Genomic DNA, 121,896 nt, shown 5'->3' with positions numbered 1-121,896 from the left:
AAGGAAGGCGCTCAGTGCCTTTGGTCTAGACAACAACAAAGTTATACATTCATCTAAACAAAATAAATAGATAATCAATTAGAAATCAGTTTCTTCCAGCACTATAGAAACAGCTCAGGACATTTAACCTTCAAAACACATTGACTCAGGACTTTTTCTACTTAAACGATAACTTACACAATAGCCTTAGAGCTACTAACACATTCAGTTCAGCCTTGGCAAGTTACAAAACAAAAATGTCTCATACAATGCTGCCCTATAATAATAATACACAGCATCCACAAGAGTCGGAACAACTCTCAGCACTAATGAAGAACAAAAATGATTTGCTTACATTATAGAACAGAAAAAGACCATATATATATATATACCTAATAATGTATGCATTTCAATCTACTACTTACACAGTTTGAGCAATCAATGTTATTCAACTATTGGATGTTCCTTTTTTAAGATTTTTTTATCATCAGATTTACAGATTATTTTTTCATCTTTGACCTATCACTTACATTTGTTTTCTTGTAATTAGTAGGCTACTTATTTTTCTTTTAGGCCTGTGTCTATTTAGCCCAACAAGTTTCTCTTACAAACATAACAAAGCCACAGCTTAACAATCTGTCCATGCTGTTGGTGTAAAGTTTATCTTTGGTAATAATACAACTTTTTTTTTTCTCCGAATATTAGGAGAAACAACAACTATGTTTCCATGACAACAGACTTATAATGACTAACATGTACACCAGATGAAGATTGCCAACTAATTATTAGTTGTTGTATAACTAAATCTCACAAGAGATTACGAATAACAAACGCTGTTAAAATAAAGATGGTCATATAAAAAGGATATAAAAGATATTAAAGTTGAGGATAAGTCGAAATGTAGGATAAATCGAAATAGTGTTAGTTATCTTGCTTAGCTTTGGTTCAAAACGGATATTGATTTGGACATTGCTGATAATTGAAATTCTATTATTCGTAATTTTTCAGTCATAATACATAGAACACTACAAAAGTTATTTCAGTTACTAAGTACTTTGATCAAATTAATGCACATGGAACTAAACTGAGTCTTCATCTATATCTCTAAGTTTTAGGTCAGAACTTTGTTGCGGTTCACAGTTCAAACAACACCCAGAGATGTCCCAATGTTAAGTAATCCTAGTTTTAAAATTGCCATAGAAACATTGTTTCAATTGACGTCAATTCGTTCCAGTCTCATGCAACTCAACTGACTTCTCTTGACATAAAGCAATGGTAAGATTACACTAATCCAGCTGTTCTCAACCTTTATATTTCTACAACCCTTTTAATACTATTCCCCACTATTCCGCGACCCCCAACCTTTAATTATTTTTGTTGCCAGGACTAAGTAATTGTAATTTTGCAAATGTTATAAAATCGAAATGAGAATGGAAATAAGTATTTACTATGCATGATGCATTTTAATTGTTAAGCTATAACCTATCATAAATAAAGCTTTGTGTTCAATCACGAAACAATATGCATTTATATTTTGTGTAAAATATATTTCTAAGAATGAATTAAATTACAAATAAATACGATTTTTACTTTTAACTAAAGATACAACGAGTTTATTCAAGAACTCAAAGAGATTCATCAGTTAGTTCCCTTTCATCTCTATGACGTGTTAGGACATTTTACTTTCTGGTTCAAAACCGTTGTAGTTCATCACAGAGATCAAAAACAAGTTTTACAACTTTGCCTCTGAAAACGATCTCACTTTTGAAATAGCAAAACAATGTTGGGCGCCAACAAAACAGTGTTGGGCGCAACTCATTCCATAGATGTTAAAACAGTTTGAAATCATTCTGATGAAGTGTCTGCAGCATCTATCCTCAATGGACAATTATAGTAAAAGAAAATATTAATTACCATTGGAAACAAATTGTACAATGTCAATTTTTAAACGTTAGAAGACGAAGAAAATCTATATTTCCGATGGTTTTAGGCGACCGCTGGCAAAAAGTCATTCAACGCCCAAAAGGGACGGGACCCACAGGCTGAGAACCGCTGAACCAGTGTGACAAAATGTGAAAAATGTGAAAAAGAATTTTCCCGTTTATTTTACACCGAATCCATTTACTTTTTTTTCTAATACTTTTATCCTAAGGTAGTAGTTCAACTAACTTTAAAAAACACCTCACCATTGGTAAGTTTTTTATTTAATACGCATTAACATCTTGAAGTAATTTTAAAGAAACTAAATTATATACTAAAGGTAAGGATAACCTAAGCCTACATTGTGACTACATTAGACTCTTTTTCACATTACCAGTTAATGTTAATGTTAACTGTTGATGACTTCTAAACAAATCCAAGGAACATTGACACATTATATTAACTAGAAATAAAAAAGTTTATGTGTTCTATTACAATTTACGAATGTACTTATGGCTGAATTAACCAGAAAATAAACCTATGCAGATTCCTTCAATTATCTCAGCCATATGGCGGAAACCTAGACTCAACCCAGTCTCTAATAAATAACATCTAACATTCAACATTTCATAGAATCAATCATTAAAGATGGTGACAACAATTTTCTGGGTAAATCTTACAGATGTAAATTATTAGAAATGATCAAATTGAACATTGAAATCAAGTTTTCGTTCTTAATCTAGACTTGGTGTCCTTGACATGCATTTCTTTTTGTTAAAACTGGAATAAATGCATTACATAAATGTGGATCCTGAAGACACCAGAGTTGTAGACCTAACAAAATTGTAGAATACTGAATCCCACTCCACAGCCTTTGTAGTGGAGTAATGAAGAGACAGAAGACAGGATATGTGAGGAACTTACCATTCAGCGGGGCTGCTTGTGAGTAGAATAAAGAAAAAAAATTAGACAAAATCAAGCGAAAAAAGTACTATCATCTAATTAGTAAACGTAATCACTTTAATCACGATATTTTTAATCACTATTATGTAAATGGTAATTCTAAATATTACAGATTACGTAACACATTTTGTTGCTGTCAAAAGATATTCAAATTAGTATCCACATAGATCTATAAACCCTTTTTTTTTTTTTGGTCACTGGCACTCAACTAGTCAAACTGAGAATCCTATTTTGTCAACACAAAGTCAAAACTCAATTACGCTAAAAGAATATTGCACAAGGTCTGGGGTAATAAGATATCCAGTTAGTCTTTTTCAAAGGTATTTCTATCAACTTTAAAAATATTCCTATTACCTTTATAATGACACGTTTAAGATCAGATGATTCAAAACTTCAGAAATGCCTACATGGCAAAATGGAAATGTGTATTTTTAGGTGCAAATGTGTATTTTCGTAAATATAAATAAATATATTCAGGAAAGACTAAAATCATTCAAGTACGTAACATACACGAAATGCAGCAATCCAAAAATTAACACAACATATAATATAATATTTAAGACATTTTGTACATTTTGAAAAATATTTACACATTTAGTCTTTGTCATAGAGTTTTCTAGACTATATGAGAATGTTGCCGTTCTTGTCACTTGACAATGATTGTATGATCATGATGTCTCTAGTGTTTCATTCCTGATGCCATAATAGCACAACAGAAAATTCATTTAAAAGAATGGGACTTGATGCTAGAAGTGAATTTAGACTAAAACCATATGTAATGGTAAATGCGCGATTTCTTTACAAGGTATGCAGACACTGGAAATACTTTATCACATTTTGAAAGAATTTAGATTTCCTTCTTTAAGACCATTCTTTGCAGAGTCAACAATGAAAGCTTTGGCATCCTCTGCAATCACTGATAAAAAAAAATTAAAGATGTGTTTTCAGACAGATAATCCTTATTATTGATTGAAACTTCTTTCTACCATAGAGGGCTGAGCTATTGAGTCTGCTGAATATATAAACTCCCTAGCTGTTGTAAGATAAAGCTTTTTATTCTGGGTTCTGATGCTTGAAGTTTTTTTTTTTTTTTTTTAGAAAACAGATAAGTTGAAGGAGGGCGCAAGGAATCAAGAATTTAACGCTTTTTTTTCGGCATAAGCAAGGCTTTTCTTTTGTAAACAAACTCAGTTTTCGATATCCCTTATTTTCATTCTTTGAATTAAGACTTCCATAAGTAATGGTAGCTTTAGATCTGCCTACTTTCTGTAATTTTAGAGTCTGGGAAAATCAGTTTGATGCCCTTTGTCATGTTCAGAGACAGATTAACCACAATTTCTTCTCGCTTTAATCTTATGACTATAATAAAAGGCCTGTCTTCGAGTCCGAAGATTAGTGAGGAGTGCAGAATTTCCCGTGACCTACATATTGCACATAAGCAAGCATAACCATTGTCCGCATGTGGTCGATTTAGATTTTGTTTTCGCCGTCTGCGTTTGTCCTAGGCAGCGGATTTTCTTTTGGTCTCAAATGTGTATCCTACGGCCTTCGTGAGTGACCTCCAGCTGAGGCCGCATGCAACCAGGTGCTCTCTTCTATGTCAGTCAAGGAAAGTTGACGCCTTAGCTGGTCTTTGAAGCGTTTCCGTGGGGCACCTCTGTTACGTCGATCACCTTTTAGCTCACCAAAAAAGACTGCCTTTGGCATACGTTCGTCTCCCATACGGGATACGTGCCCTACCCAGCGTAACTGCCGGACCATAAGAAGTCCCTCTATATTGTCCATACCGGCGTTCGCAAGGACATCGCTGTTTGTAGTGCGGTCTTGCTACCGTATGTCCATAATGCAGCGCAAGCATCTTTGGTGGAAGCACTCAAGAAGTCTTAGTTATTTTACTGTATAGTGTCCATGTCTCAGAGCCATATAGAAGGGTTGAGACTGGTAGACACTGATTTTTGTAGGCAAACTCTCGCCTGAAGGCGTCCAAAACCGCTACTGGCCCTGGCCAGACAGTTATCAACCTCCATTGAAAGTGAAGCGTCATTTGACACTATACTACCTAGATATGTGAAGTGGTCTACCACGTTAAGGGGCTGTCCGTTTACTGTGATCCTTGGGGCTGAGTATGTTTTATTGGGTGACTTCTGAAACATGACTTCTGTTTTCCCGAAGTTTATAGATAAACCGAAAGAGGCGGCAGCGTATGCAAATTCGTTTACCGCGTTCTGGAGATCATGTTCATTGTGAGCTAGCAGGGCGCAATCATCGGCATAGAGAAGCTCCGTTAGACCATCTCCTTTGTTTTTGTATTGGATAGTAGACGTTGAAGATTGAACACACTGCCGTCTGAACGAAGCCAGATGTAGATGCCTTCGTGCAATCGCTGCCTCATTTGACCCAGCATTACGCCAAAGAAGATAGAGTAGGAGCACGTACACAGCCCTGCTTCACGCCATTTTTAATTGGGAAGTGATCAGTAAGGGCATCATTGTGTCTGATGTGGCCTTTTTGTCCCACAAGAAACTGCTTGAGAATGGATAGGAACGTAGGTGGGCATCCCAGCCTAGCCAAAATCCTCCACTAACCATCGCGACTGACCGTGCCGAAGGCCTTGATGAGGTCCACAAAGGCAGCGTATAGGTTTAGGTTCTGCTTTTTACATTTTTCTTGTAATTGTCGCAGAACAAAAATCATGTCAGATGTACCACTACCGGCTATGAAACCTCATTGGCTTTCAGATAAGACCTCGTCCACTAAAGAGTGGGTTAGTTGGTCGAGCAGCACTTGAGCAAAGATCTTTCCTGCGACTGACAGAAGTGTAATGCCTCGATAGTTGGAGCAGTTAGACTTGTCACCCTTTTGTATAGGGATATGGTAACAGAATCTCGAAGTTCAGGTGGAACCACGCACTTCTCCCAGCATAGAGCGAACAAGTCTGTTAGCCTCTCGGTTAGTATGTCCGCCTTGCTAGTTAATAGGGTAGAACCAGCGGATGATCATAGCGGTAAGTTGGGCCATAGGTACATCGAAGCGACTCATAGAAAGAGCGTGTGTCACCAGTGTCAGCATGTCTCTGCATGTTTACGGACAGCTCAAGCCACCAATTATTTTTTAGTTCCCTGACCTTTGACTGCAGAGTGTGACAAAAAGCTTTATAGAGAGTTCTGGCTGCGTTGTCATTAGGGTTCGCAAGAACAGAGCGATAGTATTTTTGCGTATTCTTTAACAGTTCTTGAATTGCGGTATTGTTCTCATCAAACCAGTCTCTGTTGGGTTTACTGCAGTATCCCACGACTTTGGCCGTCACGTCCTGAAGTATCGTTTTTAGCTGGCTCCAGTTACTCACTGGGTCATCGTCCTGGGGCTTTCGAAGATCAGCCTCGAGTAGTACACATTTAGCTTCTTTGCCCTAGGCAGGCCATCTTTTTTTTTACCATCTTGATGGTGATGTTCAGCTTCGTCCGGACAAGACGATAATCGGCACTGGGCATTACTCTAGTGTGCACCACATCCCTGACATCACACTGCCTCACTATTATGTAATCCAACAGGTGCCAGTGCTTTGAGCGTGGATGCATCCATGTGGTCTTCCGACTATGGTGGTTTACAAATCGAATCTAGATCTAGTCTAGAGGCAGCTTCGTTAACAGTTCATTGGTTTTAATTTGAAAAGGCTATTTAAAGCTATTTCAATAATCCTACGGAATTGTAAGCTGATGTCCTGAATGTGAGATACTAGATCTAGACCTAGATCAATTAGATCAGCTAATTTTTAAATTTTAGATTCCATAAATGATAAGATGGCAGAAGTGGCTGTGCACTTTTGAGTATATCTAGCACTAGTTACAGATATCCTAAATCTAGATCCTAGAGCTACTAGACTTAGTAGTCTAAATCTAGATCGATAATTAGATATACTTTGATCTAGATTAGGCCTAATTGATTCTCTCAAGATTTAGATCTACATATAGTACACACCTGGTCACATTTAGATAATAAGACTATATCTAGATTTATTTGGATCTTAATTATAAATCTAGATTTACGTAAATTCGAGCTGCCTGACATAATAAAACGTTTTAAAGAAATACTAGATCTATAAAAAGTCCAATGAATTAGAACTAAACCATAGACTTATACATTACATCTAGACTGGAAACCGGAAATAAATTCTTATATCCGTTATTGATCGATCGTGAACATTGTGTAGAAAGTTGGATCAAGGCGTTGTTTTGTCAAGTAGTTCAAAGAAGTCAAGTTGTTGTTTTTTTCAACCCTAACCTATGTAACATATCATTTAATTTTTAGATCTAGATCTAGTAATTGCTGCGCAGCCACGAGAAATACTGCATTCCTAACTAATCCTCGGACTCGACGACACGCTTTATTATTTTAATAAGTAGTGCTTTATATTATGTCGCAAACTGCAGCGCGGTGCTATAGCCATGGAACAATGAACAGAAGGGGAGATTTATTTTTTTTAAGAGAATTTTTTTTTCTTGAGAATTTTTTTTTTTGAGGCTATGAATAACAGATTGACCATTTACAGAACAATTAGATAATCATTATATGACAACAGTTTGGCGAGGTTCACATTGAACTTCTTCAATTTCACCTATCCCTTAGTCTGCCTGACCGTTGGTGCACCACACACAATATCTGTCAACCTTCTTTTTCAATTCTTCTGTCATTTGCCTTTGATAAAATTTCATTCTGATATTTTCTGAAAATATTGAAACCTGCCTGGGTGAACCACTTCGGAGGCCGATTTTGAGTTTCCACACAAACTGTCTTTGTAAACTTGTTTATTTAATTTCTTTTTTGTTGCTTTTGCGGGGGAAAAGCGTATTTTAGTTCATAAACCGTACTCGCGTATTTTCGTTTCCATTTGCTTACAAAACAGGCAAGATGCATGTATGTAGGCATCTCTGAAAGTTGTGCCAATATATTTAGGAGGTAACAATTGATTCCAAAATGTTTATGCTTAGATTTGATGTGTTAATACTGGCATGCTTTAGTACTTAGGCCATGACAGTAATGCTGACATGTTAGAGCTAGTTAGGTCAAAGTTCATACATGAAATAAACAGCGGCAGTTGCACTGTTGTACAAAAACACATTCTGAAAGAAGGACACAGTAAAGATAGTCTAGAGAGAAGAGTTCCAATGTAAACCATATTACTATTATTTTTATTGCTACCAGAAATCAGATTTATGCCTTCTAAATAACAATGTGGCCATTATCCCAATTTTGTTCTGTCAATGGCTACTCTTCTTAGTATATGACAAAACGAATAAGGAGCTGCTTCTATAATACATATAAACCTCTCAATTTAGTTGCTTTGGGACCATACTTTGTGATTAAAAAAACAAAAAACAAGCATGGGTTTGACGTGTCTAAATACATTTAAGATCTATATTTTCAAAGCAAATCCCAGAGACCATGGACCAGAGTTGTCTGTCAATTATCTTTTTCTACAGGCAAACTAAGCAGAATTTAATGCTGGTGTTACACCTTTACAACCACTGAGAAAATGGGTTTGCTCATCTTAAATTTGTGTCTGAAAACTATTGTCTCCATCTGATGTCATCTTTAGGTGTTAGCTTTGTGGCAGCTTTATCATTTGGGAATCAAGGTTCCTTCTAAAATAACTTGACCCCCTCCTTTGAAAATGTTACGTTATTTAAGTTATTAATATTTGTTGTGAATAAAGATATTAAATTAAAATTAAATAATGTTTGTAGTGTGCAACAATCTAATAGTGCTACATTGGAGGCAATGCAAGTTATGCACTTTATCTGCTCAAGAAGGACACAAATATTGTATTAAAGGAACAAATGCAATCTTTATTTTAGAAATGACTTAAACAACAAAACAGTTTATTCAAACATCTCCACTTTACATTACACAAACGGAGAAGGGCTAACAAGCATACATTCAAGTGATATGGAATGATTGACAACAAACATTTTATAGGAAGCAATATATCTCTGGTTCTAATGGTGAATTCCACAAAAACCTGGCCTATAAATAAAGAAAATGAAATACTGTCTTTTCTTTTCAAAAGGTTTGACTGGAGACAAAATGGTGGAAACAAAAACTGAGATCATCTCATCTCTCAAAACAAAATAAATAAATTGTTGAAACGTTAAAAACAACAACTATGTACATTAGTTTAATTAAGGCAACAATAAAAAGTCTATAAAACATTTCACAATTCAAATATCCCAATAACAATCTCAGAGGGGCATTAGAGTAAGGCACCTACAATACTCATAGACTATTTCAGCAGATCATAAGGCCTCATTGAAATATGCAGCAAAATACATAAAAATATAGTAATGAAAATATTTTGGTTACTAAAGAAAATAGCAGTGACATTCATCTTCTGCCCACCAAGACATTAATAAGGAAACAGAAATCTGAACATGAGACTTACTAGAAAGAAAAAGAAATAGAGGGCTCAATCTAAGATTCTCACTAAGATCTCTCAAAGTCAGCAAACTCCTCTTGTGATTCTATTGCTTCGTTGCAATGTATTTCACAAGGATAAAGTAAATAAGAAACCCAGACTAAATGTCAAATCTACAAGAGATTTCCCAACATGCTGTAATAAATGAAACTTCATGCAAATTCAAACATCACAACAATCAAATAGAAGAGAACAAATAGTGATAACTAAAAGAATAAAACATATACTAACAAAATAATACATATATATTTCAAGAAATGACAAACATAAATTAGTCTAAATTACCAGGGGAAAAAATAACAAAGGTGACAATAGTGGCAATCACTGGGGGGGAGGGAGGGGGGGGGAGAGGAGACCATACTGGATAACACTCAAATAGAAAACAATTTAACTTTGTTAAAACTAACTTTTAATATATTTTATTGACTTTTTTTTTTATTGTTTTTTTTTTTTTTTTTTTGTAAAATGTCCAAAACGTTACATGCTTTAAGGAAAAAAATCAATAGTATTTGCATGGTAGAGGAGGTTATTCTAAATCTGAATATTAATCAAGTAAAAAGGACATTGTTACAAAAGTTAAATAAATTAAATTATGAAATTAAATAACATTGTTTCATCTTCTAAGTAGAACTTTTATTTTTCACGAATGATGTTAGCAACAAGCTCAATTCAAAAGGTTCTATGAAAGATGAAATTTCAACAGGATTCTAGAGACTTCTGCTTTCTTACATAAGAAATGAAAATATCTACTGAGCCTACTACAAGATGTCTTGGAGGGTTAACTAGTAAAAGTTTGAGAAGCCTAATAAAAACAATATGTTCAGTTGATGTAAAGCCTGTTTCTAACTTTAAGAATGTTCATATTTATATAAGTTATAATTATTGATAAAATGTCATAAACCAAATTTTACAAAAGAATTAACACTCATTTAGCAGTTTCCTAACAATCAAATAATGTAACTAATTAGATCATGTTTCAATTTTTCGTCAAAAATTTGGATGGAAACTTGGTGGGCTGTGACACGCTGAGCTATCCGCACAGGGTGACACCTACTTTAGTGATGCCACTGACAGGGTGCACAACACCAAAATACAGAAAAGGAAAATTTCTAAGATGTGTGCAATTAAGAGGAGAAAAAAAAACTTTAACCAATAACCAAAACACCAACAAATTTTGGTAGAATGCAAAAAAATAAAAAATATATGTATAGATAACTAAAAAGCCCAAAATTTTCTAAAACAAAATTACAAATAGTGGATAATGAAGGCATGTTCAATTTGGATCCTTATAGAACAGGAAAACAATAGAAATTGAGCATTAATATATTTAAAGAATCTTTTAATGATAATTTTAGATAAAAAAAAAAGTATTACAAAAGGGAAGGCTGAATAGTTCTAAATCAAACTTTAAAATTAATTTGACATAAGGAACACCATCACCTAAAAATGTTATTTGTAGTGAAATCAGAATTTTACAGAACTCTTAGCAATTTTATCAGCCACCATCTTAATTTAATTTTTTTTTTATTTAATTTTATTGAATTACTTTAACTTATTTGTAATTGTGAAAATGTAAAATCAAAAAGGATTATATATAAATTTAAAATGACTAAAAAATCTATGAAGAAGTGAGTAACTTTAGGGAGTTGCTAGATGCAAGGGTTGGTTTGTGTTTCTTGTACATATGCAAACTAAAAAGACACTACAAATAAACCAAGGAGTAAACAAAAAAATCCATGATTAAGATACCTGAATGATCTCTAGACTGGATCCATGACTGCCATTTGAAGACAGGCTTGAACTGGAATGATATGGCTCACTGGTGCTGTGCATACCACAGTAAAAGGGCTCTAAGTGTGACTCTCTATAATGTTTCCACCTTTGGTTACCACCTTTAAAGGTCAAGGTCTCCTCTCTTTCTGAAGTATTACTTTCTAAAAAGTCTTCCAAGCTGCGAGCTTTTCTAGATGTAGCTCGAGTTGTATCTCCCCTGCTGTTTGGTGATGAATGCATGGAAAATACTTGAGTTCGCATCATAGCATTTTCCATAGCAGCTGTGATTTCTTTATATTTGTTGTAAACTTCTCTCTCTGAGTAGCCACTCCATGAAGTGCGACCTTGGGATGCTTGACAGTCACTGGCCTTGCTTAGACGTGATTTTTTGCTACTGACTGACATATAGGCTTCACTAGCATCATCCTGACTAGTCTGACCAACAGAGCTGCCATCTTTGGTGCTGTTGGGGACCAACTCACAAGCAGGGTAAGATGAGAAAGCAATGCTATATGGTCTGTCTATAACTCGTTTACTTTTATCACGTCGAATCACTTTGGTCATGCTGGTCCAAGAAGTAGATGAAGAACAGCTGGCAAGATGAAATGAACTGGAAGTTGGGGAGGTTACCATTGGAGAAATAGATGGTGAGGACACAAGAGGTGATGGCAATGACAGGATTGGGGAGCTAGCAGAAGACTGGGCTAGAGAACAAAGGCTGCTTCTCTTTGATAGTAATTTTGGAGAGTCTGAGGTGCTGTCTGTTATAGACATTGGGGACAGTAGCTCTAGAGAAGAAGTGCTGCTGTAAAAGTTGGGGGATGTCATGCTTGGTAGTATTGGTGACATTGTTGCCTGGGGCATAGAGGATGGAGACAAATTGAAATCTGCACTTGGGGACACAACAGGCTGCTTTAGACTAGTTGAGACTGCATGCCCTAAAGTATGGGGTTCTGAATGAATTAATGGGGTAGTTTCATCATATAATTTCTGTTCACTGTCAGAAAATGGATTTACCATATTGGATTCAATTGGTGAAATTGTGGAACTTGCTAGACTTGGTGCAGAGCTGCCACTACTGATTGACATTGGTGAGTCTAGCACTGAAGATCTTGGCTCATTGTGATCCTCCCTGGCGGCCAGATTAGCATTCCGTGCCTTAAATTCATTAACAATGTCTTTGGTAAAACATGGTGTGAAGCTTAATTTATCCAGAGATGTAGTGGGGAGCTCCTGAAAACTGTCTAAAGCTGCAGATGCTGCAATTGCTAAATCATTTACTGGTGCAGTTGTACTTTCCTGTACAATGGATGGTAAATCTACTGTTGAATGAGATGTAGTTGACAATGATGATTGTGATGAAGATGGAAAAACAGCAAAGTTAGGTTCAATGGATTGGGTTGATTTTTTACCAGTATCAGACTTAGTGAAAGTAGATTGTGAAGCTGAACATCTGCCTAGTTCACCATCTGTAAAATAAATGTTTGATGTAAATAAAGATGCACTAATTGATTTATCTATTTCCATTGGTACCAAGGAATCAGTTTGAAGCAATGAACTTTCATCTCTTGCTGCCCATAATGATTCTTCTGTTTTCTCTGAAGGAGAACTGAAGTTAAGCCTTGACATAGCTGTGGTTGGAGATGATAGCTGTAATACAAAGGACCTCCTAGCTGAAGTTCTCTGTCGTAACTTGTCAGAAGAACCCTGGGATATGTTCAAAGTTTTTGGAGGTGATAGAGTATGTTGGTGAAAGTCTTCTGTCTTGGCCAGTTTGTCAGGACTGTCAAAGTCAGATTTGGTCAATCCACTTTTCCTCTTGTTATCACCTGGGGAGAGAGGCTTGTGACTTGAGGATGAGAAACAAACAGGAAATTCTGAAGTGGGAGAGCTAAGAGCTAGAGTAAACTGTTTAGCACTTAGTTTAAGGGATGTTGATTTGTTGATAGATGAAATAGTGGTCTCGGATGAACCCGGAGTTAAACATGAATTGATTACTTTAGATGCCATTATAGAAGTAGTTGCATGACTGCTGCCTGATTTATTGTATGTTTGTACATAAATGTCATTATCCATCTTTTTATTCTCCTTATGGTCAATGGACACATTACTGGTCATTTCATCTGTTAAAATGATGTCACAGTTCTCAATTGCCTCAGACACTGGGGTCAACTGCACTCTGGAATCACCTCCACCACTTAAATCTCCTCCCTGCTTTTTAACAGAATGCCCAGTGTCTTTAACTGCACCCACAGGGGAGCCTAACGGAAGTGTGGGCGGTCTTGATTTCCAGCGAAAGTTTGAGAAAATGGACGAAAAACTTAATCCCTGTTTTATTTTAGGTTGCTGCTCCATTTTCTGAGTCTTTTGAGTTGTGGGATTAGTGACAATGGTGTCACTGGTTTTTAAAGTTGTAGTGCTGCTGCTTACATTAGAGTGATATGCAGGGTTGTCTAAAAACAATGTCTTTGTATCAAAGTCTGTTACATCAAGTTGATTGCTGCCATACTGTTCAGGTCCTGGAAAACCTGTTATGGTACAAGTTGGTTTGGGTAAGTCATGATTGACCCCCTCACCAGGGCTAGGAAAGCCAGTGATGGGACAGACTGAAGATTGGGCAAACAGCAAATCTTCTGACCCAATTTTTCTATCACAGATGTTAGTCATTATATCCACTGATGTTTGTTGGTGACTGGTCACATTAAAACATGCAGCATCTGTGTCAGATTTACAACCAACTAAAGAAAATCTGCTCACTTCCTTTACAGGTGACTGCACTATGTTTCTGGTAGCCAGGCCTTGAGGTCTGCGGTGCCATGCAAGTATCTGGGATGTAGTGTCTGAGAACAGTTCAGTTTCCTGAGTTAAATTTAGTTTGAATAGCATAGAGGAGCTAACTGTCTGGCGTAGAGTACGCGGTCCTGGAGAAGAAGGACTGGTAGTATGAAGGTCCATGGACCCTGGACTGGCTCGTTCTGTTTCACAGGATATACTGTCATCAAAAGTAGTGGCTTTGATAGCCTCTCTGCGAGCTTCTTCCAGCTGTTCTTCTTTCCTGATGATCTTTTCATATTCTAATAGTTGCCCAAGAAAGTTGAAATTTGGTGAGATGGTTGGCCGTTTATCCTTTACATATCTGGAATGTAATGAGCATTATATTAAATTAGGATTTCTATAATCAATACACTCAATGCAGTGTTCCAAGCTACTCTTATATTTGTAGAGTATTTTAGTTAAAATACAAAATCAATCTGTTGCAATAGCTTATCAATAATAATGTGTGCACAATGAAGAGAAATGGTAAAATGTAATGCTAACAAACCTGTAGGCTTCGTCAGATGACATTTTCATATATTTCATAATATAAGCGATTGCAAGGGTTGCTGAGCGGGAAACTCCTCCTAAACAATGAACAAGAACACAGCCATTGGCCTCTCTAACTTTGTCTAGAAACAGAAACAAATTAAAGAATATGCATATGTATAAATTAAAAAGTCAAAGCCAGGTTTTGAATATTGAAATGTTATATTTTACTTTAATTTAATGTTTTGTTTTTCATTTTTCTAGGGCATATATATTGCATATTTCATGAAATTCTGATTGGTTGGCATTGAGGATACTCTTTGTTGATAATATTAACATTAACAAACATGGTGGTTTAGAATTCAAAGAATACATAAAGTTATAGATTCTCTCTGTGTTTATTATTGTTTGAACATTTAGATTTCAAGATTTAGCCTAAAAACTAAATAGACTAGACTAGACTTAGATCAAAGTCTAGATCTTGACTAGTCATTCTAGATCCAGCCTAGACCTATGCATAAAGCTTAGAGTAAGACATGCAGCATCTGTGTCAGATTTACAACCAACTCAAGAAAATCTGCTCACTTCCTTTACAGGTGACTGCACTATGTTTCTGATGGTCAGGCCTTGAGGTCTGCGGTGCCATGTAGGTATCTGGGATGTAGTTTCTGAGAACAGTTTAGACTAGATCTATGCCTAGAGCTTAGAGTAAGACTAACACTATCAACATGATTCATACACCAACATACAAGGCCATGCTGACCATACTATAATAACAATGCCTCTCACTCAACACTTGGAAATAAATTTAGAATATGAAAGCTAATCAAACTTTTTGCAAAAACAAATATGAAATGTGATTTCAACTACAAGATCTAGACTATATATAGATCTAGTAGCCCTAGATCTATCTAGCTGCCTGGTTAGCAGTATGCACACTGAACTGTTGTTTGGTTGTCTCAATAGTCCAGGTTCATACCCTTCTCCATTCCCTGAGGTTCTGTGGTAGTTTGGACTAGGAAGTAGATTATCTTCTTCTCTGCAGGAACATTTGTACAGTGAAACATGTAAAACATTTGACAAACAGGTTTGGAAACAAGACTCAGCTACACAGGTACAACATTTTTCATTACTACTAAAATAGAACCAAGATATAGTTATGAAACAAACATTTCACTATAAGTAAAACTGTAATTTTGAATATTACAAAAAAATAATTCATTTGTATTTACTAGCTAATTATTTAATTTAAGATTCTTCGTTGATGGAATACGCTGAACAGAAGTTTTATGGAAAATATCAGGCAAAAAGTTTCAATCGAAACATAAAACCTTATCTGATAGAAACCTCAGGTTCTTTGTAAAAGTTGTAGAAATAGATCCTAGCCAGGTATTGTCATAAAAAATAATTTGCCATCCATACAGGTAAGAGGTTTGCAAAAGCTCTCCATAACATTTCATACTGGATTAAGCATAAGGATAACAGGTGTGAAAATCCAACACAAAATGCAATGAAAAACATCCTTCTATCCGCTAAGCAATAACTGATAACCTGTGACCGCAGCTGTGTATCAAGGATTGGCCTCTTTAGCCACACAAGAGGCTGCAAAGGGAAAAGATCACATCTCGAGACGTAAAATGCCACAATAAATAAACTGATAATAATAATAACTAATCACTTCAAAATTTGTATAACATATCCAATACTCTTATAATGGTGCTTTCTGGGAGCCACCCGAAATGCAAATAAGTCAATTCACTCAAAATTAACTTTAGCAAGACAAAAGGTACCTCATTTAATAATAACAGAATAACCTTTTCAGTTTTAGCTCTGTTGGAGAATTCAATTTTGACTGGATTATGTATGATTAAAAAATTTTTTTACATTTCTCCATCACTATGCATAGTCCTCAACTTGGAAAAAATGACAACTAAACAAAGTTATAAAGAAAGTTTGTGTGGAAACACAAACTCAAAATCGGCACTCGAAGTGGTCCGCTCAGGCAGGTAAAAATAGGCAGGTTTCAATATTTTCAGAAAGAATATAAGAAACTATGAACTACAAACTTAGACTATCAACAATTACAACCCTATCTCTGTCGAAAGAACAGACAAGCTTGAGTTGAAAGTGTTGCCGATAATATTGTATTGCTAGTTCGACTAACGCATTGATACAACAGGATACAGAGATTTATTAATGTTATTATTATTACATTGTTAATATTCATATTATTCAATGAACTGATAGTTATGAAGATATAGTTAAATCCTAGGTGTCACAATGAATGAAGAGATTAAAAACAGGATTAATACAGCAATTGGATCCCACAATGACCTGCTAACCACTGTCAAAAAAATGTAAACTCAAACTCTATTGTCACATTACAATGTCCTCAGGGCTCCCAAAGACCTTCCATCAGGGAACAGTTCCAAGAAGAAGTTAGAGAAAGGGATGGAAAGACATCAAAGAATAGACAGGCTTGTCAGTGAATACAATTCTATCAAAGGCAAAGGACAGAGAGGAATGGAGAAAGACGGTTGACAAATTTTGTGTCATGCCCCATCGATCCAACAGACTAAGGAATAGGTGAAATTCTGTGTGAATCTGGCCAAACTGATGTATAATATGAAACACTACTTAATAATTGTTTGATTAATTATATTCCACTTATATGCATACTAAATAGATTATTTTCTTTTCAAAATAAAATGTAATCATTTTTTTGTAAATGTATGTAGTCAGTATGATAGAAATTTAAAACTCAGTCTACAAGAGAAATAAACCTGTACAAAACAGATTTCACTTAAGGAGTAAAGCTTAACCTTGCAGGGAAAGCAGAGATGCCTACATGTCAAAAGGGAAATGTGTATTTTGAGGGGCAAATGTGTTTTTCCTAAATGTAAAGAAATATACTCATTCAAGCACGTAACATACACGAAATGTAGCAATCCTAACACAGCATAAGGTTATATAAAACATTTTGTACATTTGTCAATATATTTACACTTTAAATCCATGAAAGGCTCGGAGAAGGGCATACAAAAAGGTCCAAAAGAACCCAAACAATCCAACACTCAGGCAGAAATACAACAGACTCAGCCTACTAGTAAAAACGTCTGTTAACAGGGAAAAATGAGAACGTTGGACCAACACCTGTGCAAGGTTAAACCTAAGGGATAGCTCTAATGCCTGGAGTCTTCTGAGAAATCTCGAAAATGCTGGGCGTACGAAAACAGCAACCCCATTATCTTCACCGAGTGGGGTAACCATTTCATCAAAGAAGAAAATTGCCATCTTGTTAAACAAATATTTTGCTAAGATCAACAAGGCTGCCAAGAAGTCCCCAATGTCCAAAGCCATTGATAAAGCTCGCAAAGCTGATGAAAAAAAAGACCGAAAGGAACCACAGACCGAAAGTGCTGAGGGAACGATGAACTCCCCCTTCTTGATAGGCGAGCTTAATGCTGCCATAAGGAAATGCCAGCTTAAAAAGGCTCCCGGGCCAGATGGTATCACCCCCGAAATGCTTAAGCATGTAGGGGGGAAAGGAAGGGCCGTGTCATCTGCCCAGGGCCTGGAAACATGCCACCATTATTCCTATACCAAAAAAGGGAAAAGATGCTTCCACTGCTGAGGGCTACAGACCCATCTCACTCACATCTTGTGTGGGAAAGATGGCTGAAAAAATGGTAAATGAGCGTCTGGTTTGGTACCTTGAGAGTGCCCATCTTATAGCTCCAGAACAGGCTGGTTTCAGGGCTGGAATGTCCGCTATAGACCAGGTCAAAATCTTTGTGCAGAGAGTAGCAGATGGATTCCAAAGGACAGAAAGCACATACGCAGTCTTCATTGACTTAAAACAGGCATATGATAAAGTATGGCGGCCTGGTTTGCTTCATAAGATAAGAACCGTGGGGGTGCGGGGACAGATATATTACTGGATTAGAGACTTCCTACAAGAGCGTACAATAAGAACAAGGATGTACGGAGAAGTCTCAGGGGAAATGACCCTCAAGCACGGCCTCCCCCCAGGGCTCCGCCCTGTCATGCGCCCTTTTCACGGCCTTCATAAATGACCTACCGGCTCAGCTAAAATGCCAAAAGCTGCTATATGCTGATGATATTGTCCTTTGGAAATCCGGAAGGAGCGCAATAACTAATAAATCAATTAATTCCCAATCAGTTTGAAGACTTCATATAAACTGACACATCGAAAGGAACTCCGCTTTATTTCGCTCAGTAAGATCTAGTAAACATTTAAATCCTCGTGTGTCAGCGTGCGTGAGAAAAAAAAAGTGAAACTATCTCGTGGTAGATTAATGGACCTCATTCACCAATCATATACAAACAACATTTAGCCACATGATAATATTGATAAACAAGATTACAAAGACTGTGTGGAAACACAAACTTAAAATCGGCCCCCGAAGTGGTCCACCCAGGCAGGCTTCAATATTTTCAGAAAGAACATCCAAATGAAATTATATCAAAGACAAATGAGAGATAAGAATGGAGAAAGAAGGTTGACAGATCTTGTGTAGTGCCCCAACGATACAGCAGGTCAAAGGATAGGTGCAAGTGAATGCAAAGTTAGATGTGAACCTGGCCTAACTAGTTCCCCTTTCAGACCTTGTGGTCTATAGGGCAGATGATGTAAAGTTCATCTGTTTTGTGGCCTACGGTTAACGAGGGTATCATGTAGCCAGCACAACGACCAACCGCCTTTACTTTTCCCCAACTAATATCAGGTACCCATTGGAGCTGGGTGGACTCAGAGGCGCCTAAGGATTCTGAAGTTGAAAATCCCAGTCTTCACCAGGATTCGAACCCGGGGCCCCCCGGTTCAGAAGCCAAGTGCTTTACCGCTCAGCTACCGCGCCTCTCCTGGCCTAACTGAAGTCTTATAATTGATGTAATTGTTTTGAAAAGGCCCAACTTCTTATTCGAATACTCAAAAAAAAAAAAAAAAAAAAAAAAAAATCGCAATAAAGAAAAAGTTCATGAAAATGAAGTTTACAAGATTACTATTTGTTTTAATTTAGGTCCAACTTATAATGCATACTAATTAGCTTTTTCTCTTTAAAAAACTGCTTGCATAACTGATTTTAAAAATTAGATTTTTCGCTTTCAGAAAAAAAAAAGTAACTGTTGCATCAGAACTTTGAATGGTCTAAAATATTGTGATGTCGGATTTTCAATATCTTTTCTAGTTTACGAGATCTAAACGGGACGGACAGACAGACAGTCAGCCATTTCGCACAAAACTAATAGCGTCTTTTCCCCTTTCGGGGGCCGCTAAAAATGAAAAAAAAATTATCACGTGACAGCCTTATGGATTACATAATTTGCACAGAAGAGATAGAGCAGTGGTTTTTAACTTTCTTTGGCCTACTGCCCCCTTTTCGTATTTTTTCCTTTAAAAAATCCACCAAGCCCCCCTGTAAGAAAAACACATAAAAAGAAGCGCGAGAAAGCAAATTTGAACAACTTGTAATTTATTTATTAATTTTTATGCTGTCAATAACACTTATACCGCGTGGGAGACAACTACGTGCCAAAGGAGATCTTCTTAGGCGAGCTTAGAGGAGGACGGTGTTACAGAGGTTCCCCCCTGTAAGAGCTATAAAGATAAACTCAGGCCCCATTTCCCCCTCACTGGCTTAGAGGAAAGTACCTGGCAGCAGATGGCTTCTGAGAGAGACAGTTTGAGAGCTCTCACAAAAGCTGTGCGACAAACATTTGAGACTCAAAGATAAGCAAATATTGAAGACAGCCGCCAATAGACGGAAAGAAAACTTAAATAGACCGCCTGCGGACAAAGGCTTTGTCTGCACGAAATTCGGGAAAATATGCAGGTGGCAACTGGGTTTGCATATTTATGTGAAACACTGCACTCAGCCTTAATCTTTGGAATCGAAGACATTGCCATTGTTATCATTATAAAAAATTATGTCAAATAATTTGCAGTGATTACATAAAAAAATTTAACTCATTGTCATGACTTTCTTTCAAATCCTAAGAATAGTTCCTTTTTAAATTACTGAATATTAGGGCCTACTTTTTTAGGTTTAATAGTAAATTTAGTTTTATTTGTAATAAAAACATTATTATTGCTGAATTCAGTACAAAATGAAATTAAGCTAATGTGCCTCCTGCAGTCTGACAATATTAGAAATTTCAAGCTATAAATTAGCCAAAGCAAGGCTAAATCTAGTTTAACCATGTATGTTGATGGAAAAGCTAACAAATAATTCCATTTTTGACCACAGTTTTGAAATTTTACAGAAACATTTAAGTGCAGACATATATCTGTTGTGCCTCCTATGTAAACATTTTTTTTACTGAAGACATAATTTTGTAAATCTATTTTTCCTGCAACTCAATTTGAACATCGGTAACAGATGTTTAATAATTGTCATTTATATATGTTTTAAAATTCATTTTCATCCTAGAAGCGAATCATCATGTCTTCATAGAGCATTGTTAAATAAATTGCATAGATATCGATGTCCTAAAGCAGTAATTCATTTTTCAACAAACAAGTTATGTGAGATTGTAAAACCCTTTAAAATAGATTCAATATCTCAATAAAAGAGAAAATGATATGATCAATGTAAGTCAATTTCTTTCCTTGCAGTCGGAGCCTGGTTTCATTCATTTATGTTAGATGCCTACCATGTAAAACAATTTATTTTAGCCTCCTTTAAGTCATCGCCAACCGATGAATCTTCCTGTTTCTCAAAAAAAAAAAAAAATTCAAAATTGTATTTAAAAGCTTAGCAAAATGAGCAATAACAACTGCCTTTCGAAATCCAGTGAACCTCTGTATACAATAATTTTTAACATGTTGCTTATCAATTGTTTCACAAAACTATTGAAAGATGCACATATTTTGGGAATGGGCTTGTTCTTTATTTACAATTTTTATAATTAGATTCAAATACAAATGAAATTGCAAGCTAAAATTTTAAGGTGAATTGTGGATAGATCTGTTATTTATTCTATAATACTTATGAAGCAATTGTAGCGTCCAACCACTAATGGTTCCCTATTTGTCATCATAAGCTACATAACTAGACAATTTTGAAATAGTATTTCATCACTAACCAAAAAAAAAAGTCTTTTTGTGCTACAGATATGTTTTGGAAAAATTTTAATTTTAGTTTTAATCAATTTTTAAACAATATCATAAGACTTTTAAAAGTTTTTAAAAAAGCTATGTATTTTTCTAGAGGCCACTAAAACATATCCTGCATTGTCGATTTTAGCGGCTCCCGAAAGGGGAAAAAGACGCTATTAGTTTTGTGTGAAATATGTCTGTCCATCCTGTTTAGATATCGTAAACTAGAAAAGATAGTGAAAATCCAACATCATAATATTTTAGTTCTGATGCAACAGCTACTTTTTTCTTTTCTAAAAGCGAAAAATCTAATTTTTTAAATCACTTATGCAAGCATTTTTTTCATAAAAGTACACCACTATTACAACAATTCACTATTAATAGTAACAAACACAAGCTATTTAGTAGGGGAGATTACTATTTTTCATATAGGATGGCTGCATGGTCGTGCGGTTTGCGCGCTCGACTGTCGTTCGGATTTATCGATGGTCCCGGGTTCAAACCCTGCCCGCTCCCATCCCCGTCATCCTGCGGAGGTTTGGACTAGGAAGTAAACTATCTTCAACTCTGAAGGAACATCAGAAACATGTAAAACATTTTACAAACATATTTTAAACACATTTATGCAAATGATTTTAGATTTTTTTTTGTGAAATTTTTTTTTTTTTTTACATTTGTATTGCTAAGTTATGTAAGTTCTGTCCTACTAACAACTACATTTACTCAAAAATAATGTTTACTATTTTTTTAAAGAGAAAATATCTATTTAGTATGCATATAAGTAGGACATAATTTAAAAAAACAATAAATAAGTAGTTTTTCATATTATCCCGTGTAATACAGCACCAGCCTGAGGCTGTGAAACATTAACTAAAGGGATTTTTTTTTTGAGGATTTGAATAAGAGATTGACCCTTTACAAAACAATTAGATCAATTAGATATTCATTATAAGACATCAACGCCAGGTTCACATTTAACTTCACATTCACTTTCACCTATCCTTTGGTCTGCTGGACCGCTGGGGCACCATACAAGATCTGTCAAGCTTCTTTCTCCATTCTTTTCTGTCATTTTGTCATTGAAAGAATCTAATTCTGATGTTCTTTCTGAAAATATTGATACCTGCCTTTTAACCTGCCAGGGTGTACCACTTCGGGGGCCGATTTTAAGTTTGTGTGGAACAAACTGTCTTTGTATTCTTGTTTTGTTTTTAATATTGTTGAAAAAGTAGATTTTAAAATTGTTCATGAATATTCTTAAATTATTTTTGGATATAGCTATATGTTCGTGAAGCCGACTTAGTTTCACTGAATATGCCGTCATTCAAAGTAAAACATTGGAATACTTTTATCTAGTGTAAATTCACTAAAACTCAGGTCAACACTCCTTCACATACCTGCGACTTTTTGTAACAACACTTTGTCAATGTTTTTTGTTTTAAAAAAAGGTAAAATTATTCTATTTGAATGCTAGCTTTAACGTTTTTTTAAAATTAACATTTACAAATTAATATATTAACATATGTAGATAAAAAAACATAATCTAAAAGGCGTATAACATAGTTTGTTTACCAAATCATAAACATTTACTAAGGACAATAGATACACTCCGATTACAGCAACGGAGTAAGAATTTAAAAATAGAAAATGGGATTACGGAACTCAATTTCTAACATTGTTTCTGTTCTTAAATTAGAAGCAAGCTAATCATAATTTGTCTATAGTTTGCTAGCTTTAATTTTGCAGATTTTTTTTTTTTTATTTCAGAGCACCTTTAGTTTCTTATTTTCCCCTGTATGCTCAGCACCCCCACCGCCCCTTTGGCTTCCAATGCCCCCCAATTTCATGAAAACGCCCCCCAGGGGGCTATAGCGCCCACGTTGAAGACCACTGAGATAGAGAATCACTGGGCTAAATGTTGTTTGTTTACGATTCGTGAATGACGTCCATTAAGAATAGTTCATTTCCAGGCATTGATGCACTGATAGGATTAGCAATAACTACTTTTTTTTCGAGGTGGGGGGTTCTGTAGATGGGGAAATGCATATTTTTAGAGGATAAACTGTACTTGCATATTTTTGTTTCCATTTGCGTACAAAATATGCAAGATGCGTACTTGTAGGCAACTCTGAGAAAGAGAAATAACTGAGAAAGTAGGCCCTACTTATAGAAAATAACTGTTTTAATCGTTAAAAAAACCTTCTTTTACTGTGTTTTTCTTGATAATTACATTTTCGCTTTGGTCACATTCTTTTCATAAATTATATTGATGGATTTTTATGAAATTTGGAATATATATGCACTTCATTCTATAGAGTCAGTTTTTCTATCTTTTTTTCTACATTTAAATTTGTATTATCTAGTCTCCAAAATTATTCTTTTTTATGGAATAAATACATGCATACATTAGATAACATTTACGTAAAAAAAAAAGTCTAGATAATCTATCAATAGACTAGACTGAAAGCAACATTAAATTTAAAACATTGCAATATAGATCTAGACATTTGGAATCCACAATGTTAGTTAAAAATTTGAACTTACCCAAGAACTGGAAGGCTTCAACAAAGTAGGGCAGTAGCTTTTCACAGTAGTTATCATTGACTGGAATACGGTGGAAGTGACTCTCCAAGATGTATGGTGGACGGGGACAAGTTTTACTCACATTTAATATATAGGTAATTCCATTCACCTGAAAATGAAGAAAGAAAAAAAGAGCTATTGGAAAAAAAAACCACTAGAACACAAAACCAACAATCCTGGCAAAGTAATTAGTTTAGAAAACAAAACAAACATGATTGGTCAAAGAATTATAAAATAAAAATTTTAAAGGTTGTTAACTAAAATGACTATAATAGAATAATAATAAAATAAAGCATTGTCTCGAGTCCCAATTCCTAAGATCTTATCTTCGTAAAGATTACAGATGCTACTTCAAAAAGAAGATAATTACCTCCTATGCATTTCAAGTGTCAATCTAATCATGCGTGTTGTTGCATCTGCTAAGTTGTTGGTTTTCGTGACGGATTCCAGTTTAAGGAAGAGTGCAATATTTCACATGACTTTGCAAAGCCAGTTGTGACCAGCATATTTTGTCACATGTGCATACAAATTTGGCGTCTGCAAGAGATCTAAATTCTTTTTTCACTGTTTGTGCCTGTCTTCTGTTCTTTTCCCAAATTTTTGCCTCGCAACCTTTGTAAGTTTCCAAGCTGTCTTTTTCAGAAACCAATAGCTGCCAGAAATTTTCCTCTAAGCTAGTGAGTGCAAATTCCTGCCATAATTAGTCTTTTGAGTGCTTAAAGCTCTCTATACCTTTAGTATACAGTAATATTATCATACGCATACAGGTTATGTGTATTACACAGGGCAATATTCAATTAAGTAGTGCCTTTACACTGTCGACATCAGTGTTCAGCAGAGCGCAGAGCATGTTTATTTGTAGCACAGTCTTGCCCATTGTAGAATGCAGTCACCTTTGGTAGAAAAAGTTTAAGGAGCTTTAGATGATTACCCTCATTCAGTTGCTTAAAAATCTTCCACAAACCATTGCAATGCAAAGTCTTAAAGCTTTGGCTAGATCAACACAGGCAGCTTACTAGTCCAATATTATAATCATGTCCAGGGTACCTCTGTCAGCTCAAAAGCACTTCATCTACTATGGAATTGGTTAGTTTGTCAAGAAAGCTACTGGCAAACATTTTTACTGCTACTGATAGCAGAATAATGCCACAGTAGTTGGATCAATCAGGCTAATCATCTTTTTGTAAGGGAATATGAAGACGGTATTGCTTAAGTCATGAAGATTAGAATATTTGTCCCAGCATAAAGTGAAAACATCTGTCAATAGACATTTTGTGACAGAAGCAAAGCATCACTAGCCGGAAGATCATTAAAGCCAGGTGCTTTATCTTTTTTTTTAACTTCACTACTGCAGTCTAAACTTAATTGTAATGGAAAATCATCAACTTCCACTTTCACTATTTTCAGCAGAATTTCTGCAAGAAACTCTTCAGTGATTAGCCTTTGAATACTAAAAAGCAGACTATAATACTCAGTCATTCAGGTGAGTAGATGAGTCTTACGTGAACATGATGAGACAGTCTAAAGTTCTTAGAGTTACTTTAGTCCGATATGTTAGGCCACAGGATTCCAGTTTCCGTAGCCTCAACATGGTGCCTTAGTGGAAACGTTTAGTAGTGGAACCTAGATGGGAGAAGTGAACACAGCCTCTGTTAGGTTACCCTGGTTGAGTTGTTTTTATAAATCTCTTCTGGGGTGAGGTTGGAACAGACACCAACAAGTCTGTAACACTATTCTACAAGTGGACTGTCCATTAATATGCAAGCTGGTATGGCAGTCTTTAAATGGCATCATGGCAGTTACAGTAAAGGAACATGAAAAAATTCCCAGTAGTTGGAGCAGCCTTTTCTACTTATAGCAAGCAGGCCTGATACAGAGGCTGTGCGCTATGTATATGGTACAACCCAAAACCCCAATGGTCCTTACCATTGTGGAATCTTCAGACAGGACTTAAAGGGTGAAGATCTCCCAGTTCATGCCTGGCTGTTGGATGAAATCCTATCCAATGGTCATTGGGATAATGGTGCTTCAGTCAGATTTCCCTGCTAGACCTTTCAACTAGGTATGTTGGGCCACAGGCAGATCGTGGACACACAAAGAAAGAGTTACTGTCTCCTGTGTGGTGATAACTCATTTTTTTTATAGCTCTAGCCACCATTTACTTTGGTCTGCACAGCAATATACAAGAGTTAGCAATGTTTTTGCTCAACCAGTCTCTAATGGGTATTTTGGGATAGCACAAGACCTTGGCTGTCTCATATGATGGTTGTCAGAAATGATAATAATAGAACATGGTGGGCTATGTTACTTACACATAGGTGTTGCCTAGAAGCTCCGGCTTTGGCCGAATATCACTACCGAATAGTTGAAAGGATAGTAAAAACTACACCGTAGTCCCTATATATCTAATAACAACATCGTTAGGCACCTTCGCGCTAAGTCTTTTCTAGATACGTGAAACGGAGGTAACACTTAAATACCGAAACAAATAAGGTGAAAAGTCAACAATATAAGAGTAGTTGACGCTGATAAACGATGTCGAACAAGAAGTTTAATACTTAATGAAGGGAACTGTCGAATATGGTCAAACTATATCTCTGTCAACAAAAACTTGCCAATATTCATAAAGTGGACATTATTCAATAATGTCAGTTCTGAATTACATAAACGTTTATGTTTCAAATAAAAGAATGTGCTTTTAAAACTATGACTATGCACCAAACATCTTTTAGTACAAAGGCAAAGCGTGTTAATCTAAATAGCTATAAAACTTTACATTATAAATTCGCATTACATACATAGCAGCGATGGCCTGCACATTTTGTTTTTAAATTTTTGTCTTGACCTTTGAGTGGGCTAGTTAACATGTAATATTCCTAAACTATGTCATGCTGACCAGACATTTGTCTAGATGTGTGGGTATATCTCCAGAGGTAAAGATGAACTAACCCCACCTTCTTTTGTTTGTTTAATCCATAACATTGAGTTCATAGATAGACAAGTGACCACATTAAGCCGGATGTCAACATGTTGACACTGTCTAGAGGTCAAACAATATGAGGGAACTGAGTTTGTTTACTTGGAGAAGAATCTCTATTAAGGGGGCTGGACTTCAAGCCGCACCACTACACAAGTAACAAGGGTAGAAATGAACAACTCCCACCCCCTTTTATTTGTTTAGTCCATCACATTGAGTTCATTGATCGACAGGTACCACAAGTCAAATACGATGGACATAGGTACTATCTAGAGTTCACGCTAGGGAACTGAGTTTGTTTACTTAGTAGCTAATCTTAATTAGGGGCTGGACTTCAAGCCACACCTCTTCAGGGGTAACTGGACAATGACTTTGCTTATTTGGAGAAAAATTTCAATCACGTGGCTGGACTACAGGCCACACCTCTTCACCAGTAACGTAGCAAGGGAGCTGTGGGCCCGGGTTCAAGAATAACTAGGTGAGCTCCCCTCCCCCTCAATAAGACTAATTTAGTCTGTGACAAAAAACTCGAGTAATCTGAATGTATTTAGAAAACGACATTCCATTGCGAGTATTACTCCTGTTTATAAGTAATAATATCATTAAATTTAATCAGTTAGGACTCCATCAAATAATTCTGAACAGAATTAAACGACTTGAAGCGTTTCAAATGAACAAACAAATGTTTTATGTGTAATTTTTCCTATTATACAGATTTACTTAATGAAAACCTGACAGTTTTTCGCTCAGAGAAAAAAACAACACACACACACACAAAGTCATGAAAGAAATAATTGTGCTAAATTTCAGCTTGATCCGAGATTGGTGTCTGAGAAATAAATAACGTGTACAAACTTTTTACCAGATAGACAGAGTGAGTTGATATAAGCTTTGTAAAAATGATGCGAGCTGGCAAAAAAATTTACACCACCAACGCAAGATTAGGGCTAGCCACCATTACAATAAAGCTGATAAAATGACGCAGATCTTGACATTAAAGCAGTCTGGGCTGCTGGTATACAAATTCTAGATGTCTCTAGTACAGCTTAAAGTTTTGAAGCTAACGTTTGAATTAGGATATTTTGGGAAGGCTTTTAAGGTTATATTTTTGAATCAGCAGATAAGCTATCAAAGGCAGGTTCATCTATGGAACAACCAGATAGACCTGTTAACTACCTCACTCTAAGGTCAATGTTAGTCAACAATCACAAAGAGGAGTGGCTCAACCAATGGGCATCATGAAACACAGGCAGAGCCATGTACAAAGAAATGACTACGCCTAACAAACTGGACAGTATTAACTTCCTCCCCCGCAAAGAACAATCTACAATTTTCCAACTAAGAACAGGACACACACCACTATTAAATTACCACCTGAACAAAATAAACTCCACACAACTCCCCCTTTGCAGACACTGCGCCCACCCCTTTGAAACCGTAAACCATATCCTCTTTGAATGCCCCTCCCTAATCCACCTTAGGCAGACACTACTTCCACTACAGCCCAACATAACCAACACCCTGTACGGCAGTGCTGAACAACTGAAGAAAACAGCACACTTTTTTTCCTTGGCACAGTCTGCAAAAGAGCTGACAGCTCAGCAGCAAAAAGCTGGCTAGAAGAAGAAGAAGAATCGCCTTTACGAAAGTGCAATTATGTATTCCAGTTTGGTGTCATCCTCAAGGTCTCATGTGGGACCCAACTGCTCATGAGTCATGGGCCCAAACGCAATAAATCCCTTTGCGCCATGGTTGGAACGTTGGACTGTGGGCCCCTAAGGGTCGTGGGCCCAGGTTCATTGAACCCCCTTCGCGCCATGGATGCTACGCCACTCCTCTTCACGAATGCCTAGTTTGCTTACTTGGATATAAATCTCAATTAGTAAGCTGGACTAAAGATCTCACAGCTAAACAAGGGACCTTTTGCTATACAGAGAACAAACCGATTTCATAACCCAGTAAGCCAGTAACTAATTATTTTGTAGAATGGAAAAACACAACGTGCTAAGAAAGTATACTACACTGTAATTAAATAAAAAAGGTTGATTACTTTTCCTAACATGTTAAATTGAATATTACTCCTGCGTTAAGTGTCTTGATTAGATAACCATATTCTTAATAATTTGAGATAGTCAAATAACTCCTTGTTAGTAGTTTTTTTTTTAATTACAATGCATACTTAACCAGCATGTATCAAACCAGGATGACTTTTTACACACTTGACACCCATAGACCTACTACGTGACATTTTATTGCAAAGCGCTGCAATTAGATCTAGCAAACAAAGAAAAAATGTGTTGGAGAGTTAAGAAAAACTTAAACTCTGTAAATAGTGTACAGGTATAATTTATCTACATGCTTATAGCAAGCAGGCCTGATACATGTCAATGTGTTATTTTTTAGGTATAATTGATGTTAATAAAATATCATTTACCGCAAATGAATTAATCTAAAACAATAAATATTGACCTAGGACGCTTCAGATTCCAACTATTAATAAACAGCTACTATCAGTATTAAGCCATTGAAGCCAGAAGCAGTCCTTGGACTTTAAATTACAAGCCTAATGACCAGTTGTTGATCTGAAATTCATGAACACATACATTCACCCACTATACAAGTCAGATTGCACTTTACCTTTGAGAGATTTACATTAGTAACTAGTTAAATATATATTTACGTATTTTACATTGACCATGCCACCCCCCCCCCCACCCCCTTTACAGTTGGTGGACTCGTACATAATACATACTCAAACTACACAGATTAGTTTGTGATAGGCTAATCTGTTTATAAATACTGTTAAGCTTTAATTCATCAATCATTAACAGAGTTTAAAGCAATAAGGTAAATAAAAGGAAAACAATTATTATGAATATAGGTATGTTATTAAACAGTTTTTGCGAAATGCTCAGTAACAAGCTATTTACAAGACATCTAGGTATTCGACTCCGGCCGAATATCATATTTTACTATCCGGTCATATTCAGCTCTTGCCAAATATCAAAAAGTACTATCCAGTGCACCCCTAGTTATACACATTTGAGTTTAAAATGTATCAACAATCTAAAGAAGGCAAAATAGTGTCCTGCTAGTGATAAACACAAAGGTAAATAACTTTTGATTTGGTCAGTCCTTATACTCTTATCTCCAAATAATTGACATATATTAATTACAAAGTTAAAACAGAGAGATCACCTGTGACACTTCTTGATTTAGGGAATCCTGCTGGCTACCAAGATATAGGAAAGGCAATATACGAGTTGGGCCAATATTGCTGACTGGCATGCAGGGCTGTGAAAGAGAGGTCAATGTTGAGCAGCGATGAGATCCAGATTTATTCTCTGTCAGTCCAGGATGGGAAGCCTGGAATGCTAAGAAACCACCTGCATAAGAAGGAAATTTAACAAAGTTAGAATTTCACTAAAAGAATTCTTAGTTATAATACTTAGTTTAAGACTATGTTACAGTTTGTGTGTATGTGTGTATGGAGGGATAGTAGTCTACGTGTGTGTGAAGGCAGTATTTAAAAAAAAAAATATCAATAGTTTAAAAAGTGAACAACATTCAAAGACTATTAAAGAATGGATGCAAGCAAGTTTAGTTTGAAGTAATATCAATTGTCTAACCCTTCAGAAAGGCTACACTGTTGAATGTTGTGCTTAACTTGTTCAGCAAGACTTGAACAAAGTTATCAGAGGTCAGTTGAGAGGGATCTTCTGTGCACTGATCATACACAATAACATCCCAAGAAGAGTCAACATCAACATTGCACGCCTGGTTCAATAGGTCCATTACATGAACCTGAAACAAAATGTGTGCAATGAACAAGTTAGTATTATGCTATATAACACAAACATTTCAATACTAATACTCAAAGGCACATTTATTTATGTATATACATATATATTTATTTATATCATCTTGCTCATATCAATAATAAATAATTTGAAGACAAATAATTTTATCCATAGTAATCTTTTATATCAAGATTTTGTCTCTTAATTGTTGCACTTCTTACAATGTTGGATAACAAATCATTCATTCATTATGTTATAGCCAGAATATTTTAGAAAACTAAAATCTCATTATCTTACCTTATATAATACAGACTTCATTTCAAAAAAAGATGATTATGTCCTATGCGTGTCCCTAGGTCAATCTAGTCATGCATGTTAGTCAATGACTTAAACTTTTTAAAATTCTGCCAAGTTGTTTTCCTGGTTGATTGAGGCAACCCATTTCATGCTCTAATAGCACTAGGGAAGAAGGAGCATTTGTACAAATTTGTCCTAGCATATGGAGAAAGAAAAGTAAAGTTCCCCTTTCAGACCTTGCGATCTATAGCTTTTTTCTTTTCTGCCTCGATAGAGAACAACATCAGACAGATAAGTTAACTTAAGCCTATTTTGTGTTAATTAAGTGTCTTTTTTTGTTTGTTTTGTAGCTAATGAAGGCCTTGTAACTTAAATGTCCTGTTTTTACTTGGTCTGACAGGGTTACCTATATGCATGTTTATTGTATTTTCTATTGTCTGCAAATAATCTGACTTTTGTTTCTGAACTAATGCAATTTGGTAAATCATTTATGTAAATTAGAAATAGTAGTGGACCTAATACTGTTCCTTGAGGTACAACTGAGTTTACAGTTATTTGTGTTGATTTAGTGTCATATATATTATTATTACAGAATTATTATTATCAGAAAATCCTGAATCCATTGGTCTGGATCAGTCATCAAATTTATTTATACAAATAAACCTGGTACATAACTTTAAAAAAAATATCAATACAAACTTTATCTTGCTGAAGTCTTCTTTTGACAAGTTTTGAACAACAGACATTGATAGACTGGTGGATGTTGCTAGTGTTGAATTCTAAAAAAGAACGGCTGTCTATCACCATTGTCTGAAAGTTTAAAGAGAAAATAATAGTACTAATCACTTTTAAACTGTTTAGTTCTTTTTTTTTTTTACAATTTTAGAATAAATATTTGTATAGCAGTTATACAGTCTAACTTCTGACACTACCATAACACAATAGCTATGTATATTTTATTGAGCATTCTCTAGTCATGTAATCTATTTCTTCAGGACTTTTTTTCCCCCATTGACTATCGAAATAAAGTTGTTGTTTTTTTAAAAGATCACTGATATAAAAACAAAACTTTGACACATTTTTTTCAATACTTCTCTGGAAGTTGCACATTTGGAATGAGCTGGTAGGCAAAAACCTTCTAGGTGGGTGGACACAATTATTGAAAATTGCCCTAATGTTGATGTATATCATTTGGAAAAAAATTACTAGTTCATTGTCCACGCAGGAAAAACTCTAAATTTGACAGTTATGATTTTTCGAAGTATAAAGTATTTAAACTTGGTTAGAGTACTAGAAAATATCTTTTCTTTGCGTATTTTTGCATTCATTCAAGAACATCAATAAATTAATGTTTAGGAACATTTTGCGCATTGTCTTACAAGTCTAGATGTATAGGACTATCATTGGAACCCTGTTTAAGTTTTATAATATAACATAACTATTATTATTGCCACATTCACAAACAACTAGAAAAACATAAAAAAATTCTTTACATTAATTAGTTTGGATCAGTCATGTAATTATTTAAAAGACAGACCTAGACATAAATCTGTGCAATAAAAAATATTTTTACCAATTTTTGTTTGTTTAGCTTTTAGTGAATGATCGTTTCTTAAATGTATACAAAAAAATGTTCACTCAGGGCTAAACAGTCCTCATAGGGACTAACTCAACTTATACCACCACATCTGTCAAGTGTGATTTCTTTCCATTGTTCAAGATGCTAAACAAATTAATTACCAATTGTTAATTAATTCATTGTTCAATTTTTCTTGCATTGATTTTGGCGTTGTCAGGTAAAAGAAATAATTGTGCAAATTTCAGCTTAATTCGAGCTTGCGTGTGGGAGAAATAACGTGACAAAAACTTTTCGCCAGACAGATACACAGACAGAGTAAGTTGATATAAGCTTTGTTAAAAAACAGATAACAGAAAAAGGAATCTCTGGAGCCAAATTGAAAGGAATATCTACTATTGTTTCTGTTCTTAAATTTGATGAAAAATAATTAAAATGTGTCTAATCTAATTTTGAAGAAATTTAATTAGTTTCAGAGTACCTCCAATTTCTTTTTTCATTTCTGCATGACCCTTTTAAACCCAATCCTCCCTAGGACACACTTTTGTTCCTAATGCTCCCTACTTCCCCTTAGGCTCCCAGTGCTCCCATTTTCATGAAATTGTCCCCCAAGAGGCATTTACCCCCCCCCCCCCAAATGGAGGCCAACGCTTTAGTCTGATCAACAAAAAATGATTTATAGGGGTCTGTCTCTCTATTGAGATTGGGTGTGGGAGAAATAAAAACCTAAACCTTTTACCAGACAAAGTGAGTTGATATAAACTTGGTAAAATGTCGGCTATGAAACTAGGCAATGAGGACAGCAAGCCTTTCTCCAAGCACACTTCTTTTTTTTGTATGGAGGGAGGCAAGAATGAGGTTATTGATCATTTGTACTTCATGTATTGGTGCAGGATTTATTAAGACCTGCATTTCTTACCAAACAGATGACCCATGGGTGAAAACCTAAACTCTGTAATCTTGTGTTGACTGAATTTAAACATATGTATTTTACTACTGAATGACTGAGACCTGGGGTTTAAAAAAAATGAATATGAACAGTTCAATAAAAATGGATTAAAAATTGATTGTGACATTAAGAACATGAGTCAAGTTTACAGTGAAAGCTTGTAAAAAATAATGATTATGTACAGTGCAGGCCACACAAGCCACAACAGATGAAAACAGTTTCCAAGGAGTAAAGGAGAAATGGGTAAATTTGCATCAATTTAAGATGCCAATATGAAATAAAAGAAACGTGAGTCATTTGACATTCCTAGTCACCACCTACCTCAAGGTATTGAAACATTCATCAACAAATCAGATTTGACAATTTACAACCCATTTTCTCCTCCTAACGGAAAATCATCAGCAGTTTGCCAGATGAAGCTAGTGTACTTACACCTAAATAAATATATCTGATTTGGGGGAGGGGGTATAGGGAAATTAATAGAACATTCAAAGAAAGATAGATAGATAAAGAGACAGACAGACAGACAGACAGACAGACAGACAGACAGATAGATAGATAGATAGATAGATAGATAGATAGATAGATAGATAGATAGATAGATAGATAGATAGATAGATAGATAGAGATAGAAAAAGAGGTTAACTAAAAAATGACGTGTACACAGAAGAAATCAATATAGGTCGATGTGTCACCAACTGCGTACGTCATTCAATCAACTACTTCACCCATTCATAAATGTTTTGTAAAAGTGTTAAATCAAAAGTACAAGCAAGAGAGAGAGAGAGCGAGCATGTAATTTAGTAGTCATGTCTGTTGCGTGTTTTAGAGAAACTTAAAAGCAAACATTTCTAGAAACTGTCCGAGTGGAGGCTGACATGAGCTTATGTTGTCATGGCAAGAAATTGTGTTTTTATAAAAGTTTAGGATTTTATGACAAGAGTTTATGGAGTTTATGATGAGAATTTGTGTTTTTATGACGTGAAATTGTGTTTTATGGACAAAAGTTTATGATCTTAAGCATGGGCGTAGCCAGGATTTTTTTTCGGGGGGGGGGGGGATTTTTTTTCTTCCCCCCCCCCCCCCCGACCCTCCCCCGCGGAAAAAAAATGTGTGTGTGTGTGTGTGTGTGTACATAATCTTTATTACATTCTGACCCTTCATTCTTTCGGAAGACGTTTATTGTGCCCTAGAATAGATTCTTCCATGAGTTAGTGGAAAAATTGTAGATTCCCCGCCATTATTAGCAATGGGGTCTGGGGAAGCGCTAGGAGCTCTCCCAGCGCGGGGCGAAGCCCCGCCGCCAAGCACTATTTCTGATATTGAAAGCCAACAAAATGCATATTCTGAGGTATCTATAGTGCATTTTCCTGCTATTAAAAAAAAAACCTAATGTGCTATTCTTACTGACTTAGATCCTCCCGCGCCGTTCGACGCATTTGCCGTCAAGCTGTTTCCATAAAATTGTAGTAGACTCCCCGACATTACTAGCAAGGGGGTCTGGGGGAGCGCAATGAGCTCCCCCAGCGCGGGGCTAAGCCCCGCCGCCAAGCACTATTTCTGGTATTGAAAGCCAACAAAATGCATATTCTGAGGTATCTACAGTGCATTTTCCTGCTATTAAAAAGTTTTATTTCAAAAACCTTATGTGCTATTCTCACTGGCTTAGAACCTCCCGCGCCGTTCAGCGCATTTGCCGTAAAGCTGTTTTTATAAAAACTGTCACTGGTAATGTCTGAAGCCCCTTCCCACCTGCCATGAGGACCTCCATGAATGAGTGGCGTCAAGTTGTACTAGGATATTACTCTTCTTATGCGTAATTCATTTTGTTGGAGAACATGTCCCGCAAACCTCATGCGTCGCTCTCTCACAATCTTACTAAGGGGTCGACTCCCATTTCGGCATAGGATTTCCTTGATTTAGACCCGATCTCTATAACTGACTCCTAAAATCTGTCTTAGCCATCTTTGTTGAGCCACATTTAGTGTTTTTCAATTTCGGCAGATGACTATTCACTGCAGTTTATTAATGGAGCTCTGCCACTGGTAAAAATGTGTATCCTCTCTTGAATACGCTCTTGGAATTAAGTGACTGTAGTTTGCTTTAGATTTTATATCGAAAAGAGAAGTTTTATCGTCAAAATCATCTGTTGGGGGTTTTCCACTTCAAAATGCTCTGTAGGGGGATCTTAAACTCAAAACCATCTGGAGGGGTTTTAAACTTAAAAAAAAAAGCCATCTGTAGAAGAGGGGTTTAAACTCAAAACCCCCGATTGGATTGGCTACGCTCAAATAATTTTAGTGTGTAATTTGCTTTTTTTTATATTGAAGAGGTATTTTTTGCATCAAACCCCTCTGAATGGGGGTTAAAACTCAAAACCCCTTTTGGCAACGCTCATAGCATTTTGAGTGCGTGATTGGCTTTTTTTCTTACACTGAAGATGTATTTTTTAACCCTCTGAATGGGGGTTAAAACTCAAAACCCCTTTTGGCAACGCTCATAGCATTTTGAGTGCGTGATTGGCTTTTTTTCTTACACTGAAGATGTATTTTTTAACCTCAAACCCCCCCCTGGCGGGGGGTTTAAACTCAAAACCCCTTTGGCTACGCTCATAGATTTTAGAGTGAGTAATTTGCTTTTATTTATATTAAAGAGGTACTTGTAGCTTCAAACTCCACTGGAGGAGAGTTTAAACTCAAAACCCCTTTGATTACACTCATAACATTTTGAGTGTATAATTTGCTTTGTTTTTATTATTAAAGAGGTATTTTTTTACCTTCAAACCCCGCTGAGGTGGAATTTAAACTCAAAACTGAGTCAAAACCCATTTAGCTACGCTCATAACATTTTGAGTGCGTAATTAGCTTTTTTTTTTATGTTGAAGAGGGGGTTTATCGTAAATTTTAGAGGGGGTTTTAAAATCAAAATCTTCCTTAACTGTGCTCTTGCAATTAGGGGATTTTCGTTTGCATTTTTTTTTTTTGTTTTGTTTTATAGAAGAGGGGGAGTTAACTGCAAAAACCCCAGGTAGGGGGTTTTAAACTCAAAACCCCTGTTAGGGGGTTTTTAACTCGAATCCCTCTGGTAGGGGTTTTAAACTCAACCCCCCCCCCCCTGGTAGGGGTTTTTAAACTCGAACTCCCCTGGGAGGGTGTTTTAAACTCAAAACCCCTTTGGTTGTCCTGGGGCAAGTGATGGTTTAGTATTAAAATCTCACCTAAAATAAACAAAATCAAAGCAAAAAATCAGTCACTAAATTCCGATAGGTAGATAGGGTTGATAGGACAAGAGCTGAGGCTGTGAAGATAAAGACTGGAGAACGGTTAGGGTTGATAGGACAAGAGCTGAGGCTGTGAAGATAAAGACTGGAGAACGGTTAGGGTTGATAGGACAAGAGTGGAGGTTGTGAAGGCAAGATTGGATGACAACATACAGGTCTAGAATTACAATAAATGTGTGATGTGTACAATATGACAGCATTGTCAAAAGGTCATAAGGTAAAACTGTTGTCAGATACACAACTAGTCGATGGATTAGAAAACAGTAACAGATTGTTCAAACAAGTTCATGTACGACGTGATGTGAGTAAACATCTTCACTCTTAGGAAGAGTTCATGCCAGCAACATAGGGAATTTCTCCATACTTCACAGATGCCGCGGTTAAAAGCCCAACCCCTCTTCAAGGCTGGTCATCAAAAGGAATACAACTCATTATTCATTATCATATTTAACTGAAATTTATGTGACGAATGCAACTAATTTATGTGACGAATACAACTCTAATTTAGGTGACAAATGCAACTCTAAATTTATGTGACGAATGCAACTCTAATTTATGTGACGAATGCAACTCTAATTTAGGTGACGAATGCAACTCTAATTTATGTGACGAATGCAACTCTAATTTAGGTGACGAATGCAACTCTAATTTATGTGACGAATGCAACTCTAATTTAGGTGACGAATGCAACTCTAATTTATGTGACGAATGCATCTCTAATTTAGGTGACGAATGCAACTCTAATTTAGGTGACGAATGCAACTCTAATTTAGGTGACGAATGCAACTCTAATTTAGGTGACGAATGCAACTCTAATTTAGGTGACGAATGCAACTCTAATTTAGGTGACGAATGCAACTCTAATTTAGGTGACGAATGCAACTCTAATTTAGGTGACGAATGCAACTCTAATCTAGGTGACGAATGCAACTCTAAATTTAGGTGACAAATGCAACTCTAATTTAGGTGACGAATGCAACTCAAATTTAATTGACGAATACAACTCTAATTGATGTGACGAATAGAACTCTAGTTAAGTTGAAATTTCTTTATATTCCTTTTTTGTTTGCTTCAGTTCCTACTATCCCACTACTACTCACACTTTGGTTTTAGTCCAAACAGTTTCATTATCATATTTAACTGAAATTTCGTAAATGCGTACCCTCGGGTAACCCACTGTAAATGCGTACACTCAAGTAACCCACTGTAAATGCGTACCCTCAGGTAACCCACTGTAAATGCGTACCCTCAGGTAACCCACTGTAAATGCGTACACTCAGGTAACCCACTGTAAATGCGTACCCTCAGGTAACCCACTGTAAATGCGTACCCTCAGGTAACCCACTGTAAATGCGTACACTCAGCCCACTGTCAATGCAACAATCGACTACAAAGTGGCCACACTCTGGTGCCTTAACAACAAAGAAATGCCTTTTGGTTTCAACTAATTTGAAAGATAAGCTTAAAAAACAAAATGATACTTCTCTATTTTGTAAAGCAAAAGGACGTGAATTGAATCCTAAAATGTCAATAAAAGAAAACCGAGACGAATGTAAACGCACAACCAAAGCGAGTACTGTCTGAGCTGTTTTGCGAATAGTTACTTCTATTTAGAATTATAACAATGATATGTCATCTTTATTATCCGTGAAGAAATGTTTTACAATTGTGCATTATTGGCTAGTAGGATTAAAAGTATATTTCTTAGTCCATATCTAGGAGAATATTCCTATGAAGAATGGAACGGGTTGCCTTGATTGACAAGAAAAAAAAATGATTGGATAGAATTTAAATCTCTAATTAACAGGAAAGACATTGCATATGAATACGCGTATGACATATCACTGTAATCTTCTTTTTTATAAAAAAAAAAAATAATTTAGAAAATAAGTGTTTATCGGTGTTGGAAATGATTTCGTCAAAGATAACCATACCATTCGGTTTCAAATGACAGCACCACAATTACCTAGATATTTTAGTGGATAGATAAAACTCTAAACTGTGACAGATGTGGAAGAGAGAGCGAGAAAGAGAGAGAGAGAGAGCTTGTTGGGAGGTGAAGACTAATGAATGACTCGGCGAGCTATCCCCATGACTCATGGGTCAATGCACGGAAATGGATCCAAATAAATATTTTCGAACATAGAGAAGTTGAATCCTGAAAAGTCCTTACTCCTGACCACCACCTTACTCATTGCTCGGACACAAGGGTGGCCAAACAATTCAACAAACACATGGGCTAACAAATTGCAAAAGAAGATAGCGAGAGCGTACTAGAGAGAGAAAAGAGGCGGCGAAAAAAAGGTGGAAAACAAAAATTAGTGATTTTATATCAAACAAGTGTTTACGGTACAAGGGAGGTAAAAAAAAAAAGAAGGGTTGAGGGTGACTCATTCTCGGAGTCGGCCGTGACCTTCGTCACAACATGTGTATGTGTGTGTCGCCTATGAACTAAATACATTGAATTAACTTCCCCACTGTCAGACTCCTCCCCCCCCCCCTCTCAAATTGTTCGCACAGTGAGTTAGCTTCTTGAGTTTTTATCTTTTTTTTTTATTTGCTGATAAGTTTGTCCCCAAGACCAAGGAGAAGTACAATCAATCTCTCCTCACATCTCAACCTGTACCACTGGGGTACTCGCTTCCATTTTCAAATCAAACGACCTATGGACAGTCATGAAAAACATGCTCACGAACGGAAGAAGACGGACAAACAGATAAACAACTATATATACAGATAGATAGATTGACAGATATGTATGTATATATATATATATATATATATATATATATATATATATATATAGAGAGAGAGAGAGAGAGAGATGATTATATATATATATATATATATATATATATATATATATATAGAGAGAGAGAGAGAGAGAGAGATGATTATATATATATATATATATATATATATATATAGAGAGAGAGAGAGAGAGAGAGAGAGAGAGGGAGGGAGGGAGGGAGGGAGAGGGAGAGGGAGTGAGGGAGGGAGAGGGAGAGAGAGAGAGAGGGAGGGAGGGAGAGGGGGAGAGAGAGAGAGAGAGAGAGTGAGAGAGAGAGAGAGACTTTTTATGCAGCGACTTTCGTGCAGTAGCGTAACGTCGCAACATGATCAGGTGCTAAACCAATTCCTTAAACTTTTTTAAAAAATCAAGATTTTATTTATTTTTTGTTTAGTGTCCCCATCCGAATAAAAGAAGATTATTTTTGTGCGTTTTGTCTGTTGGTCAGTCTGTCCGTCATGATAAGATTAACTAATAACACTAGAGGCTATTGTAATTCTGATTTAACCTTTAATTTTTCATTCAGAAATATAGCAATAGTTTTAAGTATCTATAATAGATTGTTCTGGATGTTTTGTGAAAAACAAATCAATGCCAATGAATATTTCTTTGCTCTTCTAACTTATATAAGATTTTATTTCCATGCTTAAACGTTGCAAGATACACATGATCTTTAATATATTGTTCCGGTTTTGTAATGTAAATAAATGTAAATATAAATGCTAAATAAAAATATCTATACTGATTTATATTTCATTTACTATAAAGTTGTTCCGGATATTATTTTATAAAAAAAAATGATTGTTTGAAATCGCATAATTCTAATATTACATTTATATTCTTTGACACTACGTCACTATAGGTTATTTATCAATGTCAATTGTTCCGAATTTTTTATTTAAAACAAATTTATGTCAAATAATTTTTTTTTTTTCAAAAATATCGACAATAGGTTAGTCAGGATTTTAAAATAAGAAAGTAATTTACTAGAAACGATTATTGAAAATCAATTTTTAGACTTATTTTACAGTTAATTTTCTTGCCGAAACATAATAAAAGTTGTTTAATCGGTAAATAATGTTCCGGATTTTGTTTCGAAAAAGAAATTGACCTACATTACCTTAATTTCTTACAAATCGTTGCCAAAAATGATCCGAATTTTATATGAAAATCTAATAACGCTAATAAATGTTTGAAATCCCTCTTCTAATAAATAAAACAAATAATTTTCTCATTTACGAAAATTGGTTGTTCCGGATTTTTTATGAAAAATAGTTTAACTCTATTTATGTAAAATCGCACTTCTCTCTTACACTACATTTAACTTTCTAGCTAAAACGTTAGAAAATCTAATTATCGTTAATATTATGGTCCGATTATTAAGGAAAACAACTTCCTAACACCAAAGTATGGTTTAAAACAATCTCCATAAGGCTATGGTACATCTAATTTTCATAACAGACCATCCCACAAATTTAATTAACGGCATTTGATTAATCTGGAATTCTTATTTTCTCTCACTATAAATATATAAACATCCGGAACAATCTATTATAGAAACTTAAAACTAATCCGATGTTTCAGAAGGGAAATTACATTTTAATCAGATTTTCAATAGCTATTAGTCTTTTTTTTTTTCTCGCTATTTACATAACGGACAGACAGACTGACAGACAAAACAAAAAAAAAGCGTCTTTAATCCTTTTACATACATATATATATATAAAAAGTTTGAACACGTAATCGGATCTAGTTGAAACTTTGCGCAATTAGTTTTGCACCTGAAACTGCAGAACTTGTATGTTTTTGTGAATATGCCGCTTTATGTAAAGAGACACTACAATTTAGCAGAACTTCTTACTGTAGGTAAAATAACCGAAAATGTGTTTTCCGGGGCTTTTTAATTGTAATTAGAGACCTTGTTCAATTCTAATTCTATAACAAAGGTATCCCATTCAGTCGTATATATCAGCCATTTTACTATAATAATTTTCCGTTTCAGACAAAAGAACACATCTAAACCTTATCTTCGATCTTTCGTTTGACCACATGACATTTGGGCTTATTAGCAAATGTAATAGTTATGGAGATGGATGATTTTTTTTTTCAAATTCAACAGTGCAGTCTTCATTTTTTATTATTATTTTAGGGGTGTCACATCACGCTGTCTACCAGATGTTTACTTGAATCGCTCCACACTAGCACAGTAACTACTTAATCTCTGCCTAAATAACAACAATTTAGCTGAAGAAAACTATCACAAAATGTCATTGCTTGCACACTGAAGTCAGTCGAATGGTCACGTATTTTGCTAATTGGTCTGGCTAAAGGTTTTTCTTGATAAAGAAATGCTGTCATTTATTCTGGGCGCAATTATGTTGCTGCATCTTGACAAGCATTTTTTAATTATAATTAACTCGCTATCAGAAAAAGGTTTGTCAATTTTGAGGAACAGCACTATCTGGCATAGTATTCAGCTTCTTGAATTGTTTGGTTTATACAAGTTGCTGTTTCTTAAAATTTTGTAACCAACTCGTGACAATTTCTTATACACAATGCATTGTTAGTGTCGTAAAATAAAAGACAAAAATGCCCCAATCTCTACGTTCTCAAAGCCGAATCTACTTAACTTACTTTTTGTGTTTGTTTACTACGGCATTAAAAGCTATGTGAACGTTTTCTCGTAGTGCTGCTGAAATTCGTTTTAAATACCAATCCAACTAAAAAAACAACAACAGACAATGAAACATGCTGGCACAAATACAACAACTTCGTGACAATGGTCTGTAGCGTGGTTTCGAATCAAACTTTCAGAATTCAGCGAGAATTCTGAGCAAACAAAACTTACGTATGTCGAATCTTGAACGTGGTGACAGACCTTACATTATACTCCGTCGAGTTGCGTGACGTCCGCAGTTTGCTCATCCCTGGTCGAAAGTCAAAAGTACGCAAATACGAAAAATCAAAATTGTTTTAAACGCCCAACCTTATCAAATTTAACGACATTCCCAAAAGTCCAAACTCTAGATCATGACCAATGTCATATTAGAATTAAAATTCAAACACAAAAACTATCTACATATATATAATTCTCTTCTTCCCTCAACAGTTTAAACGAGAAGAAGAAGTAAAGGAAAGATCACTCTCTTATTTCTGCAGTTAGTCCAAAAGAAAACAAGGGGGGGGGGGAGGAGAACACATAGTCACAAAAAAGCAGGGCCGGACCGTTGTAACCAAAAAATATCACTCTTTTTTTTATTTCTACCTCACGTTTAAAAAAAAAGAGGGGGGGGGAGTAATCTACTCTGTAGTAACTATCGAGGCGACAGAACACGCTCAATAGTTTGGACACCTTGGAAAGATCACTCTTTTATTTTTGCAACTCAAACGGAGGGAGTTATCCTAGGTAATTTAAGAGGTGAAAAAAAAAAAGAGGGGCGGGGGGGAGTAGTATTCATCCGTCACTAAATTGCAGGGCCAGACGTAACCATTGTAGAGCCCTATGCGAAACGGATTTCGCGGAGCCAGATTTGGGCAGGCATACGGAAAATAAGTGAAAATTAAGAGTTTGTATTATAAAATAAATTCATCTTTGCATTTTATTTATTCTTTACTACGTACAGATTTACTTAACGAGCCGAGCCTTGCGTATAGCGAAATCATACAGTACATCATAAAAATTCTATTTCCTACATAGATTACGCTCAATAGCAAGAATTACCAAATGTTTCAATCTATCTACGAGAATTGTTGATCTAAAGTAATTCTTCATTAGTTTGAGGCGCGAGAAGCTTCTTTCACTAGATTCTACAATTGCGGGTATTGCATAATGCCGTTTTTTTTATCGTGCGTAGGATTAACGTTTTCCATATTGAATGACATCCCAAAATGACAATTTTCGACTATATATTTCAGGAGATTTGTATGAGTTTTCAAAAGATTTTAATAATTTCCGAATATTTCCAGGACTTTTTCGTATATATTGCAATTTCAGGAGATTTCCAGGACCTCCTGTTAAATCGACAGGAGGCCGCGGGAAATCTGTTATAAGTTATCAAATGGTTTAATTTAATAATTTATACACCTAAAATTAGCGCGGGTCCTATAAAAGTGCGGGGCCACTGCGGTCGCATAGGCTGCAATGGCCTAAGGTCGGCCCTGCAAAATAGCGGCGTATGCTACGCCGCCGGTCGACTAGTTTAAGTAAAAAAAAACATGTGCGCAAAGTCTTAGGAATAGTAGGTAATGCGCCAGTGAATCTCACACTTTTTAGTTTGGATTAATTCTATTTTGATTATGTCATATTTGGCAAATATCAAATTATCGTTCCTTGACATCTGTAAAAAAAAAGGGTGATGCAGCCATTTCACATTTCAAGTAGAAGGGATTGTTTAAACCCACCATCTCTTAAACATGGAACTAGTAGTTTACTTGGACTACACATTTTTTTTCCCACAGTTCAGGCTATTTGCTTATACCTAACTGATATATGCTAACAATTAATAAAACCAATACGTCTTTGGCATAACAACACAAAAGAGTGTATCTATAATAAATATTTTTTTTAAGGCAGAGTGCAGTATTTTAGTTGGCTAGCAGCTAAGATACAACCAACAATTATGAAAAAGATCTATAAAAAACTTACCTTGCCTAGACCGTTGTTTAACATGTGTGCCAGCTCATTGTGGTGGATTAGCCCCCATGGGAAGCTGTTATCATTTTCGTCTATCTCCAGCAGTTCGAAATCGGACATTGCACCACAGCTACCAAGATTGGTGACCACGTTACTAAGGTGGCCCCTTCTGCACTCCTGAACCCCGTGTGCACAACCGTGTTTCTTGCTGCCGTTTTCGTAGGTGGATAAAGCGGCCATCAGGTACATGCCTTGCCACAGCACCTGAAATTTGGGGGCCCTCACGTGCCCCTGTGTTTCCACTTGTCTCTGGGGGTCAGCTGGATGGCTTGCTCCATTGCGAGGACTTGAGCGGTAAAGAATGTACACACTGCCTCTACTCCCAGGAAAGAATCTGTAGATATCTATATGTAGGAAAAAAAGTTAAGCTTACAACTAGATTTTGTGGTATAAAAACTATATTTTTTAAAGTGTATTAATGACACAACCTATGTAAAACTGTAGTTGGAATTTGGTGTCTGTCTAGCTGTATGGAGCATGGAGCAAAATGTCCAAATAGTAGTATATGACTGTGACAAATCAAAAGCTTGCTGTCAGAGTCACTCAATTTTATCACAGCATTAATTATTATTTATTTATTTTATTTTAATTATTTCCCTGTTTGAGGAAATAATTTCTTCACTCGCCCCACCTTTTCCTCTTCTCACTAGACTGAGTCCACCACCTTGGCAGCAACTAGGCCACGGCTTTCACTTATCTCCCCTTGATCAGGAAAAGATAAACACACAGTCTATTTGGCCTTACCCGCCGGATGTCTGACGGTCGCAGTTGACTCCACTTCGGGTGGAATACAAATCACTCTTTCTCCCCCCCCCCTCTTCCACGTCTCTCTTTGATCAAAGAGATCACTCAGATCAACACGCCCCTCAACACTCCAAGGTGCGACTCCCATCTCGAGTCAAATTCACCCACGTGAGAGATTATCTTTAGCCTAGGACATTTCCTGTTTCCGCCCACCTCTTCCGGACCTTTATAAGGTAGGATAAGGCGGGACATACACGCTCATTTCTCTCTCACTGGCAATCGAGTCTGGACTATTTCATTTATTCTTACTCTTAGAGGAATACCTGGTGCCTACCTCAGGTGTCTGCCTATTTGCTATTGAGTATCATCTCCTGCCTACCGGGATCTGCTCAACTATTTGTTTGAATCACCTGCCTACTTATTCGGCATTGGTTGACAACCACTCGTCAACCTATTCAATTGCCTTTTCGGCTCTACTATTTACCTGCCTATTGGCCTACCTGCCTATTTGGCTCTACTACTTGGCGCTATCGGCTCTACTTGCCTGCCTATTCGACAGCCCACCTGTCAACTTAATAGGTACAACGTCCATATAGACCACGTTTCTGTGCGAGACATCATAGCTCCGCAAGATCTCTGCAACTCACTGTACTTATCCTGCTAACTACGCTGCCCACGGCAGATAAGCTCTGCCCGCAGTACACGTGTGCCCACGGTAGCCGTTCCTATCCCCCGTCGTCCATGTAAAACAACAAACATTCTAAACTAGACCAAGAAATTCTAGATCTAGATTTTATAATGATTTTAATTAGAACTTAAATCTAAATCTAGTTTAAAAAATCTAGCTCTAGTGTAAGAAAAAAAAATCTAAATCTAGTGTAAGAAATCTAGCTCTAGTGTAAAAAAAAATCTAGATCTAGTGCAAAAAATCTAGATTAGATCTAAAACTAGATGTCTTTAAAATGCGAGTCACATTACGAGGTTGAATAAACATTACTATACCGAGTTGTTTTAGCATTAAAAGAATTTATTCCATATGACGTCAAAGGACAAAAATCCATTACGTCACACGGCCTAGTTAGACTAAAAAATGTCATCTATACGAGCAGCTTGTCAAGTGTTCATAGACATTGGTGCACCGAGTAAGATCTTTTAGCGTTTCATTTAAAGAATTAACTCCATATGACATCAAAGGAAAAAAATTCCATTATGTCACACGGCCTAGTTAGACTAAAAAATGTCATCTATACGAGCAGCTTGTCGAGTGTTCATAGACATTGGTGCACTGAGTGAGATCTTTTAGCATTTCATTTAAAGAATTAACTCCATATGACGTCAAAGGAAAAAAGTTCCATTACGTCACACGTCCTAGTTAGACTAAAAATGTCATCTATACGAGAAGCTTAGAAGCTTCTCGAGGGATCATAGACATTGGTGCACCAAGTTTGTTCTTTTAGCATTTCATTTGATGGGCTAGTTAGACTTAATATATATACGTTTTTCTAACGTTTTAGTTAGAAAGTTAAATGTAGTGTAAGAGAGAAGTGCGATTTTACATAAATAGAGTTAAACTATTTTTCATAAAAATCCTTAACAACCAATTTTTGTAAATGAGAAAATTATTTGTTTTTATTAGAAGAGGGATTTCAAACATATATTAGCGTTATTAGATTTTTCAGCTAAAATTTGGATAATTTTTGGCGACGATTTGTAAGAAAATTAAGGTAATGTAGGTCGATTTCTTGTTCGAAACAAAATCCGGAACATTATTTACCGATTTAATTACTTTTATTATGTTTCGGCAAGAAAATTAACTGTAAAATAAGTCTAAAAATTGATTTTCAATAATCATTTCTAGTAAATTACTTTCTTATTTTAAAATCCTAAATAACCTATTGTCGATATTTTTGAAAAAAATAAAATTATTTGACATACATTTGTTTTAAGTTATAAATTCACAACAATTGATATTGATAAATAAACTATAGTGACGTAGTGTCAAAGAATATAAGTGTAATATTAGTCAATTATGCGATTTCAAACAATCATTTGACATAATTTATTTTTTATAAAACAAGATCCGGAACAACTTTATAGTTATTGCAATAAAAATCAGTATAGATATTTTTATTTAGCATTTATATGCTATTTACATTACAAAACCGGAATGATATATTAAAGATCATGTGTTTCTTGCAACGTTTAAGCATGGAAATAAAATCTAATATAAGTTAGAACAGCAAACAAATATTTATTGGCATTGATTTGTTTTTCACAAAACATCCAGAACAATCTATTATAGATACTTAAAACTATTGCAATATTTCTGAATTAAAAAGTAAAGGTTAAATCAGAATTACAATAGCCTCTAGTGTTATTTGTTAATCTAATCGTGACGGACAGACCGACCAACAGACAAAACACACAAAAATAATCTTCTTTTATTCGGATGGGGGCACTAAACAAAAATAAATAAAATCTGATTTTTTTTTAAAGTTTAAGGAATTGGTTTAGCACCTGATCATGTTGCGACGTTACGCTACTGCACGAAAATCGCTGCATAAAAAGTCCATTTACAAAAATGTGCATGATATTTACATACAAAGTGCATTATTAGCCTTTATAAACAAACAGAAATGTTTTCTTTTAATTTTAGCAGCTAGTTGACCAGAAAAAACATCTTTAACCATTATTTATATTTATTGTAAACATTTCCTGTACATTTATAAATATATTTGACTTAGTGATACTGAAAATACACAAAAAATGTGTATCTTTGCTAGCATATTGTAACATTGCCTCCCTTACATTTACCTAATTGTTTTAGAATTGGTGTATTTATATGAAAAAAATCGCTTGCATAATTAATTTTATAAATTAAACGGTTTGCTTTTAGAAAACCAAAAGTAGCCGTTGCACCTAAACTTTTCAAGCCGCATTTAATGATGAAATAATATTTTTCCTATCTCTTCTAGTTTTCGAGATCTGAGTGTGACAGACGGACAGACAGACATTTTGCACAAACCTAATAGCAGCTTTTTCCCCTTACGGGGGCCGCTAATAATATTTTTCATATCTCTTCTAGTTTTCGAGATCTGAGTGTGACAGACGGACAGACAGACAGACGGACAGACTGACATTTTGCACAAACCTAATAGCGGCTTTTTCCCCTTACGGGAGCCGCTAAAAATTGAAGGAGAGAAAGTGTTTGATCATGATATGTATTAAACAGAAAAGTCAATCTCTATTTGCTTACAACTTATCACCAACAACAATAAGTTAAACTCCTACTTTCTTTGTAAACTCTAGAGCTATGAAAACATTTCTATATTCAAAGTACAAGAATCACGAGAGAGAAATGTAACATTCATCCGAATAGTCTACATTGATGACTAAAGTCAAAGATCCAAAAGGATGAATGTATATAAACAACTAGAAATTCAAACCCACACTCTGATTTAGGCTCATCCAGCATTTTGTCCAAGACATCATTGCGTAGATATAAATGTGCACAGTGTGCAAACACTGAGTAACCCCATAACATTTCAAGAAGACTTCAACGCAGGAGCTGCTAACTCTTGCCAACTACCACTCACCATAATTCCAACAAAAAGCCTCCACACAGGACCGCATGTAGTAGAAATTAACTACTTCGGCCGGTTAGCCGACAAAATGACTCGAACAAAACAGCGCAATACAAAATAACGCTGACTTTTTTATAATATGTATACCGGATTTTAGTAAATTCCTGGGCAGATTTTTTTGTAGACGCTTCTATTACTTTATCCACACTGGTTCTGAGTTGTTCATACAGGTCTTCATAGTATAAGCACTCATTGATTTCTGTGCCGTACTTATGCACTAAACAGGAAGCCAAATATGTTTGACTCTTCAGGAAACTGTTGGGGCTAAGACCAACTTTTGTACCATATCGAGTGTGATGTTAGATTTTGTGAAGCCAAGTCAAAATGCAGTAAGTTAAGCACAGTATTTCAGGAGACCAGATGGTGTCGTTTGTGTATTCCACCCAAAAGGTCTCTGGTGTAACGTAAAAGATGAAAATCTAGCAGCTACATATCGCCATGATAAAAATGCACGATGCTGTTAGCCCTTTCATTAGTTCCACCTGCAAAGTAAATATCGCATTCGAAGAACTATATGATGCACAGCATCATATTTCCGATAATTAATTTTCCCCCACATTGAAAAAGGTGCCGGTATTTCCAATATTTCCGATAGCATTGTGGAATGTTAGAGATCGAGTTCAGGATTATCTACCACAAACAAACAAGTCAGATGAGGGATGGCACCATGCATTACAGCTGTCTATTGACGGTTATCACCATAATGTCTACACTTTGATCACTCACTTCAGGAGTACACTCAGAAGAGGATTCTTAGATGCAATGCTGGAGAACGAAGTAAAGCTACAAACAAGACAAAGTACTTCCAACTTAACAGACGTCTTGCAGCTATACAGTATGTATTGCCAATGTATGGAAACAAGCCACTGATGGAGTTTCAACGTGGCATTGCATACATTTTGACTTTGTCAAAGTCCTTTTTATAAAGCTCATATCAACTGCCTGTATGGTAAATAGTTTGTACACGTTATTTCTCCCACATCCTATCTCGGATTAACCTGAAATTTTGCACAATTTACCTGACAATACAAGGATCAAAAAGAAAAATTAGTTAATTAACTATTAGTAATCAATTATATTGTTTGGTATATTGAACAAGGGAAAGAAATTGTACTTGACAGATGTGGTAGTATAAGTTAAATAAGTCCCCTTGAGGACTCTTAAGCCCTATGTTTACATATTTTTTTTTTTATGTATTTAAAAAAACGATCATGAAAACATTCACCAAGATACCCCTTCTTCCCTCCCCCATGCCCAACTGGTCCAGACAAGTGACAGGATCATAGCGCAATGAGAAAGATAAAAGCTAAACAAAAAACAATTGATAAAATCGAAAAGATTTATTGTCTAGTTCAATCATACATATAATTACATGACTGATCCAAACTAATTGATATAATTACACTTAATACAAGCTTTGTTTTTTTTTTCAATGTATTTTTAATGTTTTTAATGTTTGTAAATCAGACAAGTATGGAAGCATGCCTGTGTGTTTTCGAAGGGCATTTTTGGAATAGAAATAAATATAACATTTTTGTTTAATGTTATAGATTTCCTGTCCGGTTTAGGTATAATATATATATATATATGTAATATATAATTATTCATTTTTGCTGATTCTATTGATATCTGAAGTGTTTTAAAGTAAAATGAAGGGGAAATAATGATACAATTTAAATATTTGTTCTGCGCTATTTTGTCGGGTCACCACTTACGCTATAGTTCAAAAGAGTAAAGAGAGCTTAACGGGAAACTCCGATGGTTTTGACTATTTTTTTTTTATATAATTTGTGTTTTGATTTACAGATAATGAATATATAATTCTTTTATTTTATTTGCAATAATAAATTAGTAATTGATGTTTTTCTGACGTAATTTTCCTGCGCAGCCAAAACGGTCAGACTTTCACCGGGTTTCTATGTGATGTCACACAGACCTATCAATTTAATCTATTGACTTACTGTATAACGGAAAACCATACAGTAAAGTTTACATTCTCGTAAAAGAAATATATCTTTGTCTATGCAGTTAGATCCAGATCTTGTAAGCAAAGAAAATAGGGTGTTAAAAGTAGATTTACATGCTTGACTAACAACGGCACTATAAACACTATCGCTTAGTTTTCTTGTCATGACTGACTACACGTAGTCTAGGCTAGCCTTACACTGACCAGTTTGTTCTAATCAGTCAGACACACGATCTATTTACTTCTTGTGGCAAAGAGAGGCTTAGATGAAAATATTACTTTTTTTTCTCGAGTTGGTTATCCTAATGCTTTTAGATCTATCTATATATAACTGTACCATAGCTCTGGACTAGGCCGTCACTAAGCCTAACTGCTACTGTAAGAATGAAGCGATACGATTGGTTAAATTTAGTTTCCTTTTCAGTATTGTTGAGAGAAATGACGTATGCCTAACCTAAAAACAAAATCTCAAAGAACCCCCTTTCTTTTTTTTTTTTGGATGTCAAGAATTTACTGTATAATTTATTAAATATAAATGTTTCTAAGCATTTAAATAAAAAATGGTAAAATGTTTACTATTACAACTTTTTACGCAGAATTTAAATATGTTAACAACTCAAATTTGAAAAACCATCAGAGCTTCCCTTTAAAGAATTTTAGATTTTAGTTTCGAAAATGGCGATAGGATTTTTGAAAGTGTTTTTAATTCAGAAAAACCTTTATGGATGCTTAATATTAAGACCGTTGGAAACAAGTTGTTTAGAACTGAAAAGTATCATGTGATGGTAGTGGTACTTCTCCTTTACAGCATAAAAGGCATCATAGATCATCAAGGATTTAGTGTACATGCTTTCAACGCATTGTACTGACACACGACATAACGAAGCTGTGAACGAACAATTGACTGGAGAGCCGAAATTACTTTTAAAAATTTCATTTGAAGGTCTACTCTCTTCCATGAACTGTAAGGTGGTCGGCGTAACAGAGGTGCCCGATAGAAACGTTTTAAAGACCAGCTTGGGCTCCATTAAATTTAACTGACCTAAAAGAGGCAGATTCGGAACAAGACAGCTGGAGATACATATTTTAGACCAAAAGAAAATCTATTGATGAGGACAGACGTAGACGGTAAAAGAATCTAAATCGACCACCTGCAAGACAATGGTTATGTCTGCGGTGGATGTGGCAAAATATGTCGGTCGCATATGGGTATTCGTAAACACATGAAATACTTCACTCAACAATCTTCGGACTCGAAGACAAGCCAAAGCATAAATAGAAATATCATCTGTATTTTTAAAGCAAATTCTTTCTTTCTTGTATGTCTTTTCCGCTTCTTTTTAGATGCGCTCTAAACAAAGCAATGTTACAAAGATAGTTTGTGTGGAATCACAAACTCACAATCGGCCACCGAAGTGGTCCACCCAGGCAGGTAAAAAGGCGGCTTTCAATATTTTCAGCAAAAATATCAAGCTATGAATAAAAAACTCTCAACTACCACAAGCCTATCTCCGACAATACAAAAAGACGTGAACGTATCGATAGTTTTGCAAACATTATTTTATTGTTAGACCGACAGACCACGACAACTTCCGAAGACATGATTCATGATAAAACATGATATGGAGATACGAGCGTATATTATTTTTATTATTATTAACATTGCTTTTTTTTTTTTGTAAAAAAAAAATAGGTGCCGGTACTCAGTAATGGATTGCCTAATTTTAACTACTAATAAATTAATAATTAATGTTAAAATGCAAGAAAAGTAATAATTTTCCTCCACATTGAAAAAGGTGCCGGTACGCCGTACCGGTGCGTACCGTCAGAAAAAAAGCACTGATTATTAAGAAGATTGTGTTGTCAGGTAAAAGAAATAACTGCAAAATTCCAGCATGATCCGAGGTTGGGTGACGGAGAAATAATGTGTAATAACTTTTTACCACACAGAGTGAGTTGATAAAAGCTTTGTAAAAATAATATTAGAATTTAAGGGCCAAAAATATGTGTGCATGTGTGTGTCAGGGCGTTCGAAATCAAAGTCATGTTAGGAAATTACGATGCACATGGTAAAAAATAAAAGAGGGAGGACTTCCAGAGAGAGAGAAAAAAAAAGGGGGGGGGGAGAGAAAAGGACATAGAAACAAAGCAGGAGGTTTAATATTTTCATAATTCACGGACTAAAAAGTATGTTAAGGGATATGTTAAAATGTGGCCCGACTATTAGAAATCAAAAAAAAAAAAAAAAAGAGGATGCTCTGGAAACAATTAAAAATATAAATATATATGGTGTTAACTCTGATATAACACCAATTAAAATGATATAAACTCGCTGAAAGGCATCAGCAGTGCATGATTCATCAGTTCTCCAACCACACCCAGCCCTTCATGCGGAGAGACACGAAAAATTTCCCTTTCCCTTTTTTAGAAATGGAAATCAATGAGGAGAGAGAGAGAGAAAGCTCAACAAAAGCTGTCAATGACGTGGTACGCACTGTTCGCATGACATCCTCTCTCAATCGGACTGAAGTGCAAAGAGAAACAATGAAAGGAAAGGTTGTTATTGTTTTTGACAAAACAACTAATAACAGCATGCGAAAATGTGAAGTTCATTTGTTAATATTGCTCACCTATGTGAGTGTGTTCACGAAATGATTGGCGAAAACGCAGTGACAAAATTATGCTCAAAAATCTAAACTATATGTACAAAAAAAATGTACTGTTAGATCGTCTTTAGATTTTTGTAATATTTTTGCTTCTAATATGTCCTATTTGAGCGATATTTCAATATGGCGACATTGACATTATTTGTGTTTTGTTTTTTTTATTTCAAAATCTTCCTCTTTATTTTCTTATTATTTCTTTTGGTTCCATTACATCCATACCACATGTTTTGTTTTCATACGGTAACGCTTTCTTTCTCTGTCATCTGTTCTGCGCCTGGTGCTTTGTGCTTTCTCAGTAATGAACTGGAAAAAGTATACAGTCAATGACTTTTGTATTCAGAGTCACTTAATTCTATGTTCTGTGGCCAATGTTGGTTATTGAGGAAAAAATAAATAAAGATGACATTGCGGGTACAAAAGGAGTAAATTATTGGGGCCATGTTTCATTAATTTTGAAAAGACACGAATACAATGCAGATCATATAATAAAAGTTTAAAAAATAACAGAACTATTACTTGCTCTAGAAAATAAAACAACAATAGATGCAACTCAGTAAACGTTGTGATACTGAAAAGCAGCATTGGAAATCTGTTATAGAACGAATTATTCAGTAATTAAGTCCCGGTATCTGTCTCGGCAATGTCTCGCTTGAAAAGGATCCTCCAATCGTTTATTTGACACCGAAAAAAAACAATGGAAATTGTTTGCAATTAATACAGAATATTTCAAAATTTGATACTATTATGGCAGAACATCTTCGACGTATTCAACATTCCAGCTATAAAAATGTACCTCATTATATTGGATCAGAAATACAAAAATGAAATTATTTTATTAATAGCAAGTGAAATGGAAAATAAAATCATTTAAATCGTGCGAGAATCCAAATACTTTTCCATAATATTAAATTGTACACCAGATGTGTCTCATACCGAATAGTTTACAATTAGTATTCGTTCTGTTTCTTGTACACCTCATGTAGAAATACATGAACATTTTCTAGGGTTTTGCCCAATTAATGATACAAGTGGAGAAGGACATTGTGACTACATAATAGAAACAATTGCAAACTTAAAACTGGAAATAAAAAATCTAAGAGGACAGGGATACGATAACGGCTCGAATATGAAATGGAAAAAAAGAATGGTCTACAAAAGAAAATTTGGGATTTAAATCCTAGGGCGTTTTTTTGTACCATGTTCATCTCACAGTCTTAACTTAGTAGTTAATGATGCCGCAAAAATATCATTTGCAACCGTATTTTTTTTTACATTGTTCAAAAGCTATGTGTGTTTTTCTCTACTTCCAATTCAAGATGCAACGCTTTGACAACAAAATTATCAAAATTCACTTTGAAACCTTTATCTATAACACGATGGGAAAGTCGAATAGAGGCAATAATTCCTCTCAAAACACAAATTGGTGAAATTTATGATACATTGGTGTAGGTTAGTGAAGATGACTCGAAAGACATGAATACTATAGCTTTGGCGAATTGTCTTGGCACTAAACTAAAGGATTTCAAATATATCTGTTATGTTGTTATATGGAATACTATTGTTAAATCGAATCAACATCGTCAGTAAATTGTTGCAGCAGACTAAATTGAATTTTTTATCAGCATTGGAAGCATTGAAAAAGTAAAAAATTATTTTATAGACCTAAGATCTGATGAAAATTTGGTTAAAATTACGTTGGAAGCAAGAGAACTGGCTTCTGTAATAGACTCTGATACAGAATTTTCGCGATCACAAATTTCTCGGATAAGAAAAAGAAAACGTATGTTCAATGACAAGTATTGTGATGAAAGTGTTAATGACAAGTATTGTGATGAAAGTGTTAATGACAAGTATTGTGATGAAAGTGTTAATGACAAGTATTGTGATGAAAGTGTTAATGACAATTATTGTGATGAAAGTGTTAATGACAAGTATTGTGATGAAAGTGTTAATGACAAGTATTGTGATGAAAGTGTTAATGACCCTGAAAACAATTTTAAAATGTTCTATTTCTATGCCATACTTGATACAACGATAAATGCATTAAATGACAGATTTGAGATGTTGAAAGATCATACAGACATTTTTTAACTGTATATAAAATAAGTAACATTAAAAATATGAGCAACGATGATTTACAAAAACATTGTTCTAATCTGCAGTTGAAACTAACTGATCCTTCGACAAACCAAACTGATAGAAATGGAAAGAGCTGTATAAAGAACTAAGAGCAATCGAAAATTATTTAAACTCTGAAATGGGTCATGTTAAAGTACTTGAATATATTTGTAAATAATAAAAATAATTTATCCTCAACCTGCTCAAATTTAGTAACTGTCCTGCGAAAGGTCATTTTCAAAATTAAAACTGATAAAAATTACCTAAGATCAACAATGTCAAAAGAAGGACTATCGGCGCTAGAGATATCAATAGAACACCTGATAAGTGAATCACTCGATTTAGAATCGCTCATTAAAAAATGTGCTTCACAGAAAGCAAGGAAGAAATTTTAAATTATTTGATTTAAATACTTGAACTTTATAGCTATACTTAATTTGTGATCTGACTGCCCCTAAGTACAATGTGCGTTGCATGTCAGCTTTGGAACCCCACTTTGTGCTGGCCAGCTTTCTTAGTAACTCTAACTTCTCCGAGGCTTTCCTTTCAACATCCTGGATATGCTGGAGCATTGACAGTTTTCTATCCAGGGTCACCCCTAGATATTTTGGTGTATTTTCACGTTGGAGTCGCAGCCCACCGAGTTGAAGCTCGAATGGAGCCTTAAGAATGTCGATTTCTAGGCTGAACAGGGACCAGGTCGTTTGGGCAACGTTTATCTGAATCTGCCATTTGTCGCAATACGAGGAGATGGTTTGGAGGTCTGCTTGTAATGCCACCTGAATATGGTCGGCTTTCTTCCCGGTTGACCAGAGGACAATGTCATCCGCATAAAGCAGTTTTTTGGACCGCAGTAAGCTGAACAAATCATTAAGATAGGCCATGAAAAGTGTGCAGAACAGGGGGTTGGGGCAGGCCATTAAGTTGTTGTTTTGGCTTGCTAAGGGAGTGCTGGTATTTTGTACGTGTGCTCCTCCCAGACAGAAAGGATTGTATCCAATTGTATATCTTTCCCCGCACACCCATGGCTCTAAGTTTAAGATAGAGGCCTTGCTCCCACACGGGGTCATAAGCCTGTTTTAAGTCTATAAATACTGCATATGTGCTTTCGAACCTCTGAAACCCATCGGCCACCTCCTAAGCGAATATCGTGACCTGGTCAATCGGGTTCAAGCCTGCCTAAAGCCGGCCTGCTCTGGCGCTAGCATACCGGCACTCTCAAAGGACCATACAAGCCGCTCGTTATCCATGCGCTCAGCAATTTTGCCAAGGGTTGAGGTTAGTGAAATGGGTCTTTGCCCTTCTTGAGGACTGGTACAATGATTGCACGTTTCCAGGCCCCGGGCAGTCTGGACTCTGCCCAGGTTCGATTCATAAAATCCAGGGTTTACCTCTCGCAATGCCCCCGAGGTGTTTTACCATCTCAGGGGTAACCTTGTCTGGCCCCGGAGCTTTTCGTTTCTTACACTTAGCAATCGCTCTGTCCAGCTCAGCACGACAGAAGGGCGCATTGCACGTTGCTTGGCTTTCAGGCTCATCTGGCTTCCTCTTTTACGTTCTTTGTTGAGGGCTTTGGACATGGCTAACGTTGTATCCTGTCTGGAAAATGTCGAAAACGAAATGATCGAAAATAGACATGTGCAGTGCACAAACCCTCACTTTTGCAAATAAATCGCGTCAAAACGAGGTAAAATCAACAACACGGCAAGTTGTCCAAATTCATGTAATGTCCGGAATAAATAAACTACTCTAAATATCACGCACAATTTTTAAAATGGACTTTTTATGCAGCGACTTTCGTGCAGTAGCGTAACGACGCGGCATGATATGGTGCTAAACTAATTCCTTAAAAAAAAAAAATAATCAGATTTTATTTATTTTTTGTTTAGCGCCCCGATCAGGATAAAAGCCGCTTTTTTTGTGCGTTTTGTCTGTCCGTCACGTTTACATAAAAAACAACACTAAACGCTATTGATTTAACCTTCAATGTTCCTTCCAAAAAATTGCAATAGTTTTAAGTACCTATAATAGATTGTTCCGAATGTTTTTGTGAAAAACAAATCAATGCCAACGAATTTTTGTTTGCTCTTCTAACTTATATTACATGTAAACTGTGAACTATGAAGAACTATGAAGTTGTTCCGGAAGTTGTTTTATTAAAAAAATGTATGTCAAATGATTATTTGAAATAGCATCATTGACTTACATTACCCTTATATTCTTGGACAATAAGTCACTATAGTTTAATTATATCGATATCAAATTGTTCCGTATTTTCAACTTAAAACAAATTTATGTCAAATGACTTTTTTTTGTTTAAAAAATATCGACAATAGGTTGTTCAGGAATTTAAAATAAGAAAGTAATTTACTAGAAACGATTATTGAAAAACACTTTTTAGACTTACTTTACATTGAATTTTCTAGCTGTAACATAACAGTAGTTTTTTTGTTTTTTTTTTATCTGTAAAGAATGTTCCGGATTTGGTTTTGAAAAAGAAATCAACCTACATTACTTACATTTTCTTACAAATCGTCGCCAAAATTGTTCCAAATTTTGTATGAAAAATCTACTAACACAAATAACTGTTTGAAATCCCTTTTCTAATAAATAAAACAAATAATGTTCTTCTCATTTGTATATCGAATATCGGTTGTTCCGGATTTGTATGAAAAACATTTTAACTCTATTTATGTAAAATTGCACTTTTGTCGTATATTACATTTAATTTTCTAGCTAAACGTTTTAGAATCTAATTATCGTTAATATTATGTTCCGATTTTTAAGGAAAACGACATCCTAACACCTAAATATGGTATAAAAATTTGAGTTTTTAGTTTTTGGCACATCGGCACAATTTAGGCCATATCGTGCTCTGTCCACGAGTGCATGGGCGTACCGACGCCATCAGTGATCACCCTCGAGATTCACAAACAAGGGCGAAAATTTAAGGTAAGTAATCTGTATAACATCCCCCCCCCAGCATGAAATCGGCCTAGAAATTGACAGCACAAATATCAATTCTCAGAATGTCATCGCGGGCGATTTCAACGCAGTGTCCACAGTGGGGATATGACGTAACTGAATCGTCAGGACTTAAATTACATGAACTGCTCAAATCTCTTTAGCTTATAAAAACATACATCCAAATCAGAGCCCTCCGTATCCGTATAGTTTTCTTTCTATTGGGGTGTTTTGGGGCCAGTGTCTTGTACGGGCTTCATGGTAAAGAGAACAGTTTTGAAGGATATGATCAGCATTCTCTGGTGATACTCCACATGGGCTGATTTCACTGGTTCCAATTTTGAGCATCCGGTACATATGTTGTCTCATTCTGTTCTGTCCGGTCCTGAGTCGAAAGCTTATAATAGGCTTCGTCTTTCTTGGGATTTGGATGAGAGCTTGTCCATTTCTCATTTATTTTATTTACTATCAGTTTTTTTCATTTCTTCTGGATAGAGTGCAATGTTTAATTGTGAGTTTGTTCTAACATTCTTGGCGAGTGTGTCAGCCTTCTCATTTCCTTCTAGTTCTATTTGTGCTGGTATCCATAGAAAACAGTTTTCCAAGCTTTGGAGGATTGTTTTCGCAACGGTTAAAAAGACAATCTGACTGTGTGGGGTACTTGGATGATTTGCGAGCATGGTAGCAGCTAATTCTGGTGCTTCCCTTTCTGCTCTGAGGCTGTCAGAGAGCTCTCCAGTTGCAATGTATTTTTCTAGTTTTTCTCCATCGGGTCATTCGATGAGTATTCCAGTTCCTACATTTATGGTGGCTTTATGACATGAGCCAACCATGTAAACTCTGATCCACAGATTGCTAGAATAATGAGTTTGTAGAAAAGAGTTCACTATTTCCTTGAGCTCTGCTGGAATGTAGTCAGATTTTTTCGTTATATTTTCAATATGGTCTCTTATAGTAGGAAGAGAGCTTTCGTCCCAGGGTGGAGATTCATTATGATGTATTGCGGATTCCAGAGTTATTTTTTCAAGTTGGTGTTTCTTTTTTAGGTTTAGAGATTCCTGTATGACATTAGTCCTTTTGAGACGGTTTCTAGTACCAGCTTTGTGGATCTAAGTCCTTATCGGGTGCCTCTCCAAGACCTCCAATTTAGTGAATTGGGAAAGGATTTGTATCTCTTCTTTCATCCAGAGAGACCAGGGCAGCAGTTTCCTCCTTAGCTGTTATAGGTGTTGTTTTGATTGCTTCTGTCATCATCTTTAGACCAATGTTTTGAACCTTGTCTATTTTTCTTAGTTAGGTTTGGGCTGAGCCCCATGCTGTGGCACCATACTCTAGAACAGGTCTTATGTAACTGGTATTGGTCTTTTTTAGGATGTTGTGTTTAGCTCCCCAGTCTGTGCCAGCTAATATATATATATATATATATATATATATATATATATATATATATATATATATATATATATATATATATATATATTATAAAGTAGAATGTGAGGGGTATGTATGTATGTTACTTATAGACATCAAAACCGCTTGACCAATCTTGATAAAACTAGGCAGGAATGTTCCTTGGGTACCAACTTAGACCGTAGTGTATGTATTGTAGCCCTAAAACAAACTTAAGACCCTCAAAAAAAATATAGTTGTCCGACTCTATTACAGCTATAGTATTTTATGGATCTAGGCCATGTCTACAATGTTGACATGAGAAAAGATAGAAAGGATTTAGACCTAGATTTAATTTTAAGAAATACACTTTGCGCAGATAGTTTTTTACTTTGACACGTGAAAATACAAAAGAAGATTCATTGATTTCATTATGTAATAAAATTAACCTTCAATTTTGTGTTTCAAAAGCATTTTTTACATAAATTAGTTCCTGATATCTGTGACTACAGATTTCCTGACGAACATTTTTTCATTAGACAATACCGTAATGAATCGCGTACTAAATATTAATTCGTTTAATTGTTTACTTTATAATCCCATCCCTAGATCTAAAACTCTAATCCAACTCTAAGATGATAAAACTTCTCTTCGCACAGATAGTTTTATACTTTAACACATAAATATATTAATTTAAGTCCATTCATTTCATATATTGATCAAATAAACATTCAAATTTGGTTTTCTAAAGCTACATTCGCCTACGAAAGCTGCGAAACCGAGTTGAGATAGGCCTAGATCTATATTCATTCATGAATCGCGTACTAAATATAATTTCGTTTAATTGTTCACTTTATAATCCCATTCATTTAACAAAGCTATCGCTCTTTTCGTTTTTAATAGATAAGAATGTATCGACTTCGGGTAAACCCATTTTCGCAAACCTAATTTTATTTTCGTAGCGAAAGAGAAATAACGTGAAAGGATCATTAGCTACGTTTAACATACATCTAAATCCAATCCACTAGATTATTCAAAAGCATTTTTTACATAAATTAGTTCCTGATATCTACAGATTTCCTGGCGAACATTCTTTCATTAGACATTACCAAATGGTTACACATTAACACATCTCTCTTCTGAGGTCTGAGTCTATTCCTAGGCCTAGGTCTAAAACTCTTACTGAACTCTAAGATGATAAAACTTCTTTTCGCAAAGATAGTTTTATGCTTTAACACATAAACATACTAATTATTGTCCATTCATTTCATATTTTAATCAAATTAACATTCAAATTTGTTTTTCTAAAGCATTTTAATACATTCGTTCGATGTTCGTTAAAGCTGCGTAGCCGTGTTGAGATAGGCCTATATTCATTCATGAAAAAAAGTTCACGCATGCGCAGCACAGAACTCTAGATTAGTGTAGATTTAGATCTATGTCTACCTCAAGATCTACTTTATACTTTATACACATGAACATACAAAATTTAGTCTATTCATCTCAAATTTTAATCAAATATATGTAGGCCTACAAGCAAATGTTTTAATTTGAAAAAAAAAATGGATTTAATTAAGCCTATTAGCTATTTTGATTTGATAGCTTCATTCACACTATTTTTACATTGACACATTCGCTTTACTTATTACATTATTATTTCGTTTAATTGTTTACAAAACACTCTCAGTGACTATATCGACAGTAATGCGCAAATAAAGACCCGCGGGTCGCGGGTAACATATGTCTAGTATACTATAAAGTAGAATGTGAGGTGTATGTATGTTACTTATAGACATCAAAACCGCTTCACCAATCTTGATAAAACTTGGCAGGAATGTTTCTTGGGTACCAACTTAGACCTTAGTGTATCTATTGTAGCCCTAAAACAAACTTAAGACCCTAAAAAAAAAATAAAGTTGTCCGACTCTATTACAGCTATAGTATTTTATGGATTTAGGCCATGTCTACAATGTTGACATAGAAAAGATCGAAAGGATTTAGACCTAGATCTAATTTTTAGAAATACACTTTGCGCAGATAGTTTTTTACTTTGACACATGAAAATACAAAAGAAGATCCATTGATTTTATTATATAATAAAATTAACCTTCAATTTTGTGTTTCAAAAGCATTTTTTAAATTAATTAGTTCGTTATATCTGTGACTGCAGATTTCCTGACAAACTTTCTTTCATTAGACAATACCGTAATGAATCGCTTACTAAAAATTAATTCGTTTAATTGTTTACTTTATAATCCCATCCCTAGATCTAAAACTCTAATTCAACTCTAAGATGATAAAACTTCTCTTCGCACAGATAGTTTTATACTTTAACACATGAACATACTAATTAGAGTCCATTCATTTCATATTTTGATCAAATAAACATTCAAATTTGGTTTTCTAAAGCATTATTTTTAAGAGACTACATTCGTTTACAAAAGCTGCAAAGCCGAGTTGAGATAGGCCTAGATCTATATTCATTCATGAATCGCGTACTAAAAATTATTTCGTTTAATTGTTCACTTTATAATCCCATTCATTTAACAAAGCTATCGCTCTTTTCGTTTTTAATAGATATGAATGTATCGACTTCGGGTAAACCCATTTTCGCAAAACTAATTTTATTTTCGTAGCGAAAGAGAAATAACGTGAAAGGATCATTAGCTAAGTTTAACATACATCTAAATCCAATCCATTAGTAAACACAAACTTAGACCCGCAGGCCGCGGGTAATGCCAGGCTAGTCTATATTATAAAGTAGAATGTGTGGAGTATGTATGTATGTATGTATGTTACTTATAGACATCAAAACCGCTTGACCAATCTTGATAAAACTAGGCAGGAATGTTCCTTGGGTACCAACTTAGACCTTAGTGAATGTATTGTAGCCCTAAAACAAATGTAAGACCCTCAAAAAAAAAATAAAGTTGTCCGACTCTATTACAGCTATAGTATTTTATGGATCTAGGCCATGTCTACAATGTTGACATGAGAAAAGATAGAAAGGATTTAGACCTAGATCTAATTTTAAGAAATACACTTTGCGCAGATAGTTTTTTACTTTGACACATGAAAAGACAAAAGAAGATCCATTGATTTCATTATATAATAAAATTAACCTTCAATTTTGTGTTTCAAAAGCATTTTTTACATTAATTAGTTCCTTATATCTGTGATTACAGATTTCCTGACGAACATTCTTTCATTAGACAATTCCGTAATGAATCGCGTACTAAATATTAATTCGTTTAATTGTTTACTTTATAATCCCATCCCTAGATCTAAAACTCTAATTCAACTCTAAGATGATAAAACTTCTCTTCGCACAGATAGTTTTATACTTTAACACATAAACATATTAATTAAAGTCCATTCATTTCATATTTTGATCAAATAAACATTCAAATTTGGTTTTCTAAAGCTACATTCGCCTACGAAAGCTGCGAAACCGAGTTGAGATAGGCCTAGATCTATATTCATTCATGAATCGCGTACTAAATATAATTTCGTTTAATTGTTCACTTTATAATCCCATTCATTTAACAAAGCTATCGCTCTTTTCGTTTTTAATAGATAAGAATGTATCGACTTCGGGTAAACCCATTTTCGCAAACCTAATTTTATTTTCGTAGCGAAAGAGAAATAACGTGAAAGGATCATTAGCTACGTTTAACATACATCTAAATCCAATCCACTAGATTATTCAAAAGCATTTTTTACATAAATTAGTTCCTGATATCTACAGATTTCCTGGCGAACATTCTTTCATTAGACATTACCAAATGGTTACACATTAACACATCTCTCTTCTGAGGTCTGAGTCTATTCCTAGGCCTAGGTCTAAAACTCTTACTGAACTCTAAGATGATAAAACTTCTTTTCGCAAAGATAGTTTTATGCTTTAACACATAAACATACTAATTATTGTCCATTCATTTCATATTTTAATCAAATTAACATTCAAATTTGTTTTTCTAAAGCATTTTAATACATTCGTTCGATGTTCGTTAAAGCTGCGTAGCCGTGTTGAGATAGGCCTATATTCATTCATGAAAAAAAGTTCACGCATGCGCAGCACAGAACTCTAGATTAGTGTAGATTTAGATCTATGTCTACCTCAAGATCTACTTTATACTTTATACACATGAACATACAAAATTTAGTCTATTCATCTCAAATTTTAATCAAATATATGTAGGCCTACAAGCAAATGTTTTAATTTGAAAAAAAAAAATGGATTTAATTAAGCCTATTAGCTATTTTGATTTGATAGCTTCATTCACACTATTTTTACATTGACACATTCGCTTTACTTATTACATTATTATTTCGTTTAATTGTTTACAAAACACTCTCAGTGACTATATCGACAGTAATGCGCAAATAAAGACCCGCGGGTCGCGGGTAACATATGTCTAGTATACTATAAAGTAGAATGTGAGGTGTATGTATGTTACTTATAGACATCAAAACCGCTTCACCAATCTTGATAAAACTTGGCAGGAATGTTTCTTGGGTACCAACTTAGACCTTAGTGTATCTATTGTAGCCCTAAAACAAACTTAAGACCCTAAAAAAAAAATAAAGTTGTCCGACTCTATTACAGCTATAGTATTTTATGGATTTAGGTCATGTCTACAATGTTGACATAGAAAAGATCGAAAGGATTTAGACCTAGATCTAATTTTTAGAAATACACTTTGCGCAGATAGTTTTTTACTTTGACACATGAAAATACAAAAGAAGATCCATTGATTTTATTATATAATAAAATTAACCTTCAATTTTGTGTTTCAAAAGCATTTTTTAAATTAATTAGTTCGTTATATCTGTGACTGCAGATTTCCTGACAAACTTTCTTTCATTAGACAATACCGTAATGAATCGCTTACTAAAAATTAATTCGTTTAATTGTTTACTTTATAATCCCATCCCTAGATCTAAAACTCTAATTCAACTCTAAGATGATAAAACTTCTCTTCGCACAGATAGTTTTATACTTTAACACATGAACATACTAATTAGAGTCCATTCATTTCATATTTTGATCAAATAAACATTCAAATTTGGTTTTCTAAAGCATTATTTTTAAGAGACTACATTCGTTTACAAAAGCTGCAAAGCCGAGTTGAGATAGGCCTAGATCTATATTCATTCATGAATCGCGTACTAAAAATTATTTCGTTTAATTGTTCACTTTATAATCCCATTCATTTAACAAAGCTATCGCTCTTTTCGTTTTTAATAGATATGAATGTATCGACTTCGGGTAAACCCATTTTCGCAAAACTAATTTTATTTTCGTAGCGAAAGAGAAATAACGTGAAAGGATCATTAGCTAAGTTTAACATACATCTAAATCCAATCCATTAGTAAACACAAACTTAGACCCGCAGGCCGCGGGTAATGCCAGGCTAGTCTATATTATAAAGTAGAATGTGTGGAGTATGTATGTATGTATGTATGTTACTTATAGACATCAAAACCGCTTGACCAATCTTGATAAAACTAGGCAGGAATGTTCCTTGGGTACCAACTTAGACCTTAGTGAATGTATTGTAGCCCTAAAACAAATGTAAGACCCTCAAAAAAAAAATAAAGTTGTCCGACTCTATTACAGCTATAGTATTTTATGGATCTAGGCCATGTCTACAATGTTGACATGAGAAAAGATAGAAAGGATTTAGACCTAGATCTAATTTTAAGAAATACACTTTGCGCAGATAGTTTTTTACTTTGACACATGAAAAGACAAAAGAAGATCCATTGATTTCATTATATAATAAAATTAACCTTCAATTTTGTGTTTCAAAAGCATTTTTTACATTAATTAGTTCCTTATATCTGTGATTACAGATTTCCTGACGAACATTCTTTCATTAGACAATTCCGTAATGAATCGCGTACTAAATATTAATTCGTTTAATTTTTTACTTTATAATCCCATCCCTAGATCTAAAACTCTAATTCAACTCTAAGATGATAAAACTTCTCTTCGCACAGATAGTTTTATACTTTAACACATAAACATATTAATTAAAGTCCATTCATTTCATATTTTGATCAAATAAACATTCAAATTTGGTTTTCTAAAGCTACATTCGCCTACGAAAGCTGCGAAACCGAGTTGAGATAGGCCTAGATCTATATTCATTCATGAATCGCGTACTAAATATAATTTCGTTTAATTGTTCACTTTATAATCCCATTCATTTAACAAAGCTATCGCTCTTTTCGTTTTTAATAGATAAGAATGTATCGACTTCGGGTAAACCCATTTTCGCAAACCTAATTTTATTTTCGTAGCGAAAGAGAAATAACGTGAAAGGATCATTAGCTACGTTTAACATACATCTAAATCCAATCCACTAGATTATTCAAAAGCATTTTTTACATAAATTAGTTCCTGATATCTACAGATTTCCTGGCGAACATTCTTTCATTAGACATTACCAAATGGTTACACATTAACACATCTCTCTTCTGAGGTCTGAGTCTATTCCTAGGCCTAGGTCTAAAACTCTTACTGAACTCTAAGATGATAAAACTTCTTTTCGCAAAGATAGTTTTATGCTTTAACACATAAACATACTAATTATTGTCCATTCATTTCATATTTTAATCAAATTAACATTCAAATTTGTTTTTCTAAAGCATTTTAATACATTCGTTCGATGTTCGTTAAAGCTGCGTAGCCGTGTTGAGATAGGCCTATATTCATTCATGAAAAAAAGTTCACGCATGCGCAGCACAGAACTCTAGATTAGTGTAGATTTAGATCTATGTCTACCTCAAGATCTACTTTATACTTTATACACATGAACATACAAAATTTAGTCTATTCATCTCAAATTTTAATCAAATATATGTAGGCCTACAAGCAAATGTTTTAATTTGAAAAAAAAAATGGATTTAATTAAGCCTATTAGCTATTTTGATTTGATAGCTTCATTCACACTATTTTTACATTGACACATTCGCTTTACTTATTACATTATTATTTCGTTTAATTGTTTACAAAACACTCTCAGTGACTATATCGACAGTAATGCGCAAATAAAGACCCGCGGGTCGCGGGTAACATATGTCTAGTATACTATAAAGTAGAATGTGAGGTGTATGTATGTTACTTATAGACATCAAAACCGCTTCACCAATCTTGATAAAACTTGGCAGGAATGTTTCTTGGGTACCAACTTAGACCTTAGTGTATCTATTGTAGCCCTAAAACAAACTTAAGACCCTAAAAAAAAAATAAAGTTGTCCGACTCTATTACAGCTATAGTATTTTATGGATTTAGGCCATGTCTACAATGTTGACATAGAAAAGATCGAAAGGATTTAGACCTAGATCTAATTTTTAGAAATACACTTTGCGCAGATAGTTTTTTACTTTGACACATGAAAATACAAAAGAAGATCCATTGATTTTATTATATAATAAAATTAACCTTCAATTTTGTGTTTCAAAAGCATTTTTTAAATTAATTAGTTCGTTATATCTGTGACTGCAGATTTCCTGACAAACTTTCTTTCATTAGACAATACCGTAATGAATCGCTTACTAAAAATTAATTCGTTTAATTGTTTACTTTATAATCCCATCCCTAGATCTAAAACTCTAATTCAACTCTAAGATGATAAAACTTCTCTTCGCACAGATAGTTTTATACTTTAACACATGAACATACTAATTAGAGTCCATTCATTTCATATTTTGATCAAATAAACATTCAAATTTGGTTTTCTAAAGCATTATTTTTAAGAGACTACATTCGTTTACAAAAGCTGCAAAGCCGAGTTGAGATAGGCCTAGATCTATATTCATTCATGAATCGCGTACTAAAAATTATTTCGTTTAATTGTTCACTTTATAATCCCATTCATTTAACAAAGCTATCGCTCTTTTCGTTTTTAATAGATATGAATGTATCGACTTCGGGTAAACCCATTTTCGCAAAACTAATTTTATTTTCGTAGCGAAAGAGAAATAACGTGAAAGGATCATTAGCTAAGTTTAACATACATCTAAATCCAATCCATTAGTAAACACAAACTTAGACCCGCAGGCCGCGGGTAATGCCAGGCTAGTCTATATTATAAAGTAGAATGTGTGGAGTATGTATGTATGTATGTATGTATGTTACTTATAGACATCAAAACCGCTTGACCAATCTTGATAAAACTAGGCAGGAATGTTCCTTGGGTACCAACTTAGACCTTAGTGAATGTATTGTAGCCCTAAAACAAATGTAAGACCCTCAAAAAAAAAAAAAAGTTGTCCGACTCTATTACAGCTATAGTATTTTATGGATCTAGGCCATGTCTACAATGTTGACATGAGAAAAGATAGAAAGGATTTAGACCTAGATCTAATTTTAAGAAATACACTTTGCGCAGATAGTTTTTTACTTTGACACATGAAAAGACAAAAGAAGATCCATTGATTTCATTATATAATAAAATTAACCTTCAATTTTGTGTTTCAAAAGCATTTTTTACATTAATTAGTTCCTTATATCTGTGATTACAGATTTCCTGACGAACATTCTTTCATTAGACAATTCCGTAATGAATCGCGTACTAAATATTAATTCGTTTAATTGTTTACTTTATAATCCCATCCCTAGATCTAAAACTCTAATTCAACTCTAAGATGATAAAACTTCTCTTCGCACAGATAGTTTTATACTTTAACACATAAACATATTAATTAAAGTCCATTCATTTCATATTTTGATCAAATAAACATTCAAATTTGGTTTTCTAAAGCTACATTCGCCTACGAAAGCTGCGAAACCGAGTTGAGATAGGCCTAGATCTATATTCATTCATGAATCGCGTACTAAATATAATTTCGTTTAATTGTTCACTTTATAATCCCATTCATTTAACAAAGCTATCGCTCTTTTCGTTTTTAATAGATAAGAATGTATCGACTTCGGGTAAACCCATTTTCGCAAACCTAATTTTATTTTCGTAGCGAAAGAGAAATAACGTGAAAGGATCATTAGCTACGTTTAACATACATCTAAATCCAATCCACTAGATTATTCAAAAGCATTTTTTACATAAATTAGTTCCTGATATCTACAGATTTCCTGGCGAACATTCTTTCATTAGACATTACCAAATGGTTACACATTAACACATCTCTCTTCTGAGGTCTGAGTCTATTCCTAGGCCTAGGTCTAAAACTCTTACTGAACTCTAAGATGATAAAACTTCTTTTCGCAAAGATAGTTTTATGCTTTAACACATAAACATACTAATTATTGTCCATTCATTTCATATTTTAATCAAATTAACATTCAAATTTGTTTTTCTAAAGCATTTTAATACATTCGTTCGATGTTCGTTAAAGCTGCGTAGCCGTGTTGAGATAGGCCTATATTCATTCATGAAAAAAAGTTCACGCATGCGCAGCACAGAACTCTAGATTAGTGTAGATTTAGATCTATGTCTACCTCAAGATCTACTTTATACTTTATACACATGAACATACAAAATTTAGTCTATTCATCTCAAATTTTAATCAAATATATGTAGGCCTACAAGCAAATGTTTTAATTTGAAAAAAAAAAATGGATTTAATTAAGCCTATTAGCTATTTTGATTTGATAGCTTCATTCACACTATTTTTACATTGACACATTCGCTTTACTTATTACATTATTATTTCGTTTAATTGTTTACAAAACACTCTCAGTGACTATATCGACAGTAATGCGCAAATAAAGACCCGCGGGTCGCGGGTAACATATGTCTAGTATACTATAAAGTAGAATGTGAGGTGTATGTATGTTACTTATAGACATCAAAACCGCTTCACCAATCTTGATAAAACTTGGCAGGAATGTTTCTTGGGTACCAACTTAGACCTTAGTGTATCTATTGTAGCCCTAAAACAAACTTAAGACCCTAAAAAAAAAATAAAGTTGTCCGACTCTATTACAGCTATAGTATTTTATGGATTTAGGCCATGTCTACAATGTTGACATAGAAAAGATCGAAAGGATTTAGACCTAGATCTAATTTTTAGAAATACACTTTGCGCAGATAGTTTTTTACTTTGACACATGAAAATACAAAAGAAGATCCATTGATTTTATTATATAATAAAATTAACCTTCAATTTTGTGTTTCAAAAGCATTTTTTAAATTAATTAGTTCGTTATATCTGTGACTGCAGATTTCCTGACAAACTTTCTTTCATTAGACAATACCGTAATGAATCGCTTACTAAAAATTAATTCGTTTAATTGTTTACTTTATAATCCCATCCCTAGATCTAAAACTCTAATTCAACTCTAAGATGATAAAACTTCTCTTCGCACAGATAGTTTTATACTTTAACACATGAACATACTAATTAGAGTCCATTCATTTCATATTTTGATCAAATAAACATTCAAATTTGGTTTTCTAAAGCATTATTTTTAAGAGACTACATTCGTTTACAAAAGCTGCAAAGCCGAGTTGAGATAGGCCTAGATCTATATTCATTCATGAATCGCGTACTAAAAATTATTTCGTTTAATTGTTCACTTTATAATCCCATTCATTTAACAAAGCTATCGCTCTTTTCGTTTTTAATAGATATGAATGTATCGACTTCGGGTAAACCCATTTTCGCAAAACTAATTTTATTTTCGTAGCGAAAGAGAAATAACGTGAAAGGATCATTAGCTAAGTTTAACATACATCTAAATCCAATCCATTAGTAAACACAAACTTAGACCCGCAGGCCGCGGGTAATGCCAGGCTAGTCTATATTATAAAGTAGAATGTGTGGAGTATGTATGTATGTATGTATGTTACTTATAGACATCAAAACCGCTTGACCAATCTTGATAAAACTAGGCAGGAATGTTCCTTGGGTACCAACTTAGACCTTAGTGAATGTATTGTAGCCCTAAAACAAATGTAAGACCCTCAAAAAAAAAATAAAGTTGTCCGACTCTATTACAGCTATAGTATTTTATGGATCTAGGCCATGTCTACAATGTTGACATGAGAAAAGATAGAAAGGATTTAGACCTAGATCTAATTTTAAGAAATACACTTTGCGCAGATAGTTTTTTACTTTGACACATGAAAAGACAAAAGAAGATCCATTGATTTCATTATATAATAAAATTAACCTTCAATTTTGTGTTTCAAAAGCATTTTTTACATTAATTAGTTCCTTATATCTGTGATTACAGATTTCCTGACGAACATTCTTTCATTAGACAATTCCGTAATGAATCGCGTACTAAATATTAATTCGTTTAATTGTTTACTTTATAATCCCATCCCTAGATCTAAAACTCTAATTCAACTCTAAGATGATAAAACTTCTCTTCGCACAGATAGTTTTATACTTTAACACATAAACATATTAATTAAAGTCCATTCATTTCATATTTTGATCAAATAAACATTCAAATTTGGTTTTCTAAAGCTACATTCGCCTACGAAAGCTGCGAAACCGAGTTGAGATAGGCCTAGATCTATATTCATTCATGAATCGCGTACTAAATATAATTTCGTTTAATTGTTCACTTTATAATCCCATTCATTTAACAAAGCTATCGCTCTTTTCGTTTTTAATAGATAAGAATGTATCGACTTCGGGTAAACCCATTTTCGCAAACCTAATTTTATTTTCGTAGCGAAAGAGAAATAACGTGAAAGGATCATTAGCTACGTTTAACATACATCTAAATCCAATCCACTAGATTATTCAAAAGCATTTTTTACATAAATTAGTTCCTGATATCTACAGATTTCCTGGCGAACATTCTTTCATTAGACATTACCAAATGGTTACACATTAACACATCTCTCTTCTGAGGTCTGAGTCTATTCCTAGGCCTAGGTCTAAAACTCTTACTGAACTCTAAGATGATAAAACTTCTTTTCGCAAAGATAGTTTTATGCTTTAACACATAAACATACTAATTATTGTCCATTCATTTGATATTTTAATCAAATTAACATTCAAATTTGTTTTTCTAAAGCATTTTTAATACATTCGTTCGCTGTTCGCTAAAGCTGCGTAGCCGTGTTGAGATAGGCCTATATAAATTCATTCATGAAAAAAGGTCACGCATGCGCAGCACAGAACTCCAGATTAGTGTAGATTTAGATCTACGTCTACCTCAAGATCTACTTTATACTTTATACACATGAACATACAAAATTTAGTCTATTCATCTCAAATTTTAATCAAATATATGTAGGCCTACAAGCAAATGTTTTAATTTGAAAAAATGGATTTAAGCCTATTAGCTATTTTGATTTGATAGCTTCATTCACACTATTTTTACATTGACACATTCGCTTTACTTATTACATTATTATTTCATTTAATTGTTTACAATACACTCTCAGTGACTATATCGACAGAAATGCGCAAATAAAGACCCGCGGGTCGCGGGTAACATATGTCTAGTATATTATAAAGTAGAATGTGTGGTGTATGTATGGATGTATGTTACTTATAGACATCAAAACCGCTTGACCAATCTTGATAAAACTAGGCAGGAATGTTCCTTGGGTACCAACTTAGACCGTAGTGTATGTATTGTAGCCCTAAAACAAACTTAAGACCCTCAAAAAAAATATAGTTGTCCGACTCTATTACAGCTATAGTATTTTATGGATCTAGGCCATGTCTACAATGTTGACATGAGAAAAGATCGAAAGGATTTAGAACTAGATCTAATTTTAAGAAATACACTTTGCGCAGATAGTTTTTTACTTTGACACATGAAAATGCAAAAGAAGATCCATTGATTTCATTATATAATAAAAGTAACCTTCAATTTTGTGTTTCAAAAGCATTTTTTACATAAATTAGTTCCTTATTTCTGTGACTACAGATTTCCAGACGAACATTCTTTCATTAGACAATACAGTAATGAATCGCGTACTAAAAATTAATTCGTTTAATTGTTTACTTTATAATCCCATCCCTACTAGATCTAAAACTCTAATTCAACTGTTCGCACAGATAGTTTTATACTTTAACATAAACATACTAATTATAGTCCATTCATTTCATATTTTGATCAAATTACATGCAAATTTGGTTTTCTAAAGCATTTTTAAGAGACTACATTCGTTTACGAAAGCTGCGAAGCCGAGTTGAGATAGGCCTAGATCTATATTCATTCATGAATCGCGTACTAAAAATTATTTCGTTTAATTGTTCGCTTTATAATCCCATTCATTTAACAAAGCTATCGCTCTTTTCGTTTTTAATAGATATGAATGTATCGGCTTCGGTTTAACCCATTTTCGCAAAACTAATTTTATTTTTGTAGCGAAAGAGAAAAAACTTGAAAGGATCATTAGCTAAGTTTAACATACATCTAAATCCAATCCACTAGATTAGTTAACACAAACTTAGACCGCAGACCGCGGGTAATGTCAGGCTAGTATATATATATAACAAGTGTACCGAAAATGCTATTTGTATGACGTGTGCTAAAGGAAGAGGTATGTAAAATGTGAAAGTTTAAACTCGCAATAGAGATTTTAAACACCTGTTTAGTGAAGTGTGTAAAATGACATTGATAATAATTGAGCCCACAACTCGAACACACCAATTACACATACAAGCTATCAAGGGCGAGGATCAAAATTGGATTACAACATGTGTTCATACTTATATATGTGTAGCTCTCACATAGAAACATACGTGCACACACTCGTTACGTAATAGCACTGTGCACGTCATATGACAGTATATATCAGAGATCAGAGAAGAAAGGAGTAGTGTAAAACCCCGTTGTGAGTAGTGTTTAGCTCCAGAACTTGTTATAACTCGCTGTACTTGTACTGTCTGGGTACCGGTAAGCTAAAGGTTATTCATTGAAAAGTTTTAACCTACTCACCACCTTGCATCGTAACAAATACAGAAAGATCTTAAAATATATGCATTGCTTCTCACTTCCAAAATTAAGCAAGACATTATATTGTAGTTCGGGTATGTGCATTGAAGACTTCTTCCGCGAGACTTTAGGGCCCATAATAGCTATACTCTAAAGGATTCAAATATAAAACTGGCTCATGACAAACTAGATGAACATATGACATGCCGTGATCGATCAATACTGTCAATACACATATACACAATTAAAAAAAAAGATTTCAAAGAGAGTTTGTGCAATCACATAATCTCATAAGGCCCCCGATGATGAAGGTAGACAGACAGGTTTCGACATATTTAGCACGAATATCACAAGCTATGAACTACAAGCTAACAATAACCACAATCCTAACTTCATTCTACAAAATGTTAATTGAAAGCAAGATTGCCTGCGATCACACCCATTCTTGGGCTAAAAAAGGGGGTTGGTCTATTTAGACCTACATATAGATCAGGGGTTCTCAACCAGTGAGTCGCGAGCCATTTGGGGGACGAATGACCATTTGCGAGGGGTCGCCTAAGACAATAAAAAATTGATATTTGGGCGGGGGGGGCTATTTTCATCAGAAGTTTTTTTAAATATGTTTTTTGTGTGTCTCTAACGTATTGTAACAGGTATATTTATTCTATAGTCAAAATAAATTTATATTTTAAATGCCGTAGGTTTGGAAAATTATTCAGATTGTATTAGTACATAAATTAAGAAACGATCGTAAAGTATCATTACAATAAAAAGTGAGAACAACTAAGATAGATCTAAGAACACTGACATATAGCCAGTGGCTACGAATGACACTTTAGTGAATGTATCATCGTTGAACGCAGACGTGATTTTTATTGGTAGTTACTTCTTTCTTTTTTTTTTAAATTGTTATTTGAAAATATTTGCTGCGAACTACATCTTCGTTGTTGCAGTATACTTTTTCAACAACCGAAATTACTGTCCATTAAATGCGTCGTAACGCCATTGGGAGATGAAACATTTCTATGGAGATGATTAATCACGTAGTGAAGAAAATTTAACACTAGCTAAATCCCATTTACTTAAGCCAATGAACTAAAAATATTTTATGGTTTGGGGGTCGCCGTCTAGTTAAAAATTGTATTATTATTAATTGTATTGTAAATGTACAAGAAAATATAACATCTCTTTTTGACTGAATGGGCCCTGGATAAGACTGTACAGAAGAGAGTGCAAATAATAAGGTACAAACATAGGCCCAAAGTTCAGTTGCCTACATTAAAACAACTCTAGCTTTGACAAGGTGAACACACTTATCACTACCTGGTATCAGCAATGACTCAGTTTAAAATGGAGACTGAGTCATAATGGTTGACTGTGGATTGAATGAATCAAAACTTTATTTAGATCTTGACAGTATCATTATACAACTGCTTTAATACAAAGTTTAACCCGTTATTCCCAAGCCATATGAAATACATACATATATATATATATATATAAAATTTATTTATAAAAGCTTTACACACCTGACAACACGCATTAATTTGTTACCTCATTTACCATAATATACCCTTGTTTGAGTATGCGCACAATGGAAAAACTTGAACAATATCATTTTCCCAGGCATAACACATACATTATGTCAGTGACACCCCTTACGCCCAAAATGGTTGATACATATATATCTATATCTATATATATATGGCCAAAATTGTGCAGATGTGCCAAAAATTGTAAATAAATAAATTATATATATATACCTGCTCGCGGGTCTTAACTTGCATATTGCTGATATAGTCACTGATTTAGTGCATAGAAACGATTAAAGAAAATAATGATGTTATAAGTAAAGCGAATGCATGAATTCATGATTTTAAAAAATATTATGAATGGAGCTAAAAATAGCTAATCGACCTTAATTCAATGTTTTATGAAAACATTGGCGAACGAATGTAGATCTATGTAAAAATGCTTTAGAAAAACAAATTTTAATGTTAATTTGATTAAAATATGAAATGAATGAACAATAATTAGTATGTCAATGTGTTTAATTATAAAACTATCTTTGCGAAGAGAAGTTCTATAATCTTAGAGCTGAAATAGTGTTTTAGACCTAGGAAAAGAGAGTTTCGTAACATTTCGGTCTACGCATGCGTGACCTTTTCTATTAGATTACATGAAAGAATGAAACTATTAGAATGCAGCTTCGCAGCTGTAGCGAATGAATGTATGAAAGATGCTTTAGAAAATCCAATTTGAATGTTAATTTGATCAAAATATGAAATGAATGGACCATAATTAGTATGTTCATGTGTTAAAGTATAAAACTATCTTTGTCAAGAGAAATTGAATTAGAGTTTTAGACCTAGGAATGGAAAGATGTGTAACATTACGGTATTGTGTAATTGTGTAATGAAAGAATGTTTGTCAGGAAATCTAAATTCACAGATATAAAGAACGAACTTATGTAAAAAAATGCTTTTGTAACACAGATTTGAAGGTTAATTTTATTATATAATGAAATCAATGGACCTTCTTTTGCATTTTCGTGTGTCAAAGTAAAAAACTGCGCAAATTGTAGTTCTTAAACTTAGATCTAGATCTAAATCCTTTCAAGCCTTTGGATCTTTTCTCATGTCAACATTGTAGACATGGCCTAGATCCATAAAATACTATAGCTGTAATAGAGTCGGACAACTTTATTTTTTTTGAAAGTCTTAAGTTTGTTTTAGGGCTACAAAACATACACTACAATCTAAGTTAGTACCCAAAGAATATTTCTGCCAAGTTGTTTCAAGATTGGTCAAACGGTTTGGATTTCTATTTGGCACATACATACATAGGCCTTACTTTCTACTTTATAGTATAGTTATATAATGCCATTTCCCCTGAATAATTCTAAGTATTTTGAACCTAGATAATTACTCATGGTGATGATCCTTAGGTTTGCCTGGAAAACAATTGACAGTTATGTTTTGCAATGCATATAGGCTGCATTAGACTTTCCATTGTTTTTACATCAAAATAATTCCAAATTTATATATAAGTGATGACTTCTTATCAGCCATTGCTGCTACTTAACAGCACAAAAACAATATATAAATTAATTAACTGAAAACCTTTTGCTTAAATTTAACGAGAAATAGAAACTACTAGCTGTTCAAGCTAAGAAACAAACCCTCAGAAGCTAGTTTTAAAGTAGACTAAAGGTCTAGATCAACAATAACTATTAACATCGAATAGAAGAGATCTATATTATTATTATTGTATAGATTCTATATCTACTGATGAATCTACAGTATTCACTGATTCAGATATAAAATATTCTATCTATATCTTATTACTTGTTGAACTAGATCTAGAATATAACTTAAAAATTATCTACTCTATCTATATATTTTTTAGAAAAAAATATATATCTAGATTGACAAAGCATAGATATAGATCTCCAGACAATATATAATATATATATATATATATATCTATTCTAGGTTAAAATCCAGATCTTGAGTGTATAAAGATCTACACTAACACTGACAAAGTGAGAGTATATTTTTATTAATACATTACTTCTATAAAGTCTGAACCTAGTTTAGATCTATTAGAGATAAAAATGTATATATATATATATATAGATAGATTAATATAATTATTAATATTAATTTATAATTACCGGTATTATAAAATAGATCTAGATCAGTGATGGGTAAAAAAAATTTGGCTGGCCTTAAAGTAAACAAAACGAAAATACAGAAATGTTCTACAAACTCTAAGAAGGCTTTCAAAGTTAAGCTGATACTATGTATGAATTCAAGCAATGAGATGTTATTGTATTATAACAGTTCCTCATAGTTTGGTGAAAATCAGGAAGAAATTATTCTCATTCTTAGTAGAGAAGTGAGGAGTTTGTCGCTAAGCACGATATTATCTATATATAAATAATTCTCTTCGTCGCTCAAGAGTTTGGATGAGAAGAAGAAGTAAAGGAAAGATCACTCTCTTATTTCTGCAGATAGTCACCCCACAAAAAAACAAGGAGGGGAAAAAACGTATTCACCGGTCGATGACCGCCTAATCGTGCAGTTTGCGCGCTGGACTGTCGTTTGGATTTATCAAACCTTACCCGCTCCCATCCCCCTTAGTCCTTCAACTCTGAAGGAACATCCTAAAAATGTAAAACATTTTACAAACAAAAATTGTACAAACACTAATTTAAGAGTTTGTATTAGAAAATAAATTCGTCTATGCATTTTATTCATTCTTTACTACGTACAGAACTACTTTACGAGCCTTGCCTGTAGCAAAGTCATACAGTATATCATAATAATTCTGTTTCCTACATAGATCACACTCAATAGCAAGAATTACCAAATGTTTTAATCTATCTTTGAGAATTGTTGACCTCATGCATAATACTGTTTTTATTTATCGCGCATAGGATTGGCATTTTCCATGAATGACACCCCAAAATGATAATTTTTGTCTATATATTATGTATATTTTAAGGAATTTTTTTTATCTTTTGCAATTCCAGAACATTTCCAGGAGCTCCTGGTAAATCGACAGGAGGGCGCGGGAAATCTGTTTTAAGTTATAAAATGGTTAATTTAATAATTTATACACCTTGAATTAGCGCTGGTCCTATAAAAGTGCTGGGCCCACTACAATCCCATATGTTGCAGTGGTCTAAGGCCAGCCCTGCAAAATAGCGGTGTATGCTACACCGATGGTTGACTAGTATATTATATATATATATACACAGGGCTTTTTTGTGACGGTACGCATCAGTATGGCGTACCGGCGACTTTTTGAAAAAATTATTACTTTTCTTGTATTTTAACATATATTATTAACTTTTAGTATATATTAGCAATCAACTACTGAGTACTGCACCTAATCACTGAGTACCGGCACCTATATTTATTTTACAAAAAAAAGCATATAATATATATATAATATATTAATTTTGAAAAACTAATATTCATCAAGCTCTATTAGAACTCTAATACATGCTTAAATAGATACTAGACACATTTTACCCGCGACCCACAGGTCTTTATTTGCTTATTACTGTCGATATAGTCACTGAGAGTGCTTTTAAAACATTTAAACGAAATAATAATGAAATAAATAAAGCGAATGTGTAAATGTAAAAACAGTATGAATGAAGCCATCAAATCAAAATAGCTACCGGTAGTCTACTTAAATCCATTTTTTCAAATTAAAACATTTGCTTGTAGGCCTACATACTGGGTGCGTGAAAAAATGTATACACACTTTGAACTGTCATAGACAATTTATTTCCTGTTCTACAATGCTAAATTTCAGCACATGGAAAGCTTAATGTCTAATTGGAAAAATAAATGTGATTAATGTGAGTAATGTTCAAACTGGTGACCTTCAGCATCAATACATTGCTGAGTACGAGTCAAATCTGATTCTGTGCATAGTACTAAAGTGTCCACTGAGATTTCTGCGCACACCGCCTGAATCTCATTCCACAGTGTGTCCAGGTGACGTGGTTTACGTTTGTACACCTCATCTTTAACTGTGCCCCATAAGAAGAAATCCAGTGGCATGAGATCTGGAGAGCGTGCAGGAAACTCGATTGGTCCCCTGCGTCCTATCCACTGGCCTGGCACATTGTGATCCAGGTATGCTCGTACGTCCCTATGATAGTGCAGTGGGGCGTCATCTTGTTGGAAATAAAACTCATCATTACCATATAATGCACGAATGGCAGGGAATATGGAGTCAGCAAGCATTGTTAGGTACGTTTCTCCAGTAACAGTACCTTCAAAGCAGAAAGGCCCAATGAGTCCCCTTGCAGACAAACTACACCACGCATTTACGCCAGGCAAATTCACAGCCTTTTCAACTGTAATGCGAGGATTATCTTTAGCCCAGTACACACAATTGTGCCTATTGACAGTCCCATTAAGTTTGAATTGGGCTTCATCCAACCAAATTATGCCACCCATAAATCCCGGTTCACGTCTCACCCTCTCCTGAACCCGTTCACAAAATTCTAACCTTCGATCTGGAACGTCGTCACTTAGCTGTTGCACCAGGCTTGGAATGTACACATGAAACTTGCACACTACTAGCACTTACATCACTCTCACATTCCGCTTGATGTGATGATTTTTGAGATGAACGCTGAAACAGTTCCAAGACCGCAGTTGTGGACTCATCACTTGTAGCTGTACGAGGTCGCCCTGATCGACCTTTATGCACATCACACACTATTCCTTGAATTGCAAATTTGTCTTGTAGACGTGTAATTGTTAACCTTGAAGGTGGTTCTGTACCATACTCATGTCTCCAAACCGCAGCTACATTCTCAAACTTCCAATACCACTTAATTATCTGCTTCTGCTCTTCAAAACTCAAACGCACATCCGCCACATTGCAGTTACTTCCTTGCCACTCCGGCACTGTGTTTGGTACAGAACCACTTTCACATTTGTTTTACAATTAGACAACTTTGGCAAACAAAACCGGATGAAAAAAATTAAATCTTGCCAACTTAAACTGCTTTCTAAGAGGAAAAAAGGGCATCGAGTTTGACAGACCGACTACAGTGGTAATTTATGTCAAAGAACATATGCGCCAGTGTACAAGTGAAATTTCACTAAAACTTCTAAATCTACATGACATCCTGTTTACATTTTCTAGGTCAATATTGAAGATGTTCCGGAGACAGAGTTTATTCACCTCATCAAAAGCGATTCAGCTAAAAATTATTGCTTTTCAATGTCAGTTGTAAGGACAATTCAGAATCACATGTTTTCCCATTTTGAGATGCGTGAAAAAATCACACCTTCTTAATTGAAATCTCCAGCTGTGTTAATCGGAAGGCTGCAAAATGCCAGGTGCTACCTTCAGTGTCTGCTATATTTGGTACATTCCCTATCACCACTTTGTATTGACCATTCTCAACAACTATAGCTTCAATCTTTTTATTGAAATAAGGAGAGTTAATGTGTACTATGGCTGTTGGGTAGCTCTTTATTTGCCCTCCGAAACCTTGTACTCTGCATTGTCTCTTGGTGTACTGGTGAGGTCTCACACGTTTAGCTAAGAGTACACATTTCTAACAGAAGGCTTATAAAAATATCTTTGAGAAGCGAGGTTTTCCAGCCTATTAGTTATCGTCTAAATAAAGAAGTAGACTTGATGCTTAAGATGACATTCATTGTAATCTTACAAAGACTGCCACAAAAATCCAACCTTCAGGTTTATTTAATAACATCCTCAATGTTTCGCCATACTTTTCAAAATTGTCACACAAGTATGCACATGAATATGAATAAGCAATAGAAAAATTAATAGATGCAACTTATAAACATAAAGTTTTTGTTAGCAATTTAATTATAAAACACATTTATTTTACACCATTTACAATTTAAAGCTTTTTTCTGTGATTGAGTTCTATTATAAATGAAAATACAACATTATGATAACGATTTTAAAACAATAGCAAATTTACATTTAACCTAGGTTGGAGGTTGCTGCCTAGTGGAGTGTATCGTATTATGGGTCACTGCACTAAAAAAGTTAAGAACTGCTGAGATATATATCTAGTCAATCTTGAAAAGATCTAGATTAGTATTAGTTTAGAATAAATAAGTAGTAACAGTAACACTAACAGCAGTATAGATCTAGTATGACAGTATGACTATGTGTTTAAGTAACAGTAACTGAGTAACAATAGTGATAATAACATTTATAATAGATCTACATTATTCATGATATATATAATAAATATAGATCTACACCTAAACTGGCTAGATCTGCCAAGCTCGATCAGCCCTGATTTGTATAGAGGCTCGATTGCTTCACTTAATACTTAATATTGCTAAAACTTTTTTATTTGCTACTGCACAGGCACCTTTTTTTTTCACTTCCAACACATACTATTTCCTTATTCCTTGTAAAGGCTAAGTTCATCATGAGGTCAAACTCAAGAGGTGTGGAAGTTGTTTTTTTTTAACACACGGTAGTGAAGAAAATGGGTCATGGGCTTATGGCTGTTTCTAAGTCTGATGGCTCATCAGCTCAAACTCAAAGAGACTATTTGAAGTTGTGAAGCGTGGGAAAGGTGGCAATGGATGGTGTTCTTGCATTGGAGTAAAAAAAAAAAGACTTCATTTTGAAAATTAAAGATTAAAACATGTTTTAGATATATTTTCTTTGATCTGCTCAAGCCTTTCATCAGCCCGATCGAACTTACTAACTATGGGAGAAATCCGATCGAGGAAAAGTACACTTGGTGATATCCACTCTACACCTCTTTGACCTCATATTTAATTTTAACTAAGCCTAGTGATACATCAGATCTATTTCTATACACAAAAAAAAGGATGATGAATTCAGAGATACCATCGTTTTTTAGGTCAGACAGTTACGGTGCTATAAATATCCAAATGTGAAAATGGCTGCCAGCAGGCTTAATGCGATCGAACTTTGCACTTTACTCTAGGTCTAGATTCTAGAATGATCTAAGATCCATAATCTATGTATATATTAAATTATAGTTAAAGACTCTACTTATAATTATAGTTCTAGCATCTGATCTAGATCTACTATATAATATATATACTATACTACTAGATCTATACTATATTATTGATATACTCATATACTATATTGTCTATATAGATTATTGATCTAGATCTAGTATCTATCTAGAATTATAATAATCTAGAGTCTAGATCTAACAATACTCAATACTCATACTGTCAATATTTCCGACTCAATATTATATGATTGTCACGTTTGTGACCATGGCCATGGCATTGTCATTCAACAATATTGAACATTGATTGAAATGAATTTAATTCATTCAATTGTCTATTCAATGAATATTCAGAATATTAAAATAACAATGACAACACACTGACACTCTCACTCACTCACTCAGTGAGTCAAAACAGTCAAACTCATTACTCAGTGACACTGCTCGAGATACTCACTCAAAATACTCAGATATCTAGAATCTAGATCTAGTGAACCGATCTAGTCTAATATAGATTTAGACTCTAAACTCTAATGTATATCTAAATTAAGTTCTATATTAAGTAGATCTAGATCTATATAGAGTCTACAAAGAATGTAGACTTTTCTACCTTTGCCTTTAGTCAGTTTAGTATTAGATCTAATCTAGATATCTAGAGTCTATGTTTTTCTTGTTTTTTTAATTTTTTTATTAGATGTGAGAAGTACACTTCCCGTTGATGAGATCATCTAAATCTATTTAGAGCACAGTGATATCATTTGCAACCAATCAAACTGATATTAGAGCTCTTCTATCAATAAGTTAGAAAAGAAAAATGAAAGTTGTACAGACTGTGACGTAATATTTTTTTTTCTCCTGCCACCACCCATCGTTAGCATCCTCCAAAAGGTAAAAAAAAAAAACGCTACTAGTTTTGTTTGGTCTGTCCGTCCATCTGCCACACTCAACTCTCAATAATTAGAAAAGCCATAGAAAATCCGATGTCATGATATTTTGAAGCTTGAAAAGATCTGGTGCAATGGCTACTTTTTTATTTTCTGAAATGCGCGTGAAGTTCTCTTTATTGTCTAATAGTCGTGTTTTGAGCTATTAGAATTGGTTTTCATTGGGCGTGATTTGTTGTCCAGAATATTGTGTGTCTGATATGTATCACGCTTAGTTTCCTGTAGTTTACTGTTCTTTTAGCGGAGAGGACGTTCTCTCTGTAGATTCTTTCTGCGCTACAGACTTCGAATAACTGTTTTCATTATGGCTCATTCAATATGGAAAACGACAATCCTACGCGGGATAAAAAAAAAACGGCATTATCCTGTAATTTTGGAATCTGGTGAAAGAAGCTTTTTGCACCTCAAACTAATGAAGAATTACTTGTGGTCAAAATTTCTCGTAGACAGAGATAGATTTAAACATTTGGTAATTCTTGCTACTGAGTGTGATCTATGTAGGGAATAGAATTTTTATGATATACTGTATGACTTCGCTACACGCAAGGCTTGTAAAGTAATTCTGTACGTAGTAAAGAATGAATAAAATGCAAAGACGAATGTATTTCTAATATAAACTCTTAATTTTCAATTGTAATCCGTATCTCTACCCAAACTGGCCACGCGAATTCCGTTTCGCATAGGGCCCCACAATGGTTAAGTCCGGCTCTGCTATTCAGTGACGAGTGAATACAGAGTGGATTACTTGTTCTCCCCCCCCCCCCTTCCCTCATTTTTTCGCCGCTAAAACTACGTGGGGTAAAAATAAAAAAGAGTGATCTTTCAATGACTTCTTGGTCACAACGGTTATGTCCTGCCCTGCTATTTTGTGACGGGTGAATACTACTTGTTTCCCCAACCCTTTTTTTTATCGTAGGGTAACTCTAGTCCGACTTGCAGAAATAAAAGAGTGATCTTTCCTTTACTTCTTGTCCAAACTCTTGAGCTATGAAGAGATTGTATATATAGATTGAAAAGTACTATAAATATAATTTTTAATATTAGATATAAAAAAAAACAACGACAAAGAAATGATAATCGATTTTCGAAGGGAAAAGAAAGAAAATCATATTGTTTCTGTAGCATGAGAGGTTATTGAAATAGTGCAAACTTTTAAATACCTTGTTACTATCTTAGACAATTAATTAAATTTTACTGCAAATACGGATTATATAAAAAAAAACAAGGTTGCAAAAGACAGTTTGTGTGGAAACACAAACTCAAAATCGGCCCCCAAAAAGGTCCATCCAGGCAGGCTTCAATATTTTCAGAAAGAACATGCAAATGAAATTATATCAAAGACAAATGAGAGATAAGAATGGAGAAAGAAGGTTAACAGATCTTGTGTAGTGCCCCAACGGTCCAACCTATCAAAGGATAGGTGCAAGTGAATGTAAAGTTAGATGTGAACCTGGCCTAACTAGTTCCCCTTTGAGACCTTGTGGTCTATAGGACAGATGATGTAAAGTTCATCTGTTTTTGTGGCCTACGATTAGCGAGGGTGTCATGTAGCCAACACAACGACCAACCACCTATACTTTTCCCCAACTAATGTCACGTACCCATTAGAGCTGAGTGGACTCAGAGGCGCCCAAAGATTCCAAAGTTGAAAATCCCAGTCTTCACCAGGATTTGAACCCGAACCCCCAGTTCGGAAGCCTAGCGCTTTACCGCTCAGCCACCGCGCTTCGCTTGGCCTAACTGATGTCTTATAATTGATCCAATTGTTGTGAAAAGGCTCTTATTCGAATCCTCAAAAATAAATTTAAAAAAAAATTTAAAAAATTCCACAATAAAAAAAAAATGTTCATAAAAATGAAGTTTATAAGATTACTATTCATTGTAAATTAGGTCTAACTTATAATGCATACTAATTAGCTTTTTCTCTTTAAAAAACTGCTTGCATAACTGATTTTAAAAATTAGATTTTTCGCTTTCGGAAAAAAAAAAGTAGCCGTTGCATCAGAACCTTGAATGGTCTAAAATATTGTGATGTCGGATTTTCAATATCTTTTCTAGTTTACGAGATCTAAACGGGACGGACGGACAGACGGTCAGACGGACAGACATTTTCGCACAAAACTAATAGCGTCTTTTCCCCTTTCGGGGGCCGCTAAAAAAGGGCAGCAAAGATTACAATTACTTAGAAAAATGTCTTCATTTAATGTTAGGCCTTGGCTATGTTTTATCACGCTCACATCTGCAGTATTTTGAGTTTTAATATCACTGGCAGGTATGGCTATCTGAACACATAAAAAAATATTAAAAACTCCAGATAATCGTAAATGCCGCTGGTAAAGTCATTGGCAAAAAACAAACCCCGTTCTGGCAGCTGTCTGAGAAAAACATTCATAAAAAAAAGCTAAAAAGACTCTAGAAATAAAAAAAAATCACCTTTGGGTCAGAATTTTGTGATTTTACCCTCACATAGCACAGCACGACAGCAAAGACAAACAGACAAGTAAACTCTTTTGTCCATCTGGCAATCTAACGATCTGATATCAACTTTTCGCATGTAAATTATGAGTCTGGTGTGAATGTATATTTTGGTTTTCTATAGTTATCATGTTTTGTTTGGTGTACTGCACAAATTATGAGAAAAATTTCCATATGGATACTAAAGAATAAAGATTATTATTATTATTATTGTGTTAGAAAAGAACGAGTATTCATTCTCTGGCGAAGCCAGGGTCGAGTTTCGTTAAAGGGAAACAAAATTCATTATCAGTTTCCACCGAGGAATTTTCTGGTGATGTGGCAGGTCTGCAGAAGTATCGCCCTCTGAGAGGCAACGAGAATGTTCCTAGGAATGCCAAGGTCCCGAACCCCACTGATAAATAATGAGCTGTAAATTTTAGGAGAATGCGTTTCTGCAGTGAAGAATGCAAAAACAAAAAACGCTTATAGCTTCGCCCCGAACCCTACTTAAGAGGCTTACAGTGCTCCCCCAGACCCCCAAGATATCAAAAGAAATGGCTCAACATGACTGGGTTTTTTTGAGAAACACTGCTATATATATATATATATATATATATATATATATATATATATATATATATATATATATATATATATATATATATATATATATATATATATATATGGTTTACTGTGCGTTAGGGTTAGGGTTTGGAAAAAAAATCGCCCCCCCCCCCCACTCATAAGTTCTGGATCCGCTCGTGGCAGAAGTACAGGCAATGAGAATGTTCCTAGGAATGCCAAGGGCATTGAAGGTATCTGTGAGGTCAGTTGTTGTTATTATCCCCTCGGTTTATATAACAATGGGGTATATTGTTGTTTTAGATAATAATTTCCATAAACGCTTAATAGCCAAGCCAAGGTTCCCATATTTAGTGATACGGCGATATCAATAATGGTAGCGGCTTTTTCTTTTGTTTTTCAATGAGCAGCAAATCAGGGAGATTAAAATCTACCGTTTTGTCAGCCAAAATAGGCCTATCCAAGTACAGTTGATGATCCGTAGACTCGAGAACCTCTTGTGGTGAGTATTTGTATTAAGGATGAGTATCCTTACCGATCAAATTGTGTGTCAAAGCCAAGTGCTGGTGTATTAGCTTTGCAACTTGGTTATGGCGACCAGGTAGGCAGTTTCCGATAGGGCTGAACATCCTGCTATTATGTGTTCAATTGACTCACCCACATTTCCACATTTTCGGAATTTGTCAACAATATTGAGTTTTAGGATATGTTTCTCATAATTTTTTGTCCTAATTACTCTGTCCTGTTTTGCTGTGACAAAGCCTTCAGTTTCAGGGTAGAGATGACCTTCTTAGAGCCATGCTAAAGAAGCAGCCTTGTCAATGTTGTCCCCATCCAATAAAGCCTGGAATTTTCCGTGGAGTGTTTTTTCTTCCCAATGGCGAATCTCATGCCCTACGTCGTCGAAACCGACATTAACATCAACATTGTTTAGGTTCAGAGGAGTTGCATCATAGTCTTATTTGCGTAGGAAGGAAACTAGTTCATTGCTGGAGGCGTGCAGTTTTTATCGTATTTTTTAAACTTGCGTCTTACACAGTTTGAAGATGTTTTGCACTCCATTACCTCCATCCTTCCAGGGTAGGTATAGCGTTATAATTATTACTTTTATTATTACTATTATTATTATTAAATAGAATGATTTAACCTGTTTTTTTAACAATGAGAACATCGATAAAGTCGGTCGTAAGGAATATTCGGTAATTATCAAAATACACAAAAATTTTATTGCTCTGACACCAGATAAAATTTATTCCAGTGTTCTACTTTGAGTCACAACATTTTCAAATGAGGTTATGCAACAAAATCGGTTTCACGAACATATAGTAATATCCAAAAAGTAATTTAAGAATATTCATGAACAATTAAACATTTTCTACTATTCAAACAATATTTAAAAACAAAAAAAAAAAACAAAAAAAAAACGGCAAAGCAGAATATGTAATAGTGGTATCTTAGAAAAACGCATAGTTTTTGTTTGTTTTTTGGCAAAAACGAAATAACAAATTAAGTCTTAATGTTGTTTGAAAATTGATTGAAACTAAAATTAAAATTGTAAAAAAATGTATCTGTGACACTAAAAAAGGTGGGGTTTTTTTTGGTAGTCATGAAATGTTATTTCAAAATTGTATAGTTATGCAGCTTATTGCCACATCAGTGGTAGGACCCTAAGGCTTCATAAGTAAGATAGAATATAAAGAAAATCCAGATTTATTCACTATTCACATTTTTAGTTGTAAAATTTTAGCCCACAATGGGCTTTGTTGCTGCACATACAAATTATGTATGTGTCAGACGCGAATAGCCCAATTTTTCAGTAAAAGAAATTATAAAAGTCATTTTTCTATAAAAGAAGTTACGAAAGCTATATAATATACAACCACAGACCTACAAATACTACAGTAAATAGTATATATATTTAGATGTCGCTCAAATGCCAAAGTAAGGCGAAATTCTTTTCGAGTGGCTATATATCCATACTATTTCTTTGCTTTACTCATTAAGTTTGTTACGCACTAAATCCAGTTGATGGAAAAGCTAAAAGTAATTCTGTTTTAAACAACAGTTTTGGAAATTTACAGGAACATTTAAATGCAGCTCTATCTCTGTACGTTATGTGCTTCCTTTGTTAACATTTTTTTTTACTTAAGACATGATTTTGTAAATGACATTATATTCAAATTGGCCTTCTCACGCTTCTTTATGAGAATTTGTTCTTAGTGGGTGCGCAGGCGGATTTTTTAAGAGAAAAATTCAATAAGGGGGGGGGGGGCAAAAAAGATTGAAGACCACTGCTCTAGACATTTTATTTGATTATAATATACACTAGACACATATTACCCGCTGCCCGCGGGTATTAACTTACGTATTGCTGATATAGTCACTGAAACATTAACATTAGAAACAATTAAAGAAAATAATAATATTATAAGTAAAGCGAATGCATGAATTCATAATTTTAAAAAAAGTATTATGAATGGAGCCAAAATTTAGCTAATTGACCTAAATTCAATTTTTTATGAAAACATTGGCAAACGAATGTAGATCTATGTAAAAATGCTTTAGAAAAGAAAATGAAAGTTAATTTGATTAAAATATGAAATGAATGGACTATAATTAATATGTTCATGTGTTTAAAACTTTAATTATAAAACTATCTTTGCGAAGAGAAGTTGTATTATCTTAGAGTGGAATTAGCGTTTTAGACCTAGGAGTTAAGAGATGTGAAACATTTCGCGTAATATCTAATGAAAGAATGTTCGCCAGGAATTCTAAATTCGCAGATATAAGGAATGAATTTATGTAAAAATGCATTTATTGCACATTTGAAGCTTAATTTTATTAAATAATTAAATCAATAGACTATATTTTTTATTTTCATAAAACAAAGTAAAAAACTATCTGCGCAAAGTGTAGTTTCTAAAATTAGATCTAGATCTAGATCCTTTCGATCTTTTCATGTAAATATGGTAAACATAGCCTAGATTGATGAAGTTATAATGCTTTCATAGAGTTGGTCAACTTTTATTTTTGAGGGTCTTAAGTTTGTTTTAGGGCTACAATACATACACATCATGGGCGTAGCCAGGATTTTTTTTCGGGGAGGATTTTGGTATCCCCCCCCGACCTTCCCCCCCCCCCCCCCCCGAGAAAAAAATTATATATATATATATATATATATATATATATATATATATATATATATATATATATATATATATATGTCTGTGTGTGTGAGTACATAATTAATCTTTATTACATTCTGAGCCTTTCGTAAGACGTTTATTGTTTATTGTAGACTCCCCGCCCTTGCTAGCAAGGGGGTCTGGGAGAGTTCGCAGCGCTCCCCCAGCGCGGGGCGAAGCCCCGCCGCCGAGCACTATTTCTGGTATTGAAAGCCAACAAAATGCATATTCTGAGGTATCTACAGTGCATTATCTTGCTATTAAAAAGTTTTATTTCAAAAACCTAATGTGCTATTCTTACTGACTTAGACCCTCTCGCGCCGTTCGGCGCATTTCCCGGCAAGCTGTTTCGCAACTCTTATTTTGCGTAATTCATTTTGTCGGAAAACATGTCCCGCAAAACCTCATGCGACGCTCTGTCACAACCTTACTAAGGATTCGACTCCCAGTTCGGCATATGATTTCTTTGATTTAGACCCGATCTCTATGACTGACTCCTAAAATCTGTCTTAGCCATCTTTGTTGAGACACATTTAATTATTTTCAATTTCGGCAGAAGACTATTCACACTTAATTAATGGAGCCCAAGCCACTGGTAGAAATTTGTAACCTTTCTTGACTACGCTCTTGGAATTACATGCCTGTATTTCGCTTTAGATTTTATATGGAAAAGGAAAGTTTTTTCGTCAAATCATCTGTTGAGGGGTTTTAAACTAAAAAATCTCTGCTTTTTTTTTTGTTTTGTTTTTAATTCAAAACCCCATTTAGCTACGATCATAGAATTTGGTGACTGTAGTTTGCTTTAAAATAATATCGAAGAGAGAGGTTTTCAACTCTAAACGTTCTGTAGGGGAATTTTAAACTCAAAACCATCTGGAGGGGTTTTAAACTTTAAAGAAAAAGCCATCTGGAGGAGGGGGATTTAAACTCAAAACCCCTTTGGCTACGCTCATAGATTTTATAGTGTGTAATTTGCTTTTTTTTTTATATTGAAGAGGTACTTTTTAGCTTCAAACCCCAACTGGAAGGGGGAGGGGGGTTACACTCAAAACCCCTTTGGCTACGCTCATAGAATTTTGAGTGTGTAATTTGCTTTTTTTATATTGAAGATGGGGTTATCGTAAATTTTGGATGGGGTTTTAAAATCAAAATCTTCCTCAACTGTGCTGTTGGAATTTGGGGATTGTTGTTTGCATTTTTTTTGTTTTGTTTTATAGAAGAGGGGGATTTAACTGCAAAAACCTCTGGTAAGGGGTTTAAGATTCAAAACCCCCTGGTAGAGGGATTTGTATCTCAAAACCCCCTGAAAGGGGTTTTTAAAATCTCAAAACCCCCTGGTAGGGGGATTTAAACTCAAAACCCCCTGGTAGAGGGTTTTTAACTCAAAACTGCCTCGGCTGTGCTGTGGTAAGTGATGATTTAGTATTAAAATCTCACCTAAAATAAACAAAATGAAAGCAAAAATCAGTCACTTAATTCCTTCCCCCCCCTCCCAGGGGGAGATTTCATTTCGGGGGGGGGGGGGGTTGAACCCCAAGAACCACCCCCCTGGCTACGCCCATGATACACATACATATCTAAGTTAGTACCCAAGAAACATTTCTGCCAAATTTTATCAAGCTTGATCAAACGGTTTTGATTTCTATTTGTAACATACATACATACATACATACATACATACATACATACATACATACATATACATACATACATACATACATACATACATACATACATACATACATATGTAATATACTAAGTCAATTCATAACCTTAGAAACAAGGCTTTATTTCAATAAAACACGACTGATACACACAATAACACAGTACAGACTGGTCACGATTCACAGACTACGATAATGCGAACACGATTACAAATACTAGCACGATTACAAGCACGGGTAACACACAAGTTCATTTAACGATCACTCCATTCACCCCTCCTTTATTTCTTTCTGGGTCTTAGGTTATAACCATGCGTATGAAGGGAAGGATCCGGAGGTATCTCTGGCGTAGACTTTTCTCCTTGCAAGTCGTAACTGTCCTGTACGGGACTCGAGTCAATATTGGCCTCTGGCATTGGGTGGCTCCCCTGTGAGTCACCGATGACTTCTGGCTGGTTGTACATCATTGGGGTGGGACTCTGTGAATTACTGATAGTTTCAGGCCCGTAGCGACTCCCTGGTGAGAGATCCAAAGAGTCACCGACCTCTTGAGACAGAATACCGTTCTCTGGTTCGAAATAGTCGTTCGTGGAACTTTCCTTTGGTGCCAGGTGCCTAAGCGACACTTTCTCCTCCAGGCCGTTTGGAAATCGTATATGGGCGTACTGTGGGTTGCAGCTAATAAGTTCAACCTCTTGTACCGATGGGTCAAATTTTGAAGATCTTACAGGGGATTTTAGTAATACTTTGCCTGGGTTCTGTAGCCAAGTAGGCAAGGATGTTCCCGTTGGCGATCTTCTGTTGAATTTGAAGATCCGTTCGTGTGGAGTTTCATTAGTAGAAGTACACAGTAATGATCGAATTGAGTGAAGTGCCTGGGGCAACACAGATTCCCACTGTGATAGTTCCAACTTCCCTGAGTCCAATGCTAATAAAATAGCCTGCCACAATGTTTTATTCAGCTTTTCTATTTGCCCATTTCCTTTGGCATTATAGGGCGTTGTCCTGCTAGTGGCTATGCCCTTAGAATGTAAATATTCTGTAGTTTCTGTGGACATAAATGATGTGCCACGATCAGAGTGGATGTAACTGGGTGTTCCAAAGAGGAAAAATAACTGGTCGAAGCACTTTATTACTGTCTTAGATGTCATATCAGGACAGGGAAAAGCGAATGGAAACCGCGAATATTCGTCAATCATTGTTAACAAATACTTGTTGCGAGTAGCTGATGGCAAAGGACCTTTAAAGTCAACACTTATTCTTTCAAACGGCTGTGTGGCCTTGATGAGCGTACCTGCAAATTCCTTATAGAATTGCGGTTTAATTCTATTGCAGGTTCTGCATTGTTGAATGGTCTGTCTGACCTCTTCAACCGAGAAGGGTAAGTTCTTTGACCTGACATAATGTAGAAGTCTAGTGACACCTGGATGACACAGGTAGTCATGGTACGTCTTCAGGCTACTTTGTTTCGTCATGGTTGCACAGTGCCCTCTAGACAAGGTGTCTGCTGCTGTGTTGGCGTTCCCAGGTCTATACTGTATATCAAACTTGAAGCTTGCTAGTTCCAATTTCCACCTTTGTATCTTATCGTTTTTAATTTTCTTGTCATGAGTGTCTTTAAATATGTATGAAATAGACCGCTGGTCCGTAATAAGGGTAAAGTGATTGCCACACAAATAATGCTTCCATTTGCGTATGGCTTCAATTATTGCAGTGGCTTCTTTCTCTATGGCAGATTGATGCCTTTCAGTAGGTGAAAGAGTTCTAGAGAAGAATGCAATAGGTCTTCCCTCCTGATTTAAAGTGGCAGCTACTGCGATGTCAGAAGCGTCAGTTTCCACAATTAGAGGATGGTCATACTTTATGGTGAAAATTGCTGCTTTCTGCAATTCTTCTTTCAAGTCTTCCAACGCTGTTTTTACTTCTGTAGGTACAGGAAAAATTTGATTTTTCATTATAGGATACATTTTGTCGGAGAAATTTGGTATCCAGTGAGCATAATATGCCAAAAGTCCTACAATCCTTTTCTGAGACTTCAGATCTTTTGGAGGTGGCAAATCTCGCAGAGCTTGAAATCTATCAGGGTCCGGCTTCAAATGCCCTTTGGATATTTCAGATCCAAGCAGCTTTACCTTCTTAGTAGCAAATACACTTTTACTTTCGTTGAAAGTTATTCCGTATTCCAGAGCTACCTTCTGAAAATGCAACAGATTTTTGTTATGGGAGTCTACATCTGTACCACATATTGTTACATTGTCGACATAGGCAAACGTGTCAGACAACTTTTCTTTTTCTATAATAGTGTCTATGGTTTTCTGGAAGCAAGCTACACCGTTAGTGACCCCAAAGGGTATTCTGCAAAACTGGTAGAGTTTACCACAAGCTTCGAAGGCTGTGTATTTCTTTTCGCTCTGTTGGATAGGTATTTGGTGATAAGCACTCTCCAGATCCAATGTGCTAAAGATTTCATACCTGGAAATTTTCTCCACCATTTCATCCACTCTAGGCATGGGGTAAGCGTCCAGGTAAGTAAATCTATTTATAGTTTGGCTATAATCAACAACCATTCGCTTTTTGTGCCGCTCATTGGTCGTGACAAGGACTTGAGCTCTCCAAGGTGATTTGGAAGGTTCAATGATACCGTTTCGTATCAATTTCTCAACTTCAGCTTTAATAAATCCTTCCCTTCATTCGCATGGTTATAACCTAAGACCCAGAAAGAAATAAAGGAGGGGTGAATGGAGTGATCGTTAAATGAACTTGTGTGTCTTGGAAGGAGTAACGACGAGATTTAGTAGCAATAGGTCTGCAATCAGGGGATAAATTTGCGAACAATTGTGGTGCCTCTACCTTAACAGCATTGAGCGAGCAGACATGAAATGCAGGTCGACCACCGTTGAATGGAATTATCAGTTCTTTGTGTAATGCGAGGAAATCTAATCCAAGCACTACATCAGTGCAAAGTTCATCTAGTAACGAAAGTTTGAATTGATTGTAAACTTCCCCTTTGTATTTTAGCGATGCAAACGTGTGGCCTCTTGTGACGCTTGACAGTTGAGATGACGCCATAGAAATTTTGTGCTTTGAACGTGTCACTGACCAATCGTACTCTCTTGGTATGTTTGAAGAAATGTAGCTTTCCCCGCTACCTGTATCAATTAGGGCTTTTAGGTTCACGCCATTTACAGAGATGTGTACTGTTGATTTAGTTAAACCAGGTACAGACGAAGTAGCAATTAGTGATGTTAGATGTGTAGAGTCCTTAATGCAGCTACAATCTTTACAAGATTGTCTTTTAATCTCGTGGCTAGGAGATGTTTTGACTTTTGTTTTGGTTATAGGAGTGTTGCGAGACCTGCAAACCTTCGAAAAATGTCCATTTTTCCCGCACGAATGACACATGCAGTCTTTGGCAGGGCATTTCGCTCTGAGATGCCGACTACCTCCGCAAAAGAAACATTTAGTATTCACTGTTGCGATTGTTTCTGAGTCCACCATTTCTTTGGTTGAGATTGCCGATGACGAAAGAGATGACTCTACCAATTGAGACGGAGTACTAAACGAACTGGATTCTTTTTGGGCCATGTCGAGAGTCTTGGCAATATCTGAAGCCATTTTCAAGTCAAGGGATCTTTTCTCAAGTAGCCTCTGTCTAATTACACTCGAACGCATGCCGCTAACAAAGGCATCGCGAATGGCGTCCTCTTCATTTTTGTCAGCACTGACAGCTCGGAACTGACAATCTCTGGCCATCACTCTCAGCTTGTGTACAAATTGATCAAGACTTTGATCGACTTCTTGTTTGCAAGTTGCAAGCAAATGTCTGGCCAATGTTTCATTAGGGGCCTTCACAAATAAATTCTCAAGAATAGATTTTGCTTCTGAGTATTTAGAACAGGTAGAAATATACTGATATAAGGATGGAGACACAAAGTTGCATAGCAGGTCAAACTGTTCGCTTTCACTAGCCCCTACCTTCGTTGCGAATCTGTCAAAACAAGAAATCCAATGTTTCCATGTAACTGAAGCATTAGTTGAACTAGGATCAGCATCCAGTCTATTGGGACGCAAAAACTTGTCCATTTAAGAATGGTTTTATTGAAATAAATTGTAATATACTAAGTCAATTCATAACCTTAGAAACAAGGCTTTATTTCAATAAAACACGACTGATACACACAATAACACAGTACAGACTGGTCACGATTCACAGACTACGATAATGCGAACACGATTACAAATACTAGCACGAATACAAGCACGGGTAACACACAAGTTCATTTAACGATCACTCCAACATACTTACATACATACATACATACATACATACATACATACATACATACATACGCCTTACTTTCTACTTTATAGTATAGACTAGACATATGTTACCCGCGACCCGCGGGTCTTTATTTGCGCATTACTGTCGATATAGTCACTGAGATTGTTTGTAAACAATTAAACGAAATAATAATGTAATAAGTAAAGCGAATGTGTCAATGTAAAAATAGTGTGAATGAAGCTATCAGATCAAAATAGCTAATAGGGGAAAATCCATTTTTTTTTTAAACTAAAACATTTGCTTTTGAATAATCTAGTGGATTGGATTTAGATGTATGTTAAACGTAGCTAATGATCCTTTCACGTTATTTCTCTTTCGCTACGAAAATAAAATTAGTTTTGCGAAAATGGTTTACCCGAAGTCGATACATTCTTATCTATTAAAAACGAAAAGAGCGATAGCTTTGTTAAATGAATGGGATTATAAAGTGAACAATTAATTAACAATTAATAACAATATATTAACAATATTAATTTTAATATTAATATATTAACAATATATTAACAATATTAATATTAACAATTAATATTTATGCGTTAAAATAGTTAAATTAGAGTTTTAGATCTAGGGATGGTATTATAAAGTGAACAATTAAACGAAATAATTTTTAGTACGCGATTCATGAATGAATATAGATCTAGGCCTATCTCAACTCGGCTTCGCAGCTGTCGTAAACGGATGTAGCTTTAGAAAACCAAATTTGAATGTTTATTTGATCAAAGAGTTGAATTAGAGTTTTAGATCTAGGGATGGGATTATAAAGTAAACAATTAAACGAATTAATTTTTAGTACGCGATTCATTACGGTATTGTCTAATGAAAGAATGTTCGTCAGGAAATCTGTAGTCACAAATATCAGGAACAAATTAATGTAAAAAATGCTTTTGAAACACAAAATTGAAGGTTAATTTTATTATATAATGAAATCAATGGATCTTTTTTTGTATTTTCATGTGTCAAAGTAAAAAACTATTTGCGCAAAGTGTATTTCTTAAAATTAGATCTAGGTCTAAATCCTTTCTATCTTTTCTCATGTCAACATTGTAGACATGGCCTAGATCCATAAAATACTATAGCTGTAATAGAGTCGGACAACTTTATTTTTTTTGAGAGTCTTAAGTTTGTTTTAGGGCTACAATACATGCACTACGGTCTAAGTTGGTACCCAAGGAACATTCCTGCCTAGTTTTTTCAAGATTGGTCAAGCGGTTTTGATGTCTATAAGTAACATACATCCATCCATCCATCCATACATACATACATACACCTCACATTCTACTTTATAATATAGATTGTATTTCTCATTTCCCGGAAAAATTAGGGCTGCCAACTTTGCTCATTTGTGACTACTGGCGGACCCAGGGCGGGGGTTGGTATGGGCTATCGCCCCCCTTCACTCGATCGACCTCCACCCCAAGCAACGGGGAATAATTTTTATAGAGAAATCATACAATTTGAGTGTAAAGATGTTTACTTTTCTTAATAAAATATCATTATCTATATATATATTTATGTTCTTCTTTCAAGAGTTTGGACGAGCAAGAAGTAAAGGAAAGATCACTCTCTTATTACTGCGGATAGTCACCTCATGAAAAAACAAGAGGGGGGGGGGAGAACACGTATTCACAGGTCGCTACGGATGGCTGAGCGCTGGACTGTCAAACCCTACCCGCTCCCATCTCCCTTCGTTCTGCGGCAGGTTTGGACTAGGAAGTAAACTATCGTCAACTCTGAAGGAACATCCGAAACATATAAAACATTTTACAAACAAACATTTTACAAACCATTGTGACCGAGAAGTCATGGAAAGGGAACAAGTAATCTACTCTGCATATTTACAGGTCACTAAATAGCAGGGCCGGACTTAACAATTGTGGGGCCCTATGCGAAACGGATTTCGCGGGGCCAAGTTTGGTTAGGGAAGCGGATAATAAGTGAAATTTAAGAGTTTGTATTAGAAAATAAATTCGTCTATGCATTTTATTCATTCTTTACTACGTACAGAATTACTTTACGAGCCTTGCGTGTAGCAAAGTCATACAGTATATCATAATAATTCTGTTTCCTACATAGATCACGCTCAATAGCAAGAATTACCAAATGTTTCAATCTATCTTTGAGAATTGTTGACCTCAAGTAAATCTTCATTGTTTTGAGGCGCGAGAAGCTTTTTTCACCAGTTTACACATTTGATATCATTCACCAATCGTAAATAAACACATTTACCCACGTCATAATATTGATAAAACAATAAAAAATACGTATCACGTGACAGCCTTTATGGATTACATAATTTGTATATATAATATATAGAATCACGTGGCTAAATGTTTTTGTTTACGATTGGTAAATGAAGTCCATTACGGCTAATGCATAATGCCGTTTTTTATATATCACGCATAGGATTGGCGTTTTCCATATTGAATGACACCCCAAAATAACAATTTTTGTCTATACATTTCCGTATATTTTAAGGCCTTTTTCTTATATTTTGTCATTTCGGGAGATTTCCAGGAGCTCCTGGTAAATCGACAGGAGGGCGCGGGAAATCTGTTTTAATTTATAATATGGTTTAATTTAATAATTTAAACACCTAGAATTAGCGCGGGTCCTAAGAAAGTGCTGGGCCCACTGCATTCGCATAAGTTGCAGTGGCTTAAGGCCGGCCCTGCAGAAGAGCGTGGTATGCTACGCTGCCGGTCGACTAGTTATTTATATTTAACCAATTTTTATATTATATGTTACACCCCTCTCTGGTATGTGGGACGATTGCATCTACTGTTACCCTCCACCCTAACCCTTCGGGAGAGGAGGAAGAAGAATTTCTATAGAGAAATTATACAATTTGTTTAGAAAAGTATTTACTTATCTTAATCTTTTCTTAATAATACATACTAATTATTTATACTGTAGCTAATTTTTATAGGCCCTACTATGTTGCCCCGCCCTGGTATGTTGGCCATTATGGCCAAATCTGTTGCGTAGGAATTGGGGGGATTGCATCTACCTAACCATTTGGGTTGGAGGGGGCAGTGCAATTTTTTAATCACAGTTTGTGAACAAAATTAGTCAAATATCTTTATAGGGTAATAATAATCTTCTTATTGATATTGTAACCCATTTGTCGATCAGAACTCTAACCTCAAATTCAATCATTCGTATACATTACCAGGGTCGACCTTGGGAGTGGCGGTACAAGCAATTGCTAAAATTAAGTCTATTAAAGAAAGACTAAGAATTGGGCAATACTATTATGCAAGGGATTTTCGAGGTAAATATAGCGCACGTATGTCTTAAGACATTTGAAGATAATCTTCGTGTTAAGTCCGATTGCCTCAAACTTTTTAGTTTTTGTCACACAAAGGTCGTCAACTTGACGAAGCTAAACACGTGAGAACATTTTGACCATTCGAGAAGAAACACGGAAGCGGAGAAGTTTTGAAATGCCTTCTTCAAAAAGTTTTAAATCGATAGTGTTGCTAACGGCTCTTGCGAAAACGGTAGATATTTTAAAATGTCATTAAAACCTTAACCTCAAAAGAAGATGATATGAAGTCTATAGCTTACAATATTCTAACTTTTAAAATAATGGTAACAATGTCGTTTTACTGGGTTAATTTTCAAACGTTGATTGATAACTAAAAAGAAATACACATGTTTTATTTGAACGGCTTCGCTACCTCCGCAATGGTCAGTCCCCCACCCAACATGATGAGCTCCCCTCCCAATGCCTGAGAAAAGCTGAGGTAGATTATGCAAGTTTGTAATGGGCTTCTTGTCGTAAGATCATCCTCATGTTTAGCTAGACCAAGATTGGGCAACCATATGGGGGCCACATTTAAAAAGTTTTGTGATTGGGAGGACAAATCTGTGCTATGTTAATATTGCGTCATTGTTTATTGTAAATGTTTTGTGAGAAAGTAGGATATGTAATAAAAAAAGGTTAGTCTTCTATGCCTACTTGTATAAATACAAATCTCGGTTATTACTATTGTTATTATTAATTAATGTCTACAGTATGTTATTTATTTATCTGTGACAACATAACAAAATCTCTCTCTCTCTCTCTCTTTCTCTATCTCTGTATATATATATATATATATATATATATATATATATATATATATATATATATATATATATATATATATCAGTTAGGCCAGGTTCACATTAAACTTCACATTCACTTTCACCTATCCTTTGGTCTGCTGGACCGTTAGGGCACCACACAAGATCTGTCAACCTTCTTTCTTTATTCTTCTCTGTCATTTGTCTTTGATAGAATTTTATTCTGGTGTTTTTTTCTGAAAATATTTAAACCTGTCTTTTTACCTGCCTGGGTGGACCACTTCGGGGACCGATTTTATGTCGTAAGATCATCCTCATGTTTAGCTAGACCAAGATTGGGCAACCATATGGGGGCCACATTTAAAAAGTTTTGTGATTGGGAGGACAAATCTGTGCTATGTTAATATTGCGTCATTGTTTATTGTAAATGTTTTGTGAGAAAGTAGGATATGTAATAAAAAAAAAGGTTAGTCTTCTATGCCTACTTGTATAAATACAAATCTCGGTTATTACTATTGTTATTATTAATTAATGTCTACAGTATGTTATTTATTTATCTGTGACAACATAACAAAATATCTCTCTCTCTCTCTCTCTCTCTGTATATATATATATATATATATATATATATATATATATATATATATATATATATATATATCAGTTAGGCCAGGTTCACATTAAACTTCACATTCACTTTCACCTATCCTTTGGTCTGCTGGACCGTTAGGGCACCACACAAGATCTGTCAACCTTCTTTCTTTATTCTTCTCTGTCATTTGTCTTTGATAGAATTTTATTCTGGTGTTTTTTTCTGAAAATATTTAAACCTGTCTTTTTACCTGCCTGGGTGGACCACTTCGGGGACCGATTTTATGTCGTAAGATCATCCTCATGTTTAGCTAGACCAAGATTGGGCAACCATATGGGGGCCACATTTAAAAAGTTTTGTGATTGGGAGGACAAATCTGTGCTATGTTAATATTGCGTCATTGTTTATTGTAAATGTTTTGTGAGAAAGTAGGATATGTAATAAAAAAAAAAGGTTAGTCTTCTATGCCTACTTGTATAAATACAAATCTCGGTTATTACTATTGTTATTATTAATTAATGTCTACAGTATGTTATTTATTTATCTGTGACAACATAACAAAATATCTCTCTCTCTCTCTCTCTGTATATATATATATATATATATATATATATATATATATATATATATATATATATATATATATATATATATATATATATATATCAGTTAGGCCAGGTTCACATTAAACTTCACATTCACTTTCACCTATCCTTTGGTCTGCTGGACCGTTAGGGCACCACACAAGATCTGTCAACCTTCTTTCTTTATTCTTCTCTGTCATTTGTCTTTGATAGAATTTTATTCTGGTGTTTTTTTCTGAAAATATTTAAACCTGTCTTTTTACCTGCCTGGGTGGACCACTTCGGGGACCGATTTTATGTCGTAAGATCATCCTCATGTTTAGCTAGACCAAGATTGGGCAACCATATGGGGGCCACATTTAAAAAGTTTTGTGATTGGGAGGACAAATCTGTGCTATGTTAATATTGCGTCATTGTTTATTGTAAATGTTTTGTGAGAAAGTAGGATATGTAATAAAAAAAAAAGGTTAGTCTTCTATGCCTACTTGTATAAATACAAATCTCGGTTATTACTATTGTTATTATTAATTAATGTCTACAGTATGTTATTTATTTATCTGTGACAACATAACAAAATATCTCTCTCTCTCTCTCTCTGTATATATATATATATATATATATATATATATATATATATATATATATATATATATATATATATATATATATATATATATCAGTTAGGCCAGGTTCACATTAAACTTCACATTCACTTTCACCTATCCTTTGGTCTGCTGGACCGTTAGGGCACCACACAAGATCTGTCAACCTTCTTTCTTTATTCTTCTCTGTCATTTGTCTTTGATAGAATTTTATTCTGGTGTTTTTTTCTGAAAATATTTAAACCTGTCTTTTTACCTGCCTGGGTGGACCACTTCGGGGACCGATTTTATGTCGTAAGATCATCCTCATGTTTAGCTAGACCAAGATTGCGCAACCATATGGGGGCCACATTTAAAAAGTTTTGTGATTGGGAGGACAAATCTGTGCTATGTTAATATTGCGTCATTGTTTATTGTAAATGTTTTGTGAGAAAGTAGGATATGTAATAAAAAAAAAAAGGTTAGTCTTCTATGCCTACTTGTATAAATACAAATCTCGGTTATTACTATTGTTATTATTAATTAATGTCTACAGTATGTTATTTATTTATCTGTGACAACATAACAAAATATCTCTCTCTCTCTCTCTCTCTCTGTATATATATATATATATATATATATATATATATATATATATATATATATATATATATATATATCAGTTAGGCCAGGTTCACATTAAACTTCACATTCACTTTCACCTATCCTTTGGTCTGCTGGACCGTTAGGGCACCACACAAGATCTGTCAACCTTCTTTCTTTATTCTTCTCTGTCATTTGTCTTTGATAGAATTTTATTCTGGTGTTTTTTTCTGAAAATATTTAAACCTGTCTTTTTACCTGCCTGGGTGGACCACTTCGGGGACCGATTTTATGTCGTAAGATCATCCTCATGTTTAGCTAGACCAAGATTGGGCAACCATATGGGGGCCACATTTAAAAAGTTTTGTGATTGGGAGGACAAATCTGTGCTATGTTAATATTGCGTCATTGTTTATTGTAAATGTTTTGTGAGAAAGTAGGATATGTAATAAAAAAAAAAGGTTAGTCTTCTATGCCTACTTGTATAAATACAAATCTCGGTTATTACTATTGTTATTATTAATTAATGTCTACAGTATGTTATTTATTTATCTGTGACAACATAACAAAATATCTCTCTCTCTCTCTCTCTCTCTGTATATATATATATATATATATATATATATATATATATATATATATATATATATATATATCAGTTAGGCCAGGTTCACATTAAACTTCACATTCACTTTCACCTATCCTTTGGTCTGCTGGACCGTTAGGGCACCACACAAGATCTGTCAACCTTCTTTCTTTATTCTTCTCTGTCATTTGTCTTTGATAGAATTTTATTCTGGTGTTTTTTTCTGAAAATATTTAAACCTGTCTTTTTACCTGCCTGGGTGGACCACTTCGGGGACCGATTTTATGTCGTAAGATCATCCTCATGTTTAGCTAGACCAAGATTGGGCAACCATATGGGGGCCACATTTAAAAAGTTTTGTGATTGGGAGGACAAATCTGTGCTATGTTAATATTGCGTCATTGTTTATTGTAAATGTTTTGTGAGAAAGTAGGATATGTAATAAAAAAAAAAGGTTAGTCTTCTATGCCTACTTGTATAAATACAAATCTCGGTTATTACTATTGTTATTATTAATTAATGTCTACAGTATGTTATTTATTTATCTGTGACAACATAACAAAATATCTCTCTCTCTCTCTCTCTCTCTGTATATATATATATATATATATATATATATATATATATATATATATATCAGTTAGGCCAGGTTCACATTAAACTTCACATTCACTTTCACCTATCCTTTGCACTTTCACCTATCCTTTGGTCTGCTGGACCGTTAGGGCACCACACAAGATCTGTCAACCTTCTTTCTTTATTCTTCTCTGTCATTTGTCTTTGATAGAATTTTATTCTGGTGTTTTTTTTCTGAAAATATTTAAACCTGTCTTTTTACCTGCCTGGGTGGACCACTTCGGGGACCGATTTTGAGTTTGTGTTTCCACACAAACTGTCTTTGTAACCTTGTTTTTCTAACAGCTTTTGTTCAATTAACGAAATTGCCAAATGAGTTTGTCTTAAATATGTCATCAGTCGATCGAAAGTAATTCTTGATCAACTGAAGTTTAGAACTATTTCGCTTGCATGTAGCCACACTTACCACAGTTGTCAGAAATATGCGAATCAAGATGGCGATATTCGAGACTGATTCATCTAGTGAATGTTTTTTATAAAACTCAACGACCCTTGTTTCGTTAGTTGGAGGCGTCTGAAGAAACTGCGACAACCGTTGATGTCTTTTTCTATTCATATGAAATTTGTTTTTGTCAATATTTCTATGAATACCATTTTTTTTTCATCTAAGGATTCAATATTTGGGAAAGCGACACAAATTCATACCTCATCATGATATTGCTCAAATTTGATGATAATTTCTAGAAGAATTTGGTCCAATGAAAATAAAAATCCATCCGTAGCTCTTATATGTATGTTTCTACAGAATCTTCGTGCTTTTGACTGTTTTTTTTTCATGCAACCAATATCGCACTAATTTTGGAAGTTTAATCCAGGCTTGACATGTGTAGGCTGTCAGGTCTTTGATGAGTTATCACCATGAATTAATGTGTTCGTGTATTAATAAAGTATATATTGCGAAATGTGTCTAGGTATTACAGTTAATTTAGGACCGAGCTCAGCCCGACAGTCACACCATACACATTCAGTTATGCATAAAGTAATAAACCATGTGTATGATGATTTAAATAAAATTAGGAATTTAATGCAATGAATTATATACACAGAGTGGATATGAATGATAATAATGAGGTGAGTTACAATAAGGTATATAAATACTTGATATGAAATAATATGCTCTAATTCATCTCAAGTGATTGACTATTTCAATACAAATAATATAATCACTTAACTTCAATAACTCAATAAGTATGCCTCGGTAGTTGTCCAAATAACAACTAGCAATACAGGTAGAGTAATCTTCATTAGTAGTCCACAGCGTGGGTCACAATACCCTCAAAAGTTTGAACGTCATAATCCAACAACCGGTCTGAATACAGTCAGCCGAAGTCTGGAACGTCATAATCCAACAACAGGTCTGAATACAGTCCCCGGAAGTCTGGAACGTCATAATCCAACAACAGGTCTGAATACAGTCAGCCGAAGTCTGGAACGTCATAATCCAACAACAGGTCTGAATACAGTCACCCGAAGTCTGGAACGGTACCCTCCGCCTTACCACCACACATCAGACAGGGAACTCCAAGATGAAAACTTAGTTCAATAGTCCAAGGCTAGAACCAATCTGAAGCCTGAAACTAAGGCCTAAAGTAAGACCCTGTAGAAAGATAAAAGAACGGAGTCTTCTAATTTTCTAGTCTACCAATAGAATAACAAATACGATCGAATCAAATAGAATAACTATTCAGTGGGAAAATTAACTCACCCTAAACAGGGGCCAAGATAATCCACTTCAAGAATAATCTGAATATCAACCAAGACACAACACTAAGGCTATCCAGTAGTGAAGTACAAGGCGAACATCAGAGCTCCCTCAAGACAAACGTCTTGTCTCTAGACTACAAGATGGGAAAGAGATCGACAGACCGTCCGCTACGTCACTAGTAGCGAGTGAGTATTAGTAAAAAAATTGATGACCAGAAACCAAGGGGCACAACCTGCTAAACAAAATACTTGGAGGAAAATAAACACAATGACGTCATCAAACGTGTTGAACTTTGCATTATTTACATTTGATTGTCCTGACTACCGTATGCAGTTACTTTAGTAACTGCTACATAGGCTACTGTCCAATAAAAATGAATTTTTAAAAAATTGTTTCACTTGCTGTAGGATTTGATTTCGTAATCGTACAAAATTACAATAAACTCGTTTTGTATTTAAGAGAACATTTACGTATTTGGTGTGGAACTAAGCTTGATTCGAAGCACATGTTATGTCAGGAGTGGTTTGCTCTTGGATAATAGTTTCACCAAATGTCAGCAGGTCAGGAGGCACTAGACCTTTTTCTGCTAAACAGATTTTATTTAACCGGTAGGTTGGTGGTAACTCTACCGTGTGGGTCCAATCTGTGCACTCCGGTCTGCGACCAAAGGGCGGCCTTCGCCTGGGCGATCAGACCGCACAATTAAACTAAACTAGCTAACTAAAAATAAAATAACAAACTGAACTAAATTTATAAAACAAAACTTATATACACTTTATTTTCATTGACACAAAAAACAGTAATAAAACAAATATACCCACTACAAAACAATAAACCACTCATATAACCTAAATTCCCCACACTAAACAGTAAGCTACTAGCGGCAGAAAAGCAAAACTACAGCAGACAGGCAGAACAGGAATTATAGCCTGCAATTACAAAAATAAACAAACATAAAAAATATATAAAATAATCATTATAATATTAATGGAAATACTTTTAGAAACATAAGATAATAAAACATTGTATAGAACAGCAACAAGGAGATCATAAGAGATGGCTCGGGGGGGGGGGGGGGTTGTGACGCTATCCAGATTAATGGACCTTCCGGTTCCATCATAGATAATGGCTAACTAATAAGCCTGTGATGCACGGCACTAATCCGTTTACATCTAAACTTAATAAAACACATCTGAAAACAATAAATCTTAATTAGAAATAACTAAAGTAAAACAAACAATTCCTCAACTTACAGGCAGTCCACACAGAACAACACTAAATAAAAACTTTCTAAATCACTCCTTGGTCACACAGACCAGCTAATCAAGCACAGACAAGCTAATCAAGCACTGACCAGCGGTCAACACCGGAAAAAGGGACAAGACACTACATCATCCATTCTATTTATAGAGCCAGGTCATGACTCATACAAACTAACTTCTAAAGTAAAAGAGCTGGCGGGAGACAGGCATGCACTCAGCACTAGCCTAGATAGTTTACAAAACTTAAAATACAGATAAAAATAGATAAAAAATAGACCTAGCCTAGATAGTTTACAAATAAACAACAGATAAGAATAGATAAAAAAAATAGACCTAGGATAGCCAGCTCACATTCACCCCCGCTCAAAACTTTTGCGTCCCCGCAAAACAATAATACTACAAAATTACAGTGCTATCACAATACACAAATTCAACATCTACAGCAAGTTCTAAAACCCGTAAAACAATACCGCTATCCATTTCAGACAACCTAACTCTCTGGACTACCTACTCATGCACACTCTGAAAATTCCATGTTGCAACACAGGCAACAGGACACAATTATTCTGCCAATAAAATACTAAAGTGAGAATAGTTACATTAATGCATAAATCAAAGACATAGCAAGATAAAAGAAGAAATACAGTGCATCAAAATATAGATATAGCTGATCTCAGTACAAGTATGCCACCTAGGCTAAGGGGAAACAAAACCACACAGGTTTGAAGGTGAAATGAAACCACACAGGCTTAAAGGGAATTAAAACCACAAAGGTATGGCAGACCTAGTCACACAGACTTATCAAAACTATTCAGATTTCTACAAGGTCACACAGACCAACACAGAGCTACAGCCACAGGCTCAAATTCATTCTCGCGAACATAATGCATAAATATTATCAGTAGCAAATTTAGAAATAAAAACTCAAATGAAAAAAAAATACATCAAAGACATAGCAATATACACACAAAAAAAGTCTAAGTAATAACAATAACTAAGAAAATTTAAGAATTTTCGACTCCACACAGTTTCGAATAAATGTTTGAGCTAGGTTCTCAATATTTTCCAGTTTGTCATTCGTACCGGTACATGTAGCGGTTAAGGCCTTTAGAGATGCCCATGTTGCAAATGAATCTGAACATACTTCTGGGATTACAGATGAATTTCTGCAGGGCTGTATTAGAATGGGGCATTCTACGTCCACAAGGTTAACGTCCACAGAGTCAGATGCAAGGCTGCCTTCTTGGTCAGAGTCGGTAACTTGATTTTCTGAGGTTACGGTATTTAACATATCTTCATCTCCAGTGGAATCGACTGCATTCACCATCGGTATGACGTTGGGTTCCACTATTGGTAACGTCACTGTCTTGACAATGAAAACCGTAGATGGTTGTGATGGACTCTCTTCTGGTTGTTTAGGGGCAACCTGGATTATGTTAATGTTATCTTTGGGACAGCTACTGGTCAGATGTCTCCAGCTTCCGCAATTTTGACAACCTAAAGGTCGCTGAGCAGAGTGAGACTGACCCTTAATTTGCCTACGTGTCTTCTGGGACTTGCAGTCTCTGGCTAGATGGCCTGGCATACCGCAGGAGTAGCACCTCCTGGATTTTCTCAGTGGTCTCCGGGTGCGAATACCACCAGACTTGAAACGCGATGACAATTTGGCTGTCAATTGATCCACTCTGTGGGATAAATTGGCCAACTGTTGACAAACACTGTTGCTGATGTGGACCCCTTCTTCAGTCCACCTCATGGCTGTCTCTCTCAGGGAAACAAAAGACGTTTCGGGGTGCTCCCAGAGCTTTTCCCGCAGAATGCGCCTTAGCAAATCATCACTTAGGTGGTTCACAAAGTGTTCTCTGAGAATTACATCCTCATGCACCAACACTTGCTTGGATTGCAGCTTGCCTGCTAGTGCAACATATGCAGCTTGCAGACGAATGGAATAGGAGTGCACCGTTTTTCCGGGTTTCTGCCGTACTCCTATGAATTCCTCCATTACTACGGAGATGTTTCTTCTGTCTCCATACTCAGACCGAAGAATATTGATAATCTCTTCCGGTCTGTCCCAGGACACTTGAGGATGACACCTCAGTTCATCTTTCACTGCATCTCCCAAGTGCGCATAGAGTAAGTCACACTTGTCCTCTGGTCGTTGGAGATGTTGAAGTCGCCAACACCTCTCAATGCTTTGGAGGAAAGCCTCCAATTCTCCAACTGGGCCGTCTCCATTAAACTTCCACAGTGTTGCATCAGCACGAGGCACCATGATTACTGTCGTAGACTGCTGCATGCTTCCTGCTGCTACTGCTCCCTAACAATGCTGACCTAGTCCCCTAACACTAGTAGCCTCTACTGACCTAAAAGACCAACCTAATACCCATATCTAAAAATACTATACAACTCTAAATGCCCAAACCGACAAGCTCCTAAACACACCCTATAAAAACTCACTTCTAAGCCTTACATCTTAACTACAAAAAACAACAACTCATTACTGACCATAATGAAGACCACTACACAAAACAAAACCCAAACAACAAACTAGACTATCCATATCCTAACCACTTCCTATTAATCCTATCAACCTACAACAAAATGAACTCTCTAACACTACTTCCTACCGATGCCAAACCTAAAACTAATGCTACCCTATTCAATCCTAACACAAGCCCTAAAGAAGCCTAACAAAAACCTAAAAGAAACCTAACAACAACCTAATCTCAAAAAACAATGTGCGTCTGATAACTCAAGCACAGATCCCACTTCTGACACCAAAAATGTGAGCAGGTCAGGCCACACAGCGAACGTCCACTAAATAAAAACTTTCTAAATCACTCCTTGGTCACACAGACCAGCTAATCAAGCACAGACCAGCTAATCAAGCACTGACCAGCGGTCAACACCGGAAAAAGGGACAAGACACTACATCATCCATTCTATTTATAGAGCCAGGTCATGACTCATACAAACTAACTTCTAAAGTAAAAGAGCTGGCGGGAGACAGGCATGCACTCAGCACTAGCCTAGATAGTTTACAAAACTTAAAATACAGATAAAAATAGATAAAAAATAGACCTAGCCTAGATAGTTTACAAATAAACAACAGATAAGAATAGATAAAAAAAATAGACCTAGGATCGCCAGCTCACACAAATCCAAGAAATTGCTTTCATTTTTGACCCTCCACTTCTTCTTTAACTTATCGATGTCCACGGACTGCCAGAATTTACTTTGAGAGAAAACGAATGATGTCCAACATTCTCTTTAGATAATCTCTGTACTCTTTCCCTATTCTTTAATTAAATCTTGCGCCTTGGCGCCTTGCTGTCAATACAGTTCCCTACTCGCAGACAACTAAAAGTTCCATCCAAGCGATTGCTGAATGTGAGCTCTGTTGGTCTCATTTATAGTTTTCCATTTTCGTAGATAACCTCCATTACTCATTGAATCTGTCGTTGGTTTTAAAAGTAGATGTAGTACTTTACCTTGTTGAGAAGAGTAAGCAGGAGCAGCAAAAAAAAAATGTGTTTAGTAATACATCCACTCTCTCAAAACTTTGGCATTAGCTGGAAGAAGGAGACTTTCCAAAGCTTTCTGACCTGTATCCTATTGATGACTTTGTGTTTACATTTCAAAGTTACAATGATCTCGAGATTAAACAAAAAATGCGCCGAAAAAAAAAGGCAAAATGTAAAAACATGGGCATTAAAATTGATAGGAAGTAGTGAATTCTTTCCAGAATGACTAAAACTAAAAAGAATCACAATGAAATGAAAATAAGCTACAAACGTTAACTAGAGTCAAGAGGCATATTAATATAATCTAGATTTAGATGAAACCCGTGTACTGAACAATTTAATAAAAAAAATGTATCAACACAACTTTGTCCCTCATTACAATACTGTACATTGAACAATGAATGTACCATGTGACTCTGAAGAAAATGTAAAAATGCGTTGGCTTCAGAGCTTGAAACAAATGTAATTAAATTGATTCAAGATAATCTGCAGCTTAAATGTATTGTAAGGAAGCATATAGGAGAAAAACAAAGCAGCAAAATAAATGCATTTGTTAGTGTTTCTTCCTTTGTTATACAAATGTGTAGTTTTTACTGACAAAGTTTATCCTCGGCTTGATGCCCCTCATTACTTGATGCGCTGTGCGGCCCGCACCACCCGCACACTGCTAGCTACGCCACTGGTTATAAGATGAAAGGATTTAAACACTAATCTCCCCCCCCCCCAATGGCTACGCTCATAGAATTTGGAGTGTTTAGTTTGTTTTTTAGCGCCCCCCGAAAGGGGAAAAGACGCTTTTAGTTTTGTGTGGAATGTCTGTCCGTCTGTCCGTCCGTCCGCCAGTCCCATTTAGATTTCGTAAACTAGAAAAGATAGTGAAAATCCGACATCACAATATTTTAGACCATTCATAGTTCTGAAGCAAAGGCTACTTTTTTTCTTTTCTAAAAGCGAAAAATCTAATTTTTTAAATCACTTATTCAAGCAATTTTCAGAAAAATACACAACTTTTACAACTATTCACTATTAATAGTAACAAACACTTGAGGCTCTTTATTAGGGGAGACAGCTATTTACCATCATTTTAACACATTTTAGCAAAAGGTTGTAGATTTTTTGTAAAAAAAATAATTTTATGTTTCTGTTGTTAAGTTATGTAAGTTCTGTTATACATAGTACTATATTTACAAACAAAAAAATTGTTACTATTTTTTAAAAGCGAAAAATTCTATTTAGTATGCATACAAGTTAAACATAGTTTAAAAACAATAATTAATAAGTAGTTTTTCATATTATCGCATGTAGTGCACTGTGACACTGTATATATATAGAACACCTAACCAAAGAAAAAAAAAAATTTGATTTTTGTTTTTTACGGAAATGTTTTATTCTTGAGGAAAATATTTAGATCAATTAGATATTCATTTAGGCCAGGTTCACATCTAACTTCATTCATTCACTTTCACCTATCCTTTGGTCTGCTGGACCGCTAGGGCACCACACAAGACCTTTTCTCTCCATTATTTTCTGTCATTTGTCTTTGATAGAATTTCACTCTGATAATATTGAAACCTGCCTTTTTACCTGCCTGGATGGACCACTTCAGTTTGTGTTTCCACACAAATTGTCTTTGTAACCTTGTTTATATTGGAGTGGTAGTTTGTAGCTTCAAACCCCGCTGAAGGGGGGGGGGTTAAACTTAAAACCCTCTGGATGGGTTTTTAACATAAAGCCCTCCAGAGGTGGTTTTTAAACACAGAACACCTCTTGGCTACGCACGTAGAATCTGGTGAATGATATATGCTTTAGTCTTACATTGAAGAGGGGATTTTATAGTAAAAACATTTCGGAGGGGGTTTTAAACTCAAAATCCCCCTTGATTATGCTCTTGGAATTTAGGGATTATCGTTTGCATTTTTTTTTTCGTTTTAAGAAGAGGGGGTTTAAAACCGCAATACCCCCTGGAAGGGGATTTTAAGTTCACCCCCCCCCCCCTCGGCTGCACTGGGGCAAGTGATGGTTTAATAATAAAATTACACCAAAAATAAACAAAATCAAAGCAAACAAGGTTACAAAGACAGTTTGTGTGGAAACACAAACTCAAAATTTGCACCCGAAGTGTCCACACAGGCAGGTAAAAGACAGTTTGCAATATTTTCAGAAAGAACATCAGATCTTGTATGGTGTTTTCCCACGGTCCAACAGACCAAGGGACAGGTGAATGTGAAATTAGATGTGAACCTGGCCTACCTGATGTCTTATAATAATGATCATCTAATTGATCTAATTGTTTTGTAAAGGGTCAATCTCTTATTCAAAGCCTCAAGAAAAAAAAAACATTTCCGTTGAAAAAAAAATCCTTTTTTTTTTTAGGATACCCCAGCTTTTAGCTTGTGACGTCAGGAATTCTTGGGCTTTTGCCTCTTTTCTTGCCTCTTTTTTTTGGGGCTCTGCCTCTTTTTTTTTGGCTATTGGCCTCTTTTTTGCCCTTTTTTTGCAAATATATATTTCTTATTAGTAAAGGTACAAAATAAATAGTTATATTTTAAAATACAATGATTACAAACATGGAAATTTAAATAATTACATTAAGGTTGTCATAACATTTTATCGTTATAAATGGCTTTGTACAGGTTATTCGTCATATGACTTTTTTTTTCTTTTTACTTAAGTACTTAAAATATATATACCGTGAAAATGTTAACAATACATAATTGAATAGAAGCATCAAAAAGTAGTACTTTAAATGATATTTAAACATTATTTTAAACCTCTTAGTCACACATTTTTCCCTTTTGTTTCCATAGCTTAGGTTTTTTTTCCCATGTACTTTTTGCTACATTAAACCAGTTCTTTATATTAACTTTGATTATAAGTGTACATACATATATCTATACACACTCATACTAACATAGGCATCCAAACATTTATATTGTTTCTTTATTTTTTCCCTTCATATGACAATTTTTTATTTTCTCCTATGAGATTCAAAACATTACCTCCTCATCATCAAGGTGGCAATCTTGTCTGTTAGAGTCAGTATCTGAGAAGTTTCTGCTTTGCGACAATTTCTCTGTGATTGTCTTTTAGTCACAGGGGTCTATTAGAGTCGTACAGAAAAGCTGTTTTTTTCTTTTTCTTTCGTTTTTTTTCTCTTTCCCTCTCTTTCTTTTTTCTCCCCCCCCCCTTTTTTTTTCCTCTTTCCTTTTTTTTCTCCTTTTCTTATTTTTCCTCTTCCCCTTTTTCTTTTTTTTTTAATAGTATTTTGCACAAGCTTGTACAATATGGACAATAATGGTAGAGAATAATTGTTGCAACATTCGTAAAGCAATAACATACACGAACATTTTTTTTTTATGTAGATAAATATTAACTTTGAAAGTAAAACTCTATACAAAAAGTTTGTTGAAATATCATGATGTTATGATTGATGTTCAATATAAAAACAACAGAAGAAAAACAGTGTTTAAATAAATAGTAAAAATCTTTTTTTTTTTCTTTTCTTTGAGTTATTCTTCGTTTTCTTTTCTTGGGTTCTCACGTGTTCGCTTCTTGATTTCTTATTTTGTTTCCGTTCTTTAACTTGCTGGCTTAATGTTTCATTTCGATACCTGGTTTTCTGTGTAATCGAATAAGATCTAACCTTCTTCCTTCCAACTCGCTCGTCCTTGAAGATCAGATCTTTTGTTTAAGTCTCTACACAGTCACAAGGTCAAGTTATGGCCCACGTGGTTGCATACTATCTTTGAATTGTCTTAACCTTGGTCAATTTCAAGAGGCGATCACTGTTGTTTTTTTTAACTTGGGGTACAGCTTTTTTTAAATACATGGTTACTATTAAAAAAAATAAAAAAGATTGTATAAATATATAAAAAGGATCATTTGGAATATATATTTATTCACATGCATACACATCATGGGTGTAGCCATGATTTTTTTCGGGGGGAGGGGGGAGTTGAATGGGGATTATTCTTGCTATTCTTACTTATTAGATCTTCAGGCGCCGTTCGACGCATTGGGAGGCAAGCTGCTTCCACACAAATCTGTCACTGGCAATGTCAGAAGCCTCTTCCCACCTGCTCTTAGGTCCTCCATGAAAGAGTGGCGTCAAGTTATACTAGGAATTTCCTGTTTGCGCTTTCCTCGTAATGGCCTCTATGTCATCGCAACTCTTATTATGCGTAATTCATTTTGTCGGAGAATATGTCCCGCAAACCTCATGCGACGCTCTTTCACAACCTCACTAAGGTTTCGACTCCCAGTTCGGCAAAGTATTTCCTTGATTGAGACCCGATCTCTATAACTGACTCCTAAAATTCGTCTTAGCCATGTTTGTTGAGCCACATTGAGTCTTTTTCAATTTCGGCAGATGACTATCCACTGCACTTTATTAATGGAGTCCAGCTACTGGTAGAAATTTTGTAACCTCTCTTGGCTACGCTTTTGGAATTAGGTGACTGTAGTTTGCTTTAGATTTTATATCGAAAAGGGAAGTTTTATCGTCAAAATAATCTGTTGTGGGGTTTTAAACTAAAAAATCTCTGGAGTTTTTTTTTAACAAATTCAAAACCCCATTTAGCTACGCTCATAGAATTTGGTGAGTGTAGTTTGCTTTAGAATAATATTGAAGAGGGGTTTTTCAACCTCAAAACTCTCTGTAGAGGAAAAGTCAAAAACATCTGGAGTGGTTTTAAACTAAAAAAAAATTACATGGAGGAGGGGGTTTAAACTCAAAACTCCCCTTTGGCTTGGCTAAGCTCAAAAAATTTTAGTGTGTAATTTACATTTTTGTTTATATTGAAGAGATATTTTTTAGCATCAAACCCCGATGAAGGGGGATTTAAACTTAAAACACATTTGGTTACTCTGAAAGATTTTTTAGTGTGTAATTTGCTTTTTTTATATTGATGAGGTATTTTTTAGCTTCAAACCCCACAGGGGTGGGGGGGTAAATTTAAAACCCCTTTGGTTACGCTCAAAGATTTTTGAGTGTGTAATTTGCTTTTTTTTTTATATTGAAAAAGTATTTTTTTAGCTTAAAACCCCTCTGAAATGGGGGTGGGGAGGGTTTAACTCAAAACACACTTTGGCTACACTCATAGAATTTGGACTGTGTAATTTGCTTTTTTTTTATTGAAGAGGTATTTTTTTAGCTTTAAACCCCGCTGAAGAGGGGTTTAAACTCAAAACCCTTAGGCTACGCTCATAGCATTTTCAATGTGTAATTTGCTTTTTATATTGAAAAGGGGGTTTTATAGTAAATTTCGGATGGTTTTTAAAATAGAAATCTCTCCTAGCTGTGCTCTTGGAATTTCATGATTGTCGTTTATTTTTTGTTGTTTCGTTTTATAGAAGAGGGAAATTTAACTACAAACTCCCCTTGGCTGTACTAGCGCAAGTGATGGTTTAGTATTTTAAAAAAAATCACCTAAAATAAACAAAATCGAAGCAAAAAATCAGTCACTTAAGTCCCCTTGGGGGATTTCATTGGGGGGGGGGGGTGAGGGGTTGATATATATATCATGGGTGCAGCCAGTATTATTTTTCGCGGGGGGGGGGGGGGTCGCGTAGTTTAGACAAGTGTCTTTTGCTTTGTCCCAACTCTGTTTTTTTTTATCTACTCGTGTTATTTGTACGGGGCGAGAGTGCCTTGTATTTTTGTTTTGAATTGTTTTTGCTACGTCACAAAGTCCGGTGACAGTTATTGGTTAATCGTTGTCCCGAGACAGTTCACCCTCTGAATTTGGTTGAAACGGACGGTGTGTTAGTCCGAAAAGATTATTAGTCTGTTCTAGTTTCTTGGACTTATATTATTCAGTAGGATTGTTGGACCTCTGTTTAGGGTAGGGGTCACAAACACGTGGCCCGCGGGCCACATGTGGCCCGCGAAACAATTTTATGTGGCCCGCGGCCACGTCCGCGAATTCAAAAAAATTAGATAAAATTTACAATGACCACATATAAGCCGTGAAATGATTTGCAACTGCACAAATCATTAAATGAGGTGTCCGCCAACTGCAAGCGAAGATTCTGTAACGGTACGTGACGTTTTGGCGCCGCCGTTTTGGCGCGAAGGTCGTTTTGGCGCCAGCCGTTTTGGCGACGGGACGTTTTGGCGCGAGATATCATTTGACGATAATTTAATACGCACGTAACTTTTATAATAATGTTTATTTGACTCTACTATAATATTGTATGTATAGTATGAATTCTAACACCGTTCAGCGAATTGTTTTTTTTTTTAATTATAAAGGTTTTGCTTATTTCATGAATATAGGCCTATAATAGGTCAGATTCCTGAATGGTAATGACATGCTATATGTGAGTCTGCTAATCGCACTGGATGACATTTTTGGATTTCTTTCCAAAAGATTTTGTTTTTTATTTGACATTAGTGTAATATACGAATTAGCTAAGTGTCACACTGTAACACATCTCGCATTGACGCAGGTAGAGATAAACAAATGAAGACAAGACCAGCACCGAGCACTGGTCGTTGGCGTCATGCGTCTGGCGATCATCTCCTATGGAATGGTCATTACATGTGACACCTATCCCGCCCCCTCTCTTCTGCTCACATTTCACTCCTTGTATATTCTCTTTCCTCCACCCCTCCCCTCTCTCACGCGTAAGACGATAATCTGTTTCTAGCACTCCACTTGACATCCCTAGGTGCAAATTTATAATCCTTAATCTTTAATTCCGAGAGCGGCCCAAAGTCTACCCCTCTCTCTCAATCTCTTCGCCCCTACGTCTTTATAAGCTCGCGTAGTTTGGACCATTCACTAATCATGTTTGAAGCAGTGAAAGAGTTGTGGCCAGATCTTAACCCTTCATCTGTTTCTATGGACTTGAGCAGGCTGCTATCGGAGCTCTTCAGTCAACATATCCGTTATGTGCAATACTTGGCTGCTTGTTTCATCTGACAAAAAATATGCGAAAGAAATTGGCAGATGAAAATCTTCTTTCAATGTACAACAATGATCCAGAATTTGCTTTGGCAGTTAGAATGATAGTTGCATTAGCATTTGTTCCCATCGAGGACTTGGATATGGCTGTTGAAACTCTGGCAAATGAGTTGCCTTTACATCTTACTCCGATAATCAACTGGTTGGAGGACACTTATATTGGACGTCTAAACCGCAGTACAACTCGACGATGTGCTCTGTTTCCTTCTCCTATGTGGTCTGTCAGAGAACACTAAATGGGGATAATCGAACAAACAATTTTGCGGACGCAGCACATCGGCGACTACAAGCCGAGTTTGGAATGAGCCACCCATCCATATGGAAATTCATTGATGGAATAGGAGCTGTCCAGAAAGGCCGAGACCTTATATATGAACAATATATCCGGGGAGACCAGCCGCTTTCTAAACGAAAAAAGTATATTGACACAGACAAGAGAATCAATGTAATTGTACAAACTTATCAACAAAGGTATTTTGAGAAACATGGTACATGTATTATATTTTTACTTATTATTAGCAAGTGTTTGGTATGTATAGCTGGAGATACCTTACAGTTATTAAATAAACCAATGTTAATGTAAACAAATAATTGCATCAATTTTTAGTCTATCATCGTTTCATTTTGTTTTTTATTTCTTTTTTTTTTTAATTTTAAAGTAATATCTTAAAAAACTTTTTGAAAATAAAAGTGTGCCTCTTAATAAACACACATACACAAGCCAAAATGTTTATTAAAGAAAATGATGTGAAAAACAAACACACATTTACATTTAGTACGTGAAAAATATGTCTTAACACAAACACTCGTGCAAAACATAGATATGAATAATTCTTTTAAAAGAAATAATACAATAAACGTACATAATGTATATCGCGCCAAAACGTCCCGTCGCCAAAACGGCTGGCGCCAAAACGACCTTCGCGCCAAAACGGCGGCGCCAAAACGTCCTGCTTCGAAGATTCTGTGAAGGCAAGCTTTGCTGTTAGCAAGATTATAGCAAAGGCATCACGACCATTCACTGAAGGCCAGTTTGTAAAAGAGTGTATGCTACAGGCTTGTGAAATTATCTGCCCCAAGAAAAAGAAACTCTTCGAAGGCATAAGTTTGTCTGCAAACACAGTTGCAAGCAAAATCACCGAGTCAGCGACAAATGTTCAACAGCAACTGATTGCAGCTGCAAAAGACTTTGTAGCATATTCCATTACACTGGACGAGTCTACTGGTGTAACAGACACCGCATACTGTGCTGTATTGACTCGCGGGGTCGACGAGAAATTGAACATTGTTGAAGAGCATTGGACTTACTATCATGAAAGGAACGACGATTGGACGCGACGTGTTTCAAGAACTGGAAGCTTGTATTGACAGGTGTGGGCTACCGTGGGAAAAAACTTGTTTCAGTGGCTACGAAAGGTGCACCAGCAATGTGTTCAGAGAAGGTTGGTGTTGTTGGATTAATGGTAGAGAAACGGTATCAGCTCAGATTGGCGGGACCTTTTGCAGCCATACACTGCATTCTGCACCAAGAAGCACTCTGTGGCAAAAGTCTACAATTGAAGAACGTGATGGATGTTGTTGTGAAGACGGTGAACTTACTACGTGCACGGGGTCTCAACCACAGACAGTTTGTGTCATTTCTAGGTGATTTAGAAACGGAATACGGAGAGTTGCTTTATCCTACGGAAGTCAGATGGTTGAGTCGAGGAAAAGTGCTACAGAGATTTTTTGAACTGAGACGGGAAATAGCATTGTTCATGGCAATGAAAGACGGAGACATACCTCAGCTCAGTGACCCAATGTTTTGTCAGATCTTGCTTTTCTTACTGACATCACGCAACATCTCAATGCACTCAATTCACAACTACAGGGCACAAAGCAGCTTATTACCGGGATGTTTGACCGCATCAAATCATTCAGATGCAAGCTGACTTTGTGGGCCACTCAGCTGGCAGATGGAAACCTGGCTCATTTCTCTTTTCTACAGAGCATAACGGTTGAACCACAGCTCCTGAAAGACTACGTAGACATCCTCTCCAGACTACTGGAAGATTTTGAACACCGCTTTCAGCTATTCCCTGCTCTCGAGCCACAGTTTTTCCTTGTTGCCACTCCGTTCGCAGTTGAAGTGAAAAATGTTCTAGAGGAAGTCCAGATGGAACTACTGAACCTGCAGTGTGACTCTGTTCTGAAGCAAAAATAGGCTGATGTTGGCGTTCCAGATTTCTACCAGTTTCTTCCCAGAGAGAAGTTTCCAAACTTATTCTGCGCAGCTGCTAGAATTCTAGCGATGTTTGGGAGTACGTACGTTTGCGAACAGTTTTTTTTCCAGAATGATCAACAAAACATCATTACGATCAAGACTGACTGATAAGCATCTGAGAGCAACCTTGCGGCTTGCCACTACACGCGACTTCAGGCCTAACGTCGATGGTCTGGTCTCTGCCAAACGCTCTCAGCTGAGTGGACAGTATCATAAGTGACGAGCCATCTGCATTAGGCCTAGAAATTATAGTTGTTGTTTTTTGGGGGAACTACAGTTTTTGCTTTTTAATAAGTGACAGAGACAACGTTAACTTATTTTAGTAAACTATACTGCCTGTGCATGTAATTTATAATTATAAAAACTTTAGCATTTAACTGCAGTGACAGTAGTGTTCGTAAAATTTCATGAAAAAACATTCTCTTTATGTGGTGCGGCCCGCTGAATGGTTGTTACTTTCCACTGTGGCCCACATGCTGAAATGAGTTTGAGACCCCTGGTTTAGGGGGTGCCAGTCTTGAATCTCAGAAATATATATATATATATTACAGTCTTCAGTGTCATTGTCAGATTGGCGATCATCGACGGCGTTGAGTGTCAGAGCAGTTACACATCAGTTGGTATCAGTTGAAATCAGCTCAGGTATAACTTTATTATTGCCGAAGTTGGCAGTTTTTGTGACGCCAGTCGGCCAGCGTCTTGTGGACAATGAAACCAGTGTGACAAGTTGATAGCAGTAGCAAGGTGCTTATGTGAATTATTGAATAATATCTATCTATATCTATATATGTTATATATATGTGAGCAGGTCAGGCAGGCGCGAGTAGGAGGACCTATTTTCTTCTGCTCAACATTAAAATTTACCAACAGTAGGCAGATGTTTGCGCTACTGGGTGGGCTCAATCTGTGCACCTCGGTATGGTGACCAAGGGGCTAGAGTCACCCAAGTAACCAGACAACTAACTATACTAACTTAACTAAATGAAAACAAGATAACAAACTTTAGTTTACGATAAATAAAACAAATAGAAACTTTACTTACATACAAAAATAAATCAATAACAAAATATAATATATACACTAACACTACAACTAAACTCAGCAACTAACTAAAACCCTCTAAATATACGCTACTACAAACACCAACAAACTAACCAAACCAACTATCTAACACAAACTGATCAAAACAACTATCTAACTAAAGAGAACTAAATCACTACAAGACAACTACTATACTAGACCTAGATCTACACAAACACACTACAATAAACTAGTCTAGATCTACAATATCCTACACTAGTCACTACGACTACAGAAACAAAATAACACTAGTCTAGATCTACAGCAACAATAACAATAACTAGATCTATAATCAATTGCTGTTTATTGCAGAAACAAAATTACAAAATAAGCGGAAATAACACTAGATTCCCTAGAATTAGAATAGATCTACAACAGCAGTTATAAGCAGCAGCTATTTCAGCAGTTTAAAACAGCAGCTAAAAGCAGTAATATTCATCAGTAACAAAGCAGTAATAATAGCAGGCCGTCCCAGGTACAGGAATAAAAATATAATTAGACGACAGACCACAAAGATCTTCAGCTGTCACACAGACAGATATGGTACTGACCACTGGTCAAATGTACACTCAACTGTTTTAAGACAGCATGTAGTACATCACTTTTATACTATCCCGCACTAACCTATATAAATATGCGGAAGTACAACTATAAAAACTGACACTAACCTATAAAAATAAAATATATAAAAATAGCTCTAACCTATACAACAAAAATACATTTAAAAAATAGCTAAAATTGCATATAAGACTAGCTCTGGGAACGCAAGCTCAAATATATATATATTATCTATTCATCATTCTATCATTCTCATTGTACATATACATCTATCAGTATCAAACAATTAAAATATTTTTTTTGTTATTTAAACCATCCACATAGTTGGTTACTCTATGTACGACTTTGTGTGAATGATGTTCTTGTCAGGTTGAACCTCGGGACCTTAATTGTGTAAAGCTATTTAACAACACAAATAATTTCTGAACCTGACAAGTGGGGTCTCAGAGTCCGGCTGTGACTACTAGGTCATAGAGTAATTTCTTATCATGTCTTGTTATCTTATATAATAAAAATATACTGCCTAATACCCCTTTATATCATTTATAAGTTATGTTAATGGGTACAATTTGCTGAAGAAAAAAAATTGTTTTAGTACTTCCCATAATTTTTGACATGTAAAGTAGCAGAGGCTTGAAACATTGTTAAATTAATCCTTAATTAGTTTGAACTAATCATCATATTACTATTTGTGTTGATATTTCAAGATTGTGATTTATATTCATTTATTTAATTTTTTCTTTCATGTTATTTTGTGCTTCACTTACGACCGAGTGACGAGTGTCTTCTCGTTAGTGTTTCTAATAGCATAGTATAGTTCAATTAGGGTTGGATTAGTATTAGTTGTTTGGGTTTTAGTGTACATATATTATATTATTGATTTTTTTAAAAATCGAACTTAACCTCTAGACCATCGGAATGTCCAGAAAAACATTCTTCTGGTCCAGAGTCATTCCGTCCGTACGCAAATTACCAGTGGTCAATGGTCACATGCCCAAGCTAGCTCTTCGTCACATTTAATACACTTCTTTCTCTCATTTAAAAACTTGGTCCCTGGTGCTGCTGTTCATTTATGTTTAATATGTATATATCATCATTTGTTTCAGCACCTAGCTTCACTTCTATATTTACATTCACAGCTTAATTGCTAATACCCACTGAAGCTTCAATATGTAATGTAATTATGTTGTCAACATGTCATTATGAGAGATACACAATTAAATAGAGCCATTGTTTGTCTTAGAAAATAATGTCTGTCTGTGTCGGCTCTATTGAAGTTGTTGGTGAACGGATGTGGCGAGGTGAGGAGGAGCTAGTTTGGGCATGTGACCATTG

The 121,896-nt window shown here is 35.2% G+C and overlaps 2 protein-coding genes across 8 annotated transcripts; both read right to left on the bottom strand.

Moving 5' to 3' along the window:
• Positions 1-563: 563 nt before the first annotated feature.
• On the bottom strand, positions 564-83,105 carry LOC106070961 (serine-rich adhesin for platelets-like). 6 transcript variants are annotated; one of them, XM_056033877.1, is made up of 9 exons: positions 82,988-83,105; positions 44,429-44,820; positions 31,887-31,997; positions 30,720-30,894; positions 30,289-30,476; positions 24,075-24,222; positions 14,430-14,553; positions 11,084-14,243; positions 564-2,838 (listed from the first exon to the last, which is right to left on the bottom strand). In XM_056033877.1, exons 2-9 carry the CDS (start codon positions 44,663-44,665, stop codon positions 2,827-2,829), a joined length of 4,155 nt encoding a protein of 1,384 aa, XP_055889852.1. In that variant the 5' UTR covers positions 44,666-44,820; positions 82,988-83,105; the 3' UTR covers positions 564-2,826. The 6 variants fall into 6 exon arrangements, with proteins under 6 accessions (XP_055889852.1, XP_055889851.1, XP_055889850.1 ...); XM_056033876.1 differs by having other exon boundaries at positions 44,429-44,810; positions 82,988-83,102; XM_056033875.1 differs by having other exon boundaries at positions 82,835-83,065.
• A 21,586-nt stretch (positions 83,106-104,691) lies between these two features.
• Positions 104,692-108,177, bottom strand: LOC129926577 (uncharacterized). 2 transcript variants are annotated; one of them, XM_056031462.1, is made up of 2 exons: positions 106,160-108,177; positions 104,692-104,798 (listed from the first exon to the last, which is right to left on the bottom strand). In XM_056031462.1, exon 1 carries the CDS (start codon positions 108,168-108,170, stop codon positions 107,163-107,165), a length of 1,008 nt encoding a protein of 335 aa, XP_055887437.1. In that variant the 5' UTR covers positions 108,171-108,177; the 3' UTR covers positions 104,692-104,798; positions 106,160-107,162. The 2 variants fall into 2 exon arrangements, with proteins under 2 accessions (XP_055887437.1, XP_055887436.1); XM_056031461.1 differs by lacking the exon at positions 104,692-104,798 and adding an exon at positions 105,175-105,835.
• Between the last annotated feature and the right edge of the window lie 13,719 nt (positions 108,178-121,896).

The sequence above is a fragment of the Biomphalaria glabrata genome, chromosome 6 (genome assembly GCF_947242115.1).
Source record: "Biomphalaria glabrata chromosome 6, xgBioGlab47.1, whole genome shotgun sequence".
NCBI lineage: Eukaryota > Metazoa > Mollusca > Gastropoda > Planorbidae > Biomphalaria > Biomphalaria glabrata.
Note: the sequence above shows the minus strand (reverse complement) of the source record. Positions and strands in the feature narration are given on the sequence as shown.

Excerpts from the sequence above, each read along its gene's own strand:
- LOC106070961 (XM_056033877.1), bottom strand. The coding sequence starts at position 44,665 with ATGTACCTGATGGCCGCTTTATCCACCTACGAAAACGGCAGCAAGAAA. Across the intron at positions 30,477-30,719 it reads CAGTGTAGCCTTTCTGAAGG|GTGGTTTCTTAGCATTCCAG; the intron begins GTTAGACAATTG and ends CTTCTTATGCAG. Across the intron at positions 24,223-30,288 it reads TAAATCAAGAAGTGTCACAG|GTGAATGGAATTACCTATAT; the intron begins GTGATCTCTCTG and ends CTTCATTTTCAG.
- LOC129926577 (XM_056031462.1), bottom strand. The coding sequence starts at position 108,170 with ATGGAGGAATTCATAGGAGTACGGCAGAAACCCGGAAAAACGGTGCAC.